The following is a 144,179-nucleotide window of genomic DNA, read 5'->3' on the forward strand; positions in this document are numbered from 1 at the left end:
GTGCTACGTTCTATTATGAGCACACAAAGCATCAATTGAAGCACAACCATTGACATGAGGACGAAGAAGATTAGGAAATTATGGTTTAAGAGAAAAAAATATAGGAGAAAGATCGGGCGGCTATTCATGTTTTTGACAAGATTTATGGAGAAACCGATACTTAATATATAGATAGAATAATATGCTTCAATTGATAACATAATTGATGATTTTAAAGATTCTATAATTAAATATAATTGTGCTCGAATTGTCAAATATATTTTAGAAAGTATGATAGATTCTATAATTAAAGATTTTATAATTAAATATAATTGTGATTGAAACGTAATTGTTAAATTTAAAGATTCTATAATTAAATGTTTGATTTCTATTTGGAGAAGACGATGTCAGCAATTTGATATAAGGGTGGAAATCATATGATTGAAATACAATCAAGGGTCATGATTGCTTTATTGGTAAGTAAATGTTTTTTTTAATAATATTTAAAGATATTTATATATGTAATAAAAAAATAAAAAATATATCTAGGATATAGGGTATATTGTAGCGTTGTAGCTAGGTTGCTTAATTAAAAAGGATAAAAAAAAAAATAGAAAACATCCGATTAATAAAAAAAAAAAGAAAAAGAAAAAGGTATTAGGTTTGTTTTAGCTACTTAGGTATATCATGTCTTTAAACTCTATTGAAATTGTTGAGGAGCGCATTCGCCTGGCGTTGTAGTTTTGTACAACTAGATTGGCTATTGGCATTTGGCCATATAACTTTTAAATTATGTGGCAAATTTTATCTATTTTGTCCATGATATCTTGTTCGTTAATACTTAAAGTTTCCAAAAAAAATTGTCTTTGTTACAAATATTATATGTTCATTAATATTTATCTATTTATATTTTTTTACTCTAAGTATGTTTTTCAAATTTGACATTACAATACTTAAATTCGTTAAATTTTGATGTTTTTATCCCTAAAAAACTGATATAACAAGTAAAAATGGTGAAAAAGATAAACAAAAACAAAATTTTGGCAAATTGTGGACATTAGTGAACAAAAAATTGTCACATAGACAAAACCAACAAAATTTGTCAAACTTAAGAACTTCTATGTCAAAAACCCTTAAGTTTGTTATATCGGAACATTCATTGCAACTTAATTTGCTCCATGTTCGAATTTCATGCATTGTGTAAATATATTGTTTAATGACTAATATTTTTACGATTAATAAGATTAATAAGACAGAACCATTAAACCATTAATGTTATATATGGCATAATAGTCGAAAAGTTAATTGATAGATGAAAAAGTTAGTTAATAAAAAATTACGTTTAGTCAAAATTTATTTTTAATAAAACTAGTTGATAAGTTAGCTGTAATATATAAAATGACATTTAGAAGAATACTTTATAATTAATTAAGGGTATATTTTAGAAATTTTAAAAAACTAGTCTAAATAGTTTAAAAATAAATAAATAAATAAAATAAAATAACTAAAGTTACTTTTTTATTTGTTAAATATGTCAACTTAACAAAACTCAAAAAATAAACTATTATATAAGCTAGTTGTTGCACGTCAAGCACAGTTTAAATTAGGTAATATGTGTGCGCATTTATTAATATGGTCAGGTTGATCTATTGATTTTTGCTATGCAGTTATCGCGGTCAAAATTTCAATAGCGGTTACATGCCGCTATTTGAGATCGCGGTTATCGCGGTGGTATAGCGGTGATATAGCGGTTTTTTAATATTATGTATAATTTATAATTTTATATTATATTTATATAGAATTTATATATTTGAGTATTAATACTATAAGTGTATATATAATTAATATCATCAAACCTAAAAAGTCATATAAAAACATAACATAATATTCTATTATATTAATATGGAAACTAGGTAGTGTAAAAGTGTCAAATCGAGTTTAATTGGATTGCACGGATTCAATATCGTATTAGTAGGCCGTGGTTGATTTAAGGAATTAAGTCCCATGTCATGACCTCATAGGTGTGGGTCGATTTACAAAAAACATTAATGGAGTGTGACCATGGCAACTCAAGTTGGCGTGAGTACAAAAAGAGATGAGTAAAAGAGTTGTCGATAGACGTAGTTGCTTTGAATGCTTTTAATTATGTTATTTGTTAGGGCTTTTTAAAATGAAAGTGTAGTGAAATCATTAAGACTAGTTTTTCATTGAAAAAAGTAACCAAATGGCCAAAAATGTGAACAAAAATGGAATAGCGCCCGTAGCGCCGCTATAGCGGTTATTGAAATAGCGGTAAATAGCGGTGAATAGCGTCGCTAATAGCGGTACCGCGAAATGAAAACGCTAAACTGAAAATAGCGGTTCTTGACCTCCGCAAAACGTTATAGCGCCGCTATAATGCGCAATTGATAGCTTAGGATTTTTGTATGAAAATTAAAAATAAGCCTTTAAAAGTTTGCATTAGCAATGGAACAGAAAATATTTGCGACGGATAAAGACATATTAGCGACAGATTTGTAGCAAAAGTGCTGGCAAATTAAAATTTCGGGCCTCCTTCCGACATAGGTCATGTGCGGTCTCATACCCTTAGGCCCGACCCTGAGTATAACATTAATAACGAGAATATTACTTGTTAGATAGTATAACAACAAATACTAGATTTTTAACAGAATTAAAAAAACGTTATAATGCCAATAATGCACCAAAAAAAAATATGATTAAACATAATTGTCAACTAAGTTGTTGATGTCTTTGATAGAGAGAGCGCCTTGTAGCTTTACTTGGAAGAAAAGATTGCCATGTACGATATTAGAAAGACCATTTTACCCTTCATGTGAAAAGTAATATAACATTTTATTAGTTGTAATACTAGAGATACAAAACATTCACTTCCAATTATCTATAATAGAAAAATGGAAAGACTATATCACCCTTGGTATGTAAGATAGTTGATTTAGTTGAGTGCACCTAGACTTTTTAGCACTTGTGCCAAATCAGATTTGCTGAATTATTATATTCATATTTTATTATTCTTTTTTGACATCAATTTTAAAAAGCATAATTATGTTCACAGTAACAATAATTTTTTATTTACCAATCTCTTTAAACAAAGGGATATGTTATTTCTACCCTGATTTTATAATTTTACCCATATAATAATTATTTGTTAGGTGATAAATCTTATATTATTTACTTTTTTGCCGGCTTTTAACTTTTTCAACCAACCAGTTAATAGAAATGTTAATTTTAAGAAAATATTGGTATAAATGTCTTGAAAATGATGAAATCATAGGTATCTATAACCTTTTAATTTGAACTTTACCTTCACCTTATATCCTTATATCCTTCTCAGTTTCAAAAAAATACTTTTAGCCACCCCCCCCCCCCCCCCCCTCCCTCTCTTATATATATATATATATATATATATATATATATATATATATATATATATATATATATATATATATATATATATATATATATATATGACGAAAATTATGATTTTTTTCTAAAATATCAAATAGTATAATTCAAATTTCCTAAACATTTTTCCGTCAAATTAATATATAAGATTGATAATGGCATGTACTAAAAGCTTAATAAATAAAAGGTATTAATCTTAACTTCTATATAAATGTAAGGGGTGAATTTGAAAGTACTGAAGTGATATTGTAAAAACCATTACTATCGATTGAATGTATTTAAGCTTTAGTTTAAGGGGAAAATGACTTAGGAGGGTAACTATGTAACGATCCAATTTTTATAGGATGTTTTTTTTTATTTTTAATTACTCAAACAATTCCCATAATTCATAAATTTCCAACCCATTTGTTTCCCAAATAATAATTATTACAATTTCATTGTACTTTTGAAAACATCAGAGAGTCCCATCACACAAAAAGAGAGGTAGAGTGCATGCCACGTCATCACGTCTTGCCTTTGCCATTCGGCTCTGAAGTACCTAAAACAATCAACAACGTGTAAGCGAAATGTTTAGTGAGTTTCCCAGAGCATACCACACACACACAAACCACATATCATATATCATGTTAGCTATAAAAGCTACACATATATCATGTAAGCCATGCATACATGAAACCTGTGAAAATGCCACGGGCTACCCCACATGGTCTTTGCCTAGGACTGCCATGGGCTCCCCCACATGGCCTTACATCCAATGTCATGGGCTACCCCACATGGTCTTCACCTAGGACTGCCATGGGCTACCCCACATGGTCTTACATCCAATGCCACGGGCTCCCCCCGGGTCTTCATACATAACATGCAATCACATAACAGAACACAGAATGTCTACCACATATGTCATAATCACATAATGGGTCGGCCTTGGTGCCTTAGACCCACAGGTATGGTGAGAAGACTCACCTGTCACGAATGCTGAACTGACACTTTGCGACCAAATGTACCCCACGGGCTGCTCCACGCAACTGCCTAAAAAGTGTCATGCAATATCCAGTCATTCCCCCAAAGTCCATCCTGGTCAACTACAACCAAGGTCAAGTCAACGGTCCATGTTGACCCCTTGTGACTCGCCGAGTCCATGCCTGTCTTCAAATGACTCGCCGAGTCACCCCCTGTGACTCGCCGAGTCCTATCAGATCTCAAGCCATAAAGACCCTTTTTGAGCCATGCAAAGCTTCCAAACTACAGATCTAGGCTCCTGAGGCATGCTTTCCACGTAAAGTTGCAAACTTTACGTGCATGCAAGGCTTTAAGGCCCTAAAATAGCAAATCTAAGCTTGGAATGGGGTCATACACTTGAGGGAAGGTACATGCTAAGCTCAACTGATAATTTTATGCATCTTAAGGCCAAAAGGAGTTCAGATCTGAAGTTACAACTTCAGATCTTGGCTTAAACACAAAATCCCTTTCTTAGAATCCATGCACAAGAGGGTTTTGGGTGGAAATGAGCCAAGAGACAGCTTAATACCTTCAGAAAGTGCTCCACAGAAGTAGATCTAGAATCCCCACGAGCCCTTGCTCCTTCTAGCTTGATTCCTCAAGTGATTCCTTCACCAAATCCCTCCTTCAAGGTTTAAAAATCACCAAGACACACTCACACTCGAATCAGGGTTTTAAGGAGGTATAGAGCTATAAAGGGGAGGCCAAGGGAGGCTAATGACCCTTTAAATAGGGTGCAAGGCCCTGAAATCTAAGGTTTCATCTGCCAACATCTACTCGTCGAGTACCATAATGGACTCGGCGAGTAGATCATTAAACCTCGCGTCCAAACCCACTACTACTCGACGAGTAGGGAGGCCAACTCGCCGAGTAGGTCTTCCAAAAATCCAAACCGAAATGTCATTATTAATACCTGAGGATCAGGGCGTTACAAACTATCTTTTATCCGTGTTCACATATTGGCAACTTCTTTTTTTTTTTACATAATAAAGCAACTAACTTGTTTTAACTGTTTAAATTAAACCAATATTACCGGTTAATACCTGTTTTAACCGGTAACTCAAAGGGAAAATGACTTAGGAGGGTAACTACCTCTTATCCGTGTTCACATATTGTCAACTTCTTATTTTTTGTACATAAGAAAGCAACTAACTTGTTTTAACTGTGTAACATCCCAAAAATCATGAACAAAAATTTCGTTTTTAATTTAATACTAAAACCATAATTGTCAAACCATTAATTTAATACTCCGGCATCGGGCCCCGCCCGGCATCGGGCCCCGTCTGGCATCGAGCCCCGCTCGGTATACAGATCTGTGTCTCTTAGGCCCCGCCCACTAAACACATGCAATCATATAACATGCTAACACATAAAGAAACATACTCTATTGTATCCCTGTCCTAAGAAACATACTCTGCTAATAATGAGATACAGAACTTCATCCGTACTCAACTAGTTCCAGCTAGGGCTTCAGCAGTGCAAGGTGAGTCTCCTCATTGTGTGAATGGGTCTAAGGCCACAATGTCAGCCCATGTAGTCTATGAGTAGCAAGACCCGGGGGTTAGCCCTAGGCATTGTATGCTAGTATGTTATTCCAGACCAAGGTCCGATGTCGGGCGGGTTCCCAAGGAATGTTTGCGTGTTAGATTATACTTGTTGTCTATGTGATACTTGTATGTGCCTGGTAAGGAGGTGAGTGTGGGCGAGGTCCCATATCTCATCACTAGCTGAGTATGGACAATGTTCCGTATCTCATTATTAGCAGAGTATGTTTCTTAGGACAGACATATAATAGAGTATGTTTCTTTATGATGGGTTTTAAGCATAAGAACAGTCCTATGTGCTCATACAAACCCTAATGCTTGGATCTAGGTTTCTCTATTGTACATGCTTTGAATCCAAGACTAATAAACTTAGATCTAACATATTATAAACTGAATTAGGGTTTATAGAATTACCTTTGATTGTTATATAGCAATAACAATCAATTCCTTACTTGGATTGGCCTTAGAAAGCTTAGTGCCTCAAGTGTTGCACCTCTAATGGAGTCACAAACACCTTATGCAACTTGGATGAAGAGGAGAAGAAGAGAGGCTGCCCAAAAACGGCTGGAAACCCTAGAGAATTAGTTGTCCACGTTTTTGGGGCCTAAGGGGTCCTTTATATACTTGTGTGGACTACTAGGGTTTCAGTCAAAACCCTAATGGACAGCTTAAACTCTAAGCAGCCCATGGAACCTTCTGGATAAGGCCATGGACGAAAATATGATGGGCTTCCATCATAATTTCGTTCACCCCTTATTCCTTTAGCATTCCTTAGCCCAATAACTCAATTATCTAATAATTGCAATCCAGTCCCTTAAATTTAATTAATCTCTTTTAGCCACAAAATTAATTATCAATTAATTCTTGACTAATACTAATTAAACAACATGATTTCTCCTTTAATATATTATTCTCATAATATATTAATAAATCATATTTAAACCTTTCTCTCCTTAAATCATCCTACATATCTGCTATGGTGAAGGAAACCCAAAAGGACCATGCTCATAATCGGGTCAAGTACATACCAAAATAGTTATGGACTTAGACACTAATCCAACAGTCTCCCACTTGGATAAGTCTAATAACTATTTTCCGTATGACTTCAGAACCTGATCAGCAATCGTAGCTTTCAAAAGCCGCTGTCAACTCTGATCTTATCAGATAGCGTGTCCTTTAGATAAGGGATTATATATTCCTCCATTCTCAAGATATCGTATAGACAAAAGACATGAATTTCAATCATTCTCTCTATACAGTTTCCCGACTTACGATTTATGACGACTGACAACAGACTACAATTAAACACATCAACTTAGTCCCAGCTTGGCCAAGCGCTTAGGTGTCATCACTAAATCATCGAGAGGCCCACAGATATCGCTTTTATCCCACTTTGAGTAAAAGGAATGGATAAACTTTGACTCATATGCTTGCTTGCATTTACTGATCGAATCATACACAACAATAAGTTTTATAACACCAAGTTACTGGTGCGTTTACTTATTATCAATGTGCAACCGGTCAACAAATAACAACTCACACGTCTCGGTTTCAAGAATATACAATATTATCGTCTCACTAATCACTCGTGATAAAACCATGAAGTGATCCAAGTGAGCGTGGGTTTAGTCCAATACTCTAATCTTATCAAAGCACTCATGAACTCTGCAGCAAACTTGTGCTATGTCTAAACCTTTCGGACAATCTACAGACTCTTCATGACAGTCTTCCTTCATACTTACTTCCAACGTATGACCGACTGTGGATGTTTGAATAACCTAGTTATTCTAGAAGTCAAAACATGTAAATTGAAACATAACAATAATACTTAATCCTATATGGCCTCAAACTTGTGAGAGTAAATAAAACACTTCTATTTAACCACCATATTGATTACTCATTATTATCGTTTACTGTTTCAGAAAATCAACTTATTACTCAAATTACAACAATAGTTGTCCCATGCATAAAGCATGCACACTATGTTTCCTATGGTCCTTACTTTGTGAAATAGATCAATTGAAAAACCTTTTCAATGATGCTCATTTCACAATTCCCAATCCTTATCATTAGTGTAAGAACACAAGGTTCTTTGCTACTTTTAGAATATGCTAGATTCTAACATCTTATGCAACGATCCTTTCATAAAGTCATAGCACAAAAGTCACCAAGACTTGGCTAATGAAATTACAAATTACTCTCTCAGAAATTGTTGCAAGACAATTCCATAGACGCGAAGTCTCACATTCAAAGTACATTCCTTTGAACATCCTTCTTGCATAAAAGTTTCTAATCTAGACATAGACTCTCAACATCCAACTTCCAATATGGAAACATTTCCATATTTGCCAAATGACAACTTATTCTTAATAAAATCTTATTTATTCATAATAATGTCAATATGGTCCATCCAATACCATACTTCCAACTACTCACAAACGACCAATCCTCAGCGAACTTTGGATCGTCCTTTGATAGTTGTTTAATTATTTTAGTCAAAACTGATTCTAATCCTTTTTCCCACTTAATGCGCTAGACATTTGGAAAATTTTAGAATGGTCAAATATTATAACCTTTGCAATCGATCCTATACCCGAAGCGTATGGGACACGATGCATAATGTCTTACATAAAGATATGATACTTTACCAATCTTTTGTCATAATATTTTATGTGTCATGTTCTTACAATTCGAACTATGAAGAGGGATGCCGTAATCATAATCGAATTTTAAGAACACACAATGTACCCTTTGACTGAAAATATTAAAATTTCTTAATCTAAGCTTTAGATTTTGAAACGAAGTATAATATTTTCTCCCTTAATTATAGCAAAACAACTTTTCAACCCATGCAACTTTTCAAATTTGAATCTTTGTTTTTCTATAATTAATATTGCTAACTTGCAAATATGGAAACATTTCCATATTTGCCAAATGACAACTTATTCTTAATAGAATCTTATCTATTCATAATAATGTCAATATGGTTCATCCAATACCATACTTCCAACTACTCACAAGCGACCAATCCTCAGCGAACTTTGGATCGTCCTTTGATAGTTGTTTAATTATTTTAGTCAAAACTGATTCTAATCCTTTTTCCCACTTAATGCGCTATACATTTGGAAAATTTTAGAATGGTCAAATATTATAATCTTTGCAATCGATCCTATACCCAAAGCGTATGGGACACGATGCATAATGTCTTACATAAAGATATGATACTTTACCAATCTTTTGCCATAATATTTTATGTGTCATGTTCTCACAATTCGAACTATGAAGAGGGATGCCGTAATCATAATCGAATTTTAAGAACACACAATGTACCCTTTGACTGAAAATATTAAAATTTCTTAATCTAAGCTTTAGATTTTGAAACGAAGTATAATATTCTCTCCCTTAATTATAGCAAAACAACTTTTCAACCCATGCAACTTTTCAAATTTGAATCTTTGTTTTTTTTATAATTAATATTGCTAACTTGCAATACTCGCCATAATAATCATACAATCATAACACTTATGCTCCCACTATCATGATTATCATATTGTAACAGCCCGGAATCTCAGGTATTGTTAAAATTATGTTTTTGGGGTATTTTAAGAGGGGACTCGGCGAGTTGGAGCCTAGACTCGCCGAGTAGGATCGCAGACCTGGTCGCGGGTTCGCGACTGGACTCGACGAGTCCGGATATGGACTCGGCGAGTCTGCGTTGTTTAGCGAAAACCCTAACCGTTCAGGTTTGGGACGTATAAGAGGCACTTATTGGCCGTCATTGTTCATTTTAGCCTTCTGAGAAGAACCCTAAATCGATTGTGTGCATCTGGAGCAAGGTTAAAGGCCATTGTTGATTTTAGAAGAGTTGTTGTGCAAGGAAGAGAAGGGCTTGGCTAAAGGAACAGCAAGGGAGTCACGTTCTGTGGATTGGGGACTCAGAGAGTACATCATCCAGGTAAGAATTCGAGTATACTCTGCTATGTTGATGTGTTTATGGAATTAGGGTTTATGGAACCCTTTTGTGATTAGATTGAATGTTACCCTAGTCCCCCAAACGATTGGAACCCTGTATTGGGACCTTTGGAGTTCCAGAATGTCCCATGACTGAGCATTTCGGGAATTGATGGAGGTTTTGGATTGGAATCCTTATGCCTTAGGTCAAATGTAAATTATGAATCATGGGGTGTATCATGAGCACTGAAATGAGGACCTTACGTGATGGATCAGCCTAGGAAGGCCAGACCTAGGAATGGTCGGAGCAGTTCTGACCTTAGGATGCAGTTTGAGCGGTTGCATGGCATGGACTCGCCGAGTTCGACGAACAGACTCGGCGAGTAGCTTGAAGATTAACTGGGACTCGTCGAGTTGTTCTTCAGACTCGGCGAGTTGAGTCGGGGTGGCCCCGCGATTCTTCCAGGAGTAACTCGTCGGGTCAAGGAGGATACTCGACGAGTAGAAGGGGAACCTTAGAGGATTGGAGGACGTCTAGACTCGCCGAGTCGCCAAGGCACTCGCCGAGTCCGGTCGAGTTGACCGTTGACCGTTGACCAGAGTTGACCTATGTCTGACTTCTTAGGGATAGTCAAATTTAGAAGGTAAAAGTATTAATAAGAGATATATGATGTTATAGGGAGATTGTAGCTCGGCGGATTGTGCACGAGTGATTTCAGGATTTGCTAGCTTTCAGCATTCACGAGGTGAGTCTTCTCACTGTACTGTACCGGAAGGGTTTGACTGTGTGACCGGAAGGTCAGCTATGATATGTGATATGTATGCTATATGTGGTAAGTTATTTGTTATATGTGCTATGTATGTATGGGCCGGAAGGCGATTATGTTATGGGCCGGAAGGCGATTATATTATGGGCCGGAAGGCGATTATGTTACGGGCCGGAAGGCGTTGTGTTATGGACCGGAAGGTCGGCGTGGGTAGGACCGGAAGGTTTACCCAGCAGGGACGGAAGTCCCCTGAGACACATGGACCGGAAGGTCAAGGCCTGGAAAGGCGTATGTGCGTAAGTTGTATATTGGGAAACTCACTAAGAATTTATGCTTACAGTTGTTATGTTTGTGTTTCAGGTACTAGCGAGGACCGTGGGAAGGCGCCGGCGTGATCGGTACACACTGGAGAATGTTTTTTTTTTATCTTGGGATTTAGACAATTTGTATTTGACATGAAACTTAAATTATTTATGCCTTGTTTTGAATGGAAATACTTTATTTTAAAATGAAAATTTTGTTTGAAAATTTGCGCTGTTACAATTGGTATCAGAGCCTTGGTTTGAGGGATTCGGGTGCACCTTCGGGAGTAACTGAACTCAAACCGAGGAATTGAGGAAAATTTTTAACTAAAGGCATAAACTCTTGTAAATGGTTTTGTGATAAGCAAGAAAGAAGCAGTGTGTACGATCAGTCAGCGCCCGAGCGGTAAAGATCCCCAAAATACCTTACAATATTATATGATATGAATTGTTATGCATGCTAGAAGACTAGGTATTCATGATAGGACTAGAGTGGCCTGATTTGTGATGCCTTAGTCTAGGGAAGTTGCCGATATGAGATGCTTTGCTAGTGTGCGGGTAGATAGTGCATAGAAGTAGAGTACTCACTATCCGGGGTTTGGGGAGGAAGATTTGGGATGAATGCTGATGCGGTGTGGTCGGTAGTATTGGGCCCGTACTACCGAAGACACCAGGTCAGTGGGAGACCCAAGTAAGAATCCTTGGATATCGGAGACTGAGTAGGGTTGCGTTATCGAGTGCGATTATACTCGATGGAGTCTCTGATAGTTTTATGTTGTATTTCAGAGACATCATGGTTAGACCACGCCACGGAGCGAGTTCGAGCGGTGTGAGTGACGAGGAGATTCGTCAGATGATTCACGAGGAGGTAGCTGCGGCGATCCGAGCCGAGATCCCGGAGATGTTTGGGTCTATTAAGACCACCCTGATGGAGACGTTCGAGGAGCGGTACGCCGCATTGACTGAAGCTGCAGCCGCTGCAGCTACCGCAGCTGTGGCCGCTGCCAGGCCACAGGGGGGTGACTCGTTGCTGTTCCGGGAGTTCAACAACACGAAGCCACCTGAGTTCGATGGGACGCAGGATCCGATTGCTGCGATGAGGTGGATCGCGGATATAAAGGGGTGCTTCTACACTTGTTCATGCCCGGAGCACCTGAGGGTACGGTTCGCTTTGAACCAGCTCCGTCTGGGAGCGAAGGACTGGTGGAAGTTCGTGACGGCGAACTTCACTTTGGCAGAGATTACAGCAGTGACATGGGAGGGGTTTACTGCTATGTTCAGGGATGAGTACGTTCCCCCGGTGGAGAGGGAACGATTGGTTCAGGAGTTCTTAACCCTCAAGCAGGGTACTGATTCTGTTGCGGTGATCACGCGGAAGTTTCATGAGAGGGCGATGTTCTGCCCCGAGCTGGTGTCCACTGATCAGGCTCGGATGAGCCGGTACTTGGGTGTGTTGAGGAGGGATATCCGGGAGTTTGTGTCAAACTCCACCTACCATACTTTTGCTGAGCTTCAGGCGAATGCCAGGAAGCGCGAGATCGAGTTGGAGACCCAGGCCAGGGAGGAGGCCGAGTCTCAGCGGGTGGACCAGCGACCGGCTCAGTCCCAGCCGGCAGCCAAGCGGATAAAGTCCGCCGATTCGAGGACAGGAGGTTCGAAGGGCCGCACTTGCGGAAAGTGCAGCAAGGGTCATGATGGGGCGTGTCGATCTGGTGCTTGCTACAAGTGTGGCAAGGAGGGGCACATTGCTAGGGAGTGCCCCAAGGGGTTTACGGTTTGCTTTCATTGCAACCAGACATGCCATAGGAAGGCCGAGTGCCCTCAGCTTCTTCAGGGATCTGCACCTGCTGCCAGAGCTACTGTGACTCGACCGGTGAAGGCCGAGGCCCCGAGGGCTCGGGGGAGAGCCTTTCAGCTGACTGCGGAGGAGGTCCGCGCTGCGCCCGATGTTGTGGCAGGTATGCTGTAATTCATGTATTTATTTTTAATGTCGAGATGTTACGCTTATGTTATTATATGCGTAGGTACTTTCCTTGTGAACTCTGTGCCTGCCCTAGTGTTATTTGACTCGGGTGCGAGTAGGTCCTTTGTATCTTTAGCTTTTAGTCAGCATATCGGCGTTAGTCGTGAGTCGTTGAGTCGGCCTCTGAGAGTTTCTATAGCTGACGAGAGAGTGATTTGTGCCACGGAGGTTCTCCGGGGATGCGTGTTAGAGATTTTCGGGGTCGAATTCCCGATTGACCTGATTCCTATTGCGATGGGTGATGTCTGTGTCATCGTGGGCATGGACTGGTTGAGCCGATTCGGCGCTGTCATCGACTGTGAGCGTCAGCTGGTGACTATACGAGACCATAGTGGGGGAGTTCTTTCGGTGTACGGCGAGGGTACCCGTTCGGGATCAGCTTTTTGTTCGGCCGCTAGGGCGAGGCAGTGTCTACAACAGGGCTGTAAGGGTTTTGTGGCGTATGTGATGGATACGCGGGAGGTTTCCGAGAGACCGAAGTCAGTTGAGGAGGTCCCTGTGGTGCGTGAGTTTCCAGATGTTTTCCCCGAGGAGCTGCCGGGAGTACCTCCTGTGAGGCAAGTAGAGTTTGGTATCGATCTGGTTCCGGGGGCCGCGCCTATTGCAAAGGTGCCTTATCGTCTTGCACCTCCAGAGATGCAAGAATTGTCCTCGCAACTCCAGGAGTTGCTGGGGAAGGGATTCATTCGGCCGAGCAGCTCGCCGTGGGGAGCACTTATTCTGTTCGTCAAGAAGAAGGATGGTTCACACCGGATGTGCATTGATTACCGGGAGTTGAACAAGTTGACGGTCAAGAACCGTTACCCGTTACCGAGGATCGATGATTTATTCGATCAGTTGCAGGGAGCATCTTGGTTTTCCAAGATCGATCTGAGGTCAGGGTACCATCAGGTGAGAGTGCGGGATGAGGACGTCCAGAAGACAGCGTTTAGGACGCGATATGGGCATTATGAGTTTGTGGTGATACCTTTCGGGCTCACCAATGCCCCGGCTGTGTTCATGGATCTCATGAACAGGGTATGCAGGTCGATGTTGGATCGGTCAGTGATTGTATTTATCGACGACATTCTGGTGTATTCGAGATCTAGAGAGCAGCATGAGGAGCATTTGAGGGAGGTCCTTGAGGTATTGAGGTCGGAGAAGCTTTATGCAAAGTTCTCCAAATGTGACTTCTGGTTGCAGGAGGTCCAATTTCTAGGACACGTTGTTAATCAGGAAGGGATATTGGTCGATCCTGCCAAGGTTGAGGCGGTGATGAGTTGGGAGGTGCCGAAGTCACCCTCTGAGATCAGGAGTTTCCTTGGGCTGGCAGGGTATTATCGGAGATTCATTAAGGATTTCTCCAAGATCGCAGTGCCGCTCACCAGATTGACCCGGAAGGGTGTTGCATTCTCATGGGGACCCGAGCAGCAGACCTCCTTTGAGACACTTCGCCAGAGGTTGTGCGAAGCCCCGGTATTAGCTCTCCCGGAAGGGATGGAAGATTTTGTAGTATATTGCGACGCATCGATTTCGGGACTGGGTGCAGTGTTGATGCAGAGGGGTCATGTGATAGCTTATGCGTCGAGGCAGCTGAAGCCTCATGAGGCGAGATATCCCACGCATGATTTAGAGTTGGGGGCAGTAGTGTTCGCTCTCAAGATTTGGCGTCACTACCTGTATGGGGTACGATGTACGATATACACGGACCATAAGAGCTTGAAGTATTTGATGGATCAGCCCAACCTAAATATGCGTCAGAGGAGGTGGTTGGATGTGGTCAAGGATTATGATTGTGAGATCCTGTACCACCCAAGCAAGGCTAATATGGTAGCCGATGCATTGAGCCGCAGGACGGAGAGCACTCCATTGCGAGATGTATGTTTGAGACTGACTGTGATGACTCCAGTATCGGATGCTATTCGTGGGGCACAGGCCGAGGCTGTGCAACCAGAGATACAGAAGAAAGAGCGGGTCGTTGGGTTAATTTCAGAGTTCGTTAAGGATGGACGAGGGCTTCTGACGTTTCAGGGTCAGATCTGGGTACCGTTCGTGGGCGGTACGCGTATTACTTTGATGGAAGAGGCTCATAGATCGAAATTCTCGATCCATCCCGGTGCCACGAAGATGTATTTGGATTTGAGGAAAGAGTATTGGTGGCCCTGTATGAAGAGGGATGTCGCATGGTTCGTTGAGAGGTGCTTGACCTGCCGTAGGGTTAAGGCCGAGCACCAGAGACCGCATGGCAAGTTACAGCCATTGGAAATTCCCGAGTGGAAGTGGGAACAGATCACTATGGATTTCATCACCAAATTGCCGAGGACTGCAAGGGGAGTTGATGCAATTTGGGTGATTGTGGATAGGTTGACGAAGAGTGCACACTTCCTTGCCATCAGCGAGGGTTCTTCAGCGGAGAAGTTGGCGGAGATATATGTGAGAGAAGTGGTATCTCGGCATGGGGTGCCGATCTCGATTGTTTCAGACCGTGATGTGCGCTTCACTTCCAGGTTCTGGAAGAAGTTCCATGAGGAGCTGGGTACTAAATTGCATTTTAGTACCGCATACCATCCCCAGACAGACGGTCAGAGCGAGCGGACGATTCAGACGCTGGAGGACATGCTTCGAGCGTGTGTGTTAGACTTCGGGGGTAGCTGGGATGCGTATTTACCCTTGGCAGAGTTTTCCTACAACAACAGTCATCATTCGAGCATTGGTATGCCACCTTTTGAGCTGTTGTATGGTAGGAGGTGTCGGACCCCCATTTGCTGGGGAGAGGTGGGACAGAGAGTGATGGGCAGCACAGAGATCGTGCTTCAGACGACAGAGCAGATTCAGCAAGTTAGGCAGAGGTTATTGACCGCCCAGAGCCGACAGAAGAGTTATGCAGACAGGCGCCGATCCGAACTTGAGTTTCAAGTCGGCGACTTCGTTCTCCTGAAGGTCTCTCCTTGGAAAGGAGTGATTCGATTCAGGAAGAGGGGCAAGTTGGGGCCCCGGTATATTGGGCCATTTCGTGTGATTGCACGGATAGGCCGGGTAGCCTATCGTTTGGAGTTGCCAGCAGAGTTGGGACAGATCCACGACACTTTTCATGTGTCGCAATTGAGGAAGTGCATAGCCGATGAGTCGGCAGTGGTTCCATTAGAGGATATTCAGGTGGATGTGAGCCTGAATTATGCCGAGAGACAAGTGGCCATCAGGGATCGGAAGATCAAGGTTCTGAGGAACAAGGAGGTACCTCTGGTGTTGGTTCAGTGGAAACACCGTAAGGGATCGGAAATGACTTGGGAGCCGGAACGTGAGATGCGGGAGCAACATCCGGAACTATTTTCAGAGTGAGACTTTGAGGGCGAAGTCTAATCCTAGTGGGGGAGAATTGTAACAGCCCGGAATCTCAGGTATTGTTAAAATTATGTTTTTGGGGTATTTTAAGAGGGGACTTGGCGAGTTGGAGCCTAGACTCGCCGAGTAGGATCGCAGACCTGGTCGCGGGTTCGCGACTGGACTCGACGAGTCCGGATATGGACTCGGCGAGTCTGCGCTGTTTAGCGAAAACCCTAACCATTCAGGTTTGGGACGTATAAGAGGCACTTATTGGCCGTCATTGTTCATTTTAGCCTTCTGAGAAGAACCCTAAATCGATTGTGTGCATCTGGAGCAAGGTTAAAGGCCATTGTTGATTTTAGAAGAGTTGTTGTGCAAGGAAGAGAAGGGCTTGGCTAAAGGAACAGCAAGGGAGTCACGTTCTGTGGATTGGGGACTCAGAGAGTACATCATCCAGGTAAGAATTCGAGTATACTCTGCTATGTTGATGTGTTTATGGAATTAGGGTTTATGGAACCCTTTTGTGATTAGATTGAATGTTACCCTAGTCCCCCAAACGATTGGAACCCTGTATTGGGACCTTTGGAGTTCCAGAATGTCCCATGACTGAGCATTTCGGGAATTGATGGAGGTTTTGGATTGGAATCCTTATGCCTTAGGTCAAATGTAAATTATGAATCATGGGGTGTATCATGAGCACTGAAATGAGGACCTTACGTGATGGATCAGCCTAGGAAGGCCAGACCTAGGAATGGTCGGAGCAGTTCTGACCTTAGGATGCAGTTTGAGCGGTTGCATGGCATGGACTCGCCGAGTTCGACGAACAGACTCGGCGAGTAGCTTGAAGATTAACTGGGACTCGTCGAGTTGTTCTTCAGACTCGGCGAGTTGAGTCGGGGTGGCCCCGCGATTCTTCCAAGAGTAACTCGTCGGGTCAAGGAGGATACTCGACGAGTAGAAGGGGAACCTTAGAGGATTGGAGGACGTCTATATGGCCTCAAACTTGTGAGAGTAAATAAAACACTTCTATTTAACCACCATATTGATTACTCATTATTATCGTTTACTGTTTCAGAAAATCAACTTATTACTCAAATTACAACAATAGTTGTCCCATACATAAAGCATGCACACTATGTTTCCTATGGTCCTTACTTTGTGAAATAGATCAATTGAAAAACCTTTTCAATGATGCTCATTTCACAATTCCCAATCCTTATCATTAGTGTAAGAACACAAGGTTCTTTGCTACTTTTAGAATATGCTAGATTCTAACATCTTATGCAACGATCCTTTCATAAAGTCATAGCACAAAAGTCACCAAGACTTGGCTAATGAAATTACAAATTACTCTCTCAGAAATTGTTGCAAGACAATTCCATAGACGCGAAGTCTCACATTCAAAGTACATTCCTTTGAACATCCTTCTTGCATAAAAGTTTCTAATCTAGACATAGACTCTCAACATCCAACTTCCAATATGGAAACATTTCCATATTTGCCAAATGACAACTTATTCTTAATAAAATCTTATTTATTCATAATAATGTCAATATGGTCCATCCAATACCATACTTCCAACTACTCACAAACGACCAATCCTCAGCGAACTTTGGATCGTCCTTTGATAGTTGTTTAATTATTTTAGTCAAAACTGATTCTAATCTTTTTTCCCACTTAATGCGCTAGACATTTGGAAAATTTTAGAATGGTCAAATATTATAACCTTTGCAATCGATCCTATACCCGAAGCGTATGGGACACGATGCATAATGTCTTACATAAAGATATGATACTTTACCAATCTTTTGTCATAATATTTTATGTGTCATGTTCTTACAATTCGAACTATGAAGAGGGATGCCGTAATCATAATCGAATTTTAAGAACACACAATGTACCCTTTGACTGAAAATATTAAAATTTCTTAATCTAAGCTTTAGATTTTGAAACGAAGTATAATATTTTCTCCCTTAATTATAGCAAAACAACTTTTCAACCCATGCAACTTTTCAAATTTGAATCTTTGTTTTTCTATAATTAATATTGCTAACTTGCAAATATGGAAACATTTCCATATTTGCCAAATGACAACTTATTCTTAATAGAATCTTATCTATTCATAATAATGTCAATATGGTTCATCCAATACCATACTTCCAACTACTCACAAGCGACCAATCCTCAGCGAACTTTGGATCGTCCTTTGATAGTTGTTTAATTATTTTAGTCAAAACTGATTCTAATCCTTTTTCCCACTTAATGCGCTATACATTTGGAAAATTTTAGAATGGTCAAATATTATAATCTTTGCAATCGATCCTATACCCAAAGCGTATGGGACACGATGCATAATGTCTTACATAAAGATATGATACTTTACCAATCTTTTGCCATAATATTTTATGTGTCATGTTCTCACAATTCGAACTATGAAGAGGGATGCCGTAATCATAATCGAATTTTAAGAACACACAATGTACCCTTTGACTGAAAATATTAAAATTTCTTAATCTAAGCTTTAGATTTTGAAACGAAGTATAATATTCTCTCCCTTAATTATAGCAAAACAACTTTTCAACCCATGCAACTTTTCAAATTTGAATCTTTGTTTTTTTTTATAATTAATATTGCTAACTTGCAATACTCGCCATAATAATCATACAATCATAACACTTATGCTCCCACTATCATGATTATCATATTGTAACAGCCCGGAATCTCAGGTATTGTTAAAATTATGTTTTTGGGGTATTTTAAGAGGGGACTCGGCGAGTTGGAGCCTAGACTCGCCGAGTAGGATCGCAGACCTGGTCGCGGGTTCGCGACTGGACTCGACGAGTCCGGATATGGACTCGGCGAGTCTGCGTTGTTTAGCGAAAACCCTAACCGTTCAGGTTTGGGACGTATAAGAGGCACTTATTGGCCGTCATTGTTCATTTTAGCCTTCTGAGAAGAACCCTAAATCGATTGTGTGCATCTGGAGCAAGGTTAAAGGCCATTGTTGATTTTAGAAGAGTTGTTGTGCAAGGAAGAGAAGGGCTTGGCTAAAGGAACAGCAAGGGAGTCACGTTCTGTGGATTGGGGACTCAGAGAGTACATCATCCAGGTAAGAATTCGAGTATACTCTGCTATGTTGATGTGTTTATGGAATTAGGGTTTATGGAACCCTTTTGTGATTAGATTGAATGTTACCCTAGTCCCCCAAACGATTGGAACCCTGTATTGGGACCTTTGGAGTTCCAGAATGTCCCATGACTGAGCATTTCGGGAATTGATGGAGGTTTTGGATTGGAATCCTTATGCCTTAGGTCAAATGTAAATTATGAATCATGGGGTGTATCATGAGCACTGAAATGAGGACCTTACGTGATGGATCAGCCTAGGAAGGCCAGACCTAGGAATGGTCGGAGCAGTTCTGACCTTAGGATGCAGTTTGAGCGGTTGCATGGCATGGACTCGCCGAGTTCGACGAACAGACTCGGCGAGTAGCTTGAAGATTAACTGGGACTCGTCGAGTTGTTCTTCAGACTCGGCGAGTTGAGTCGGGGTGGCCCCGCGATTCTTCCAGGAGTAACTCGTCGGGTCAAGGAGGATACTCGACGAGTAGAAGGGGAACCTTAGAGGATTGGAGGACGTCTAGACTCGCCGAGTCGCCAAGGCACTCGCCGAGTCCGGTCGAGTTGACCGTTGACCGTTGACCAGAGTTGACCTATGTCTGACTTCTTAGGGATAGTCAAATTTAGAAGGTAAAAGTATTAATAAGAGATATATGATGTTATAGGGAGATTGTAGCTCGGCGGATTGTGCACGAGTGATTTCAGGATTTGCTAGCTTTCAGCATTCACGAGGTGAGTCTTCTCACTGTACTGTACCGGAAGGGTTTGACTGTGTGACCGGAAGGTCAGCTATGATATGTGATATGTATGCTATATGTGGTAAGTTATTTGTTATATGTGCTATGTATGTATGGGCCGGAAGGCGATTATGTTATGGGCCGGAAGGCGATTATATTATGGGCCGGAAGGCGATTATGTTACGGGCCGGAAGGCGTTGTGTTATGGACCGGAAGGTCGGCGTGGGTAGGACCGGAAGGTTTACCCAGCAGGGACGGAAGTCCCCTGAGACACATGGACCGGAAGGTCAGGGCCTGGAAAGGCGTATGTGCGTAAGTTGTATATTGGGAAACTCACTAAGAATTTATGCTTACAGTTGTTATGTATGTGTTTCAGGTACTAGCGAGGACCGTGGGAAGGCGCCGGCGTGATCGGTACACACTGGAGAATGTTTTTTTTTGATCTTGGGATTTAGACAATTTGTATTTGACATGACACTTAAATTATTTATGCCTTGTTTTGAATGGAAATACTTTATTTTAAAATGAAAAATTTGCATGAAAATTTGCGCTGTTACACATATAAGCATAACACTTATGCTCCCACTAGCTTTGACATGTATTCAGAAAACAAATGAACTTCTAGAAAACAATGCCTATTGAATTTCTGAGATTCATATTTCTAATATCAGATGCTTCGATAAGCCTTTATCTAAGCTTCTTAAACTTATACACCTTTGCCTTAGATAGCTCATATGTGTGTTTAAACAATTTAGAACTTATGTTACTAAGTTCCAAATGTTCAAACTAATTACCAAATCTCACAATTCGAACTATGGAAAGGGATGTCGTAACCATAATCGAATTTGAGAATACAATTTTTCACAATCGCTAAACAAAATGGCAAAACAGTTATTACTCAAATCGAGGGAAGTTATTTAATCCAAAAAGAAACGGTATTTAATATTTATGTATATAATAATTTATTCTGATATTATACATGTTCAATTTATTTAATCCTAAAAACGGTATTTGTATCCATAAAACTATAGAAACATGTTTCTATTATATCACTAGGTTATAACCCGTGGAAACCACGGTTAAGAAAAAAATATATATACATATAAAGGGCTAGTATCAAAGTAACGTTTTGGGCAGCCATTGAGTATGTAAATATAAAACAAAGATAAATATGTCGATTTAGAATATCACTAAAAACATTAACAAATTGATGTTTTTTACATATAAAACCAGTCAAAAAAATTGAGCTTGTTACAATTGAAAATAATAATAACAATATATTTTAACAGCAACATAATTTCCATTAAAACAATAATAGAGCACACATGACACAACTACACATAAACAGTAATAAAAACCTAATTTCCCTTAAAACAATGACAACAATATTAAAAATATATGCAATACTTAGTTAAATGTATTTATTAATAAAAAATTAAAATAGATTTTGTATAACAAGTTGGAACAGTTTGTAATTTTGTATAACACATTTGAAGAGTTTGTGACAAATTTTGTCCAAACTGTAAATTTGATTCCACATATCGACCAAACTTTTTAGAAAAAATCGGATAATCATCTAAGATCACTTGACATACACACATTACATTCACTACCTATCATGTATGTAACTTTTCATGAGCAAGCAAAATTTCCAAAACTAATGTCAAGCTTACAATTCCTTATTTCTTAACAGAAAAGTATAATTTGTCTTTTAAACTTGAGATAAAATTCCAAATATTGTTTGATCTTTTTTTAGATGCAAGCAATAATCATCAAATGCCAATTTAACAATTCCCAAATGCAAAACTTTCTTTGAGAATGACCAAAATGCAAGGCAATAATCATCAAAAAAACATGAAGGCAAATTAAGAATATTTTTAATTGAGCTCTGTAAAATTAAAGATTAGGTACTTAAGCTTATTGTTGAGAGTGCAAGGGCGTTTTCGTAATATGTGATTGCTTCAACAACCTGATGAAAAATCATACAAAAATTCAACACATTAAAATGGAATTACATCAAACCAAAGTAAATAAAATGTCATAAACCATTCAATCAAAAAGATGGGTGACGAAAATAGTAGCAATGGCTCAATGCATCCTACCTTGGAGCAATTAATCCTAGACAAAACTAAGAATACTCAGTTGTGTCTTGGCTCCCCAAGCTTCTTTTTTGCCTACTTTTGGTTCTGTCATGGCCTTTTGTAAGACTATTTATTTCATTTGCATCTTATTTATAAAAGTCTACCGAATTATATCAATATCATGGAAATACAATGTAGTCTTCATTGCTATTGGGCATAAAAAAAATGAAAGTACAATGATATAATTGAGTAATACTTTCAAACTATGATATTATAATACATATAAATAAAAGTAGAACATTATGATATACAAATAATGAAATTGCATTGCTATTTCCTCTATTTAAAGAAATGATAAAAATATGTTAAAAGTTAACACCTATAATTTGAAGTTATAAAACACAAGGCTCTATATAAAGAGCCAAATGCAAGTGGTATTTTCATAGGTAATGCACTCCAGAATATGATTGATCTTTCAAAGCACAATGTGTTACTAAATTAAAATTTATCAAAACTAAAATAAATAATAAAGTTGAAATAGATTTTCAGTGGGAGGTTAGAACCTTGAACTCTAGTATGAGGATAATATTTATAAGTTCAAAAAATATGAAAATAAATCAAACAAAATTAGTGGAGATTTATTCCAACAAAATAGGAATCGTATGTTGATTAAGATGAACAATGAGTACTTGCATTTTTTGAATAATTATTCGAATAAAGGTTTCCTAATATATCGGCATTAACAAACATGTTTAAATGACATTTCGAATATCATGAATGATTTAGATGGATTGGAAATCATTTTATATTAATTTAATGGCTGATTTTCAGGGATTGTAAAATCTTTTTTGAATTCGATACACATCAGGAGGGTAGAATGGTCATTTTGATGGAAATGCAACATCAGGGAAGCAATTAAGAGGGGGTATAACAGTTGGCGATTGTAATATCATAGTTGATTTTATGTGATTGTAAAATATTGTTTGAATTTGAAACAATGAGGAGGGTATAATGGTAATTCGGTTGGAAAAAGAGCATTCGGGAAGAAAATACGAGGATAATATAATACATGGCATTAAAAGGATCATGAGGGAAAAAATAAGGAGTAGTTGGTTTATAAATCATGACATAAACATCAATTTTTCTTAACAAATTTGTTGCCAGTGGTATAATTTAAGGATATATTCATATTTTGAATGCAAGTAATATGTAGGCACATATTATAGTTAAAAAAAAAGCACATCTTGGACTTGTAATTGCACTCTTATTTTCAAATGATTCAAGATTTGTTGATTTTTTTAATATATATTCTATAAATTCGGGGTATTATACTGTTTTTGCAAGTTTATTACTTAATTATTCCATTTTTTCCATACAATAAGTACATATATAGTGCATACATACACTAACACAAACACACAAATTATAGCAATGTGCTTTGAAAGTAAATTGCTATAAGTTTTTTTAGAAAAATTACAAATAGGGTACAGACATACACAGACACAATACACATATACATCATAATTTTTTTTTTCAGAAAAATTATGAATGCAGAGTCGCAAAAATGGAATTTTTTTTCACAGACACAATAAACATACACATCAGAATTTTTTTCAGAAAACTTACAAATAAGTAGTCACATATTGTGTTATCAGTTTTAAGGGCTAACCAATCAAAATGACTGTTATACCCCTGCCACATACCCCACATATGTACCATCTAACCGTGCTCAAAAGATTATACAATCTTTTGACTATTATATGCATTTAGCAATTTTGTGGACAGTGTCTGTATGATAAAATCAAGGAAGAATGGAATGGAATGAAGCAAATGTAACAAAAAAAACTAATCTTTAATTATAGAAGAAGAATGAATTTGAAACTGAACAACACTCCAAGATGATATAAACAACTGAATAACACACAACCGAAAAATAAAAAATAATTACCTTATTGAAATGAATCTTCAAAGCTATGCAAAAACCAAATGGAGTTGCTGCCTCATTGAGGCAGAAATTGAAAGCAGTGTAAACTCTTGTTCAGTTAATGAAATATATAATGCTTTATGTACAAAAATGTAAGAATGATCTACAGTGTTGTTGAAAATCAAAACCTCTGATATCAAAATACATGATATTTGAACCTATGAAATGAGAAAACATCACAATCGAACCTTTGAATAAAAAATATGATGAAAAATCAAATACCAAAACGAAATTTTACCTTGTCGCCGGATTCCGGCGATAGAAAGAGTGCTGGTAGTTTATAGAGAGAGAGAGAGGGATGGAGGGAGAAAACTAATGGTCACAGTGAGGTAATCTTGGAGGTGCGGTGGTTTGTTGGTTGTCTCCCAAAAAAAACACAGAGATATGGGCGGTGATAGTGGAATTAGGTAGAGGAGATCAAATAGTTCTGAGAGAGAGAGAGAGTCTGGTTTAGCTTGAGAGAGAGAGAGAGAGTCTGTTTTTTAGCTTAAGAAGAAGGAACATAATCAAATGATATTGGGAGGCGGTGATTTGCAAAGATTTAAGGTGCAAAGGGGATTGAGTTATATCAAATTAAATCCAATCCAAAATAATGAGTGCTGATTTTAAGGAATTTCCAATTACTATTCCTGATTTATAGCTTTCTTAGTTGGAAAGTCATCATTAAATTTGAGCGGGAATATGAAATAAGAGTTTAGGAGAAAACGCCAAGTGACAAAGAAAAGGCTTAGAAGACTGCCACATGTCATTTAGGGGAGGCAATTATTAGGAATGGAGATTTTTAATCCTGCAAATCACCAGAAAACGTTTATTATGCAATGAATAACAAAGTTTGTTCCACTTATAATGATATTATTTATATAATGGAATTAAATCCCTGATTCTTTTAATAAAAAATATACCCCATCAACCAACCAACCAACCTTGACCTGGTACCTGATGACATCCTTTGCTTAGATTATAAACAAATAAACATGTTATATATATATATATATATATATATATATATATATATATATATTAAATTTACAAACTAGGCCTATGTCATAAAATATTTTTATCAAATGTTCGTCCAAAAGACTCTTTTATATATATATATATATATATATATATATATATATATATATATATATATATATATATAACATCATAAATGGTCCTTGTGTTTTTCCAAAATCTGAAGCTTAATCCCCGTGGTTTAAAAATCTTATAGATGGTCCTTGTGCTTTCAAAACTTTAGATGTTTGGTCTTTTTTGCTAACTCTGTTAGCTTTTCACCGTTAAATGAAAGGTATATCCGTCATTTAACTATCCAGGGACCTTTTATGAGGTTTTCTTTTCTTTTATTTATTTTTTTAAAATTAAATTTAATATCCAAGGTCTCTCTCTCCCCTCCCTCTCTCTTTCTCTCTCATACACACACCATAGCCATACCCCCACCTTATCCTACTCTTTGTCTGCCATTACCACCACCATCGCCACCACCGTCCACCATCACCACTGCCATCATTAGACCAAAATCACCACCCTTATTTCTCCATTCCAGCACTACAAAACACCATAGCCATCATTACTTCCACCTACCAAACCACCACATACCCTTCACCACCGCCATTATCTTTACTAATACCGTATTCTTCATCTTCTTCATTGAAATTGTTCATTTTTTCTCTCATGTGAGTACCCAATCAATAATGAGCAAAAACAACCATCCCATTCATTAAACCAATCAAAAGTTCATCAACTACACTAGAACTTAGACCTTCAAAATTATCATATGCAAAAACAGTAAAAAATCGAAGATCATTGCTTCAATAAGTCGAAAACGAAATTAGGCAAAACCCCCAGTTAATGAAATCGATTAAACCTGTTTGGAAGCCGCCAAAGCAGTTTCCCTGAAATCAAATGCTAGGGTTTCCAACATTTACACTGATCGAACAACCATAAACCCTCCACCAGCGATGCAATTAGCCATCAAATTCACAACACCACCAGACAGAACAACCACCACAACAACATTGGTATCTTAGGAGGTTTTTCTAGTGGGGATGAAGAAAGCTTAAGTGGTTTCCAAATTGAAATCCAGTGGAATGAAGAGAGGCTTCCGACTTGAAATCCTGTGAGGATGAAGAAAGATTTTCGGTGATGCTATGATATCTGGCAAGCAATAACGGGGAAGCGATGAAGCTTTCAGACGAGGCCACTGGACATCAGAGGCGATTGAGTTATCGGAGGAGGTGGGAACCGGTAACGCCAATGGTGGGAGGTTTGGTTCACCAGCAGTCAATCGATGGATGATTAGATTAGGAAGCAAGGATCGATGAAGGTGAATGGTTAGGTTGGGGAAGAATATGAGTGGGGATCTAGTGTATGTATGTGTTTGTCGAGAGAGAGAGAGAGAGAGAGAGAGAGAGAGAGAGAGAGAGAGATAGATCTTGGATATTAAATTTAATTTAAAAAGAAAAGAAAAAGAAAACCTCATAAAAGGTCCTTGGATAGTTAAATGACAAAAATACTCTTCATTTAACGGTGGAAAGCTAACGGAGTTAGCAAAAAGGGCCAAACATCAAAAGTTTTGAAAGCACAGGGACCATCTATGCGTTTCTAAACCACGAGGATTAAACTTCAGATTTTGGGAAACCACAGGGACCATTTATGATGTTTTTTCAAAAAAAAAAAATAACGCGTATGACATAATAAAAACTATGAGACTTTATGAATAACTTAGTTACTTTTTTTATTAAACATAACTTTTTTGGTATTGTTTGAATGTTAATATTACCAACCTTTTTAAAATGCCTTTATAGATTAAAAGGGTTAAATATTGAAAAAAACAAGTTTCAAGAGGGAAATGAGTGTAAACTAACAAGATACAGAATAGTTAGGGTTTCATATTATTATTAAATGAGAAATACGTACAAGATACAATGAAAGGAAAAGACAAAATATATAGACTAGATAATTAGGGGGTTTTTGTAGCTAAGTGGCCAACATAAAACTTAATATCAAATAAAATCCAAAATCGTATGAGGCTAACACCCCCCTCAAATTCACAATACAACATCAATAATCATTGATAGTTTGTTAGACAGAAAATGAAATCGATGAGCAGTCAATGGCTTCGTAAGGATATCAATAATCTGCAAAGTGGAAGGAATATAAGGAAGGGATATAATGTCCTTCTGGATATGATGTCGTGTGAAATTACAATCAATCTCAATGTGTTATGTGCACTCATGAAACACTAAATTCTTGGCAATCATTATCGCACTCTCGTTGCCACAATACAAAGGGGTAGCCTGAGAGATGTGAACGGAAATATCTGCAAGAAGCCATTTTAACCAAACAATCTCACAAGTAGCAATAGTCATGGCTCGATACTCAAATTTTGTAGAAGTTCGAGAGACAACATCTTGTTTCTTACTATTCCATGATATCAATGAATCTCCAAGAAAAACACAATACCCAGTAGAGGACTTACGATCATAAATATCATCATACTAATTAGCATCACTATAGGCATGCAGCTCAAGAGAGGATGTAGATAGAAACACAAGGGTGTGGAACTAAGTACCACTAAGATATCTTAAATACGAAGAACAACTCCCCAATGAAAAGTAGAAGGGGCAACGACAAACTAGCTAACCATATGAACTGCATGAGTAATATCTGGTCTAGAGACAGTTAGGTAAACCAAACTCCTTACAATGGTACGATAAAGACTTGGATCTGATAAGGGGACACCATCAGATGGAGAATACTTTGCATTACTCTCTATAGGCGTATCAAATGTTCGATTATCCCTGAGTCATGCGCGTTCAAACAAATATGAAATATACTTCATTTGAGATAAAAGATAACCCTTTGGAGACTGAGCAACTTCAATCCCCAAGAAATAGCATAGCAAACCCAAGTCTTTCATAGAAAAACGGTGAGCCAAATCACACTTTAAAGACTCTATATCATCATAATCATCACCGGTAATAATCATGTCATCAACATATAAGGAAAGAATAATCCGACCAACGCCCATACATCAAACAAATAGAGCCGAGTCATGGTTACTTGTTTGAAAACCAAGCGAAGTAATTACCATATAAAATTTCTCAAACCAAAAATGAGGGCTTATTTGAGGACATATAGTGTTTTTCGATGTTGATAAACTTCAACTGGTTGGTGAGCAATACCAGGGGGAGGAGACATGTATACTTCCTCATGAAGATCACCATTCAAGAGCGCATTCTTGATATCTATCTGATAAATCATCCATTGGCGAATGGAAGAAATTGCAATCAAGGTGCAAATAGTTGTCATTTTTGCAACAGGAGCAAAAGTCTCCTCGTAATCCATACCATACTTTTACGCATACCCTTTTCGCAACAAGTCAGGATTTATAACGCTCAATGGATCCATCAGACTTTGTTTTGATTTTATTTACCCAACAACAACCCATCGTGTGTTTTCCCGGCAGAAGCGGAACCAGATCCCATGTATGAGTCTGATAAAGAGCTACAAGTTCCTAAGTCATAGCGGTCTGCCAAAGGGAATCAAAAACAGCCTCTTTGTAGGATGTTGGATCAGAGAGACGATGTACATTAGCAATAAAAGAGGCAACCATTGGTGAGTAAGAGGAAAACAAAAAGTCAAGAAGCTTTGTGGGCTTCTTATTATAATAAGGCCTTGATGGTGGGGGCTCCTCACACGTTGCATCATGTGACTAAACAGGAATACTATAGAACGGAATGTGCTCCAAAAATGTGACATTACAAGAGAAATATAATTTCTGATTTGATGGATTATAACACCAATAACCTCTCTGACCAATATCGTATCCCAGAAATACAAAAAGGGCTAATGTTGAAGAAAAATTATTTCTATCTACAATAGGCTTCAAGACAAAACAGGTACACCCAAACACTCGTAATGATGAATAATTTGGAAGTTACCCAAACAACATTTCATAAGGAGACTTCTCTGAAGTGTGCATAGTAGGAATGTAGTTAATAACATAAGTGGCGGTATGAACTGAAAGATCTTGTATGCCCATAAGTCATTATAGAATGATATTGCTAATAATATATGATCCTTTAGGGTCACAACTTATAACAAGTTACCATCAATTGATTATTTATTAGTATAATTTGATTATTTATAAATATATCAACACTTGTATTTAATTGGAAAATTATTATTTCATGGAAATAATATTATACAAATTGGGAATTTATTATTTATGGAAATAATATTTATTGGAGAGATAATAACTTATGAAATATATCACAAAAAATGATTATTTATAAGTTATATTTATATCTTAATAAACTAGTTAGAGTTTATTATGTAAAATGTAGTTTTATATAAAAGAGATTTTTATATGTATATGTGACTAGTTATATGTTATATATATCTTGGAAACACTTTATATAAATGGTAGGCTTATATATATATATATATATATAATAATAATAATAATAATAATAATAATAATAATAATAATAATAATAATAATAAACATGTATCATCTAGTCATAAGTGTATAGAGAATCCATTTGTTCCATTCTTTGTACATACGTCCGAAATTTTGGGAAGAGACAAGGCATGCACGGCCTTTTGATTATTTTATTCTACATGCATGCTTGTCCTCATAACCCATGCTTAGACTTGCTTTATGTAAGGTCTTTTACTAGCTTTTGTCTTAATAAAAGGCTAAGGGATTAAGACATGATAGGGGAAAATTTTAAGAGCATCGTGCTCTCTATGGGGCTACTAAATTTTGAAGTTAAAGTTCCTCTTTTCTCCTCCATTATCTTGCATTTTAATGTCAGATTAAGTCCCTTTGTTGTTTCACATTTGAGCATATATTTGGTATATATTTCAATGGCTTATGAACAATAAACACAAATGTATACTAGCATATCTTGATGGTTCTACTCTTGCTTTGGTGGATACTTTTAGAGAGCTCTTGTTTTAGAGTTTCATGTCATCTTTATCAACTTCCAACCTCCCATGAGGATCAAAGTCTTCAAAGGTTGTTATGCTTTCTCTTCTATGGTTGTTTTAATCTTTCTAACTCTTGTAAAAATGATCATTGGTGGGAATAAAACTAGTTTTATTTTTGTTCAAATCTTAAGTCTTATGTTGCACGGTTTATGTTTTTGAAACTATTTTTGAATAAAAACCCAACATGAACAACTTCTCCCCAAAACATATTGGGAACTTGAGCTAAAAGTAGCAAGGATCTTGCAGTTTCTAGGAGATGTCAATATTTTCTTTCTGCAACACCATTCTGTTGAGAGGTGTCTGTATAAGATGACTGATGTATAGTGCCATTAGATGCCAATAACTGTTTAAAATCATTAGAGGTAAAACACCCTCCCAAATCACACCGAAGACATTTTATGATAGCAAAGTGTTAAGTCTTGACAAGAGCTCTGAAGTCGCTATATATGGTAAAAAATCCAGACATGCGCTTCATAAAATAAACCCACATATAACGAGTGTAATCTTCAATGAATGAATCATAATAGTTGGCACCCGATTTAGAGGTAATCGGAGATGGACCCCACACATCAGAATGCACAGTATCAAATGGAGCAACATAACGAGTGACACTTTTATCAAACGGTAAGGCAAAAAAAATTCCCAGTTTACACCCACAACAATCAGAAATATAATTATTTTTCAAAGAACCTAACACAACTAGTGGAAACCAAAAATTGTAAACGTGTAACGTCCCAAAATTACTAAGTAAATTTTTTTTAAGTAAACCAAAACAACCGTTCATTTATTCCAAAAGCCCATCAAAGTATAGAAAAATATCAAATAGTTATCAGAGTACAAAAGTCATCAAATGTGGAACACCGGTGGATGAGATGCAATCACGCCGAGCTATTCTCTCTGGAACTGGAAGTAGTTGAGACATAAACATAAACCATAAGCAGCAGCATACTGTGGTTGCTTAGAAGATGGAAATTAAGGACGTGAATGAGATTGTCCAAAAGACATGTTCTGTTGTGGAGGTTGAGACTGTGCAGGTGATCTCGCTTTGGTTTTGTTGTTGGTTTCCCTTGTTTATCAGCAACGGACACTTTGCCTTCTAATGATTCTTCTTCTTACAAAAATCACACTCATCAAATGCAACTTTGGGATGATTATGTTTTGAATACCGAGGTCATTGTGTAACAGCAAAGATAGTAGGAGTGGCTGTATTAGGACCTTTGTCAGCGTGGGACTGGATACGAGTTTCTTCGGCAATCAACTTGTGAACAACTAAATCAACAGTGGGAAGAGGTGTGTGGTGCAAGATTAATCCACACAAGCCTTCAAAATCTGAACGCAATGTCATCAAGAACTGAACCAAACATTGCTCTTCCCGTCTATCAATATAAGGCTTACAAGCCTTTAACACATTAAGTTCTATTAGAGCCAACTAAATCCCACAAATCCGATATAGCTACATAAAATTCCCAAACACTGAGATTGTTCTGTTATAGGGCTCGAATATCAAACTCTAACCGATATTGCTTTGCAAAAGTAGTATGAGTATAAAGCCTAGCCAAGTGATCCCAAACCTCCTTTGTTGTGTGATACTTCGCCAGCTGAGTACCAATAAACTGGATAACATAATTATTAATCCAAGTAATGATCTTGGAGTTATCAGTCTCCCATGAATCTAGCAAGGTTACATAATTCGTAGTCTTTTCATATGTTGGTTTCTTCTTGTCACCTGTAACAATCCCCCACATAGTCTTGCCTCGCAAGAAATTCTTCATAACATAACTCCAATAGGCATAGTTCATGTCATCGAGTTGGATACTAATGGACTGAAGAAAATCATTTCTCAAGGCCATATTTCAAATATCAGCCAAACAAGAATAACCAAAACAACAGTAAATATGAATAGCAGCAGTAACAATTAGTATCTCGAATTCAACAAAATCAATAGACGAAACAAAATCATCGAAATCAATCCGTGCAACGTCGTGTGTGCTACAACTCACGGCTAAAAACGTAAACTAACAAGATATAGAACAGTTAGGGTTTCATATTATTATCAAATGAGAAGTACAAGATACAATGAAAGTAAAAGACGTAATATATAGACTAGCTAATTAGGGTTTTCTAGCTAATGGAACAACATAAAACTCAATACAAAATAAAGTCCAAAATCTTATTAGGTTAACAATGAGTTCCTCAACGAAACTTTAATTTGTTGTTTATAAATTAATATATTTTCAAACTTAAGTTATATTTACTATATTAGTTGAAAATTAGTTGCAAAAGCTAGGTGCTAAATTGTAAATTAATTGATAAACAATAATATTTGTTAAAAGTCGGCTAATAAACTAGCTAAATATATAAAATGACATAAAAAATATTTAGGTCGAAGATTTTTTTTATAAATAATTAAGACCATGAAAAACTTTTCTAAATAGGTTTTTGAAAAACTAGTTTATAAACTATTTTTTTAACTTATTCAAAAAACTGGATAAAACTCATCTTCGTGTCTATATTTTTATACTTTGTGGTGACTTTTCCCTTTATATATTAACTAGACTAGACGATTGTGTTCAATAATAAAATTAAATAGTCAAAATATAATTAGATGTATCTCGTTAAAAGAAGTAATTTTAACATTATTGATGAACTATATAAAAAAGACTTAATAAAAAGGTTAGAAAATTCAAAGTTTGTAGTACTTGTATAATATTTTGACGTGTTAAAAAAGGAATTCAACCCAATAAGCAAAAGCCTTAGAAATCAGATTGGGGAGCAAAAGCAATGAATAAGCCCAGAAAAGAGACCAAGTCCAACAAGTAAACCTACGTTATTGGGCTGTTGGCTTTATTACTAAATCCGACATTTAAACAAAGAGAAATTAAATATTTTTCTACCTTTTATTCTTATATATCTTCCTATCCAATTAAATGGTGACATATGTAATATTTAATGTTTATTTAATAAAATTTAAAGATATTTTAGGATATTAATATGACACATGTCATTATTTAAATGGATAGGAGGATTTGTAGGAACAAAAGGTAGGAGGATATTTAATTTCTCTTAAAGAAAACGTTTATTGAATTTTAATAATACAACTTTATTTCTTTTTTAGGAGATTAGGAGATGAGTCATTCTATAGTCTACACTACAAATTAATAAAATTTGTCCGTTTCAAACTCGAAACTGAATGTTTTATGAGCTATAAAATGAATAAGCGTCCTCGTGACAAATTCAGAATGTGCCACTAAGATAATATGGTTTATATGTTTTCTTTTATAAAACTAGTAAAAAAAACCCGGCTTCGCCTCGGGTCGAAATTTTTTTAAACCTTTTTTTCAATTAGGGCATCATACTTTGAAAGCTTTATTTTTACCTATAGTAGCAACATTCTTACATAGTGTGACAAATACTTTATTTGATATCTATTGCTATCATTGGTAATTAAATGTGTTGTTATTTGAGGAAAATAAGACCATATAGTAGATATCGAAGAGGGGGGGGGGGAGGGGGGCAAAAGTAGCAACTCCAAACTAATGTGGCAAAAACTTGAGGTGTCACATTTGGTAAATGTCAATGACCAAAAGTGAGAAACTTTTGAACCCTTTGTGGTTAGCAATAGAGAATATCGAAGCTGGGGGACCAAAAGTAACTCCACAAACTAATATGGTAAAAAGTTGAGGAGGTACCAAAAGTGGCTAAGTGTTGAAAGTTTTAGAGAAAATTGCAAAAATGGTCCCTATGGTATGCATTTTTTTGGGGTTTTAGTCCAAACCATGAGTTTTTTGGATTGGTGGTCCTTTTGAGCTAGTTCTGTTGCGTTTTGGTCCCTCTGAATAGTGAAATGACTTTAATACCCTTGAGATATTTATTTTCCATTTTTCTTTCATTTATTTTAAATCTAATACTAATTTATTTATTTTAATAATTAAAAAAATAAAAAGGGTCTATCTCTCTCTCTCCCTCTCTCTCTCTCTCTCTCTCTTAATCATCACCTTCGCCTCACCATCCCTCACAATTCACCTCACTGATAGATAATGCTTCAATGGTGTCTTCACCCCCAAAACCCACTCTGATTCTCGATGTCTTTTTTTTTTTTGCCATTCTTCAATGATGAAATCAAGTCTTCAAAGAATCTGATTAAACATATCCATCTTTGTCGTCATCTGAAACCCTTCTCATATATGTTCATATCAAGGCCTAGGTGAAGAAATCAACTCTGTGAGACTCATGATCGATGGATTCAGCAAGTCTCATATATGTTTATATCAAGCCTTGTGTATCGTAGCTGTCAAAATTAGGTTTTTAGAAAGTGAAACAGCAGTAAATAGTGAGCAAATAGAGGAGAAAAAGGATAAGGAGATCCGACAAGCTCCTCCTTGGTTTATTTGTTCATCATCGATGGTCCAATTAAGGGGAAGCAGAACAGAACGACCACAAATAATGAGAGGGTGACTGCAATCGGTGGAAGAAGGAAGAGCAGTCGGTTCTTCAGGTGAGCTCCTTCTCTCGATACTCCAACCTTCGATGGTGCAACTGTCATATGGGGTGATTGCGGTGGTGTTTAATCAGTTATGAGGAGGGCTTAGCCGGCAGAAGATTATTGCCCTTTTTCGACGACCCTTGTGGGTCTTTTTTCTCTTCTTCTCCGGTAATCACAAACGCAGGGAAGCAGAGCAGCAGTAGTTGCGCCGGACAGGAGGTGTTTGGTAGCCGGAGTTGATGAAATTGAAGGGAAGGGGAGGAGGGTTGCCATCGCTGGTGAAGGTCACTGGTTTTTCTTCTTCTTTGGCCAGAGGTTAAAAGATAAGAGAGAGAGAGAGAGAGAGAGAGAGAGAGAGACACTCAATTTTTTTAATAATTAAAATGAATAAATAATAATTAAATTTTAAAGAAAATGAATTTAAAAATAGAAAATAAATACCCAAGTGTATTAAAGTCATTTCAGTTTACCAAGGGACCCAAAACGCAACAGAACTAGCTCAAAAGGACCACCAATCCAAAAAAGTCGTGGTTTAGACTAAACCCCCCCAAAAAATGCATACAACAGGGACCATTTTTGTAGTTTTGTCAAAATTTTATAGCAAAACTTTGAAAAAGTTAAGAAGGAACCAAAAAGACTAAACTGCACAAATGGTCTATGTGGTTTGCTCAAAATTGTCACTTTGGTCCAAAAAAGTTTGCACTAGCACCACAGGTCCAAAGTTTTCATTTTACTGCGAGTTTGGTCCAATTTGCTTTGAACTTTTTCATAATGACAATGTTGCCCTTACTTTTTCTTTTTTAGTTTTTTTATTTATTTAAATACTTTTATGTTTAAAAGAAAAATAAAAATAATGTTTTTGCTATTTTACTTTAATAATTTTGTATAAAGAAAAAAATAAAATAAAATACTCTCTCTCTCTATCTCTTTCTGGCTTCATACCATTACACCCTAATCTCCATTACCCGTCACCACTAACTGGACACCATACCCCTGTTTTTCACCGGATCTTCATTGGAGAGGAAGGAATCAAAGATGATCGTGATGAAGGCCACCGCCCACAACAATTCTTTTAAGATAATTTCCTTCTTCAAGTTTCTCTTTTTGAAACGGAAAATCCCATAGTTCTTTCTGCCAACAAGAGTTGAAGAAAAAGTAGTTTCTTTAAATGTCTGGAATTCGAGTTTTGGTTGGTCATAAATCTCTCTTTCCCCCACACAAGAAGCCACGACAGGTCTCTTCTTTCTTTTTGTTGAACTGTAGAGAACAATACATGGCATAAGGGGTCAAAAGGGGTCATCAATTAATGAGCCCCATAAAACAAAATCGAATCATAGAACAAAAACATATAAAAGATTTGCCATGGTCTTTCGATTTTTGATTAGAGCCACATATTTCTCTTCAAAAGAAGTTAGCCAAGCCCCTAAAAATGTATTTCATATATTTCATTAAAAAATCATCATCTTACGGAACCAGAAAAAGATAATAGGTTTAACACCAAACCAAAAATCAAAAACGAATTGATCTTTAGATTCCAAACAGAAGAAGAAAACCATGTGATTCATCAATTCTAGAAATCAAAATTCTTGTATCGATCAGAAGGGGTAACTCGATAAAGAAAATGGGACTTACCAAATCAGAGAATGAGCAGTAGTCGGTATTGTCGATCGGAGGTCTGGAGCCGAGATCGGAGATCAGAGAAGGGGCGCCGATATGGAGATGGTTTCCAGAGAAGTAAGAGAGAGAGAGAGAGAGAGAGAGGGGTGGGGTGGGGTTTGGTGGGTTATTAGCTGTATATTTATTTTTAATTTTTAGTATTACTTTTTTTAATCTGAAAATCAAAAAGCAAATAAGAAAAAAAGAAAATCATATTAGCAGGGGTAAATCCGTCATTTTGAAAAAAGACATAATAGATTGGACCAAAAACGCAACAAAGTGAAACTTTTGGACCTCTGGTGCTAGTCTAAACTTTTTTTAACCAAAGTGGTAATTTTGAGCAAACCACAGGGACCATTTGTGCAGTTTAGTCAACAAAAAATAACAAAGTGTTAAAACTTTTGTGGTAAAATTTAGAATAATAGAAAATAAGCCGATCATAACACTTTTGTGCTTTACTCTATGTGTGTGTGTGTATATATATATATATATATATATATATACACACACACTAGTGAAGTTCTATGGCCTGTGCTAAGCACGACCCACGGATGGAGTAATATATTAGTTAAAGTGGATATTGGGGGAAGAATCTGCCGAAAGTAAATTGCTATTATGGATAAGAAAGTTAGTGTATTGTTATAATGGGTAAAAAAATAAAGTATATTGCCTATTCAGAACAATAGAAAGAATAAAAAACCAGCCACATGTTCAAATGATGGTTTTCCAAGCCCTGGTGCATAGAAGGACACACAAATAGATAGACAATTCATGTATAGATAGATATATAAGAACTATGGTATTTATATTGTGAAGTGAAAATTAACAGTATATGCAAAAATAGAGAAATTAGGCCATCAAGAAAATATGACATGTTAAAGCTTGCCTTATAAACAGGTTCAAATCCACCTTCACCACCGCAATGATTTTGACAAATGGAAACAAAAATTAAAATGATACAAAAAAAGTCAACGAGTAAATTTGAATTAGATTATGAAAATAGAACATGTACGAGAATTTATGATTTTAAATAGTTGATGAAAATGCAATTCTCAAAATGAATTAGATTGAAAATGTTTGTTCTTATATAATGATCTAAAAACATCATCAATTAAAGTAGGAGCTGAAAGATTATGAGTATTTATGAGGGTTAGTATAGCTACCAAAATGTGTACTTTATTTTTTATGATATGCCTACCTGCTACTAACAAGTGTCGACAGTTGATCCCTCTTGCATGAAATAGCCTCAAGGACTGCAATGCAATCTCCATATGCAATAGAAAAATATCATAGCTAGTGGACATAAGGTATTCCATCAAAAACCCATTTTTCAATGGTAGTTCTTTCTAATATGTAACCAACATAAGTTTCCACATGGTCAACCATAACTTCTCTTGGGTTTGGGCAGTAAAAAAATTAGAGAGGATCTAATGGTATGACTACCTACATTCAAATGTTTTCTTTATTTTTCTTCATCAAAATAAATGGCATATGCCCTTTCTAAAAAAGTAATTATCTTTTTTTAGTTATCCATTTGTAGCTTAAAAAAATTACATGGAAAATAAAACCCTAGATAGTCAAAGATGATCTCAGATGTTATAAAAATTTCACAAAATTAGAGAAATAATTTACTTGATTGAAACTTAGGATAGGAGCGATCTATTTACCCATGCTTGGATAAGTGAGCTTTTGTCTTTGTCCAATATTTTAGGTTAATTACATTGGTTTCTCTTCTTAATCTTATGCTCGATATCTTATGCTCGATCTCTGATAAGTAAACTCGCATACTTCCTAATCTCATGTAGGTTTGTTTTCCGTTCACCATCTTCTTCTTCTCCTCAAGTCTTTATACATTGTGGAAATCAACGATTTCAAGCATCCTATTCTCTTTCCAATCATCATTCGCAAGAAGATACTGCTTCTTTAAGCTAGCACTATATATACCAATATCTCCATTTTCATTCTTCATAACTTTTTAAACCATCATATTTTCCTTAGCTTTAGCGTCCATGCCTACTTAAGTAATGCAAAGTGGCCTTTTTTTCGTCATCTGGCTGTGGGATCACAACATGAAACCTTCATTTCTATTTCTTTAATGGGATCAATCACTTTAGGGATATGATAACTGTAGGTATAATGGCGGAAGAAGCAAAACCAAAAAGAGAAAAAGGAAAAGGAGACTTACAATGATAAGATTCATGAGGAGCAATCTGATTGAATTCATCTTCAGAGTTTCCATCGCCAAGAGAATAAGTTGAAGGTCCATTATGTCCATGATGCCTGCAAAAGTTAAAATCATTCTTCTACCTCTTGTAGTAAAAATGGAAAGTGTTAATTGCGTAAAATGTGAAAACATTCCATCTAACCTACTTAAGTGTTGCTATAGATTTTGTAAAATATCATCAATTATAAAAAAGTTTAGAAACTATTTGGGCATAAATTTTTGCCTAATAATATCCTAATTCTAATAGACCACTAATCCAAAAATCATGAATACTGAAGTACATTAGGCTAGCAAAATTGAGTCAAATATTTCATGAACATTCAAAGATAGATTAATAATAGAAGTCATGTAGAACAACTACACAACAACTGAAACAAAGCATAATACATGTTACCGAATGCATGACTTACACTTCTGAAGCCAAATCAACCTTTCAAAAATCAATTCAGAAATGATATCACAAATTTATATTAGAAAGGGGTCAAAATTAACATTAAAAAACTCACCAATTCAACAACCAGCAGCTCCACAATTGCAACCATGACGACTGAACAAAGATCTCACCTCAAACACTACATCTGCAGTAAAAGAGAAACCTAATTTCAATATTCATAAACATTCAAACAAATTTCAATTCAATATTAAAATCCTAAATTAGCAAATGAATTATGAGTTAAAAAACAGAGAAAGATGAGATATCACTTTTGAATTCTTGATCCTACAAAAGTGACTCAAAAAATCGAACCAAGATTTTTAATAATCACAATGCTACTTTCAACTACAAGTGTGATTACGTAAAGGCTACATTACTATGGTAAATAACAACTAAATTAACAATATTTAGTTAGAGATATAAAATGAGGTAGCCAACAAGTCGAATTACATACTTGCTTTGCAGTCTTTTAGGAGCACTTGAGAGCTTTTGAAGTGGTAACCTGTAGATAAATCTATGATTTTATATTCAAGTCATGATTTTGAATTAAAATACAGCAAAAACACCAGATAATTTTTACCTTGGATGTAACCCTAGCTTCAAAAAATGAAAACATACTGAATTTGTTCCTTCAGCGTTGCTTAGAGTCATAAACTCATAATCATGATGCCTTAACACAAAATTAGGAGAATATGATGTTATGAAGAAGAAAGAGAAAAAAACAAATTTGAAGGCCGCATAGTAGCATTGAGATGAAAAAGAAAATCAGAATATGGATGAAATACAAAGGGAAAATATAGTGTTGCTTTGCAAAAAAACATATCTGGAAAAGTCACTGACTGGAGAAAGAAGGACAAAGGTAGCCTCGATCCTGGCTTTTCTCAATTACCATCTCTGAAAAGAAGAAGAGCCAATATATAGGCTCGAAATCATCTCAAGAAATCAAACAAAACCCACAAAATATAACTGAAATAGGGAAGAGTATAATAGACTTAACTAATTTCAGAAAGAGAAAAGGAACACGTTCTTGATTTTCCCCCGGAACTGCTGAGTCGACTTCGATTTTAATATTCCCGGAGTTACAGCATCGACGTGTAGCCGAAGAAGAGGTATCAACACTGAGATATAAAAATGATAGAAATGATCATCGATAGAACTGTAGATGGGAGAAGATGTAAAATAGATAAAAAGTGGTGGAACGGTGCCTATTATCCCTAAACGATAGAACCGAGGTGGTGGATTGAAAAAAGAGAATGAAACGTGTTGGTGAAGTAACTCTCCAATTTCACAAAATAGTGGGATACAGGTGGTGGTGGATCCAACCCGACCTGAAAGTACCCAAATAAAATATGAATTTACTAATTAGGAAAAATTTTGACTCATTGGTAGTGACGTGTCTTTTCATAAAAATTCCTCCTAAATTCACAAAAAATTGTCATTAATCCTCAAAATACTTTCAATCCCCACTTTCCTCAAACTTTAAAGGGTAGGGTTTATATATATATATATATATATATATATATATATATATATATATATTGGGTTTAGGGAATATGTGGCTGTTATGTACCTAATATTAGGTATAGAACCATTAAAAACTACATAATTTTAACGAAATACAATCAGATCTCTCTACCATCTTTTTTGTATTCTCTATTAGACTAGATGATAGGCTTTGTACATACTTTTATGGAGTTTTAAATTTTTAATTTTGCAACACAAACCATGTATCAGGATACATTATCAACTACCTATAAATCTTCATATTTAAATTTAAAATAGATAACTATAGTGAAAGATTGATATTATTCATTAAAAACCCAATAAACTTCTTCTCATAACACATAAAAAAGAACAATGCAAGTATACATATGGTTGATGTCAAAGAAATTTATGAAGCCTACTAGAGGTCTAATATAAAAAACACATTCGAAATACATAGATGTAGGGGAAAAATTATGAAATTAGAAATAATATGAGCTCAAAATCAATAGGAAGAAGCTAACAATGAAAAAAATTGTGTTTTTTTAATCAAAATAAAGTCAATTTTGATGGTTCTATACCTAATATTACATACATGACAGCCACATATTCACTTTTTCCATATATATTAGGTAGTACTATATAGTATATACATATGTTTTGAACAAAAAACAATAATTTTTCTAACATTAGTTGTGTCACTTACCCCTCTCCCATCGATATATATTTGTGCATCATTACATATTAAAATTTTCGAACCGTATCAATCACAAGATGAATTTTTTTTTGAGACATCTACGTTTGTTTTTCTCGATGTTCATTATCGAATTAAAGATAGAAAATCATACTAAAATTGCTATTAGTATATTACATATTATATAACACCGCCTGAATGGTTTAAAACTAGAGATGATACCTTCAAACAGTTGATTAAAAAAAAAACTAATTGTTGACATGTTACTTTCCCTGATATGTCGCAATGTTCTTTTAATAAACATCGACTATGATTTGATAAGGACATAGAGTCAACTCCTTAGTGTTTTTGGTTGAATCCTAAATCTTGAACAACTATTATTACTCACTCATTTTTTTTTCTTTCAAGTTCTAACAACATTAGTTTTGTTTTAACTGAATTTATTGTTGGTAATTGTAGTGTCTTTATTTTAATATGATTGGAATTAACATGTGTGCCAATTTAAACTATGATCTATACGAGGTAGGTGGTGCAGGGTATACTTATATAAGATAACTTTGATCTTGAACATGACGAAATACGAGGGCTAAAGGAAGAGTCCTTGTCACCTTAAAACATATATAGAATTTTCGATCTAAAATGCAATGGAAAAACATGATCAGAGTGAAGGAAAGTTAACAAAATATGAAAATTTTGGGTATGCTCAAAGGCAACTCAACATGCCTTGCACTGAAACTGATTTACAAACAAAATTGTCTCGACAATCTAAACTACATTGACAGCATGGAGCCAAGTTGGGGCATTTTTTCTACTGTTTAATTTTCATTTTATTTTTGTCGATCTTATCCAGATTTGGGATTAATCAGAATATATACTCATATTTCGATATTTCGAACCTTCTCAAGATCTCAAACAACTATATATTCTCCGATAACCTACGCTGTTTTGTGCCTGAAACGTTAAGTGTTCTAACAAATTATCCCTAACTAATTTTTTTTGTTAACAATGTCAATACAAATATGATACACACATGATCCCTAAGAAATGCATGTTCATTGATTATCACACACTACTTTCTCGCCCTTTTTTCTAGTGTCACTTATGTTCTTCCTTTATTTTGAGCAGATCATGTTAGATCTTCTCTTCTAATAAAAGATTATTTACACATGCCACATGTCATTTTCTAAGCCTATACTTTGCCACGTGTGATCTTTTGGTTAATATATTTTGATGTTTTCCCGCCCATCAGACTATCCTCTAAAATAGGCTATATATCAATTTGATTAAATGATATTTTCAGTAAATCCCAAAAATTCAGGAATCAGTTTATCTCAATTGTCTTCAACCTAATAAATCAAGATTGAAATTTGAAATCAACAATCATTGCCTTATTCTCTTTGTTTTCGTCTCCCATTACGCCCTCTGTTTCTCTGATACACCTATTAATTTACTCTCTCCCCATCTGTCTGAAAACCCTAGGAATTTGACTATGTCACCACCTTCTAGAGTTCTGAGTTTCCAATCGGATCATCGTAGCCTCACGACCCCATCATTGCATTGGCATATCTTCACCGTTGCAGACACACATCGTCGCAGCCCCACCAGGACACCCTACCGTCACCTATGTGAAACATCATGTAGGTGTTTTCTGTTTTACTTTTCCCGAATTTTGATTAAAATTCTTCGTCTACGAAACATAGAATTTAGAATAGAAAAAGAGGTGGACTCATCTATTCCCACAGCTGATTGTTCTTGGTTCCACCTAAGAATAATTTATATGAATGCACAAAAATGGTAGTTGTGACGATATTGGGTTTGATTTTATGCAAACGTTTTAACCATAATCTTTCATTGGTAATTCAATATCTATAAATGTTCTTTTAATGTGTTATATGTTATATATGTATTTTATTTATCAACTAAATTAAAGCAATTTGTTTTAGGTCAAAAAGTCAAATTGATGTTGCAAAAGAAATATTTACACAGGTTCATAAAGTTGTTCCGTCATGCTTGTGGTTGAAAAATAAAATTAAGCAATTATTTAGAATTACTTCATTCTTTGTGTTATGGTAGGTTTAAAATTTGCAAAAGAGTGTTTTTAAGCCTCTTTTACGGTCTCTCTCTCATTCTAACAAATTGGGATTTTAAGAGTTGAAATAATTGCATGGCCTTTGGGGGTTTTCAAGTAAGTGGCCTTATGGTTATAATCAAAAAAGTTTTTTTTTAATTGAAGAGTATATATTCCTTTTGGAAACAATAATAGATCATTTATCCTCCCTATAATAAACAAAATCATGTTAATAATCCTTCTTAAATTGTTACTCTGAATGTATATTTTTCGAAAATGCCCTTGAAGTTGATAGCTAAAGGTCTTCTGGCTCCTCCATTGCTCAATACCCAACACCTGTGTTTAAGCCACTCAACCATGAAGTGTCATTGATATTTATTTTTTTATGGATCCTATTTCTATAAAAAAAAATTGATGATAATATTGATATAGTATCTTTTTAAAATTTATATTGCAATTCATGAGCTGTAATTGGTGAAACATTGCAGACAAGACATCAACACGACTATGATCTGACAAGAAATTTGCAAGAATGAAACACCACTTGCCCCAAAGAAAGAAGAGAAGTGTGGAAGCGATTAAAGCACAAAGGGGAAAATATTGTCTATCTTACCCACTTGACTTAATTTTTTGGATAAAGATATGAATGGAACGAGTAAGAGGTATTACGTAGTAGTATCAAACGCTCTAACTCGGACCACCTCACTCTAATATATGTATTTTATGTTTAGTGTGAATGATGAAACAATATTTGTATCTACAACCTGAAATTCTATCTCAAGCTTCTATCATCACCCATTTCATTTTAATTTGAAAGAAGCTATTGTTTTTAAAACTATTCACTAAAATAAGCATATGAAATGTTCCTTTTTAACAACACATAATCAACATTATTGAGAATACAAGCAAATGACTACGTAACCCATGATATTCCATTATTAATTAGTGATATGAATGCTTTATATGACATATTAACTCATGAACGGAACATGATGGAATAGAAAGAAAAAAAAAAGCATGAAGCTCTATCTGTTCGATTTTCTTAGAAGAGAAAGTTGGGGACCACGTGTTAACTTTTTCATGGCAAGTATTGGCCTGATTCGACATTGTTTACTCTGATTTGGTTGATGCGATTTTCAGATCACATTTAGCGAATAAAACTTGCACAATTATTTACAACTACAATCTACTCTAAGGCCCTGTTTGAAAAAGGTGTTTGATAGATAGAACTTGGGTCTCCTTTGTAGAAATAATGGTGTTTACCAACAAACTAAAGAGCTTTTTGAGTTTTATCTCTAAAATGATATGTTTAATGTTTATTATGCTGGAAACTTTTATATACATTATTATTATTATTATTATTATTATTATTATTATTATTATTATTATTATTATTGTAATTGTTGTTATTATTATTATCATCATATTGCATAGAAAGGCGTAGAGCATCGGGGTAAAATGATCATTTTGCACCAGTCAGCACATTCAATCAGATTTTCAATCAAACAGCATGATTTCTTACTCAGTCAGAATTTCTTACTTAGACAGACATTTCTCAGTCAGCACTTTCTTATTCAGAAACTATTAAACGAGGCCTAATTTTATTCTCACGTTTAATGCTTGTGAAATGAAATTATATTTGTAAATTACAAGTTTATGCAATGATACGGATGTTTAACAAATTGCTTACCTCTCATACCTATTTTCCTCTTTTCATTTATAAAGTTTTTGTTATTTGTTCTAAGAAATGTCTACTAGGCCATCTTATATGCTTGGGAAAGGGAAAGTATTTTAAAATCTGAATTAAATGTAAAAAACTTTATCAATATAAAATTATAATTAACAACTCAATAGCTAAATTTCTAATACTTTGATTCATTTAATATAGTCTTCAACAACCTACATTGATACGTTGTACTTTATATATTTCAGTATTTCAGAAACAGTACATTTAATTTACTAACTCATCATGAGGCACACCAACCAAAGACCTTAATAAAGTAGAAACTCCATCACAAAAACCACCTATGACCTACCCAACATTCAACAAACACTAATAATCAATCAAATCCCACAACATTTCATTCTAACCTTCTTCCTCGTAGTCAACACCTTCCTCCTCATACTCACCTTCCTCATCAGCAGTCGCATCCTGATACTGCTGATACTCAGAAACCAAATCATTCATATTACTCTCAGCTTCGGTGAACTCCATCTCATCCATTCCTTCACCCGTATACCAATGCAAAAAAGCCTTCCTCCTAAACATAGCAGTAAACTGCTCACTCACACGCCTAAACATCTCCTGAATAGAAGTCGAGTTCCCAATAAAAGTGGAAGCCATTTTAAGACCCGTTGGAGGAATATCACAAACAGTCGACTTCACGTTATTAGGAATCCATTCAACAAAATAAGACGAGTTTTTGTTTTGGACATTGATCATTTGTTCATCCACTTCTTTCGTGCTCATTTTGCCTCGGAACATTGCGGATGCCGTCAGGTATCGTCCGTGGCGAGGGTCCGCCGCACACATCATGTTCTTCGCGTCCCACATTTGTTGTGTGAGTTCCGGGACGGTTAGGGCGCGGTATTGCTGGGACCCGCGGGAGGTCAGAGGGGCGAAACCGACCATGAAAAAGTGGAGGCGCGGGAACGGGATTAGGTTGACCGCCAGTTTACGGAGGTCGGAGTTGAGTTGACCCGGGAACCGGAGGCAGCAGGTGACACCGCTCATGGTGGCTGAGATTAGGTGGTTTAAATCTCCAACTGTTGGTGGCAGGGACCCACAAAAACCATAATCAGTTTATTATATATATTTTTTATTTAAGGAAAAAATTTATAGGACCAGAATTGCAAAAATCAGATATCCTCAGGTACCAAAAAGGTAATTAACTTTAAAACATTTAATATTTTATTTCTTTTTGGGTTTCGTGTAAAGAGGGTTTAGTAAAATGAAGCAACCCATCACGTGAAAGGCTGAATTTTGACAACTGTTTGGATAAAAAAAAAAAAAAAGAGATACAAAGAGAATCTTTGCTTAGGTGGGAATCACATGTCTTGACGACTACAACACGAAATGCTTTGACTAACTACAACTACAAATCTGATCAAGAATCAGCCATATAATAAATATGGTTGTTTTGAAACGTCAAGAAACTCGTACACTTATTAATCATTGGTTTTTAATAAATGTTTAATCTTGGGGAGTATATTGGACTTACAGCTGGGTGTAGTGAGCTTAAGTGTGCGGAAACAGATGTCATACAGAGCTTCGTTGTCAAGAACCATGCATTCATCGGCGTTTTCAACCAGTTGATGAACTGATAAAGTTGCATTGTAGGGCTCCACCACTGTGTCGGAGACTTTGGGGGAAGGGAAAACTGAGAAAGTGAGCATCATCCTATCGGGATATTCTTCCCTGATCTTGGATATCAGCAAAGTCCCCATCCCGGAGCCTGTTCCTCCTCCCAATGAATGGCATACCTGAAACCCTGTTAACAATAGAAAACATCAAATGCTATAATCGTCAGTTTATTCCCTAATTTTGGGGTGGAGGTGGGAAACTGTAATCGAATCATGGGAAGAAGTGAGTGGCATTTCTAGTCATACATGTACTACCTTGAGATTATACTAATCATGTTCCCTTTGAGGGATCTAAAATTCTAATGATTTGAAAACGAAAAAAATGCATGAATCGATAGAAGATAACTGAAAATATTCCAATCTATAATTGACGTAAGGAAAGCACAAATCAAATGACGATAATTGCAATGTTATAGCTGATTTATAAAAACGTATCGAGAGCAGTAGATCTTATTATTGGACCCTAGTTTTCCAGAGAGTAAAATCGTTGCAACACTAAAATCAAAATGCTAAGGCCGTTCCATCATCAAATCGTGCTAGAAGTAAATTCAAAAACTAAACATGCATGATGCATCCGTAACTACATGGATCTCATCGGAGAACATCCAGTAATTGAAATGAATTGCAAATACGAGAGAGATAGAGAGAAAGAGAAGTAACCTTGGAGGCAATCGCAGTTTTCGGCTTCTTTTCGAACAACATCGAGAACAGAATCAATAAGTTCTGCCCCTTCTGTATAATGTCCTTTCGCCCAGTTATTGCCGGCACCAGACTGTCCAAACACAAAGTTATCAGGGCGGAAGATCTGACCGTAGGGACCAGATCGGACGCTGTCCATGGTACCTGGTTCAAGGTCCATGAGGATTGCGCGTGGAACAAACCTCCCACAACTGGCTTCGTTGTAGTAGACATTAACCCGCTCGAGCTGAAGATCCTGATCACCGCTGTAACGTCCGGTGGAGTCGATGCCATGCTCAGCGCAGACTACTTCCCAGAACTTGGCTCCGATCTGGTTGCCGCATTGTCCGCCCTGAATATGGAGGATTTCTCTCATGATTTTGTTGGGGATTTAGATGGAGAGAAAGCGAGCGAGTATCTGTTGTGTGTGTGTGTGTTTTCAGGAGAATTAGGAGGAGGGTTTATATACACGAACGGGGGCGGTATCCTTCTTCCGAGAGGGAGATTTAAAAGCTCTTTTGGAATCACATGCTTCAAGAAAACCCGGTTCGGTAACAATACATGGGTAATTTTGTAATTTTATTGGGTTACTTTTTTTTTCTTTCTTTTTTATTGGGTTGCTATACTCAAGCCTTTAGATGAGATGATTTGTTGCCAAAATACAATTCTAATGGGCGAAGAAGGTTAACAACAACATCAAGGACTCTAATTTATCTCATTGTGAGGATTCAAGTCTTCTGGCAGTCATTATTAGGTATTAGTTTAAGAGTAGAATAGATTTATCGGTTAAAAAAATATAAATTCATTTATTTTGTTTTTATAATCTCTAAAGCTCATACAATATACTTTTAATTTTTTATTTTCTGCCAGAAAAACAAAAAATTAGTACAAGGTAGAATTTTTTTTTTTGTTTTTTGAAAAAGCTCATAGTTTTCAAAATAGTTCAAGATTTTCGAACTTGTTCTAGTTTTCGAAAATACAATGCTAGTGATTTTCAAACTAGTTGAAGATTTTTTAGGGTACTAGCAAATAATAACATACTTCTATTTGTGCAAAATGGTTTCGAAGAATGAATTCCGTCACATATTTACAAAGATATAAGGTATTTTACTTTTCAAAGGGTAATTTTCGAAACTATAGATGACATCACCTTAAATAGAGAAGAGCACTTTGGAAAATTAATTCATATTCAAAAATCCGCTACTCTAGAATATTAGCCTTTGTAATGCATTTGAAAACATTAGTACATCTTCCAAAATTCATATTTTTGAAGATCATAATCAGATTATGATATTTAAAAAAAAAATGCTTAGGATGTGAGAAACGTCTTTTTTTTTGTGTTAACGTGGTCAATATCTTTTTTTATATAAAAATATATTTTATATGTGTCATAGGTACTCCAATGAGTAAAAAACATTCTTCGAATACAATTAGATATTACCTTTGAATCAATTAGCATTCAACATATTTGGTACACCCTCTAAGTGTTTAAATAGTCTTTGAACAATTAAGGAACCCTACTTTATATGAACTATTAAGATGTTTGAAAGATTAGTTTTATCAAACAATAACTTATATGATCTTGTAATACATTTCATCTAACATCCTTTTAGGTAAACTCGATCGATAGAAAATTTTCATTGAGAAATTGGCTTGAATTCTTTTGCAGAAACGTCAAAGAAACATTAAATCCAAGTCTTTCATATGTTAAAAATGACTTTTGATGTATTAAGACTAAGTAGTTTTATTTGACGAATTAATAAAGACAAAATTGCAAAAATGGTCCCTGTGGTATGCAAAATTTTGGGGTTTTAGTCCAAACAGTAACTTTTTTGGTTTCGTAGTCCTTTTGGAGTGGTTTGTATGTGAAAATGGTCCCTCCGAAAATTGAAATGACTATAATACCCTTGGGGTATTTATTTTTCATTTTTTTTAATTTAATATTTATTTATTTATTTTAACAATTAAAAAAATAATAGAGGACCCACCTCTCTCTCTCTCTCTCTCTCTCGACCTCGACCTTCCGTTCTCAACTGATTCATCTATAAAGAAATCAAGCTTTTTTTGTACTTGAATAACAGGAATCGACATTGAAACCACTGTTATCAAGGTTTGAAATTGATGCACCCTTGAAGAACAATCGTACAAACACACATCTGCTTCAATTACAAAATTTCACTCAGATACAACCAATGAAAATAAGAAGAAATAGATAAAGAACAAGCAAGGTTAATTCTCCAAAATATAAATATGGAAAAAAAACAACAATTAACGATGGTCAAAATTAGACCGCAAAAATTAATTGGGATATGAACCCTAGATTTCAAGAAATTAACCATTTGAAACCAAACACAAACATCAGAATTCTAACTTAGATCACCCAGACACACATATTACTAAGTAAATAGTCTTATACTCTTCAAAATCATACAAGGCGGAAAGAAACCTGAAGCCTGAAGTTGTTGCCGATGGAGAAGGAAAAACGATCAATAAACATCCTTGTGAAATTGATTTTGGCTCGGTATCCAAGAACAGAATGAGAATCCAACAATGTTGGATCAATAATCAAGCGCCATGCTTGGTGTGTCGGTGAAACAACCAAGCCGCAACAAAATCATTGTGGTAGATAATCGAAGTTAGGGCTCCAATGTCGATTATCCAAATCAGTAGGGTGTCCTCAATACCCCTGTTCTTTTTCAGAACGAACCAATAACTCACACGCTTGTTTCTTTTTCAGCAACAGTGGAGGGTAACATTGGACGACTTCTTGATGGATGCTTTCTTGATGGGAAGGAAGAAAGGTGAAGATCGAAGAAGAGAGGAGGTCGTTGCTAAGGCGACTTGTCGAAGCAGGGGTGTTTGGCTGGGATTAACAGATGAAGGTGAGGCTGGTAAAGGAGGAAACAGTTGCGTGGAGCTCTCATGGAGATTTTAGGATTACGTTTCTTATGATTCAAAATATGAGGAAATGAACAAACAAACCAAGAAAAATGAGAGAGAGAGAGAGAGAGAGAGAGAGAGAGGTGGACCCTTTTTTATTTTTTTAATTGTTAAAATAAATAAATAAATATTAAATTTTAAGAATAATGAAAGAAAAATGAAAAATAAATAGCCCAAGGGTAATATAGTCATTTCAATTTTTAAAGGGACCATTTTCACAAACAAACCACTCCAAAAGGACTACGAAACCAAAAAAGTTACTGTTTTGACTAAAACCCCAAAATTTTGCATACCACAGGGACATTTTTGCAATTTTGTCATTAATAAATTATATAATGTCTATGAGTTAATGAAGATTAGGTATGGGTGGAAAATGAAGTGGATGATGACCATAGACCTTAGTGAGTGTTAAGGCTGCACACACATTTTTTTTGTAATGGTCAAGCTAACTAGTTGGAGTAAGCGGCAAGTGAACTTTCTATGTGGCTGCATCTGCACGTGTCCACTTTCTCATAGAGCATCAATTGGGGGCCTATATACAGCAATGATCCATGTGTAAATTGTTCGCTTAAATATGTGAAATGACTAATATAGCGTAACATAGAGTAAATGCAAGAAAAAGTTTTAGTTTTCTAGTCACCAAGAAGTTATTATGGCCTCAGATTTTCCTAAAAACAAACAAAAACCATTTTGAAGTTTTTACCTTCTAATCAGAGCGAATCAGTAGGTTTAGATCACCTTACCAGTGATTATTTAAATCCGGACAGTGTCATGAGAAAAGATAATTGTGAACTTAATAAAATATTCTTTATGTTTATTATCATTTGATGACTTCAATTTCTTTGACTGATATGATAATCGAAAACTATTTTACCAATGTTTTTAATTGATCAAATATATTATTTGATGAAGTAATAGGCATATCCACAACCAAAAAATAATTAAATTTGAAATTTGATTCAATTTAGGTTATGTTTGGCAAACTAGCTAAAAATCTAACTGGTAAAAAAATAACGTTTAATAAAATTAATTGATAAGCTGACTGGAATATATAAAAGAACATAAAGATATATAGAAAAAAATATGTTTATTATAACTAATAAAAGATACATATGGAAGAATTTTAAAAAAGTTCTATAAGCTACTTGAAAAGCTAACTTATAAGTTACTTTTTGTCTTATCTAACGTTACAACTTAAAAAACTCAAAAAAATAAATTAGCTTATAAGTTAGTTATGACATAACAAACATATTTTACTGTATTTTATCTTACATTTAGTTTAATTAATTGCAACGTTTAATTAGAAACATCGGTTCTACATACAAATTATATATAATGGTTTTAGTAATATTGTTCATAATAAAGGCAAACTCTATTTTTATTGGTCTCAAAATATATAAGTACACCTTTTAATTGGTCATTGTTTTTTGAACAACAAATATATTATAGAAAAGAGAAAATGACTATTGAGGGTAACTAACTGTTGCGTTTGTTTTCATTTGGTCTTTTTCCTTTTTTGTACTTAATATACCATCGAATTTGTTGCTTGTGTTCACCATAACCCTTTTGACCGGCTTTTGACCTGTGATAGCCGGTCAAAAGGTTATGGTGAACAAAAACAACAAGTTCGATGATATATTTAGTACAAAAAAAGGGACCAAATGAGAACAAACTCAACAGTTGGTTACCCTCCTGAGTCATTTTCCCCGAAAAGTTAAATGAAATTAAAGTTGCAAAATTATCAAAGACTGCGGTCTTCTTTGGTCATAAGGTATATGAAGAGCGTTTCGGATGGGTAATTTCGTTAAAACATGGTCTATGTTATGCTTACTGTGGTTAGTTGTCAACATCTCTCTGCAAAAGGATATGAATGTGTATGAGAGATATATTTATCAGCATAAACATTTACCTTAAGGTATATTAATATATTATGATGATGTGTCTGAAATAGATGCATGATATTGTACATATTGATGATGTATCTTATCCTATGAATTCGATCTTAAAGCTAAGTAAACTCAAAAATCACAGCATTTATGATTCCACTCGTTTGTAGACTTGTCTAAAATCCATGATACGATAAATGATTTGATTGGAAACGTAAATATAGTCACGAAATGCACCTGCTTAGTCAAGATTTCCTTAATAAATATTCAAGTGCATTACAAAGTTGTACATATATGAATAATGTTTTTTCGTGGGTTATGTTTTGAAGAGAAGCAAGAATGAATCTCATAAAGTCATTAATATCAGCAGGAGATGATGTAGGATTTGTTGTAAATGAGTAAAGGGAAAATGAGTCAGGAGGATAACCAACTGTTGCATTTGTTCTCATTTGGTCCCTTTCCTTTTTTTTGTACTCAATATACCATCGAACTTGTTGTTCGTGTTCACCATAACCCTTTGACCGGCTATCACCGGTGAAAAGCCGGTCAAAAGGGTTATGATGAACACAAACAACAAGTTCGATGGTATATTGAATACAAAAAAAAAATGGACCAAATGAGAACAAACGCAACAGTTAATTACCCTCAAGAGTCATTTTCCCTATAGAAAACATTAACAATAACTAGAGAATAAAAACTATAAGATATGACAAATGAATTATGAGACAACAACATTCAGGTTTTAAAACCAACCCAGCTAATTAATAACATTTTTATGTCTATGATTACATCAAGAAAAGACTAAGTATGTATAATGCAAATTGAAAATTCAATGTTCAAAGACATGTAAAAACAATATTCTAAAACAAAAATATTATAACAAAATCACATGATGGAGAAAGTAACTTCTTTTCTATGTCGTGAAAATATCTAAATCGGTCTACCTACAAAGCTTGATCCATGTCCATCATGAAAACATATATTTAAGAACATAAAAGTGACTTGAGACTCCAAGATTAAACCATGTTAATTGTTAAATTGGATTCTTCGAATCATCTCAATATCTTATTTTTATAGCTAAAAAGAAAAGGGCGAATAATTTATATTTCTCTTTATATATGAAACTATATAAAATAGGTATAGATCAACATTACACATATTCACATATTCCCAAGGTTCCCAGAAATAGCAAAAATACCAATTCATATTCTTTGGCTACAGTGTGATTTTTTTCACAAATCAAATACAAACCTTTGATTATACCCTAAAAAAGGATCTTAAAGACCAATTTGTGTATTTAAGCACATAGTTGTCCCTCATACTTCTTTTCCCTCCAATTCTATCATCTTCTCACTTTTAAATATATTATACGTAGCGTTTCTTGTTGGTGGAAAACATGTTAATTTTCTAAATCTTCTCTCTCTCTCTCTCTCTCTCTCTCTCACACACACACACACACACACACACACACATATATATATATATATATATATATATATATATGTTAGGTGCATTTCATGCATTCATTTTGTAGTTTTAGTTCATTAAAGTGTATTGCATTTAGGTTTAAACTCATGCATTTTGCATATTTTTCGGAATTATTCATGATGCAATTCCATTCACACACTTCTATGATATTTCAGGGACTTTTGAAGGTTGGATTTTGATGGAGGAAGTTAAAAAGATTTGGAGACAAAGTTTTAGAAGTTTTGGAGCATTGAAGAGAGAGAATGGAGAAATAAAGAATTTGGCTTCATAGGAGTTTACACGGTCGTGTAAATGATAGCTTATAGTTTACACAGGCCGTGTAAACGCATATACAAGAGCATTCTACTTTTCTTGTTTACACGATCATGTAAATGGCACCCTTTAATTTACACGGGCCGTGTAAACGTCTCGACAGTTTTTAAAGTAGTTTTACTCTCATATAATTGAGACAATCAGTTTTGTTGGGAGTTAAGTCGGATTTTGGGCAGAGAGAAGGCGATTTTCAGAGCTTTTGGAAGTAGATTAACACTTGGAAACACTTTAATTTCCTTTTTGTAAGTCAATTTGAAGTTTAAACTTGTTTGATTTGTAGATTAACCTAGACATGTGTGGTTGATTTCATTATCATTTCCGAATCTGAATTCTTAAGTATGTGTTGTTAGGTTGTAACTTGAACTTGATTTGTGTTTAACATCTAGTAATCTTTGATTTGATCTTAATCATGTGTTTGGTTTATTCTCTTTTTCACTTGATCAATGAATTAGGGTTTTTATCAATCTAGTTAATCAAATTGTAAAATTCGTATATGTTTTATGATTTGATGTTAGTAACATGTACTTAATTGATTGTAATTAATTCAAAATGAGTGTAATCAAAGATTAAATGTTCATAATCCCAAGCTTATGAGGTATATTGAATATTGTTGGTAATTGTTGCAAGAACTTAAAGTCATTTAATGATTTGATGAAAGAGCTTATTTGAATCAAATCAATTAAATGAAGTTTTATTTGAAGAACATGTTTTGAATAAAATATTTTTTTGTCAACTTGGATATTAGAGTTTATTAGTATCTAAATTACCAACCTAGATAGAACATAATCATATTCATTTTGCATCTTTCAACATAATACATGTATAAGAATCAGAATCGGAAATGTATTTCTTTTACTAAATTCTGTTAACAATCTTGTTTATTTATGAAGTTTAAATCTAGTTCAAACACAATCCCCCATTTTAATATTATTTGTATTATGTGTGAAAATATGGCAAGATAAGAAGTCTTGTATTCCTGTGGACCGACCCTTCTTACTCTATACTATCTTTAGTATAAGAAATAGCAGTGATTTGAGCTTTATTAATATTATTTTATCCCATTATTTGTTGGTTTGACAGCCAAACAATATATATATATATATATATATATATATATATATATATATATAGAGAGAGAGAGAGAGAGAGAGATTTATGTCTTATGATACATGACACGTAGACCGAACTAAGTGATTGTACCAAAAAAACATGGATCACTTCAACTAATAAAATGTTTCTTTTTGGGATTGTTGGCATGAAAACCTTACGAAGTTTCGCTTTTATCTTTAAAAATGATGTGGACTCCGCTTAGACTAATAAAGCTGACATGGACTTCATTTAGACTAATAATGTTGATGTGGACCTTTCTTGAAAAAAAAGACTTTCTTCAAGCTAACAACGACCATGGGATCTCTCTTTGGTGCATCTGATGGATCTCAAAGAAGCTTGGGGGGGTCGCGTATTAGTAAAGATTTTATGTGATGTAAGTTGAACCTATTTTGCCTTGAATCATATCGCGAAATATTGAATCGTAGAATTGAAGATAGATTGTGTTCAAACACAAATACTGTCTACAGTCGAGCAAAAATTTGTCTCCTGGCGTTTGGTTTATATACATTGCCATTAAAATCATCTTCATCTTCAATGGAAAGACCTAAATTGTTGAGTGGTTGGATTGCTTCACCAAGATAAATCAAATTATCAAGGGATTTTGAGATGATGAATCTACACAAATATTGATTAACCATATAGGGTATCCCACATATCGAAACCTAGAGCTAATTTGACCATCAAATAGTCAAAATTAAAATGTTAAATGCATGAATTTTACATTAGAAAACACATATACAATTTACAATTTAAAAAAATAAGAACGTGGAGAAAGAAATTGTTACATTTGATTTCCAAAAGGGTTTAATTGTCTAATTTTCATCACAACTCAATCCCATTTCATTGAAAAAACAGAAGATTTTACAAAACCCTTCCAAGCTCCACTTTTTCCACATAAAGTTCTCACAAAATCAATACTTTGGCTTTTCCAACGATGGAAGTTTATAGCATGCTCAAGTTTTGGAGGTACACAGGAGGCGGAGATCCAACCAACATCGGAGACTTTGATTCCAATTTTAACGACGATGAGTCGTTCTTCGATTTGGTGCTCACTAATCCAGGTGATGAAATGAAAACGATTATGATGCGTCTTCTAATGTCAACCTCTTTGGTGGTGATTCTAAACTGAGTTTCAAGTTTTCGTATCCTAATGAGGTTTATTCCAAGAATAGGCGGAAGATTTTGCCTCCCAATTCACCGAAATCTCCTCAAGCGTTGATTTCAGAGGTTCAGAACAACAAATCTAGATTAGACAAGGAAACTTTCAAAATCGAAGAAGTTAAGATCGAATTATTGCTGAAAAAAAGATAACAATTTGAGAGATGTGTATAAACGGAAGAGAGAAAGAAGAGGGGATGTGGTAGAAAAACTCTACATATTACCTAGCTTCCAATTTAGTTGATAAATCCACGTGGATTTGATGAGGTGGAAGGAATAAGAAGGAAAAACCTCCACATCAGCTAGATAACATTAAAAACATTTGGAATTTAACCAAATCCTCTAACAAAAACTATATCATCAAAGTTAAATGATCTTAAAGGGTGAAAAAAACTTAGGTGACCAACTAAGGACAAGTGTAAAACTTCGTAGGTATTTTATGCCAATAACCCTTCTTTTTATTACTAAAAAATAACTCACACATCCTCTAATGTACTCTTAATAATGTTTATTAATTAATTATGTGTATGCTAAAGTGGCATCCGATATTGCTATGAATGATAAGTATGCTAAAGTGGCATCCAATATTGCTATGAATGATGTGTGCAAGCTAAAGTTCTTGGAATTGAAAAAGAGAAACTATTGACTCGTGGTTTTCAAGATCGAAGGCAAAACACAAGAAGTTGTTGTGGAGAAACTAGGTCGGCCAAGTGAAAATTATAATGATCTTTAGAATAGCTTGCCTGGTAATGAATGTCATCCGCGCCACAGATGACTACTAGAAAACCTTCTAACATATCAAACCTCCGCTCTGATACCATGATAATTGAGCCATATGATTATTGAGAGAGAAGAGTTACAAGTGATCTATATGAAAAGTATGAAAGCTAAGAACAAGAAATAGGAGAATAAATACTAGCTAAAACACCAAACCCTAATGGGCTAAAGGCTAAAGGGCCCATAAACAAGTGGGCTAACTACACATAGGCTAACAGGTTAAAAATAATAGAGAAGGAGATAGGAGATGAAAGATGAAAACTATAATAGGCCTTGACTTACTAGTACTTTGGTACTAGACGATGTAGTAATCTAGCAGAGTATAGATGACAACCACAGACTATTCTAGGCAGTCTAGTGGAACGCTAGCAAACTCACAACCTATAAATACTTTTGAACTATGTGTTCAACAAATGTACTATAAAACCTATTGACATGTATTGTAGGTGGATTCCCTAAAATAATATTGTCAATAAATAAAATGATCCTTAAGAATTAATATAGAAGAAAACCTACTGACAAGTATCACGGAGGAATCCATGAACTAGTACTACCAGCATAGATGATCCTTAGGATAGACCTTTAAGAATAAAGAAGATAATGGGGATGAAAAATTGGGTTGATTGTTTAATAATTAAACATATTAACTATATTATTCATGGTTGAAAACCCTATGTACTCACCATGTTTCCCAACCTGACCCACTCAGTTTATTGTATTAAAGGTAGCGATTTAAAATATACATTCTGCTAAGAGATTCTAGGAGTATTTGGTCACTAATTTAATTATTATAAGGCTTATAATATTTCATTATGCCTATGTTTATGTATTAACGATGACATCCTAAGGTTTTAATAAAACACATTTTTTCGAAAATAATTCGATAATATCATTAGCACATTTTGGGACAAATTCCGCATAAATAATATTTTCAAAAGAGTACTCTGAATTAAATAGGCATAATTAAATCGGTCTTTTTATGGAAGTGGAAATGGGGATGTCACAACCTAAGTAAGCCTATATTCTCAAATAATAGTAACAAACACAACATAATCTCAAGATCTTCAACCTAATCATAATTACTTCCTAAATTACAATCTTAACATCCCATACTTGATATTATAACTTAATCTAGTTGTATTGAAAGAAATGTATGGTTGATAGTTTGAGGTAATTTGGTCAATAAGCCTTCTCAAAAGGACTAAAGGTGGTAAAGATTAAAGAGTCTTGAACACGTATACAAGTATAATAAGGATGCAATTGAGTATAAGTGTGGAGTCATGCATTGGTTTAATAGGCATAATCCAAGATCAATTTATGCATAAACATGAATAACCCTAAACCGATTAAAGAACACTTAACCGGAGAATATGATATCCCATTGATGTAAAGATGACGATTTCATATTACAAATCTTTCACTTCCGTAATGGTGTGACTGATCGATTATGATTGTAACATCCCAAAAACCAGGGTTAAATTTTCATTTTTAAAATAATAAACACATTCATTCTTACAAAATTACATTTAGGGCAAACTATTTTCTAATAAACCATTATTTAGAATTCAGATTTATAATGAAGACAATGCGGAATTTTGAATCATAATATTATTGATGTATGTACAGCCCCGCCTTCGCAATCCGATAAATACCTGCAAAATAGTTAATCCACAAATGTTACCACAAATTTTAGTGAGTTCCCCCAAAATATCACATACAAAACATCATAATAAGCAACTATAGGTTATCCTCAACCTTAGGGATCAGTAGTCTCAGTGGGCTAACAACACACCATGTGGATTAACAGCACACCTTACGAGTTATTTGTAACCCTGGGGACTAACAGTAGTCCCATGGACTCACAACAGTCCAGGAGTTATTAGTAACTCAATTCACATACAACGGAAATCACAAATAAGACCCAGTTGGTCAGCATGAATATACTACCACACATGCAAGTATAGTGAGAGGGCTCACCTTGCAAGGAGCAGTTAAACACTACAGCTCTCACCTATCAAATACTGATCCTACAAGACACCTAACAGCAATAAAGAGTACCCTCTCAGTCTACACTCCAAAACCCTTAGTTTAACCAAAAGTCAATCCATGCCGAAAGTCAGGAGTCAAAGTTAAAGTCTATAGCCACAATACCAAAAACTGATTGTCACTTCGTAACCAGCCCATGGCCACATTGTGGCTAACAAGTTCAGCCCCGATCTAAAATCAGGATTCGACAACTCAGCCGTGACTGAAACCATCGCCGCGTCGTGAGGACCATGCCCTCACTTCGTGACTAAGCCAACCCAAAATAATCGAGATAAAGCTCATTGTCACGTCATGACCACCATATGGTCACGTCGTGACTACAACTGGGACACTTAATGCATTCAACCCTTAATTCTTAAATCCATCCATTCCAAAATTCTTAAATCCATCCATTCCAACTTCTATAGGGCCTTGTTACTCCAAAACATCCTAAAAATCAATGCTTTATATACATACATGTCCAATACATGTCTTGATCTCATAAAAGGCCAAAATGATGAAGAAAAGGAACCACATTCACATGAATGACATCAAAACTCAGCTAAACCTCATATCCGTGAAACACAACCTTCAAGGGACGATAAGGACCCATAAAGTTGCCAACTTTATGGAATCCTCCCATCCAAACTTTCACAATATGATGAAAAAGGAACAAATAGTATAGATTTGGAAGCTAACATCATAAAGTTTGGATCTTGAATACTTACAATGGTCCAGAAATGTCTCAAACTCAAACTCGAAGCTTGCCAAGAGGTTTTCTACACCACAAGGGTATTCTTATTCATTCCATGGACACCAAAACTCCAAGAATAAGCTCACAAATAAAGACGAGGCTACTAGGGTTTGATCAAAGCTCTAGAGGGTGATGGAGGTTGGACATGAAACCCTAAATCCGTGATTAGGGGTTTAAATACGAAGAAAACCCTAAAAGATCATGGGCTTGGGTTACATCGCTTGTCACCTCGTGACCATACACATGTCACATCGTGACTAGCCTCTAGATACACGTTCCCAAGCTTGACTTGTCACGTCGTGACCTCCTTATGGGCGCATCGTGATTTTCCCGAAAATCATGCATTTGACTCCTTAATGTCCTACACTGATCCATTATGGAAAACGGGTGTTATAATGATAGATGAATCACATACATGATTATGGTGTTTTAGAAAGGATTTAAAATGTGAAAGGAGTGAACGTTAACCTCTCCAATGAAAGGCACACCCTCTTTACGTGTATGTTTTATTTACCAATTACACCTTATGGGAAAGTTCTAGAACCACACACAAAAGTAGTCCCTCGAGTTATAGACATATGACATATGCAACATACTATACATACTTAAGTCCATGTACCTAAAATGTCATTATGACACGTGTTATGATACATAATTATACAATTATACTCATCATATAATAAACATTACAAGGATAATCTAAATGCCATGCTAACGAATTATTTTGCAACACTGTAAACTCGACGGTGAAGTAAATTGTGTTGTTGAATATGAGTCTCATATTGGTGTGGATATGTATTACCGTATTTATGTGCGCACTCATACCTATTATATTTTTTGTTCTTGACCTAGATAAGTATGTGTGAGAGAAACAACATATTAAGGTTTTCTCCATCGTTTTTTTTACTCTTCATCTAGTTCAATTCTGTAAAAGTTGATCGTCTTGTTAGTTGTTGAAGTTCTTAATCCGCCATTCAATCTTTTAAAACTTATTATTCTTTAAGTTTCAATCTGTAATTTTTAAAAAGGCACACCCTACAAAAACGGACTAACAAGATAATTCTATTTTATTTTGGTAATACTAATTGAAAAATTAATGTTCAAAGAGCTATACATAAGTTAATTGTGGTCATGTTACCAAATCAGAATACCATCGCCAATAAAAAAAGGTTAATGACCTAGGAGGGTAATAAGGTTTTAACTTTGTCAACATAAGGTCCTTAAAGTTTTTTTTGTATATGTTACACAAATATGGTTGTTATAAACAGTTTAAAAATGATAATAAGGTCTTAATTTTGTCCATATTAGGTTCCTAAGGTCTTTTTTTGTACATATTACACCAACATGGTTGTTATAACCGTTTAAAAAAATGTAATAAGGTTTAATTGTGTCCACATTAGGTCCCTATTTTTAATATTTTTATCATTTCATCTAACTCTTTTACAATTTATATCAGTATCTAGTTAGATGACTTCATCATTTCATCTTTTCATTTTAGTCGCTCATTCACCACAACCACGATTTCAATCGAAAGGTTACATAACAACTTTTTTTCATTTTTACGAAAAAAAAATAATAATAATGAAAGTCTTAATGATTAAGGCTATGTTTGGCACCACAGCTAGCTGATAAGCTAGTTTATTTTTCGGTATTTTTTAAGTTATCATGTTTGGCAAGCCAAAAAGTAGCTTATAAACTAGCATTTTAAAAAGCTACTTAGACTAGTTTTTTAAAAGTTTTTTTTAATTTTCAACTATACCTCTTAATTAATTAAGAAAACATATTTTTTTAATGTCATTTTATGTCATTATATAAATTTCGGATAACTTATAAGTCAGTGGCAGAGCTAAAGTAAAAGAGTATCCCCAACAAGTAATGAGGTATCCATGATAAGTAATTGTCTATCGGGGATACCCAATTGGCGGAGCCATTACTTATTGGCGATATCCCATTACTTTTCGGGGATACTCTTTTACTTTGACTTGGCTCCGCCACTGGCTTAGATTGAAATCGTGGTTGTGGTGAATGGGCGACTAAAATGAAAAAATGAAATGATGAAGTCATCTAACTAGATACTAATATAAATTATAAAAGAGTTAGATGAAATGATAAACATATTAAACATAAGGACCTAATGTGGACACAGTTAAACCTTATTACCTTTCTTTAAACGGTTATAAAACCATATTTGTGTAATATGTACAAAAAAAGACGTTAAGGACCACAAAATTAAAACTTTATTACCTTTTTTAAACGGTTATAACAACCATGTTGGTGTAATATGTACACAAAAAATAAATAAATAAATAAAACTTAAGGACCTAATGTGAACAAAGTTAAAACCTTATTACCCTCCTAAGTCATTAGCCATAAAAAAAAATCTAAAACTTCTTATGTGATATGTCTACTATAAACTGTAATCCTTATTCTAATAAAAAAATAGTTTTAATCTCCTTTTGACATGTGTCATTCTATTAGGCATTCTAATTAATACATATTTTATTCATTTTTTGTCATGTGTCACCATATTAGGCTTCTTAATTAATGCATACCACTTGTCAATTTATTAATTCTCCATTTCAAATTTTAAATTTCTCACTCTAATTAAATTAAATTAATAACATTATAATAAAATTAATACAAATTGTACGTGATATAATATTTCATACATTTATTTAAATTAACGATTATAACTTTATATAACTAAAAAAATCATTTAATTAATAATTTATTTAAAATAATTAATTAATAATTTTTGAATTCTCATTAAGAAACTTTAATTAATTTTGTAACCGTGGTTTCCACGGTTATAAACTAGTTATGTTAATATACAAATAAATAATCGGAAATCGAAAACTTCCCTAAGCAAATACATTACAATATCACATGGCAGAGAAAGTAACTTGTATTCTATGCTAAATTAGAAAAATATCTATATATATCTGCCACGTACCCACAAATACTCGATCCAAGACCATCAAGAAAACATATATTTATGAACATAAAGAAGACTAAAGACTCCAAGATCAAACCATGCATGTTGATCAACATCAACTTAAATTCTTTCTATCATATCATATCCAAATATCTTATTTTTATGGCTAAACAAAAAAAGACTAATATTTTGTATTTCTCTATATATGAAACTGTATAAAAGATGTATAATTCAACGTTAGAAAATCAAATTTTGAAAAACTCATATTTCCAAGGTTCATGGAAGCAACAAAAATACCAACTTATGTTCACTGGTTATGAGAATTGTTCGGTGTTATTTTTTCACAAATCAAACACAAACCTTTGATTTGATCCTCAAAATAAGGATCTAAAAGACCAATTTGTGTATTTAAATACCATATTTGTCACTCATACTTCATTGCCCTCCAATCCTATCATCTTTTCACCCTTAAATAAATTATATTCCAAAGATCAAATATCTTTACCGGTTCTCCGGTTCTCCTTCGTGGAAATCATGGTCTCTCTCTCTCTCTCTCTCTCTCTCTCTCTCTCTCTCTCTCTCTCTCTCTCTCTCTCTCTCTCACACACACACACACACAAACAATATTTTTTGTCTTTTCATACGCAATACATAGATCACAGACTAAATGATGTATCAGAAAAATGAACTTCTCTCACACGCACACACAAACATGCATTTTAAAATACAACAATCTTATTAATGATGTTCATTGAATATGTATAGGCTAACGCAGCATCTGGAATGGCTGTGAATGATGAGTGCAAGCTAAAGTTTTTGGAATTGAAAAAGAGAAACTATCGATTCATAGTTTTCAAGATTGAAGACAAATCACATCAAGTTGTTGTGGAGAAATTAGGCCAACCAAATGAAAGTTATAATGATCTTTTGAACAACTTGCCTAGCAATGAATGTCGCTATGCTGTCTTCGACTTAGATTTTGTCACCAAAGAGAATTGCCAAAAAAGCAAAATTTTCTTTTTTGCTTGGTAAGTACACACCCCTCATTTTTAACTACCACTAACATTTTATATCACCTTCTTTGCTCAATGTGAGCTTCATACCTTTGGAACTTGGAACCCATGAGCTTACATTTTACAGATAAGACTTATAAAAGAGAAATTAAATATCCTCCTACCATTTGTTCCTACTTTTCCTTCTACCATATCAAATGTTGACAAGTGGATTAAATGATTATTAATTTCATTAAATGTCTAATTAAATGTGACACATGTCAACATTTGATATGGTAGGAGGAAAAGTAGGAACAAATGGTAAGAGGATATTTAATTTCTCCTTATAAAATCAAAATGTTTGTGATTAATCAGGTCTCCAGATTCATCAAGGGTGAGAAGTAAGATGATATATGCAAGCTCTAAGGACAGGTTTAAAAGAGAGCTAGATGGGATCCAATTCGAGCTCCAAGCAACTGACGTTGGTGAGATGAGTTTAGACATCATCAAATCAAGAACCTATTAAATTTAAAAAGATAAAATCTTGGAAAATTAATAATACATTGGAGGGCAATTCATCCATTATAATGATTCCATAAACATGCACTAGGGGTTTGTTGAGGTTCGATTCATAATCTTATGTTTCCTAAGAGATTCTAATTCAAAAATGTGTATCATTGATCTTTTGAATATAAATAATTATTTGTTTTACATTCATTTTTAGGTTTCATTGCATATCATTTCAATTTCTATCATCTTATTATGCATGTTTTTTTTATGCTCATACATGCCATAATAAACACCAATAAGAATAAATACTACACTTGACCTTAATAAATGATATCAACACATTCGATGGCTTCAATTCAACATAAGACAAAACTATACAAAAAAAACCCATCATTCAACTCTACTCGCACATATTAGAATCGCAGATTTCATCTCTTCTTTTCCCATCGATGTCTCAACAATCACCTGCTCATAAACATAAATAAATAAATACAATTTATTTACTACATATCGTTAAGTTATAAATATCATTTTTATCACCTCTTGTACTTTGTTTCCAGCTCTCGCAAGCAATTTATACTCGTTTTCAAGCACAGACGCCATATAAACCTGCCCTCAAATAATACAATTCATAAAACAATTGAGAAACCTCAACACATTTTATTAAAAAAAAAAAAAAAATTAAAATTTAAAAATTGCAATAAGAACTGAATACCTGAAAAGTCGGGGCCAAACCGGGGCCCACAAAAAACCGGCCTTTTTTCACATTCTCAATGCCTTCGTATTGCTGCAGTTCTTTTACAAGCGATTCAACTTCGGGCCACTGTATAATTTATTTTTTTGTACATTACACAAGTAATTAATCAAGAAAATGTTTTTTAATATAATGTCAAAAAAAAAAAAAAAAAAAAAAAAAAAAAACCTCTTCGTCGGATTGGGCTGCTTCTAACTGTCCATCCAAGTTTGCTTGATCACCAACAACAGCCTCCAAAGCCTCGATCAATGGATCTGGCTGCCACAAGACAAGGATAAAATTGTAATTTTCATCCATTTTTAATGGATAAAATTATAAATATCTGTACATAGATAATAGATAATCAAATATATATGAAACTTGGAAGATAAATTACCGTAACGTCCTTCAATGATAAGAATATACGTTCGAGTGAAAAATCTAATTGATGAACCTTTGCTTCAATGACCTACAAATAAGATATTATAATTATCGAGAAAAGTATAAAAAGATTATAAAATAATCCAATTAATATTTAACATGTTTATATTATATAACACGAATCACACCTGCCCAATTTTGAAATAGGAAATCGGGTCCAAAGTATCATCCCATGACACTTCAGTCTGGTGAATCAGTGCAGGTACTCCATCCACCTACAAGGGCAATTACGTCTTTTAATAATGGGCAAAAAATATTTTACTTTCGATAAGGTAAAAACAAATTTATAATAATACCTCAACGAAAATCCCATAGTAAGTAATTTTTTTTATGAAACACTTTACAATGTCTCCAACGCTAAGCTTAGCCTACAAGAGTAGAAAATATTAAAATAATAATAATAATAATAATGAAAAATCATATTTTATTTTAAATAAGATAAAAATCTCACCATGAGACTTCGCTTTCTTTCAACCGATTCATCTTTCTCTTTTGGTTTTGCAGAAAATATTAGCTTGTTCGATCCTCTATCAGCCAAGACCACGTTGACTTTGACTTTCTGCAAAAGTCAAACATCTTTAAATTGTTTCTAAACATTAAAATCGATGTTTGTTAAACCAAACAAGATGAACAATTCAAACCTGACCAACAAACGAAGACAGGTATTTGAGTTTTTCTTGATCATAAATTGCAAGAAGGTCCTCAAGTTTCATATCAGATGATATTTCACCCTCCATCTTTTTAGGATCTATGGTTGATATTGGTAATGCGTTGTTTGTCGCGTCATATCCTCCAATAACACCCAGATTTTTCCTGAACATTGCAGGATCCAATCCTTTCTTCCTCAACCATGATTCAAAAGCTAAATACTTCCACTTAGTCGCAAGATTTCGGTAAGGCAAAAACCCTATTAGAGATCCGAACGATGCCTGTACAACAAGGGTAAAAAGGTAAAATCACCATGAGGGTAAATTGGGTAGAACAACTTTGACGCTTACAACAAAACCCCGAGTGCTTGAGTTTATGAGTTCCACTTCTTCTCTTCCTTCTGTCTTGATCAAATTTTCAGCTCTTTTCCAGTCGTTATCTTCACGCTCCTATTGATAAACTATCGTTTATCATTCTACTTATCTATAATTTTATCACGAATATACAAGAAAATCGGTGAATAATACCTTTAAGAATGGTGTTGTAGGCAAGTTTTCAGTCTCAAGAGTGTTATCATATGGTATTGGATTCGTGGGACCCGTAACTACTCTCTCGATCTTTGATGTATCTTTTACAGATTGATCTAATCTATAACACATCAACCATAAGAAACCATAGATTTGAAAGAAGAAACATTAATTTTTAATTTGGGCATGTGTGATTCGTGTTGTATAATAAACAAATTTAAAAAGAAACACAATTTTTTACCTTTTAGGTGGTCCTCTCAATGCAGTATCCAGAGACATTTGCATGCTCGAAGTAGCTGTATATCAATGGTGAAACACAAGAACATAAAACAGTATGTAAAATTCATCTGTAAAACTTTCATAAGCGCAAAATACTCATAAATCCTCACAAACAAATCACATGTTTGACACGGTTGTTTTACCTGTTACATCATCACTCTCCTGATCAATCTTATCCTGCACATTTTCCATCTCAAAAGCTAAATCGACATTTGCTAAACTGTTATTGATGTCATCAATTTCAGAATTCGATTCATTCTGATCCTTAATTTGATCCACTGTGATTTCAGGCTTCTGTAAGAGTGTAACATCCGTTTGGATTACACTTGAATCAACACTTGTTGAACTGTTCTTGATGTCAACAACTTCAGAATTTACCTCATTCTGATTTCTAAGTTGATCCACTGTGATTTCAGGCTTCTGTGAGAGTGTAACATCCGTTTGGATTACACTTAAACTCTCTGTATCATCTTCCATAGCTTCTGTTTCTTCTTTTTGCAGAAAGGGTTCAGGTTTCCTCACCATTGTCAAATCAGTCAACCTTTCTTTCTCCTGTTCTTTACTCATCTTAAATGAGAAATTTGGTCTCTGTAATATTGATGTCGAATCATCATCTTTAAAAGTAGTTGGTTTTCTTAATTCAACATTTGGGAAACTTTCTGTAGGATTATTATTATTACTCATAGCATTTTCCAGCATTTGGTTTGGTTTCTTTACTTTGGGTACTACAGATACAGGCTTATCATTTGATTCAAATTTGACTCCTTTCTTGGGTATGGGTCGGGTCAAATTTAGTCCATCGAGTGAATTCTTGGGTGCTGATACGGGTCGGGTCAAGTTTAGCCCATCGGGTGGATCCTTGGGTCCGGGTCGGGTTAACTTTGGCCCATCAAGTGAATCGTTTGGCTTTCTTCGAATATCAGATACATCAAATGGGACCTCCTCTATGTCATTAAAGGCTTTAAGACCTTTCTTATTGTATAATTTCTCAATATCCAAGAAAGATAATTCTGGGTGTGATTTTCTAGCGATTATCTGAAAAAATAAAATGGAAATACACATAAAAAGATCAAAATGTGAAAGGGAGTTTAGCAGTGTAATTACTGCTATCAAATTATCCAATTCAAATTAACTGAAGAAATATAAATCGCTCAGTTTATAACATGAAATGACTAGGGTTCTACTTGAATTCAATTTTTAGAATCCAACAAAAATAATGTTCAAAAAGCTCATCATATAGAATTCATTTGTAATCTTTATCCTATCTTATCAGAATCAGTCATACCAATATGACATTTTGAACAACACCCAAATCAAATTGCCAGTAAAATTCTACTTTTGTATTTTCAAATTTCAACTAAAAAATGTCAGAAATTAATCTCTAAGCATTCAGATATGCTATTTCCTATAAAAAAAAATATATCCGAACTAGTCGTATCAATTCTAAACTTTGAACAAAACCCAAATCAAATTCCCCTTGGAATTCTACTTCTACCTTCAAAATTCAACTAAAATGTGAAAAAGGCTAGTTATATAGAATCGAATTGTGTTCTTTTTATAACAAAATCGGTATATTTTCAACAAGTTATCTCTTTAGTTTTATGAGTAAGATACCTAGCAACTTAAAACAACACTACTTGCACAAACAACTGTAGAGAAGAATGGGGAGAGAAATGGACCTTGGCAAGGGTAAGTTTGGGGTCTTCACCGATCATTTTCCCAAACTTAAGCTCCATTTGGTCCCAACTGTCGAATTTATCTTCATCTTTAGCAGCACAAAGTGCAAATCTTCTATGTCGTTTGTGATGAAAAGGAAGATTTCTGTAAATTCTGGGATTTTTATAACAAGGGATCAGAAATCTAAATTTCGAAGCATCGGTGGTAGTGGTTGTGGTGGTGAGAGAGAGACTCTCCATTTTTCAAGAAAACGGAAACAAACTCATCAGCTGTAGCCGATAAGCTCTTGAACGTGATTCTGTATGTGAGTGTGAGAGAGAAAGAAGGAGAGGGGAGGGGTCTATCCGTTTGTGTCGTATGGGTGTTTCTTGGTTATTTTAGTAGTGGTGACGCGCAAAGTAAAGTTTCATAAACGTTAAGGGGCTACATTGAGAATAATCATAAGTTTATGTCCTTGTCTGTAAATATACTGGAATGTAAACAGGGGAGATCAAAATAAATTCGTGATAAATTAGCTTTGGATAAGGGAACTTCACTTTTTTTTTACCATCTCAAATCCATTTTTATTTTCCAAAAAAATAAAGTAAAAAAATAAAATAAATGATGTTTCATTTTCAAACTTATTTTATTTTTATCCTATTTTTACCTTCAAAAAATATTTCATTCTTTTTACTTTTATATATATATATATATATATATATATATATATACCCCTTCTATTAATTTGGTTTTAACAGATATATAGTCTATATTTTTTTCATTACAATAATACTAAATAAATAATATTATATTTATAATACGTAATTATAAGCTTTTATAAAATACGTTATGATGTTTTAAAATTTTCAATATGTATTTAAATTTTAATATGAATTTGATAAACAAAAAGAAAATTTATATTTATAATTAATTAATATAATTTAATATATAACACAATATTATAAGTATTAAATATTACATTTAAATAATAATCAATAGGTAAAAAAAACCAGAAATGTATAAATATATAAAACGAGTGATTAAAACCGACAACTCAAAGTTCATCCCAATTTTAGAGGAAATGAATAATATAACACCAAATATAGTGTTATACTATTAATTTCCCCCAAAATGAGGGAAGAAATGGAGTAAGGTTGGAGAGGAATAGGAGAAGAAATTGAAGAAATAATGGAAAATGGGAGTAGGTTGCTCTTAGATAACTATATTTTTGGTATTTTACATATAGGTAAATTTCTTTTTTGTATATATTTAGCAAACTAATTTGTTTTAGTTGTTCATCAGCAATATTTTAAATACCTTCAGATGTAGCTTGATGGCAAAGTCAAAATTAAGTCATGACAAGCGTTGGCGAACCATGACATTTTTCAATACGCGATTATTTTATATACATGTGTGTGTGTGTGTGTATATATATATATATATATATATATATATATATATCAAGTTCTTAGAAGTGTTATATTAATATTTAACATAAAAAAGTTAACAAACACTCAATTATTTTAGGTCCGATAAAAAAACCAAAAAAAAAAACCTCGCCTTGAAAGAACTTGCATCATAATGCGATAAGGCATACCCTGACACGTTATTTGGGCGTCACGCTTAACAACCCCACTTTTGACGTTTTCGTAACGGCTACACCACACATCACACCATGACACGCCTTAAGGCGCGCCATGGCGCGCTTTTTAGAACCATGTTCATAAGTGATCATTATTACCAACTATCAATTGTTTTGGCTGATGTGGCATCTACCTGTCATATACATTGAAATATGTTGCATCTACATGACATTGTACACATGAGTTGTCAAGTACAATATGAGTAGGGTGGGATAGGACGATTGCTCATTAATCAAGCCCTAGATCGATCGGTGACTTCTTCTTCCTCATCTTTTTCTTTCAAACGACATGACGAATTTCAAGTTGATCATCCATGTGATTGCAAACAACCATCTTGTGTGAAGATTTCAAGGACCCCTGACAACCCTGAAAGAAAATTTAGAGTTTGTCAAAACTCATTGGTAAATCATTTTTTATGAAATTTTGTTAACTTCTTCTTTTTCATCCTTCAATTTAACCTTTATTTAAATTTTTCTTGACAAATGGTAAGTTCAAGTTGTAAATTTTGGCAATGGATAAATAAGCATGAAAGAGGGACAGATGGAAGAAGGATGAAATCAGAAGAGCACTACAATCTCATCTTGAAACTTTGTACCTTGGAGAATGAAATCGGTATATACAGGATGGAGATCGAACAAGAAAAGAACATCAATTTGGGTTTTAGACAAGAACTGGACAAAATCAATTGGAAGTTGTTTACTCATAAGTTGCATTAATTGTGTTATTTTATTGTATATAAAATGTTTTTTTGAAGGGTTGATATGTTTTGTACCATTTTTGATGTATTATAACTAAATGAATTACTTCATGACGTATTAAATGTAATGAAAAATTGGAATGAAATTGATGTTTCGGGAAAATTGTTATTTGATGTTTTGATGTCTTGGAAAAAAATAGTTACTTGATTGTTTGGAAAAGAAATGGTATTGCAAGTCAAAGATACCAAAAGCTATTCCAACACATATGGATGTTCACCATTTCTACCCTGTTTCCCCTCCCACTTCTTACTTAGGTTAATTTTTGTAATTCTTTTTGAAGTTTTCATTGTCCCTCATCACACTTGAAATTGAAAAGTTGGTACTTATTGCATAACCTCTTCCACTTAATCTTGAACTGCAACGTGTCCTTAAATATCCTCTTCCACTTGATCTTGAACTCCAGTTTGTCCTTGAACATCTTCTTCAACTTAAGCTTACATATCCTCTTCAACTTGAACTTCAACTTCAGGTTGTATTTGAACTTCATCTTGCACTTGAAATTTAACATCATCTTGTACTTGAACTTCAACTTAATTTTACATTTCATATTGCATTTGAACTTCAAATTCAACTTGCACTTCAGATTGTCCTAGCAATTCCTCAACAAATTAATCTTTCACTTCATGTTATCCTTGATTATCGTCTTCATATTCAACTTCAAATGATTGTTTTTCACTAACAGGTGTCATTTCATAAATCCCCCTACTCTTCTGGATACAAATCCTTCCAATCACATAAATTCGAATTTCTTCTAATATGGGGATAGGTGATCTCTCCCTAGCAGCTTCAACGACTAATTTAAAACTCTCAGATACACCATTTTCATATGCATCACAAGCTCTATCAGTATGAAAGAATGCTTTACTCCAAATTTTAGGGTCCATTTTCATCAGATGATCATAAGCTAGTAGTTATAGTTTCTTGATTTCATTCACATGTTGCTCAATTTTTGCTTAGGTGGTAGATGCATCAGCATACTAGAAAAGCTTCCTAAATTGTTGACCCTTAAATCTTTTCGTGAAGTTAGCACAGATGTGCCTAAAACATTGTATATTCACTACTGCTAGAACCCTTTCCTTTATAGCCTTAAGTAATCCCTGATAGTATTAGACACAAAACATAAGATTAAATAAATGAAGTGTTACAAAGAGAAAAAAAAACATAAATTTACTACTTTGTTTTGGTCTGATATTAGGGTTAGTCCATGCATAAGTCCCATTCCAATGTCATCAATTGTCACACCCCCAAACCGGAACGGCGGAAACGTTCGGGGGCGGATGACTTCATGTGGTAACGTAACAAATGAATACATAGTAAAGAAAGCAATACAACCATCATATATATAATTTAAAGTTTACATTTGTCAAAAGTTACATGTTCAAAACCAATTACAATATGATGTCAAAATATGAGATCAAACTGGCGCCGCAGCATCTCTTCTTCAAAAGCATATTAGTACCTGAAATTACTGAATCCCTGGGACATACAAGTAATTTTGAAAGAGTAGATCAGCATTTAAGCTGGTGAGATTCATAAGTATTAAATGAAAATGTTTGTATGAAATGAAATGTTTTGTCCTTGTTTGTTTGTTTCTAGAAAATCCTATATTTTCTACTAGTATAAAAGTAGCCTTCTCTCAAGACCAATGTTTGTTTCTAAAAATGTATGTAAGTGTAAAATAACCAATATGTTTGAAAACCTCGTAAATCAATGTGTTTTTAATACCCCTTGTGAGTTTTATAACCATACTATTGACTCGGAATGCCTATACACAACGTTCTTCAGGCGTTGGAATGTTATGACGTTTGTCACCCCAAACGGTGGACTGTAGCTAACAGTCAGGGCGCGGGTTGTCAAGCCCGTATAGATCTATACACAAACACCATGCTCCCCCTCCAAGGGATTCTGGTATATAATACAGGACTTGAAATGTGTACTCGAACGTACATGAAGTTAGTGTCTCACAAAACCGTGGTATAAAAACAGATCTACTTGTTAAAATGTTACGTTTGTTCTTGTATACGAAAGTAAACTTCTTGAAATTCATGTTTCTAGTATATAAGAGTTAGAAATTTGTTCGTAAAACTATACCTATTATAGTTTTCTAAAAGTGTGTCTTGTTTGTTTAGAATTACCTAGAAAAGGAATCACTTGTTATGAAAAGTGTAATTTTTGATGTAGAAGACAAGTTTGTAAACAAAACATATATATGTATATTTTCGATGTAGAAGACAAGTTTGTAAACAAAACATATATATGTATATTTTTGATGTAGAAGACAAGTTTGTAAACAAAACATATATATGTATATGGTTATATATATGTATAAATTTTAAAAGATGATTTGGTATGTTTCGTAATTGTTGTTCATATTCTTACGTTTTTATTAGAAACTTTGCATGAAATAATCCTTAAGTTTGATACTAAAGACCTTTTTGTACTTATCACTTTTGTAAAAATGGTAATTAAACATATTTAAATGATTGTGTTTTAACTTCCTTAATGTATAAACATTGCTCAAAAATGTTAGAAGGTGTTAATAAATGTATAAACCACTTTTGACAGTTTTACCCTTTACTGTCCCTGTTTTTAGAAAACTCATAGAAAAATCCTCGTAAGTCAAAAACTGAATCCGTCACCTCTGAGAGTTTATAAAATGAGTCTACTTTGTTCCTAATTTTTATTATGATTTTTAGTGGTCTCAAACTAGTGTGAAAATAAACATCTTCACAGACTGGTCCGAAATCACTTCTGAAATGACAGGCAGTTTTATAAAAATCGCCATAAATTGTAGAAAAATCGTATGAACGCGTGCGAGTAGTCATTAGAAAGGTATAAACTTGAACTATTTGCATATTGTACAGTTTTGAAAGATATTAAGTTTAAGATGGTCAAAACAGTCCGTGAACAGGACTCAACTTTTCTGTAGAAAGCTGTCATTTAAATTTAAGTTATGTTTAGTGTTCTAACTTGTATTCCCCCCCCCCCCCCTTAAAACTTGAATAAAACATGAAAATGTAGGGGTATGAACGCACCTTATGTGAATACTTGAAGAATGGAAGGTTGAAGATGAACTTTTGGTTGTTGGTTTGATGCTCCAAAACAACCACTCTTTTGGCTATGTTGCTGTCACGAAATTTCACAGCAAAAGAGCAAGAAAATGGGTAGTTTACTCACTGTTTTGAATCAATAATTTTGAGTATCATAACAAGTAACTTCCAGGGGTATTTGGTGGTAAAAATATCAAGCAAAAGGAAGGTGTAGATGGGTGAAATGGTGGCTGAAACACAAAAGGGACAGCAGCCCTTTAGTTCATGGTTTTGATGGCTTTGGAAGGAAGTTCTTGTGCTTGAAAATGAGATGAAGGTTGAGAGTAATTCCCTGGAGTATTTGCTGGTTAAATGAGGGTAAAATGAAGATGAAATTTCGTGATTATGAAGGAGAAAAGAGTGGAAGAGGATAAGGGGACAAAACCTAGACTAGCTTGTGATGGGATGTGATTTTAAGTGATGTGATCTTGTCTAGCCACTTGCTTGGGTGGTTGTTTAGAGATAGAGTTAGTTAACTAACTAACTACTAGTTATTTAGTTAGTTAGGAGTTCTAGTTAAGGAGAGGGAAGGTCTTAATCTCGAAAATTAGAAGATGGATTAATAAGCATTCTTAGTAAAATGTCTTAAGTGATTAAGCACTTATTAGTTAAGTTGGCACTTATCTTCACCAATTCTCTTATCTTAATTGATTTAGACATCATAAAACTTACATGAAATCACTTTAATTCATGACCCATAACTAGTCATTCACTAGATAATAATACATATATACAAATACATACATGTATACTTAGTATAAAATAACAATGTAGTTTTTGTGTATTTGAACTTTAATGTTTATGTTTTATTCTTTTTATTCAAAAACACTTAAATACATTTTAATTATACCTTATAATAATTCATTTTATATTTTAATTTATTTAAATATAAAATTTATTGAGCAATGTATAATTTCGTGACATTTAACCGGTTAACCATATCGTTAAACACGTTTTGTCACTTTGGTTCGTATATTTGTCAAATTTAGATCCTTCACATCTATTAAGCAAACGTTTTACATAGAACCTAACTTACTTATCAACTAGAGACATGTTGATACAAAAATTAAGTTTGTTGTGTTTAAATGATGTTATATGCTAATTTCACAAACCGGTGATGGTTCGTAGTCATACATCATAACGAAATTTATCAATAGTTACTTGTTTTATATTTCACAATAACTTATTTAAATAAAAGAGGTTAAATTCCTTCAACCATTCTTAATAAAATACTCATATTGCTTAATAATCAAAACATAGCATCGCACGATCGTTCCTATTTTTACCAATTGTTACATCAATCAAAAGGTCAATAAACCACTTTCATGTTTCTTTATTTTCCGCTACAACCACAACCCAGACAATATGATAAATATGGTTGTTTGCATCCCTACCTACAGTTGCAATCAATTGACATCTGCATATGCCTTTTAAGAAACAACCATTTGGTCAAATTGCCTTCCTAAAACCTTCAATCCATCCATGATTCAAACCCTTTAAACATATATAGAACTTTGAGAAGTGAGTGGTTCCATCATTCATGACATATACATCCATATTGATTGTTGATCCAGGGTTAGTCCTTTCTAGAATTTCTTTACATCACCATGCTTTGGCATAATGTGCTATTAAAGTACCCTCTATCTCCAGAAATGCATACTTCCTAGCATTTTTGCATTGTCCACTTTCAATCAAATTAAACTTCTTGTTGAATTTAGCTTTTCAATTTCCTTATACTCATCTTTGGTCTCCGAAGTATCTCATTAATGAAATGATTTCCTATACATTTATAGGTAATAATGGAGCCAAATTTCAAGACTCTTGAGAAAATATGCCTATTAATTACAGACTTAATCTGGAATGACTTTTCGGTGGTCATCCAGGTTACCAACAACCTAAAGGGACAACCTTTATTGATCTTATTCTTCTTACCTTTACAAAATTTTACTAGTAACCTTTGATGATCACTTTTTCATACCATAAATCATACCCATTCTTGACTGCATAGTTGGTTATACATAGGTTCAATTACATTGGATTAGAAAACTTCATACTTAAAATCGGCACCATTTGATCCCATTCTTGGTTCTCATAATGGACAAGGCACACAACATCATATCTTTTCCATTGTTGGCATCATCATCATCACTTATATGACATGGAAGTTTCTTCAAGAATTGTCACCAATAGTTTGTTAAAAGTATGGACCTCTCCATCAACTTCATCATTGGCAGAGCATTATTAGGGCCAAGTGGGGCTGTGGTCCCCCTGATTTTTTGGTTCTAAATAGCCCTTATAGTTTCATTTTATACATTTTATACCCAAAAATATAAAATTTTGTCATTGGCCCCCCTGGTTACCAATTTTTTTACATATTATATATTTGGCCCCCTCGAATCAAATGTTGAAGCTCCGCCCCTGAACTTCATGTTCATATTCCATACTATCATAATTTTGTGAGTCCTTGTCATCCTCTTAATCCACCTCATCCAACTTTTTATGATTTTATCATTTTTTAACACCTTCTTATCAACACAGTCAAGAATTGGTTCATTTTTGTGTTCAATGTACACATCCAACTCATTCTCAGGAGTATAAGCAACTTCCAAAAACTCCTAATAATCAACATCACTGTCGGTTCTTCTAATACCTTATGACAAGCTTTCCTTTCTACTACAGTAGTAGACATTATCATAGCTTCCTTTCGTTAATTTCATAAGTCATAATACAATTTCTCTATAACACTCGGTATTTCTCCAAGGTATTATTTATATTTTGGGTTAATTATTTTGTATTGACTTGGGCTTGGATCTTTATTAATTGGGCTTAAGGGTGTCGTACGCTGGGCGTACCACCCTATGTACGCACAACGTACTAGTATGAGATGATCGCGCATGCCATGCACGTACGCGCAACGTATGTGTGCAGTCCCCAAACCCTAATTTTTAGGGTTGAGCCATATATAAAGAACATTATGTCTTAAAGATCAGCCCCCCTCTTACTCTTAAGGAGCTCCCACAAAATCGTAATAATATACTGTGTGTTATTATGTTTGGAAGGCCTCTTGAGAGCATTCTTAGTGTTTTGATCCATTCTTCAAGGAAGTGAAGGTGGAAGCAAGGTGGTGGTTCAAAGGAGAAGGTGTAGATTTGGGATTATTGCTTCATTTCATACCTTTTCAAGGTATAAAGTCTTGAACTTGCCTTATGAATACTTAGATCTCTTGAGTTGAGTTTTGGATCTATTTGGTCCACAGAATGGAGCTTTATGGTTTAAAATTATTTCCTAAGCTTAGGGTTGCCACCCTTGGTGTTATGGGAGTCCCTAAGTAAGAAAGTTGCCATCTTGGAAGTCTTATAGCATCCATGCATGAGTTTTTTTTCATTCTTAAGGAAGTAAGTTGTTATATTTCAATTTTGGGCCAATTTGGGACATACAAGCCGCCAAGTAATTGACTTTATGGGTTAAGACCCTTCAATGGACTCGAATCTGCGTTTGGAGCTTCAGGTCTTGAGGACTCAGAAAGAGTTTCACAAATTTTTGTTTTCTTAACTTGAGACCAATAATTTTTTTCATTACATCCAAAGAATCTAAAGTACCATCATAATCACTCCAATCCAAAAAAGTCTCTCATCTTGACCTGCCAAAGATAAAATATGATGTCATGCTCCATAAGTGGAAGATCGTACTTCGTGGAAGCTATAAAGAAAATCGATTATAAAATTGTAAAGGAATACGAAAAAATCAATTATAAGAAGAAGTTTATTATGGTGAAATTGATTAGGAATTAGATGCATAAATAAATCGATTTAGAAAAGGCAAATGTACAACGATGGCTCACCTAGTAAGGGTAGCAGTTCCCCATAAGGGAGGTCCTACATTCTAATATCGGGGTCTTCAGTTAAGGATGGCCAGAAGGAGGTAATGTTGTGTCTCTTGCGTAAGTAAGGCAAGGCATACTCATGTATTCAAAAAAACGGCGAACCGCTTTCCGATGAGTCTACTCTAAGTGGGAATATCCTTTTAAAATAAAAGTTTATGGTGGGAGAGAGAATTTTAATTGATTAAAACAACCCTTCAAAAGAAAAAAACCAATTATCAAGAAGGGTACAAGGTTTTTGGAATCTTGGAATCGATCATCATTGGTAGCATATATGGCTTCCAACGTACCGTTCCCTGATGCCACATGTACCCGTATACAATGTAGATAACTCACAACACATCAAAAGCAAAGGTGGACTCAAATACTAATGTTAACACTAAATATCCAACATCACACATCAAGTATATAGACCATGATAAAGTCATTACAACCACACCCTCCTTGAATATGCACACATCATGTACATGATATGATAATAATAGTAAAATATCTTTAAATATGCATCAAATTTGTTACATTGTGTCCATTGTGTATGCCATCAAATTAACACCTACAATATATGTACATAATATATAAATCATACATATTATCTAGTAATAAAATACATCATTTCATTCCATCATATCAAATATGTTAATCCATATCTTTTTATCGATCTTTACCTATACATGATAATGGATACTGTTAATTGTGATTTGAGCATTTGGAGCATCCACATGAAGTACTTGGAACTCAATGGAGCACTTAAGGCTCATGGAGAATTTGACAAAGGAACGAATCATCTGATAAAGGAATGGATCTCCTAACAAAGGAATGGATAAAGTAATAAAGGAACGAATCTTCTAAAAGGGGGTATGGAGCACTTGGAAGTGGAATGAAGCATCCTGGTGCATAGATGCGTCATTTATGATCATGAAGTGCCATCTTATGCTTGAATCGCCATTCTAGAAGCACCATTATGGATCAAAATGTGCCATACTATGGTTCTAGAAGCGCCACTATGGAGGTAGAATTGTCATTTTGGAGGAAGAAGTGTCATTTTGAAGGAAGAAGTGCCACTATGGTTCTAGAGGCACCATTCATGAGGAGGAAGCGTCATCCATGGAGACGAAGCGTCATTCCTTACACAAGAATCATCACTCTCATGTTGATGTGTCATTTTATCGTAACAATGCGCCACTTGTGTTCCTTGATGAATTGTATGCTATGAAGTCCTCTATCATGCTCAAGATTGTCTAACGATGCCATGAACTTGAAGATGCTCAAGGCATACACCGTTATACGCCACCATGATGGATGAAACGTCGCTAGTGTTCATGATGCGCCACATGTGCATCATTATGCGCCATTATGGCTCATGATGTTCCATTATGTGTGTTGTTGATGTTTATGAGTTGTATGACATTGATGAATGTTCTAGAAGCTATGATATGGCAGATTGTGATTGGTTGACACCATTCACGAGCCTAAAGGCCAATAGGCTTGGCCTATTAGGTTTTTAAGTCAGACACCTCAAGTATAAATAGAGATTCATGCTAAGTCATTTGTGTTTCTTGTAATTCTAGAGTGATAGATGAATCTCTGTGAAATTGTACTTGTAACCTCTGTTTGAGCGCACTAAAATAAAAAATACTCCCCTCATGCCCATGGACATAGGTCACCTTGACCGAACCACGTAAATATTGTGTCTTGTTTGCTTGTGGTTTTGCTAGTTATCCGCTTTACTTCCTAACAGATACCACATAACTCTTTCTTTTAGTTTATTTCTCAATTACATTTTGCATACTATTTGTTAGTTGTATATTGCTACCAAAGTATCATTTACCTTTGCATGTGTTGGAGTTATCCTCATTCCTCAAGTGCTCTCTAGAAAAGAAATTTGTCTAATAATCTAACATGGTATCATAGGTGGTCTAGCAACCCAAGTACTCAACACATGTTTTGTCTTGTCTAATCTCATATGGTCATTGTCTCATTGAATGTTATAAAGTCCCACATCAGTTAAACACAATCTTGTTTGTCTTTGTCATGGTCGAGTCTACATTCTCTCTCCAATGGATTTTTGGAGAGAAAATAAAGGCCTATTCAACATGGTATAAGAGTGTGTTTTAGTATTCTCCATGTCAAGGTGTAGGTTATAGTCCCACGATTATAGGATACAATCTTATTTTCCTCTATATATCTTAGAGTTGCACAAACAGAAAATACCAACAATCATAAACAACTATCTTGAATCGAGTTAGCCTCTACAATAATTAGCAAAAAATAAGGAAACATCAAGATTTCAACTTAATCTATCATATCTCTTTCCAAGTCGTCGACAAACATCACGCCTCATCATCTTCATAAATTCCTACAAGTACCAAATGTAGATGAATTAAAAAAGTTCTTTTTAGTAAAAGCATTGGAAAACCACACTCGTGGGGGTGAAAGACAAAGAAATTAAGGGAAAACCTCAGCAAGTTCTTCATCTGAACATAAATCAGCAAGACCATATATATCTTGAATATTTTCATTCAAAAGAGCTGTAGTTTCAATTACAGATGAGAATATCTCTAAAGGTGGGTACTCGTCTTCAATCTTTTTAGCTACTTCTTTGAGATTCATCTGAAAATACAAATCATTAAGCACACTAAGAAACAATTTAAAGTAGGACAAAATGATTAATGAATTCAAATATGTAGGCTTTTTTTTTTAACATAAATGGGGGCATTGTATGAAACAGTTTTTTAAAGTTTTTTTCTTATTTACTTAACAAACCTGACAATCTACTGATAAACCCTTGATACTTGCACTATCACTATAACAACGACGATGAAGCTCTTTTTTTATGGGCGGATGATGTTCAAGTAAATTTAATCCTGAGTCCTCCTGATAAAAAGCTTGGGAGAAAAAAGGCATCATTTGTTGAACCATGAAGGACATATCAAGGTCACCATCAAAACCACTGTCGCCGCCTTCTTGGCATTGAGGCTCACTCATAGCTGAAAACATGCTACCTAAATCTTGATTATCATCCATATGTTGACCAAGTTGACCGATCACTCTCATCATTTCAGGGTTTCTAGTTATTTGATCCAACATATTCCTTAAGAAGTCTTGAGATTCCATTTCAGATTGATTTGGAACTCCGTCTAAGAGACCAATCAAAGCTGGATTCTGCATAAACTGATTCATAATTGTATCCAGATCTAATTGACCAACGGCGAATGGATGAATTTGGTTTGTAGGAGTAAGAAAATCTGGACTAGAATCGTCATTATCATCTGCATATGACACTGTTGGTCGTACTTCTCTCTAAAATCACAATTCGAAATTTAGTGCCCAAAATAATATTGAGATTAATCAACTCCACTTTTTATTGTTTCTAAATTGCAAGGCAAAAGTACTTGTTAAAAGATTAATTTTCTGCCATAAAACCATTTTCTTGAATAGAGTTTAAAATAATCTCACTATAAAATCAGAAGATATGACCCTTAATGTCTCATTTTTTAAGTTTGTGTTATTTGTATCAAATACAATTAAATTAGATATCAGGAGTCATGCTAACAATAGCATATTCATTTTGCTCCTACCTATTCTATCATGCTCTCATAACTTAAAAATGTGAGAGACAACATACCTTTTTGTAGGTTGGTATATTACACTTTTTTGAAACTGCTTGCTTTGCTTGTGTCTTGAAGAATATTGTAGAGAGTTTGCTAGACGTTTTTCGCTAATTAAAATAATCAAATTAAAATATTTTAAAATATATATACATCATAAATGCCTATTGAGTTAAATTTAAAAAAGATAATTAATTCATACCAGTTCACTAGGTTTAGGCAAAGCTGGTGACCAAAAAAATTAAGTTAGATTGAAATAATATAAATAAATAAAAAGTTTAATTTGGAAAAAACTCACATAGTTCTCTTGAAATCCTTCCATTTTTCTCAAATGTTTGTTCAAAATGAGGCTTGCAATATAAGATCCCATCATTCGAGGAGTAATCGTTCTCCTAAGAGAATAAATAATAATGTAAACTATTTATAGTTGTAGAATGTATTTCGAACACTTGGTCAAATTTTCATTATACAGTCATGAAACATATGCACATATATCTATTGTTTGTTGCTTGATTCTTACTAATTAAATTGGAATTTATATGAGAGGCCACACGATCTTAAGGCTCACATCATCCTTAAACTATAACAAATACGAAACCGAGCCTTCGCGATCACCTAATGATAAAAGGTATTTTCTATTGTTTTTGTAAATATATAAAACAACCACATAATATTGGTTTCAAATCCTATTTCATGATATGTAGAACCTCATAATCAAGTCAAATGATTCATTAATCCAAATCTAACAAAAAGATTAAAAAAAATACCGAAAGCTTTTCATCACATTGGCTGCATTGGAAACATTCATTATGATACAAAACTCCATCAACGAATATCTCTTCATCTGGATCAACAATTTCATCACAAACAATGCAAATCTCTGTAGACATTTCCTCACATTATTATTATTATTATTTTTTTTCCTTAACGAATCCAAACTCATTATTTTCTAAATTTAGAAAGAACATTCAAGGTGGATAAATCCTTTTCAATTTTCAAGAAAATATACGCTTATTTAGTAATTAGAGGTTAGAAATTAAGGGTCTATTATAAATTAGAATAAATTACAATGATGGTCCTTTTTTACATGTGATTTTTTAGAGTTTATAATTAATCTTTAATTATTTATAAAAGTCTAAACTAAAAACTCCAACATAATAATTCACAAAGCCAAGTACCATTTCTAAAAGTAAAAGCCATATTTGATTGAATTAAAGAAGATAATTACTAATTAGGGCATTTAAAATTGTTAGATCAACTAAGAAAATATAAAATTACAAGATTGGTCCGTATGGTATTCAAAAAACTTTAGGGAAAAATACAAATCTAGCATTTTTTCTTAATTGTCTATCAAAAAATAGCCAAAAAATATCACTTAGCCAAAAATAGCCCACAAAACTGTAGTCAGCTTATGGTTGACTACGGTCAATGCCGTTGACTACTGTTTTAGGCCAAAAACTACTGTTTTGTGCAAATGAGCTACTGTTTCAAGGGTCCGTTTACTTTTTCGTGGCCTGTTAGCCCAAAGTATATAATGATTTTTTTTTTAGATTAGGTCATTTTGCCTATTGTTTTCTTTGGTTTGGCTACTTTTTTCTTTCAATTGAGCACCCGAAAAACAACCAGGTTTTTCTACTTTTCATCAAAATTTTACCGTCTTTGTGATTAGGAGTAGATTTTATATACGTGGTTAAATTTTTTTGAAAAAAAAAATGAAAAAAAAATATAAAACCGTAGGTTTTTGGACAAAACAGTAGATAAAACCCCCAAAATAGTAGATTAAAAAAAACATAGTTTTTTTTGGATAAAACAGTAGATAAAACCGCCTAAATAGTAGATTAAAAAAAACCGTAGCTCTTTCCCAAAAACCGTAGACTACGGTTTGGGAAACCGTAGGTTTTCGAGAGGAAACCGTAGGTTTTATAATACCTACGGTTTTGTATGACAAAAATGATTTTATTTATAGAAAACACGAATCAGTAGACGAAATGTCGAAACAGTAGGCGAATCTCGAAACCTACGGCTTCGTGGGCTATTTTTGGCCATTTACTAATTTTTGGCTAAAAATTGCTAATTACCCCCCTTAATTTGGCTAGATTAGTAATTACCCCAAAACTTTATAGAGGGCCCAAAAAGGTTTTCATTTGTATAGAAAGTCCAAGATCAAGATTTTTCCGTGTTTTTGGTCCAAAAAAACTTGAAAAGACGGTTATACCCTTTTACTTTCTTTTTATATTTTTAATACTTATTTTTATATTTTATTAATTAAAAACCAAAAGAGGACCCCCTCCCCCCCTCTTTCTCTCTCTCTCTCTCTCTCTCTCTCTCTCTCTCTCTCTCTCTCTCTCTCTCTCCCCCCCCCCAGATTCATGCTTGTCTTCTTCACTTCTACATCTTTAATACAAAAAGTACAACTTTTGTATAAATCCTATCAACAAATCTTCTATGCTTCTAAACCCGGAAAATCAAGAATCGGACGCATCTCTCAATCGATTAACAACATCATATCTTCTTCTTCTTTCCGTCAAAGTGTACACAAAAAGAAAAAACAGGTCCGTTCCTTACCTCATTTTTTTTTTGCAATCGATGCAAAATTTGGTCAACTCCGGTGAATCAAAATGAGGGAAACATATGAAGCTATACGAAAATAAAAAAGAAAAAAGAAAAAGAGCCTTGTTCTTGTTGCACTGCATATTGATCAAGGAGATGAGGTGGAGAGAACCTGCACAAGGGAGGGATCTCCCATAAATCCAATATGGGTTTGCACGAAGAACACACTGGAGATGGCGATTGAAGAGCCATCAATTCGATCAGTTTGCATCGAATTCATTGGAGCACCTTGTCTTTGAAACGATAAACATTCAAGCCCTTGTTTATGAAAACTGATATGTGTGTTTGTGTTCATCTCGGTAAACCCATCTTCTCCTTTCCATCAAATTTGAAATTGATGCGTTTGTGTTTATCCTTGTAAACCCTTTGTGTGTATGTATGTGTGTTCATTCATGTAAATCGAAACATGCAATGTATGTGTTCATCCTTGTAATTGGTTTTCAAACCTACTAAAAAACCCAAATGAATCAGGTGTATTTGGTGGAAGAAATGAATGTCGATCGACTGTTTTAAATGGAGTGATGTGTTCTTTAACCTCAGTAGTCTCATCACACGAAAATTCAAGTAGTTTGGTGTTTTAAACATGTCTATGGGTTCAATTTCTCCAAAAAGGAATGAAGATTGTTGTTTGAAAATGAAGAACCCGAGCTCACCAGGAGAGAGAGAGGGGTGGGGTTGGGAGATAATTATTTTATTTTATTTTTATTTTTAAATTAAAATAGTATTTGAAAAATTAAAAAAATATATAAAAAAGAAAGTAAAAGGATATAACTGTTATTTCAAGGTTTTTTAGACTAGAAAAAAAAAAAAAAAAAAAAAACATTGATTTTGGACTTCTACATGTGAAAAAAATTTTTTTGGATCATTTCTAAAGTTTTTTTGAACACCGCGGGACCAATATTGTAGTTTTGTCCAAGAAAATAAAACCTTTCACAATTCCTGTCGCGTGTACACCCACACCTCGATCTGAACACACACTTTCGCACACACGATCAAACGCATCAAACCCTCTGTACTCACTACTCCCTACACAACAAGCTTTGTAATCAACGATCATCTCCCGATGAACGATAGCACCGGTAACAACAGTTACAACCGCCGGTACCCTCCTGGTATCGGAAATGGCCGCGGCGGCGGAGGAGGATGGTATGGCGGTGGTGGAGGTGGAGGTGGTAATTTTCAAACAAACCCTAATTATCACCATCAACCTCGTAGCCACGATCAAATTCAACAGCAGCAGCATCAGTCACAGTACTCGCAGAGACAGCAGTCCACACAACAACACTACAATCAGAAACAGCAGTGGCTAAGAACGAACCCTAATGTACCTGCTTCTTCTACAGCCAATAACAATAACTATGAAGTCGAGAAAACCGTACAGTCAGAAGGCAGCGTTGATTCAAGGTCAAAATTCAAATTCCTCATCCATAACCGTTTCCTCGAACCTTTAGTTGCTTGATTCTTTACAAATAATACTTGACCTACATTCTTGAAACTGCAATTCCCGTAAAATTGCAAGATAGTTACGGTTCTTATCTTGGAAATGCATACTTATATCTCTATACTTGATGTTACAAATGCTGTGATATAATGTAGTAGTAGTTATGGGATCAATGATAATGTAAGGCCTCTGTGTTGATCTAATTCGGTGGTGTTAGGAATTCAATAGCAGGTTGTTTTATGAAATATAGACTGTTCTACAGTTCTATGTATGGTTATTGGTATTCTTGGAGATGATTACTTTATACGTATACATGTATGATCTATTTGAATGATATCTAACTGATAAAATATATGTAAACAAGCTGTGAACTTATTTGTTTATCCGTTTTGTGGGTTTAGCTCTCAAGATTGGAAAGCACAGTTAAACATACCTGCAGCAGATAGCCGTTTCAAGACTGAGGTATGCACACAACAGTTAACATCATGCAATTGCTACTTAATAATAATAAATCTTATATTCATCCTCTTCCGTTACCTTTTATCAATACATTTTCTTATCCTTGTAAAGCTTATGTATCAGTAAATAGCTACATTTCTTCTTGATGTTTGCATTGAATTAAATAATGTTGTGTCCATGTTGTCTTTTGATGTCCTTTTATCTTTAGAAGGAGGATATCAAGTATACCACATTTCTTACAGTCTGTAATCTTTACAGGATGTAACAGCTACAAAAGGAAACGAATTTGAGGACTACTTTCTAAAAAGAGAACTACTTATGGGAATCTATGAGAAGGGTTTTGAAAGGCCTTCTCCTATACAAGAAGAAAGCATCCCTATTGCTTTAACTGGTAGTGATATTCTTGCTAGAGCCAAAAATGGAACTGGAAAAACAGCCGCTTTTTGTATTCCTGCTCTTGAAAAGATCGATACAGACAACAATGTCATCCAAGGTTTTGTTTTACAAATTCAATAACATGTTTACTTTCAGATCCTATAAATAACTTATGGATTTACTAACAAATATGAATTATACAGTTATCATACTTGTCCCCACAAGAGAACTTGCTCTTCAAACATCACAAGTCTGCAAGGAGCTTGGAAAACATTTACAGATTCAAGTAATGGTGACAACTGGAGGAACAAGTCTAAAAGATGACATCATGCGATTATATCAACCTGTTCATTTGTTAGTTGGGACTCCTGGAAGAATTCTTGATCTAACCAAAAAGGGTGTCTGTATTCTCAATGACTGTGCAATGCTGGTATTAGATGAGGTATAATTTTTGTATCATTTTTTATAAATTGTTTAATAAAACTATAAATAATGATAATGTTTTGACAGGCTGATAAGCTGTTGTCCCCTGAGTTTCAACCTTCTGTAGAGCATCTCATCAGTTTCCTTCCACAAAACAGACAGATTTTGATGTTTTCAGCTACATTTCCTGTTACTGTAAAAGATTTCAGAGACAGATACCTGAAAAATCCTTATGTTGTTAATTTAATGGACGAACTTACCCTTAAAGGTATCACACAGTATTATGCTTTTGTGGAAGAAAGACAAAAGGTTCACTGCCTCAACACTCTTTTCTCAAAGGTCTGCTCACATTTACTAAAAAGCCCTTACTTTGTAGATTGATTATGAATTTGAATTGATTGTTATTACTTATTACTTAATTACAGTTACAAATCAACCAATCTATCATATTCTGCAACTCTGTAAACCGAGTAGAGCTGTTAGCAAAGAAGATAACAGAGCTTGGATATTCTTGCTTTTATATTCATGCTAAAATGTTGCAAGATCATCGTAATCGTGTCTTCCATGATTTCCGAAATGGTGCATGCAGAAATCTTGTTTGTACTGGTATGTATATATTTTTTAATTTTAAAAAAAAACTCAAGCTGTAAAATATTATTTACCCTAATAAACCCTAATCTTGAATTTGGTTTTGTGCTATTAGATTTGTTTACAAGGGGTATAGATATTCAAGCCGTGAATGTTGTCATCAATTTTGACTTTCCAAGGAATGCGGAGACGTATTTGCACAGGGTAATAAACTAAAAATAAAACCTTTTTTTTTTTTTTGAAAATGAATATATATATATATATATATATATATATATATATATATATATATATATATATATATATATATATATATTTATTATTGTTTATTTGTAGGTGGGACGTTCAGGAAGGTTTGGACATCTGGGGTTGGCTGTGAATTTGATAACTTATGAAGACCGGTTTAACTTGTATGTATTTTTTTTCATATTTTTAATTTAAATGTTAAATGTTAAATGCTAATGATGTGTTTTTTTTGTGTGTGTGGTTGTGATACACAGGTATAGGATTGAACAAGAACTTGGAACTGAAATAAAACAAATTCCTCCTCAAATTGATCAAGCCATTTACTGTCTGTGATTGAGAAAATGAAATACAAGTAGGAGACATTTTATGTTTCTGTTTCTGTTTTTAGTTTAGGCTTTGTTATATCATATGCTAGATCTGTATTTACCTGATTCTGGAGGATAGCTTGTAGTTTGTACTCCATATTTTGAAAAGAAAAAAAAAGGAAAAAAAAGGCAAAAAAAAAAAGATAAAAAGTAGAGCAAAAACGAAAAACCAAAAAAAAAAATGATGCATGAACAATTTTTTAGATTTGCGTTGGGTTATCAATTCAAAACTTACTTTTTCCCTATGTGTTTGTGTGTCTGAGCTATCATTTTTTGCTTGATTTGTTTGTTGTTCAGTAGTTTTATCGTGTCTTGGTGGATGATGAATGCATGCTAGATCAACTTTTTTTCTACATTTTTTTTTGATTTAATAACATATGATGTAATCTCCATGAACGCTTTTAAATAGTTAAACTGAAGTTAATAAGATGTTAGAACCACATCACCTGATCAAATTTTGGTGAGATTAAAGTTGAGTTTTAAGTTTCAACAATGAAGCATCATCCTTTTGATTCCTTGGATATTTTCTCTGTAATATGTATTATGTGTGATCAACTACTGCATTCTGTTGAATCCCAGAGCTTCTATCATGCAGCCAGTCAACTAATAATACCCAGCTCAAATATATGTAGTATAATATAAACCATATATAAAACAAACCATACAAGATGTAAAATTTGTTGATAGTTGATGCATGTATAAGTATATTAATTATATTATATGGTGGGAAAAAAACTAGTAGCCAAAGCATTTAAACAACTTGGTAGGAAGAGTGCCTGTAGCACGAAACTTTGCAGCAGCTTCCTCTGCCTTGATTATGTCTTGGCCCCTTTTCTCTTCCACCATTGCCCGTTTTTCTTCTGCTTCTTTATGTATTCCAGCAATCCTATTCTTCATCTCCTCCCTCTTTTTTGCCTTCTCAATTTCTATGTTTTCCTGCTCCATTTACGTACACATCATACATATGCATATGCATGCCTTGTGTTTTTTATTTTTTTTCTTCAAGTGATCAATACGAAACATGTACCTCAATCTGTTTAAGATTAGCTTCTATCATTGCTTTTTTAGTATTTTCCCATGCTCCGATTTCTGACTTTTTTGTGTACGCCCTACACATACACATGTTATCACATATGTCCTTGTAGTATATAAACATACATATATAGACAACAAGTACCTGTTGTCAGCCTTTGTCTTTTCGTTCTCTTCCCATGCTTTAATGAGTGCCATTCTCTTCTCTGCGACAACTACTTCAAGTCCAACATCTGACAAAAGGTATAATTACATATATAAATTAATACCTTCATCTACGAATGGAGAAATAATATCTAATGCGTCTCACATGATAAACAATACATACTCGTTAAGATGTGAAATTTCATTCTTGTCCAGGGTTTAAACCAAACCCTGGGGCACCCAAAACATTGTTATTTTTCCGTGATTAACCTCCAGGGGGATAACATGAGCCGTTTTACATGGTGTTATTTACCCTTTATTTAAAAAAAATCAAGAAACATAGCCTAAATGAAACGGGTTCAAAGTTGCATATTTTTTTCATAAATTATCCGATTACACAAACTCGTATGAGTTTGTAATACATAACATGTACATGTTAGACCGAATTCGCGCACTGTTAGCGCGAATTCTGTCTAGCAGTTAAAATTGTACAAGAGAGTGTCAAGAAGCTTACTCTTGTCACCACCATGAGGCGGCTTTGTTTTCTTGGGTGGTGGTGTTGCAACCGAACTTGATTTGGGTTCCGGTGATGGTGTTGATGTTGATTCGGTTTCTGAAGCAACATCTTTCATGGGTTCTTGGTTTTCCTCCACCATCCTTTGATCCTGTTAATTTTGTGATGAACAATAAAAAAAACCTGAAAAAAGCTTCAAAGATTGAAACAAAAATGGGAGAAAGAGAGACAAGTATGTGGTAGGTTTGGTTGGTAAATGTAGAAGTGGGTGGTGGCAAAGATGGTACATAGAGATCACAATCAGTTGGAACGTTACCTACTAAGTTTGTAAACTACAATGTTTCTTTTTCCATATCTAAATTAAACACCTTTAATTATTACGCAACAAATTAATTTATTTGGCATGAACAAGATATTCCAACATTTTTAATTCATAATCAATTCATTAAAAGAAAGCGTGTGTATTTTGGAAGCAAGTTTTTTTTAACATACCATAACAAATAATGTGGTTATTCAACATTTCCATTTAGATTTACTTATACGTTACAATTAAAAATATTCAAATATGCATATATTATGTTGATTGTTGCCAAGTATGTATGTCATCTTTTTATTTACTTTTGATGCTTTTAAGTAAGCTAAAAAAATTGTTATCTACACTTTTAGAGGTTGTTTGATATGTATTTTACTATGTCTGGTATTCATAGAGACTGATTTGGTTAGGCTTAGACTATTTAATATATCACTTAGAAGTCTTTGATTGGGTCCTAACTTTTCGATCAACTGGACCTTTGATTAATCAACATTTTTTTTTATTAACGTCCTCCTTTTTTTAATACCTAGTAGGCCTGATATATGTTTTGTACTCTTGTCATATTTAAAGCTATAGTATACTCAATCAACAACTATCAAAAACAATTTAACCAATAATATATATTTTAATATTCTGGTTTTTTTTAGACATATTTAAACTAAGGTGCTGTTTGGTTTGCAGAATGTTGCTGAAGGAATCTGAATTGGAATTGAAAAAGGAATCTGTCATGAATTTGAATCTAATTCCATATGGTGTTTGGTTGGCAGGAAATGGAATTGGAATTAATTCTAGAATCTGTTTGATTCGCAAGAAATGGAATTGGAATTCATGTAAATTGACATAATTACCCTTTTTCATGTTTTGCTTAATTTTACCTTGTTTTCTAACTTATTTATAAAAATACATTATGAAAATTATAAAAACAATAAAATTTCGGCGGTGGTGGCGGCGAAAATGGTAAGTGGTGGTGACGGTGGTTGCAACGGTGGTGGTGACATTAATTGTGGTGGCGGAAGTGGTGATGATGGTGGCAATATTAGCTGGTGGTGATAGCGATGGCGGTGATGGTGTTGGTGGTGGCAGTGGCGGCTGGTAGCGGTGGCGGTAGCGGCGACGGTGGCAACGTTGGTAGTGGTGGTGGTGGTAGTAGTATTAGTGGTGGTGAGTGATGGCATTGGTAGTGGTGGTGGGTAATGGTGGCGGTGGTGGTGAGTGGTGGTCGGAGGCGGCAGTGACGGTGGTAACGATGATGATGGTAATGGTGGTGGCATCGCATGCAATAGTTGTGGGTGGCGGCGGCGGTGACGGTGGGTGGTGGCGGCGGCAACGGTGGTGCTGAGTGGTGGTCATGACGGTGGTGGTGATGGCAACGACGGCGATAGTAGTGATTGTGGCGGCATCGGTGGTGGTCGATGGGCGGCAACGGTGGTGGTGGTCAGTGATAGTGTTGAGGGTTTTCTGATAAGTCAAAGGATATTTTTGTAATCTTCCACTTTCCTTGATGAGAATGAATGTTTTCCATCCAACTTTGAAAGAAATTCACTTTCCTCCATATGGTGGAAAGTTTATTTTCATTTAGGAATTCTTTTCCCTCCTCTAAGTCCAACCAAACGCATGAATTCGAGGGAATTGGAACCCTTTTCTCTCGAATTCCATTCCTTTCCTGCCAACCAAACGTACCATAAAATGAATTAACTTAAAAATTGATGTAGTGAGTCTTGAACTAAAATGAGAGGAAAATTAAAATCATGATTTAATTTCACTTGTTTATAAAAAAGAAAAAAGGTTATAACATTCGTTGATTAATTATGTTACATTTCTTTAATCGATTTCTCAAGAAACAACGTCCTAGGGGAAGGTAGGAGGTAGTTGTCGAAAATTTACTTTTTTAGATGATGAACAAGAAAAATGGCACAAAGGTGAAAATATTCCGTGCCACTTTTAACTTTCTTTGGTCACTGTTTATGATAATGTCATGATTATATGTTCGACTTCTATTAATAAAGATGTTTAGAAATTAGAAAACGGAACTTTTGAAGTTTTAATTTTATAAAATACAAAAAAATGCAACAATATCTCATCCTAACAGTTTTTTTTTATTGATATTCGGTAATAATAGTAAAAAAACTAGAACATCAAATACAACATGTTAGTTTTTTCATCAGTATCAAAATGCATCATGGGCCAAATTCTTCAGTCATTTTCTACATTTGGTCTTATTCGCATACTTTAGGGTAACTTGTTTCTATAATGAACCCTTTATTAGATAGCTATCAATAAAATCTCTTTTTTTTTATTGCATTATTTTCTATGTTCATACGAAATCGTCTATCGTTCGTTGAAGTGTTTAATACAATTGTTAAGCCATTATCTTCTTCATCTTGCTTAGTAAGTGAGAGCAATATCCACATTGCTACTTCATGTTCATGTATTTATTGTTTGACTTTTTCGATTTTGGACAAGCTTCTCAATCGTGGATTGTCAAAGTGGTCGAACAATAAACTTTCTTGCATCATAAACTTCGTCATCATTTCGCATACATTGGCCTCATAAGTCTAAACGATGTCTTGCAATGTCATTGTTGCTCGACTCATCTTCATGTTATAGCTTAGTATCATACATGATGATCTTGAGTGGTTTCAATAAGGTAATCCCTTGATTTTATTAAGAAATTATCATATTTTTTGCATCACGCTTTCCTCTTACCATCCAGCATTTCACACAAATTGAAATGTTGCCAAGTTTTCATGTTCCGTTTTATAGGCACTACTTTCACAAAATTTTACATTGGTTGTCGATGCTCACATGAAATATTGTGACGCGCCAGTAGGGATGTCAAAAAGTCCTGTGGGACCCCGATCCCGTGGGGCCCCGAACCCGTATGAAGGGTAGTTGCTTAAAAAATTCGGGGACGGGGGCGGGGAAAGGGGTAAAGTTAACCCCGTTTTGATTTCGGGGGCGGGGGCGGCGGTGGGTAGTCCCGTCCCGAAAACCCCGTGGGGTCCCCGTTAATATGTTTTATATATATATATATATATATATATATATATATATATATATATATATATATATATATATATATATATATATATATATATATATATATATCCCTATTCTAATAAAAGAATAGTGTTAATCTCCTTTTGACATGTGTCATCCTATTAAACATCCTAATTAATGCATATTTTATTATTCTTTTGTCATGTGTCACCATATTAGGCCTCCTAATTAATGCATGCCACTTGTCAACCTATTAATTTTAAATTTTAAATTTTAAATTTTAAATTTCTCATTATGATTACATTAATTTAATAACACTAGAATAAAAATTAAAATAAAATTAATACAAATTATAAGGTGATATAATTTCATATATTTATTTAAATTAATGATTATAATTTTATATAACTAACAAAATATCTCTTAATTAATAATTTATTTAAAATAATTGATTAATAATTTTGAGTTCTCACTATTAAAGTTTAATTAATTTTATAACCGTGGTTTACACGGGTTATAAACTAGTATGTATGTATGTATATATATATATATATATATATATATATATAATATTTATAATTCTATATATATTAATTACATATTTACATAGATATTGACTATTTGACTTACTGTATTTACTGTTTTGTAGTTGTCAATCCATTTAGGGTAAATCACGTAAATCACGTAATGACGCTTCAATTTCTTTTCTTTGTTGATCGATCCTTCAGAGTGGCCAGTTCCCGCTTCTGAGTTCAGACTTCGTCACTCTGCCTCCCGTTCTCTCGAGACTCCAAGCGACCGTGGACCTTCAATCGTTCATCATCACTTCAGTGCTTCACCTTCACGTCTTCGCCGGTCGTCGTAAGCCCACCAGTCGCCGTCGACTCCTTAGCCATCGATCCCTTCATCAGCGCTTCCTTAGCGTGCAATTTCTTTCTCGTCTCACTCAAGTCAGGTTTGTATAACATCGTATATCATCTTCTGATCTTGTCTTATCAGTTCATCTCATCAATTGTTATTTACTTCAGTAGACATGAAACATCGGTTCTTTGTGATTGAACACAACATCTTCTGAAAATTTATTATTTTAAAATTAGTTGCCCGATATATGATTCATATGTTCACCAGATCATCTATTTCATTGAATATAAACATTACTTTCTTTTAAATTCTTGAAATTTGTTGGTGTTAGTATGGTCCTGGTCATCTTTTTGATTTAAATGCAGTTAATTTGTTAGTATTAGTGTGTTCCTGTAATTTGTTCTTGAACTTTGTTAGTGTTAGTGTAAGTAGTGGTTAATTTGTTAATGTTTAATTATGTGTTAGTATGTTCCAGTAATCTGTTCATTTTTCTCATTCAAATACAATTAATTTATTAGTGTTATTGTGTTCCTGTAATATGTTCTTGAAGTTTGTTAGTTTTAGTGTTAGTTGTGTTTAATTTGCTGAATGTTTTCTGATGTTCTGAAATCAATTCCAGGATTTGGATATCTTGTGGTTTTTGGAACTTTATCGTAATCATTCTTGTTTCTTTGATATATTTTTTTGGTTTGTAAGCTGTAACTTTGAATTTATAGTGTTTTTTTTTCGGGGGCAGGGAAACGGGGGCGGGGACGGGGGTAAACAAGGAATTCGGGGGCGGGGGCGGGGATGACAATGCTAAAAATTTCGGGGGCAGGGGCGGGGGCGGGGCAACGGGAGAATTTTGGGGGCGGGGGCGGGGGATGTACTCCCCGTCCCGTTTGCCCCCGTTGACATCCCTACGCGCCAGTAAGATACATTTTTTTGAAATACTAAAAATTGAATAAGAGAGAATGAATTGTGACACATAACGAACTCGTGAATTTATCCAAGATTTGAAAAGACAACCAAGCAATAAGAGTTATTGAGATTTGAGATTGTGAAAATATCCAATTTTATGAGATAAAGAGAGTGTTTGAATGGTACGGTTTGATCCAACACAATCAACATCTATTGATATCAAGCATAGAGGGCAAAAATGTCACTTTGAACCAAAAATAGTAAAAAAACGGCTATAAAGGTTAGAACTACAGGAAAAAAGGTATGATTTTCAACTGTTACCTTTTCGAACCAGTTTTAGATCGGCTTTCCAAACAAGTTTTAACAGATAGAGATCCTGATCCGGTTTCAAAGGCTAAAAGGGCAAATAAGTATAAACAAGATAGGAATAAATCAGGTCATGTTTGGACAAACCCGATTTTTCTAAGAATTGGTCCCCTTGTTCTTTTGCTTAACCGGTTTTGTAAACTATTCCCCGTTCACACACACACACACACACATATATATATATATATATATATATATATATATATATATATATATATATATATATATATATATATGAAGCATTTTTTCTTGCACAACATTCACTTGAAACTCCCATCTATTTTTTCTTTCACTACATTCATTGAAACTCCCATGACTTTTCAATTTCTTTCTAACAATAATTATAATTTTTTTTAATTAGGTTAAATAAATATCAAACCTAAAATGTAATCATATATAAACTAAATTTTAATATTAAAATAATATCTTTACTTCTACTAATAAAGTTATGTTTTTTAACTTATAACATCTTATACTTAATTTATTAGTTTTAATATATTGTTGGATGTAAACCATTATCATTCTAAAGATACAATTTTTGAACAATTTGTATAAAATACTTCAAATTTTAATTTAAATATAACATTATAGGGTCAACATAAATATAAATTTTAGTTTAATTTAAACAACCCAAAGAATATTTTGCAAATAGTTAAAAGTGATAAATTGTAGTATCTTTCTAATAATGATTATAAGTTGGTTAGTAAAGTTAAATAAATACCAAACCTAAAGGGTAATCATAAATAAACTGAATTTCAGTTTTAAAATAATATCATTACTTCTACTTATAAAGTTATGTCATTAACTTTTAACATATTATACTTAACTTATTACATTTAGTATGATGTTCAATGTAAACCATTATCAGTTTAAAGTATAACTTTTGAACAGTTTTGACAAAATACTTAAATTGTGAACATAAATATAACATTACAATGTTTAACTTAAATATAAATCTCAGTTCCACTTAAAAAACTAAATAATATTTTGTAAATAGTTAAAAATGATAAATTATAGTGATAAATGCAAAAACTAAATTGTAATCTCAATTTAACTAAAATATTTTCTAATGATATTTTTATAATCGTTAAAAGTTTTCAAATAAGTAGCTTAAAATAACTTACAATAACAAAAGTTAAAAATAACTCTATATAAATGATTATATTGTTACCTTTAAAATAAAAAAATAATGTTTGATGTTTTAAATAATTATAATGATAGAAATTAAAACATTAAGAAGATAAATTTTAAAAAATTAGTTAACAATAACAACAATTATAAATAATATTAAACCATAAATTATATTTAATTTTATTCATGTGTAACTCATGGATAGAAGTCATTCAAACGATCGAGATTATAAAGTTATAATAGATGTGTATATTATCATATAATTCAAAACAATCAATATATTATATCAATTTAGTAGACGAATTATTATATAAAATTTAACAACAACGTTATTGTTATATTAAAAAAAACATATATTTGTAAAGACTTCAACTATATGGTGTTTCTGCGCATTACAATGTCAACTGAAATATTAATTTCAGTTCCACTAAGAAAACCAAAAAATATTTTCGAAATAGTTAAAAACGATAAATTATAGTGATAAATGCAAAAACTAAATTGTAATCTCAAATAAATTTTATTCATGTGTAACTCACAGGTAGATGTCATTCAAACGATTGAGATTATGAAGTTATAATAGATGTATATATTATCATATAATTAAAAATATTCAATATATTATACCAATTTAGTATAAAAATTATTATGTTAAATTTAACAACAACGTTGTTGTAATATTTAAAAAGAAAACATATATTTGTAAAGACTTCAACTATATAAGTGTTTTTGTGCAACGCGCGGACATTCGCCTAGTATATATATAATGGAGATCAATAGAAAATACATATTAGGGTTAATAGATAACTACAAATCATAAAATGACACATGTCTATTTATTTAAATTACAAAAATTATCTTTATGTTTCGGTTAAAATTATTTATTTAGTCCTTAAAGTGATTGACCCTTCAATTTGACATGCAGTTTAAAAAAGAAAGAAAAAAGATTTAAACCTTATCAAATCCTTTCGCTTCCATCTCTGTCTTGCACGTTCTCTTGCACCACTACACCAGTATCCCCTTATTCCTCTTTCAGAGATCGTCGATCCCTGCCACTATCATCCACATCCTCCGTTCCCCCACCAACAGACTCCGTCGATGGACAATGGTGGCCAACCATCTTCCCTTACCTACGATTGGTTTTAAGTTCAAATTGATCACAAATTTCCCCGTCTAAAACATCTCCGCCTCCGTCATCATGTGGTGGTACTGGCGCCATCATCTGCCATTTCCGTTGGGAGCAATCTCGCTAACCCTACATCACTGATTTTGTTCATGAAGTTCCAGTCTAACAGAATGTTTCCAGGTTTTAGGTCACGGTGGAGTAGCGGTTGGGGTCGTTTTCGTTGGAGGAAGTGAAAGGCGGCGGCAATTTCGAAGCAGATATTGAAACAAAAATGAGACAACCGTAAGACTTTAATGACAACGAAGATGTGATCAAGATTTCCTCTGAAAATAGGTTCATATCCTTCTTCACTTATTTTTAGGGCATTTGAGAAGTAATATATGGCGATTTTTATGTCTTCGATTGTGTATATTCTGTGCTGAATGTTGAATTAGGTTGAAGTGATTATGAGTTTTTTTTCTTTCTTATGCTTCATGTTTAACTTTGAGTTCCGCTTATATTCTTTTCTGGGATTCAAATTCTGTTAGAAGTTAACATTTTTGTGCTGGTTCGATGGCGGTTTTGCTTGTATGTTTCACCATCTCCAACATAGCTCTTACAACTTCGGTTGTCATCTGTTAAAGGTTCGATTTGGATTTTTGAAGGATCGTTATTAAAAGCACCCGTCCCATACGCAAAAGTTTCTGGTTTGATTTCCTCAAGAATCAAAATTGATTTCAGGTTATATTGTTGGATTTGTGTTTGAAAACGATTTACATATTTATCGACCCATCTTCTTACTGGGATTGTTTGAGAATTTTTGGAATTGCTCATATGGTCAAATTTATAGAAATGAGAAATGAAAACCAACGAATAATTGAGATTCACGGAGACTAAAAAAATTACATATTTATGATATTGTTCTGATGATTTTTCTGCAATTATTGTGATTGTTAGTGTATTTTTATGTAATATATGGAATTTTTGGGATCGTTAATGGTTTTGACGGTGGTTTTAGTGGTTTTCAACATAAATGGAGGTGGCAACGGTGCTTTCCGGTGATACTGGTGGTGGTTTTGGGTGAAGCAGGAGGGAGAGGGAGAGGGAGAGGGAGAGGGGGAGAGAGAGAGAGAGAGAGAGAGACCAAAAATTATTCAGTTTGGCAGGGATTAATCGCAGACCATAAATTATTAATAAAACTATTTTAAAACTTAATATATCCTAAGAAAAATAGTATTTGAAAATTTAAAATTTTAAAAAATTGAAAAATTGAAATATTTGTTTATAATATTTGAAATTTTGGATATTTAAATATTTAAAATTTTGAAATTTTGTAAATATTGGTGTAATATATGAAAATTTGAATTTTTATAATATTCCCGCCTAAGACCGCCTAGCCCAAGTTTGACCGATATTAACCAATTTCCGCCAAACACTCTTAATTGTAATCAGTTGCACACCGCCTAGTGTCTAGGTCGATATTTACAACTGTAACAACATAAATTTTCAAAACAATTTCTCCATTTCAAAATATAATAAAAATTCATATGTAATATCAAAATCCATGTATCAACATCATCTCGATAAACAAATCCCAAGATCTCAATGTAAATAAAACTCCATCTGTGTGTACGTTCATGTCGACGCCTTCCCACGATCCTCACTGGTACCTGAAACACATAACACACAACACGGTAAGCATAAATGCTTAGTGAGTTCCCCAAAATACCACATACAACACATACGCCACTCGATGCTACAATACAACCCTTCGGTCGATGTGTCTCAGCGGGACCCTCCAGTCCCGTAGCTCGTTGGACCCTCTGGTCCGGTCATAGCTCGTTGGACCCTTCGGTCCGGTCTGTATCGTTGGACCCTTCGGTTCGGTCTATATCGTTGGACCCTCCGGTCCGGTGTATACAACATATAGCATACATATATCACAATGCACATAATCTCATACATACACATAGCACACAAGACCTTCCGGTCTACACATAGATACCAATCTAGGTAATGCATAGTGAGAAGACTCACCTCGGGTAACTCGAATAATCTCGCACACGAATATACTAATCTAGCCCTCGCCTAATCACATGAACAATATCCTCAAATAAATAATGGCTCTCAAAGGCTAGATTAAATCCCTTTCTACAATCCCACAGAAGGGTAAAAGACCATTTTACCCCTCTTTGACCCAAAAGTCCAAATGTTGACTAAAACCCTAAAAGTCAACGAAAGTCAACAGGGGGCAGTACGCGGCGCGTACCAGCTCTTGTACGCGGGGCGTAATCCGGTGATCCAGAATCAGGGTCTCAAACCCTTACGCTGCGCGTACTGAGATTTACGCCCAACGTAAGTCTTAGTTTCATGCTCTTATAGATTTTTGGTCTTAAACGGTTAAGGCATAAACTCAAATTCAATATCTGACTTTTCTAAGGTCACTTAATCCATAAAGTTGAAACCTTTAAGCCTTTGCATGGCCGAAAAGGTCACTAATCACTCTAAACACCTTTCCTCTTTCCTCATAAAGCCTTTATCTCATGCATGACTTAATTTTCACGTCCAAGATTGGATTTTTATGAACCCACAACTCATATTTCTCTGAAATATGGCAGATCTAAGCTTATGGAGACCATTTGCTCATAAAGTCTCCACCTTGGGACCAAAAACCCTAAAAATTGGTCCATGAAGCACAAATCAAAAATGACAAGGAAAGCTTTGAGCTTTTTACCTCCAAGTGAAGCTCCTCCCTCTGTAGAACTCAGATCCAAGCTTGTATTCCAACTTCTAGCCTCCACAAGAACCTCCTCTTCTTCTTCACTAACACACAAAGGTACTTACTAGCTCAAGATCACTCACACGCTAGCTTTAGAATGATAATATTTCTCTCCTAGGGTATCTCTCTATGGAATGGTGGCTGGGGAGAAGACCATATCATTCCTTTTATGGTCCACAAGCCACAATTAGGGTTTGCATATGGGCCAACTATGCCCAACGTAACCCTGGGTACGCCCAAAGTTTCTAGGCGAGTCTGCTTCCAAAGTAAGCGCTTGAGTACGCGCAACGTACTCTTCAGTACGCCTAGCGTACTTAATAGCCATATTTTTTTCCTTTAGGGGCTAAACTTGACAACTTGATAAAGAAGAAGGATTTAAGAGATGCACCTGAATTTCAGAATGTTACAATTCTCCCCTACTAGAACCAGACTTCGCCCTCGAAGTCTCATGTCGTAAACAACTCTGGATGCTGGTCCCGCATCTCCAACTCCGACTTCCAAGTTAGCTCGGACCCTCTCCGGTGCTGCCACTGGACCTGAACCAGGGGCACTTCGTTATTTCTCAGAACCTTGATCTTCCGATCCAATATTGTGATTGGTCTCTCAACGTAATTCAGGCTCGCATCCACCTGAATATCCTCCAGCGGTACAACTGTCGTCTCGTCGGCAATACACTTCCTCAACTGAGACACGTGGAAGGTATCATGTATCTGCTCTGTCGTCTGAAGCACTATGTCAGTGCTGCCCATCACTCGTTGCCCTACCTCTCCCCAGCAGATGGGAGTCTGACACCTCCTCCCATACAACAACTCGAAGGGAGGCATACCAATGCTCGAATGGTGGCTGTTGTTATAGGAGAACTCAGCCAACGGCAAATACGTGTCCCAACTTCCTCCGAAGTCCAACACACATGATCGAAGCATATCCTCGAGCGTCTGAATCGTTCTCTCACTCTGTCCTTCCGTCTGTGGGTGGTAAGCGATACTGAAATGCAGCCTCGTACCCAACTCCTCATGGAACTTCTTCCAGAACCTGGAAGTGAAACGTACATCTTGATCTGACACAATCGAGATTGGTACTCCATGTCGCGATACCACCTCTCTCACATACAACTCTACCAGTATCTCTGCAGAAGAGCTCTCATTGATAGCTAGGAAGTGAGAGCTCTTCGTCATCCAGTCGGCGCCCAAATTGCATCGACACCCCTCGCGGTCCTTGGCAATTTGGTGATAAAGTCCATAGAAATATGTTCCCACTTCCACTGGGGAACCTCAAGTGGCTGCAACTTGCCATGCGGACGCTGGTGCTCGGCCTTGACCCTAAGACAGGTCAAGCACCTCTCAACGAACCACACAACATTCCTCTTCATATAGGGCCACCAATAGTCTCTCTTTAGGTCCAAATACATCTTAGTGGCCCCGAGATGGATCGAAAACCTCGACCAGTGCGCCTCCTCCATCAGAATGGTACGTGCCCAGCCCACAAACGACACCCAAATCCGAATCTGAAAGGTCATAAGCCCTCGGCTACCGGTAATGAACTTAGATACATGCCCGATCACCCGCTCTCTCTTGGGGTTCTCCGGTCTCACGGACTTTGCCTGGGCCTCCCGAATGGTGTCCAACACCGGAGTCATCACCGTCAACCTTATACAAATGTCTCGTATCGGGGCACTCTCCGCCCTATGGCTCAGGGCATCGGCTACAACGTTAGCCTTGCCCGGGTGCTACAGAATCTCACAATCATAATCCTTTACCACATCCAACCATCTCCTCTGGCGCATATTCAGGTTGGGCTGATCCATCAAATACTTCAAGCTCTTGTCGTCTGTGTATATGGTACACCAAACCCCATACAAATAGTGACGCTAGATCTTGATGGCGAACACCATTGCCCCCAACTCCAGATCGTGGGTCGGATACCACGTCTCATGAGGCTTCAGCTGCCTTGATGCGTATGCTATCACGTGCCCTCTCTGCATCAGCATCGCACCCAACCCCGATATCGATGCGTCACAATACACCACAAAATCCTCCATCCCCTCCGGAAGGGCTAACACCGGGGCTTCGCATAATCTCTAGCGAAGTGTCTCGAATGAGGCTTGCTGCTCAGGACCCCAACTAAAAGCCACGCCCTTCCGGGTCAACCTGGTGAGAGGAACGACAATCTTGGAATAATCCTTGATAAATCTCCGATAATAACACCATTGCCCCCAACTCCAGATCGTGGGTCGGATACCACGTCTCATGAGGCTTTAGCTGCCTCGATGCGTATGTTATCACATTCCCTCTCTGCATCAGCATCGCACCCAACCCCGATATCGATGCGTCACAATACACCACAAAATCCTCCATCCCCTCCGGAAGGGCTAACACTGGGGCTTCGCATAATCTCTGGCGAAGTGTCTCGAATGAGGCTTGCTGCTTAGGACCCTAACTAAAAGCCACGCCCTTCCGGGTCAACCTGGTGAGAGGAACGACAATCTTGGAATAATCCTTGATAAATCTCCGATAATAGCCGGCCAAACCCGGAAAAATCCTGATCTCGGTGGGGGATCTCAACACCTCCCAACTCATCACAGCCTCAATCTTGGCCGGATCGACCAATATCCCATTCTGGTTGACGAGATGCCCCAAGAACTGGACCTCTCGTAACCAGAAATCGCACTTGGAGAATTTGGCGTAAAGCCTCTCCGATCTCAGAACTCTGAGGATCTCCCTCAAATGCTCCTCGTGTTGCTCTCTGATCTCGAATACACCAATATATCATCGACGAACACGATCACCGAACGATCCAACATTGGCCTGCACACCCTGTTCATGAGATCCATGAACGCCGTCGGTGCATTGGTGAGCCCAAAAGGCATCACCACGAACTCGTAATGCCCATAACGAGTTCTGAATGCCGTCTTCTGGATATCCTCATCCCGCACTCTCATCTGATGATATCCAGACCTCAAGTAAATCTTGGAGAACCAAGACGCTCCCTGCAACTGATCGAACATATCATTGTTCCTCGGTAAAGGGTAACGGTTCTTGACCGTCAACTTGTTCAACTCCCAGTAATCAATGCACATCCGGTGTGAACTATCCTTTTTCTTGACAAAAAGGATCGGCGCTCCCCACGATGAGCTACTCGGTCGAATAAACCCCTTCCCTAGCAGCTTCTGAAGCTGCAAGGATAATTCATGCATCTCTGGAGGCGCAAGGCGATAAGGCGCCTTGGCAATAGGCGCCGCTCCCGGGACTAAATCGATACGAAACTCCACCTGCCTCTCGGGAGGCACACCCGACAACTCCTCGGGGAAAACGTCCGGGAACTCTCGCACTATTGGTACATCACAGACTGAACTCGGCCTCTTCGCGGCCACTCGTGTGTCCATCACATAGGCCACAAACCTACTACAACCTTGCTGTAGACTCTGCCTCGCCCTAGCAGCCGAACAAAACGCTGACCCAGAACGGGTACCCTCGCCGTACACCGTAAGTACTCCCCTACTAGGGTCTCGTATGGTCACCAGCTATCGCTCGTAGCCGATAACCGCTCTGAATCTGCTCAACCAGTCCATGCCTACGATGACACAGACATCCCCCATCGCAATCGGGACCAGATCTATCAGAAACTCAACACCGAAGATCTCAAGTACACATCCCCGAATCACCTCAGTAGCATATACTGATCGCTCGTCAGCTATGGAAACTCGAAGAGGTCGACTCAACGCCTCTTGACAGATACTGATGTGCTGACTAAATGCTAAATACATGAAAGATCGACTCGCACCCGAGTCAAATAACACCAAAGCAGGTACCGAACTCACAAGAAAAGTACCTACACATACCATAATATAAGCACAATATCTCAAACTCAAAATAAATAGATGAAAGAATATATACTAGCCACAACATCGGGCGTTTCGCGGACCTCCTCCGCTGTCAACTGGAAGGCTCTCCCGCGAGCCTTTGGTGCCTCGGCCTTCACTGGCCGGGTCTTGGTAGTTCTGGCAGAAGGTGCAGATCCCTGTGCTGATACCTGCAGTAGCTGTGGGCACTCAGACTTCCGATGGCCGGTCTGGTTGCAACGAAATCAAACCGTAAATCCCTTGGGGCAATCCCTCGCATAACGCCCCTCCTTCCCAAACTTGTAACATACCCCAACTCTGCACACCCCCTCGTGAATCTTGCCACACTTCCCACAAGTGCGGCCATTTGGACCTCCAGAGCTCAAATTAGCGGGCTTTGCCCACTTGGCGGCCGGCTGAGCCTGTGCCAGTCGTCTATCCTACCTCTGAGACTCGGCCTCCTCCCTGGTCTGAGTCTCCAGCTCGATCTCCCTCTTTCAAGCATTTTCCTGTAGCTCAGTAAATGTACGGTATGACGAATATCCCTCTTTCAGGCATTTGCCTGAGTCTCCAACTCGATCTCCCTCTTTCAGGCATTCGCCACGAACTCATGAGTCACGAATATCCCTCCTCAGAATGCTCAAGTACCGGCTCATACGTGCCTGCTCAGAAGACACGTGCTCAGGGCAAAACAACGCCCTCTCGTGAAACATCCTCGTAATCAGTGTCACAGACTCAGTTCCCTACTTAAAGGACAAGAACTTCTAGGCTAAACGTTCCCTCTCCACAGGGGGAACATACTCGTCCCGAAACATTACGGTGAACCTCTCCCAGGTCACCGCGGTAAGCTCTGTTGTAGTGAAGTCCGCCGTTACAAACTTCTACCAGTCCTTCGCCCCAAAGCGAAGTTGGTTCAGTGTAAACCGAAACCTCAGATGCTCCAGACACGAGCAGGTGTAGAAGCATCCCTTGATATCAGAAATCCATCTTATCGCAACAATCAGATCCTGCATCCCATCAAACTTCGGTGGCTTCATGTTGCTGAACTCCCGGTACAGCAACGAGTCGCCACCCTGAGGTCTAGCAGTAGCCACAGCCGCAGTAGCTGCAGCAGCCACAACCTCAGTAACCGCTGCGTATCTCTCGTCAAACGTCTCAATAAAGGTGGTCTTGATAGACCCAAACATCTCTGGTATCTCTGCGCGGATAGCGGCAACCACCACATCGTTGATCATATGACGAAGCTCCTCGTCACTTACGCCGCTCGTCTCTGGTCTGTGGCGTGTCCCAACCATGATGTCTCTGAAATACAACATAAAAATATCAGATACTCGCTCGAGTATACACGCACCCGATAACTCAACCCTACTTGTTCCTTAGTACCCTAAGGATTCTTACTTGGACTGTGCACTGATCCGGTGTTTTCAGTAGTACGAGCCCTATACTACCTTCTACACCACATCATCATTTATTCCAAGTCCTCCTCCTAGGATCCCAGATCACAAGTACTCTATGTCTCGCTAAGCATAGGCTACCCTTCGGTAGACTTCTCATAAGCTCCTCACTGCTACCTACTCACCCTCGAAGCATCTCATAGCAGCAGTAATCTCCTAGGCTAAGGCATCACAAATCAGTCCACTCTAGTCCTAATGTGAATACCTAGCCTACTCTAGCATGCATAACATATCATATTATATCTCATAGCACATAATGTAAGGGTATTTTGGGAAATCACTGTTCGGGCGCTGGCTGATTGTACACACTGCTCTGTTATGCTCGTTTCTAAACCTTTTACTCTTTTAGAAAAAATGTTTTATGGTGAAAATTTTCTCAAATCCTCAGTTTGAGTTCAGATATGCCCAAAGGTACATCCGAATCCCTCAAACCAAGGCTCTGATACCAACTTGTAACAACGTAAATTTTCAAAACAATTTTTCCATTTCAAAATATAATAAAAAATCATATGTAATATCAAAATCCATGTATCAACATCATCTCGATAAACAAATCCCAAGATCTCAATGTAAATAAAACTCCATCTGTGTGTACGGTCATGTCAGCGCCTTCCCGCGATCCTTACTGGTACCTGAAATACATAACACACAACACGCTAAGCATAAATGCTTAGTGAGTTCCCCAAAATACCACATACAACACATATGTCACTCGAGGCTACAGTACGACCCTCGGTCAATGTATCTCAGTGGGACCCTCCAGTCCCGTAGCTCGTTGGACCCTCTGGTCCGGTCATAGCTCGTTGGACCCTTCGGTCCGGTCTGTATCGTTGGACCCTTCGGTCCAGTCAATATCGTTGGACCCTCTGGTCCGGTCAATACAACATATAGCATACATATATCACAATGCACATAATCTTATACATACGCATAACACACAAGACCTTCCGGTCTACACATAGATACCACTCTAGGTAATGTATAGTGAGAAGACACACCTCGGGTAACTTAGATAATCTCGCACACGAATATACTGATCTAGCCCCCGCCTAATCACATAAACAATATCCTCAAATAAATAATGGCTCTCAAAGGCTAGATTAAATCCCTTTCTACAATCCCACAGAAGGGTAAAAGACCATTTTACCCCTCCTTGACCCAAAAGTCCAAATGTTGACTAAAACCCTAAAAGTCTACGAAAGTCAACAGGGGGTAGTACGCGGCGCGTACCAACTCTTGTACGCGGGGCGTAATCCGGCAATCCAGAATCGGGGTCTCGAACCCTTATGCTGCGTACTGAGATTTACGCCCAACGTAAGTCTCAGTTTCATGCTCTTATGGATTTTTGGTCTTAAACGGTTAAGAAATAAACTCAAATTCAATATCTGACTTTTCTAAGGTCACTTAATCCATAAAGTTGAAACCTTTAAGCCTTTGCATGGCCGAAAAGGTCACTAATCACTCTAAACACCTTTCCTCTTTCCTCATAAAGCCTTTATCTCATGCATGACTTAATATTCACGTCCAAGATTGGATTTTTATGAACCCACAACTCATATTTCTCTGAAATATGGCAGATCTAAGCTTATGGAGACCATTTGCTCATAAAGTCTCCACCTTGGGACTAAAAACCCTAAAAATTGGTCCATGAAGCACAAATCAAAAATGACAAGGAAAGCTTTGAGCTTTTTACCTCCAAGTGAATCACCTCCCTCTGTACAACTCAGATCCAAGCTTGTACTCCAACTTCTAGCCTCCACAAGAACCTCCTCTTCTTCTTCACTAACACACAAAGGCACTTACTAGCTCAAGATCACTCACACACTAGCTTTAGAATGATAATATTGCTCTCCTAGGGTATCTCTCTATGAAATGGTGGATGGGGACAAGACCATATCATTTCTTTTATAGTCCACAATCCACAATTAGGGTTTGCATCTGGGCCAGCTACGCCCAACGTCACCCTGGGTATGCCAGCGTACCTAGGCGAGTCCGCATCCAAAGTAAGCGCTTGAGTACACGCATCATACTCTTCAGCACGCCAATCGTACTCTTCAGTACGCCCAGCGTATTCAATAGCCATAATTTTTCCTTTAGGGGGTAAACTTGATAACTTGTTAAAGAAGAAGGGTTTAAGAGATGCACCTGAATTTCGGAATGTTACAACTACAATGATATATATATATATATATATATATATATATATATATATATATATATATATATATATATATATATATATATATATATATGTTCAAATGAAAACAATAAATAGAATGAGAACATAAAAACACTATGTTTATATTATTATATTGTAATGAATATTGTATATGTGTATTGTTGAATATATATATATATATATATATATATATATATATATATATATATAGATATATATATAGAGAGAGAGAGAGATAGGTTCATTTGTTTAAAGTAAGTATTGTGTTATTGTATACATAAATGTGGGCAAATCGAAATTAAACAAAAAATTAAATAATTAAATAAATAAATAAGGGTAATTTAGTAATTTGTTTAGTAACTTCCAAAATTAATCCCTCATGGTATTGACCTAATATCTCCAATTTAAATCTCGTTCCCGATCTGCAAGATTAGAATGGACTACAAAATCGATCTTGAGTTTTACAAAATCAATTGCCATCGCCATCTCCAACTCCAGCACGTTGACCGAATCCGATTCGCAATCCCCCAAGCCTCTGTAATCTGTTGTGCAGACCACTCACTAGTTCCCCAATAAAATTCCCAACCTTTATCGATTACATGATTCATAGCCCTAACTGTTTCCTCAATCGGCGTTTGCAAATCCGGTCGATGACAATAAATCAGATCGACATACTCCATATCCAGTCGTTTCAAAGAAGCTTTAGTCGCCTCGGTGATATGTTTCCTGGATAAACCCTTGTCGTTGGGTCCCGGATCACCTCCCCAAAACAGCTTAGTAGACACAATGATGAGCTCCTATTTGGTCCATTGTTCGTCATCGGCGGTCCAATCAAGGGGAAGAAGAATGGATCGAAGGCAGATCAGAGAGCAGGTGGGGGATCAGCCGTCCTTCATCACATATGTTTCTTTTTCCGCTTATAGTTGCTTCACCATTTTTTTTTGTTTTTTTTTTCTTTTTGATTTCTTGTTGAATCTCGATTATATCCTGCAAACTTGTTATTAGATTGATTGTTCCTGGAATCAGTTTTTTAGAAATTGATTTATGTTCCAGGTAATTTTTTTTGTAATTGATATATTCTCTTGGTGAATTCCAATTTTAACAGGTGTGTTTCTATATAAGTTCTTGATTTGTTCAAGACAAGTGAATTACAAGCGTTTGAATGGTGGTACAATTATTAATTTGATGTATAGGTGTGTGAGCACCAGGTGTTTGACGATTTGTATGAGAGAAATAATTTATTTGTCGTAAAGTGTCAGATTCTTTTCTTAGATTATTGCTTTCAGGATACAATATCCTTATACATTTTTTGGTAATGCTTAGATCTTTTAGTTTCAAATCTTATTACTTGTTGTTGTTTAATTTCAGAGGAATCGAGTAAAGAGCAATTTGGAAGAACTTAATCATATTTGCACTCCTATAGATGGTGGCGAATTCCGATTCTGTGGGAATTAAATCTCGATATTTCCTTTGTGATTTGTGTATTTTCTATGATTGCAATTCTGTCGGTATAGAATCACGAATTCCAATTCTACTGGAATGGAATCTTGAATTCCGATTCTGTCAGAATATAATCTTGAAGATAAACATTGCATGGGACGAAGATAAACAATAATCACCAATCTTCCAAAAAGAATGGATTATTCTACCATAATAATATAGAATGTGTTGAAAAAAATATATATGTAATAGTATATTCTGGTAGAATGATTTATAATTGTGTTATTTTTGTTATTAATAAGTATAACATTCTCATGTAATTCTTAACAATTGTTACCCGTATTCTATAAGAAATTATGTATTTTTTGTTTTTATTCTTCAATTGTTTGTTCAAAAATTTGTTATTCTACAAGAAGTTGTTAAAATCATGATCAAGAAATAAGTTCAAGAATATTTTTATTATTTATGGTCTAAGAATATTTTTATTTTGAATTATACTCATAAACATATTCTGTCAGAATGTCCGAATTAAAAGAATTATAATTCGTAAAATCGGATTTTTTAAATTAATAAAATCTATGATCCCTTAAAAAAATGCAATTTTCCTTTAATAAATCTATATTAATTGACTAAATTACCCTTGTAATTAATTAAGATGATATTTTTCAATTATATTTAATTCAATAATATATATTAATTACTTTCTATAAATAAGTAAATTTGATTAACCCAAATTTATGCATACAATAACACAATAGATACTCTAAACAAAATAACCTAAGCCTATATATATATATATATATATATATATATATATATATATATATATATATATATATATATATATATATATATATATATATATATATATATGGCTTTAGAAACCTTTGTAAATATAGGCCCAAAATGTAGAAGCCCGTTTTTTGGACTTTTAGAATTTGTACGTTGGCCCAAATGATAAATTTTGGTTATCGCAATTTTTAACAACTATGTAGTATTCTTTTAATAACAAACAAAATTTTCTATGACGGTAAATGGACGGAACGTTTAGTTAACCGTTTGATAGGAAGTTTGTTTATTTAATAAGTGAACTAACATGAACAAAAAGTTTCGTTCGTTTGATTAAGTGAACGGAAATGATCAATGGTCTTGTTCATTTAGCTATGTTCGTAAATGTTTGTTTATTTAAGTTCTTTATATATATATATATATATATATATATATATATATATATATATATATATATATATATATATATATATATATATATTCAATTTTGTTTGGTTATATTACAATATTATATATTCGTTTATGCTCATATATGTTCAATTATGTTTACTTATCTACGTTCGTCTATGTTCGTTTAAAATGTTCATGAATATAAATGAACGAACATGAACAATGTAATTTTTTAAACGAACAAACATAAATAAAAAAAAAACTCATTCGTTTACGTTCGTGTTCATTTATTTTTTCGGCTAAATTAAACGAACAAACCTGAACAATAGTCTCGTTCATTCAGTTATGTTTGTGAACGTTCATTTATATTCGTTCATTTAAGTTCCTTTCATGTTGATATATGCTCAATTGCATTTAATTACATTACAATATTATATGTTCATTTGTGGTAATATATGTTCAATTATGTTTATTTATCTACGTTCGTCTATGTTCGTATAGCATGTTCACGAACATAAATGAACGGACATGAACAATATAATTTTTAAACGAACATGAACATGAAAACTCGTTCGTTTATCCGTTCGTATTCATTCATTTGTTTGGCCAACTTAAACGAACAAACATGAAAAATGGTCTAGGTCTTTCAGTTATGTTCGTGAATGTTCGTTCATCTAAGTTCCTTTTATATTTATACATGCTCAATTGTGTTTACATTACAATATTATATGTTCATTTATGCTAAAATATATTTAGTTATGTTTATTTATTAACGTTTGTTTATGTTCGATTAACATGTTTACGAACATAAACGAACAAACATGAATAAGAAAAACTTGTTCGTTTATCTATTTGTGTTCGTTTAATTTTTCGGCTAACTTAAACGAACGAACATGAACAATGGTCTCATTCATTCAGATATATTCGTGAACGTTCGTTTATGTTCGTTTATTTAAGTTCATTTTATGTTCATATATGTTAAATTGTGTTTAGTTACATTACAATATTATATGTTAGTTTATGCATCTTATATATTCAATTATGTTTATTTATCGACGTTCATTTATGTTCGATTAGCATGTTCACGAATATAAACGAACGAACGTGAACAATGTAATTTTTAAACGAACGAAAATGAATATAAAACTCGTTTGCTTACTCGTTTGTGTTCGTTCATTTGTTCAATTAACTTAAACGAAGGAACATGAATAAGCTTTTGTTCGTTCGGTTCATTTACATCCTTAAAATCCACTATTATTTTGATTTAATAGTTTGTGGAAAAAAAGATTAACAAACAATTACCGTAAATGATCGTAACTATGAAAGACTGTTTTGATATTTAATATAAAGTATATTAAAATATCAGAGTAAATATTCCAAGTTATAATAAGAACTTGTTTTACTTGAATGAAACGTAAAAAATATATAATATATTTAAATGTAAGATTCTTTTATTAAAAAAACTAAAAGATATTTATTATTTTATGTGAAATAAACATAAAAAGGAGATGAGTAACCGTTGGCTTCAAGTTTTCATGTAAAATGTGATCACGTGAAGGGTTTGGTATTTCAGTCTGTCGGCGCACGTGATTACTTCCCTTTTTAAAAAGATATTTACAGCAACTAATTATATACCCATCGCGTGGGAGCACCACCACATCACACGTATAAATATTACTATTTTATTAAAAAAATTATCTAAATCTTTTAATATAAATATAATGACACTAGTAAAAAAATACGATTACATCGTTTTTGGGTAATTCGAGATCAGCAAACTTTAAAAAATTTGAAAATGTAAATTGTCACAAATAAAGAAGAAAATCGACAACCCATAAAATTAAATGCCAAAAATATACAACAACCAAAAGAAAGGCCATTGGTATAGAAAATTTCAAAATGTTGTGGCAATAGTGTGTAAGTTGTCAAAGTTGGAAAAATATGGTGGCAAAAGTCTAAAGTAAGTTTTTTGTGTTTTTCCGTGTTGTAGAAATCGGCCTTGCCGACCGATATTAATCGTTTGACGTTCTTGAAAACGATTACGATTAAATTGTTTGACTAAAATTGATCAAAATCGGTTAAACTCGGGTTTGACAGTTATTGGCGGTCATAGGCGAGAAATATTTAAAAATTCAAAAATTTTGATTTTCAAATATAACACTAAAATTTTAAAATTTTTAAGTTTTAAATTTTTAAATACTTAACTTTTTATGAAATATTAATATTTTAAATTATCTTACTAATAATTTATAGTCTTCGATTAATCCCCGTGTAATCCGATTAATAGCTTATTGTCAGTCGACCGTCGACTACCTCGGATCGATTTTCACAACCATGATGTTTTTTATGCTAAAATTTAAAAGTTTTGATTACAAAGACGAAAAATATCAAAGTTACTAAAGATCTTTGCAAAAACCTAAAGACACAAAACTTACTTTATTATATATATATATATATATATATATATATATATATATATATATATATATATATATATATATAGGGAAGAGTTATATGGAAAATGAATCATTAGGGCAACACATATTTGAACCAATGAAAACATGACAACACATCACTTCTACAATAACTTCCACAATACATTACTTGTGAAGAAAGAAATGTACACGTGTCATTTGATTATTGGTTCCGGTAAATGTTGCCCTTGTTATTTGTTTTCCATAGAACTCATTCCTATATATATATATATATATATATATATATATATATATATATATATATATATATATATATATATATATATATATATATATAACATAAGTTAATACGTTTTCATTGATGTTCTATTCTCTAAATGCTACTGATTTTTCGGGATGATTTTTTTTTTGTAGCATAGATGTTTAAAATTCAAATGAAAAAAAAGTATGATCACCATAGTCTAAGAAGTACTATTTAATTTATAATTTTATTACAAAAAAAACACAGAATATACTCATTAAGCCAAATATTTAAATATTGTGGTTTTTCCAATAGAAACATAGCTGTTTTGTAAAATATGAGTGTGTTGGTTCCAATAAACTTTGGGTTAGAGATACTATTTTAAGGTTTCGATAAACACAAACAAAGGAAAAGCCATCATTAGCGTAACTGCAAAACGGTCGATATGCGGTGTTGCTAAATTGACACCCCTTAGACACCCTATAAAGATTAGTAAAAGTCAACCTATAATAAACTATTTAAAATTACTTTTTCGAAAAACAATGAAAATTCAACCAATAAAAAAACCTTAAAAATCAAATATGATGTCTAAATGGAAAATTATGGTGTCTTTTTAGCCAACCCCTATATATATATATATATATATATATATATATATATATATATATATATATATATATATATATATATATATATATATATATATCGGTTCATGTTCATTTGAGACCATTCTAATTTTGTGAGACCGTGAGACCAAATCTAAAAAAAATTTTAAAATGCAAAATAAATGGAAAAATTCAAAAAAAAATTTAATATTATTTTCGGAACTTGAATTAACTAAAAAAAATAAAAAAAATTCGTTTTTTTTGAAAAATACGTGAAATATTCTAATAGAATATTACACTGACATATTTTAAAAAATAATTTTAAAATGCAGAATAAATGGAAAAATCTAAAAATTCTTTTTTTAAATATTATTTTCAGAACTTGAATTAACTAAAAAAATAAAAATAAATTCCATTTTTTTTTGAAAAATACGTGAAATATTCTAATAGAATATTACACTGACATATTCTAAAAAATAATTTTAAAATGCAGAATAAAAGGAAAAATCTAAAAATTGTTTTTTTAAATATTATTTTCGGAAATGAATTAACTAAAAAAAATTAAAATAAATTCCATCTTTTTTGAAAATACGTGAAATATTCTAATAGAATATTATACTGTACATATTCTAAAAAATAATTTTAAAATGAAAAATAAATGGAAAAATCCAAAAATTCTTTTTTTAAATATTATTTTCGGAACTTGAATTAACTAAAAAAAATTAAAAAATGCGTCTCACGGCCTCACAAAATATAGGTGGTCTCAAATGAACCTAGCCCTATATATATATATATATATATATATATATATATATATATATATATATATATATATATATATAGAGAGAGAGAGAGAGAGAGAGAGAGAGAGAAGTGGGTTCAATTGTGAAAATAAAAAAGGTTGAGAATGAGAGAATCATTCTCAGCCATTCATTTAATCTGAGCATAAAAAGACACGGTGACAAACTTGTAAATATGTTAATAACCTTTAATCTCAAATACGTAACTATAGAGAATTCGATAACAGTTCGTTCATCATCAAAATTTCTCCTCCAACCTTCAACAATCATCCAGAATTCTTCAACTAAACCATCATCAATGTCATCCAGTGTTAATCAATCATCGATATTTGTGGCTGGGATGTTCGTCGTTCAAGACAGATCCGCAACCTAAATTCATCAATTTCATCGATTTCTTTGTTGAATCCTCCAAATGTTTGTAGCTTGCAAGCATTTGTTAAAGTTCATAACGGATTTGGAACTGGAATTTCCGAGATCCGCAAACGAAATCAGTTGGAATCAGAATTTCTTCGTTGTTCATGAATTGGAATCAGAGTTCTGGACTCACAGTCATAGTCGACATTAAAGGACTCAGAATCGGTACTCACAGGTTCCCAATCGGATTTTTGGAAATCAAAATCAAAATGAGAAATCGATTAGACATAGGATGTCGCATCTGAAGTCGAAATCGGAAGTATATGATGATTTGGAATTGATAACTTGATTTTTTAACATTTTTAAAATAGTTAACTTGTATGCACTCCAACTGTTTGATGAAATGCATAAACTAAATTACCACGTTATATTCACATATGAATATGTTTTTCTCACCTGAATCAGTATATGATTATTAAAAACACAAAACAAATATGCAAGTATGTATGTTATTCATATGTGAATAACATATAAAAATTATATATATTTGTCAAAATACCTTATAATATTCATAAGTGAATATATTCACAAGTGAATATACCTTGTAATATGTGACATCCCTAATTTCATGTCCAGAAAAGACCAATTTGTTTATGCTTTGTCAGAGTAATCCTTTAATTAAAAGAGTTACGGAATTTGTTCCAAAAACAAAATATGATAAAATTTATCAAAACGTTTTTCAAAGAGAATGTATTTTCGTTAAATAATAAAACCTCGGGATGTCATGTTCCGATACAGACCAAAAAACATAAACAATATAAAATAGACCTTATAACAGTTATTTATAACTACTGATCTATAATCCAAAATCTCTCGTCAACTCCACCAATTTATACTCTTGTGCCATTACCTGTAATGCAAAGAAAACTGAGTGGGTCAGACTTGGGAGACTGGTGAACATATAGGGTTTTCAACCCACAATAATACATTTATTATATTCAATTATCAAACAATCAACCCAAATACCCATCCCCATATCTTCTTTATTTTCTCAAGGGTTTACCCTAAGGACTAACTATCCTTCATTCATTCGTTCCTAAGGATTTACCTAAGGAATTGGCATATAGTCCATTTTCTACCATGGTTTATAAAACAGGCTCTACGTCACATAGTCACCATGGTTCATACGATAGGCACTACGTCTCATAGTCACCAGGGTTTACACAACAAGCACGAAGTCACATCGTCACCAAGGTTTACTCAACAGACGATAACTCCATAGACGCCAAGATTTATATAATAGGCACGAAGTCACATCGTCACCAAGGTTTATCAATAGGCACGAAGTCGCATCGTCACCAAAGCTTACTCAATAGGCACGAAGTCCCATCGTCACCAAGGCTTTACTCAATAGGCACTAACTCCATAGTCGCCAAGATTTATATAATAGGCACGAAGTCACATCGTCACCAAGGTTTATCAATAGGCACGAAGTCGCATCGTCACCAAAGCTTACTCAATAGGCACGAAGTCGCATCGTCACCAAGGCTTTACTCAATAGGCACTACGTCTCATAGTCGCCACTATTTCATCTACCCATGTTCTATCCAACATATTTGTAGATATAAAATACATATACAGTTTAAATCATTTAACACCCGTATAAAAACATCAACTCCAAGCCCATCTCAAATAGACAAATAATATATAACACATAGCACGTATTTCATAGCTAATACTTTATATTTATGTGTTAGAAGAAAGTAACTATGCACTCACACAAAACATATACTTAATACATTCAAACAATACTTGTATTAAAATTGTGTTTGTGAAAGGGACTATACACTCACTTGATCAGAAGATGATCGGAAAACACTACGGCTTGTAGAAGTAGTATTCTTCGGTAGATCTGGAAGATCGTCACAAAAATTGGCTTTTCGCGGGCAGAGCTTCGGCTTAGGAATTTCACTTCTCGGGATCTTCGGGCTTCGGGACTCGCTTCGGGTCTCGGGATGATACCGGGGCTTCGGGGCGGGTTAAAATAGGGCTTAGAGAGAGTATCGGGAGTGGGAGAGTAAGAGATGAACAACCAAACTCGGCTGCCCCTTGAATTCTATTTATAGGGAAAAATGCAAAACTCACCTCGTGAGTTTTTAATTCTCACCTCGTGAGTTTTTAATATTCACCTCGTGAGCTCGATACGTCATTGCGTTCGTCATGGCCACTTGCCCTGGAAGACGTCCATCATCTGCTCACCTCATGAGCCACTTAATGCCCACCTCGTGAGCTCTGACAGGGGTGGAAGTTCGTGCCCCGAACTTCATAAATTCATAACTTTCGCATACGAACTCCGTTTTCGACGTTCTTTATATCCACACGTTGGTAAAAACAAGATCTAAAACTTTCATTTAGACTTCGTCGGCTAATTTTGAATTTAATTTTAATATATTATTAATATATTATTTTTAGTAAGCCGGTACAGGAAAACTCCGTTCAAAATTCATAACTCCTTCATCTGAACTCCGTTTTCGTCTGTCTTTTTATCGTTGCACTACCATTGAAAAGATCTTCGATTCTATTTTAGATTGTTTTGGCTAAAAACCGCTTGATCTCAAATCAAGTATTCGGGTTGTCTACTACTAAGCCGAAACTTCGAAAAATCATAACTTCCTCATACGAACTCAGATTTGGGCGTTCTTTTTATGCATGCTCTCGGTTTAACGTATTCTATGACTTTCATTTAGATCACTAAGTCCAAATATCGCTCTAATGTAAATTCACTATTTACGTCGCGCTGTGTCGTGCCGGTTCTGTCGTGAAACTTCGACAGGTCATAACTTCTTCGTTATAACTCGGATTTCGGCGTTCTTTATATGTACGGAATTCTTGTAACATATACTACAAATTAGTTAAGATTACTCCTTCTAAATAATCTTCTATCAAAAAGTCATTTTTGACGCTTAACGTCTCTAAATTGACTAACCCGGATCTACGGGCGTTACATAATATTCATATGTGAATATACTGTGTAATATTCATAAGTGAATATATCATTTAATATTCACAAATGAATATACCATGTAATACTATGTAATATTCACATATGAAATATCATTTAATATTCATAAGTGAATATACCATCTAATATTCACAAGTAAATATACTATGTTAATATTCACAAGTGAATACATCGTTTAATATTTAAATATGAATATATACTATGTTTATTATATATATTCATATATGAATGATACTTAAATTGTAAAAAAAAAATCATACTTTTTATTCATAAGTAATAACGAATGTACTGTAATAAAATCTGATCCATTTTTATTCACTTATGAATAACGATAGCTGAAAATATAAATAAAATAAATTTTTTATTTTATCTTAAAACTATATCAATATGGATGTCTATTTGTAGAGAATAAAAAATCATGAATTTTGGTATATTTAAAATCATTTTTTGATAAAAATAGCTTCTAAAAATTAAAAAAAAACGAAAAAACTATGTTTTTGTATATATTAAGGTAATGATTAGCATAGTTTAAGGAAATATGTTTTGTTGGAAAACACATGTCTATTCATTTCCCATTTCTGCTGGTACGACAGAGGTTTTTGCGGCAAAAATAAATGAGTGGCTAAGAATGATTCATCCATTCTCAAACTTTTTTTTTTCTCAATTGAACCCTCCCCTATATATATATATATATATATATATATATATATATATATATATATATATATATATATATATATATATATATATATATGGTTGAAAACTCATAGTTTCCCGAGAACCCGATAACTAAAAGTGGAGCGTTAGATCAAAAGTAATTTATTAAGGGCATGATTGTAATTTTATCGATTTCATTTAATGTTTAGTTTTTTGTGTTATTCTACATACTAATAGAAATGTCTAAAAGATTACATAATAAATCAATTTTCAGATTTTTTTTAAATAAAGAATTTTTTCAGTTTTTTTTAAGTGTAAATTTTTTTAATTTTTTAAAGAAAACATGAATTTTTGAAAAAAAATATTTCAGTTTTGTGCAGATTATAAAAAAAAATAGTATTTTTTTAGTTTTTTTTTTTTTTAAAAAAGTGCAGATTTTTTTATAGAAAACATGAATTTTGAAAAAAAAAATTGAAAAAAATATTTTTTTAAAAAAAACTGCATTTTTAAAAAAAAAAATTAAAAAAAAAACTGGAATATTTAAAAGATACTATATTTTTTAACCCAAAAAATCAACATTTTTGGTACATTTATGCATATTTTTACAGCTGCATATATGCATATTTCATATACTATAAACACAATACAATAAGTATTTTATTCGATACAATATAATATATAAAAAACAAAAAAATGCTACAAAATTTCAAAGCATTTTCATGGTTTCGTTTCAATATTTCCATATTTTCTTCAATTTATCATTTTCCACCTCTTCAATATCCACCACAATTTCTTTCAAATCTACAAGAAAATTAAAAAGAATCTGATTGATGCAAAAACACTCACAAAAATACATATGTGTTTTACATGTGAATCACATGTAATTCATATGTGAATTACATTTAATTCATATATGAGTTACAAGTGATTCGTATGCGAACATGTGATTTACATGTGAATAACATTTGATTTATATGTGAATCACATGAAATTCATATGTGAATAACATGTGAATCACATGAAATTTATATGTGAATAATATGTGATTTACATGTGAATCATATGTAATTCATATGTGAATTACACGTGAATCACATGTAGTTCATATATGAATTACATGTGATTCATATGTGAATAACATGTGATGTACATGTGAATAACATGTGAATCACATGTAATTCATATGTGTATCACATGTGATTTACATGTGAATCACATGTAATTCATATGTGAATTACATGTGAATCACATGTAATTCATATGTGATTTACATGTAAATCACATGTAATTCATATGTGAATTACAAGAATTCAATGATGAACCATAAACAAGTAAAATAAAGAAAACCCCGTAGAATTTGTTCTAGGTTTATAAAAAAAATGTAATTACAAGTTTTAGGATTTTTGCAATTGCAGCATTAAAGGTATCTGTAAATGAATAAATTGGTTACCGGGTATGATGGATCTTGAAATGTCATTGTCACATTTGACCAAAATAAGACATACCATGAAAATAAAAGTAGACTATCAACTGTAAATAATGATATTATCTTTTCTGGTAATGAACTAGTAAAGAAGAAAAGAACAAAATATTTAAAAAAAAATGCTGAAACCAAGCATAAACCTGAAGGAGAGAAATGTCAGATTTAGCCCCACAAATTAGGGTTGTGCATGGGTCTGTTTGGGTCGGTTTTGGACCCAAACCCAACCCACCCATAAATGGTCGGTTTCTAGTTTTCCGAAACCCAATAGGATCGGTTTCTGGTCGGTTCGGTTTCTTGGGTTCTGAGGTCGGTTTGGGCGGTTTTTCGGTTTCTTGGGTTCAACCCATATATTCATGGGTTTTGGGTTTTAACCCATTTTCCATAAATGAAGCAACAAGTTAATACTTCAAAAAACACCAAATTTAAGTTAAATACTTCAAAAAGCATGAGTCTTACAACAAATAGTCTATTACAAGTTACAACCAAAGCCCAAAATAGTTTATTACAACAAAAAAACAATCAAGTATGGGACAGTTTCTCGGGTTGGATGGGTCGGTTTCTTGGGGCGGTTTGTCAGTTTTAAGTATGGGTCGGTTTCTCGTGTTGGATGGGTCGGTTTCTGGGTAAAAACCGAAACCGAACCCGATTTTTCGGTTTTTAAAAAATTCAAACCCTAACCGTTGGTTTTGCTTCGGTTTCGGTTTCGTCGGTTTTAGTCGGTTTCTCGGTTTCTTGGTTTGGGTTTGATCACCCCTACCACAAATACTCTTCCTCTATGTGGAGGTTATCATAAAAAGCCGAAGCAACTCGAGCTTTCAGTAAAAAATAACTTTGGGTTTTTGCATGGTTGATGTTGCCAATTCAGACTAGAAAACAAAAAAGAAATGTCAAAATGGTCAAGCAAAGTCAACCCTAGATACCGAGATATAAATATGAATATGAATATCTGAACCTTTGATTGATAAGTGTTCGCAATCTTGAGTTTTTTAAAGTTGGAAAGTTTAGCTTATCACAGAATAGAGGATTTGCTTCAATCAACTTTTTATGCTCACCCAACATTATACCTCTGGCTGACTTTGTGTCTCCATATTTTGATAATTGCTCATTGTCCCTGTACATAATGTATTTTTTTTATTAGAAACCCACAAAGTTCTATAAAAAAATATAGAAAGAGGAAATCTTCCATACCTGAAATTCTCAAGAGCCAAAAGTTGTGTGATTTCTTTAAAAAGATCTTCATTAAAAGTTGAAAACACCTTCAAGTCTTTCACTAGAATTTCAACAGCTTTAGCACGATCCTTCATGCATATTGAATAAATGTTATGAATTTACACATCATTTCAAGAAATGAAAGTTTTTGGCCTTGTCTGCTATTAATTCTATTTCTGGTTTGTATTGCATAAAAATTAACCACTAGCCAAATAAATGCCAAAGTAATGAAATAACTGAATTTTAATAAAAAATTATACAACATACTTATCTAGAGCTTCTATGTACTTCTGCTTTCGTATCTCAAAGAAGATATTCATTGAATATATGTTATCATCCACTTTTGTGAATCCTGAAAGATACTTTTCCACCTCATCCTACTCGCCATTTGTCACCATTTCTTCAAAGTAACGAATGTTGAAGAAAAAGCCTGATTCTTGCTCTAACCTAAAGAATTGAACAAACAAAATAAGTTTTTCTTTAAATTGTATGCATGAATTTAGCAGTAGAGGTGTAAAAGAAAAAGGGGAAGCAGAAACAAGTTAACAAATTCATAAACCCTTACATGTGAACAGTCTCCTTAAACTTTTCTTCATCTAAAAACAGAAGTATTAAAACACAAGCTCTCTACTAAGGGACGGCATAGCTTTTCCCTTTTCCCCAAAAACTGCAGAAAATTAAGATAAAATATGAAGTACATAATTAATATAAAACAACAACCACAAACCCCTCAAAATCGTCATGGATCGAACAACCACTGTTCACCCAAAAACCCAAAGCCAAATCCAGACATAAAAAGTTGTACATAATTAGGTTTATCAACAAAACTTCAAAAGCACTTTAGGTTTAACAAAATCCCCAGACCAGAGCATAGTTTGGAATCTGGGTCGTTTCATCGAGCACCATTTCTTTTAGATAGAAAGGTATTCTGACTTTATTGGATCAAATAAGAACCTAAGCCTTCTACTAGTTTGGAATACCGTGCTCTATCTCTTCTCTCACCCGACAGAGAACTATCGTCTCGCTTTCGCTATTTATTGCAAAAAAAAGAAAAGACAAGGGGGGGGGACGAAAATGGCTAACCCAATAGCAGATTCCGACTATCAAGGTTCAAGACTTAGCCGAACGTTAGCGAAGCTAGATTCTCATAGCAAGGCGCTTCGAGTTAGCGAAGCGCTGTAGTAGGGCCGAAGCCTTACTAAGAAAGGCTATAATGCTGAGCCAAGGACGCTCCACCTTATCTATAGAAGCAGTCAACTAAATTCTGAACGAATTCGCTCCTTGGTTTGGTAATGGCTTAATCTATAGATATATTCTTCTTCATCTGGCCGCATTGCATCAATATGGATCAAATAATCCATTGGGTGGGTGGAGTCTAAAAAAATGTAACATCTGCCGAAAGTCGGAATAAGCGGTTAGGCTTAGAGCTGTTAACGGATATGGAAAACTACCTTACAAAGCTAACAGCAACTACCTAACTCAAAAGAGCAAGTGCCAGTTTGTTTTTGATTCATCAGTTATTAATATAAGGCACTAACAAAGATAGAGTGACAGAGGTATAAAAAAACATCATCTGTTACATCTACTCATCCCACGATTACGAATCAACAGACCCCATTACCGAGATATGGCAACTCTTTTTTTCTTTACTGACATAAAGAGGTAACCAAGAACTCTTCATTGTCCTATAACCAATGATCAATCTGGAATAATTTTTTTGCCCTAAAACGAATTATCAAGAGCATAAACTTGTTGGTATAACTAGGATGATGAAATCATACCGATTATTTTGAAGGACTTCATTGGAGATAGGAAAACGGTAAATGAATGATGATTAACTCCATATCCAGACGAAATTTTGGAGACGCGAAAGTTGTGCATTCAAAATCGGTCGGAGACAAGAGGTCGAGGAAGGAATGGTGGTTAATTTCAGATATGGACATCATTGATGTTGATTTTGGGAGAAAGCGACATATTAGATGAACGACTCATCGAAAAAGGAGGTAGAGATTATATGACACCGAAGACTAGAGGTGGCAAAAATTGACACGACACGAAACCCGACATGAAATAAACGGGTTTAGGTAAGATATTTCAACCCGTTTAAATAAACGGGTTGACAGGACACGAGACGAAAATTAAATGGGTAAGGTTAGGGTTGAGAATTTCAACTCGAATATGACTCGAAAATGACCCGTTTATTTATATGCATGTTTTTTGAATTATTTAAATAAACTAGAAAGATATAAAACCAAAACCATAAGTAAAAGAAAACCTTCGAATTGAATTGTTTTGTAATGTTGAAATGACTTAACCATCTAGATCAAAACTTCATTTCAGTTTTTCCATTCTCTCCCAAACCACCTAGTCTCTTTCACCACTCTTACATCCTCTTGACCTTGTCATCCGCCTCCCTAACCCTCACTCTTTTAATTTTGTCATGTGAACTTGCTATGACTTCATCTATTCTGCCTCCAAACTATTAGTTATTCCTTTCCGCCTACCCAACTCCTACTCTTTCAACATGCTTAATATTTTAACCTCACATGACACAACATATTTCAAGGTAGAGCCATAACCCGAAACCCGACACGAACTCGACACGAAAATAAATGGGTTGACACGACATGACACGTTAATTAAATGGGTCGGGTTAGGGTCAAGCAATTTCACCCTTTTAATGTTTCGACACGACACGAACCCGACACGACACGACACGATTGCCACCTCTACCGAAGACGATCCACCAGCGGAGAAGAGGTTGATGCAGGGAAACACCGGAGGAGAAGCTCGATGCGGGGGAGGATTATAGATCACGGGTTAGAGAGAGAGAGAGAGAGAGAGAGAGAGAGAGAGAGAGAAAGAGAAGGGTTGCAAATTTAGTTTGTTAGATTTAGGAAATTATCTAATTATATTTTTGTTTCCTATTGCACCCCTCTTGTGTTTAATTATGATGCCCTTTTCTTTTTAATCAATAACTTATTTACAAAAAGCCACCTTGCATCTTGACCATTCTTTTTTTTTTTTATCTAATGACTTAAAATTAGTTCTTGGGAAACTATGAGTTCTCAAATGATCCTTCCTCTCTCTCTCTCTCTAAAATGAGAACACTAAATAAAGTGAGAACGTGAGAACACATTTGTATGCTATTATTCTTCTTTGAATCTAATATGTATAGTATTGTAGTAATTACAATATGAATATATTCAATTTTATATTGCTATTCTACTATATATATATATATATATATATATATATATATATATATATATATAGTAATTTAGTAAATATTAATGTGAATGTTAAATATGTGATTGTTCATATATTCGTGATGAATAATGTCATAAAGTTGTACATACAAAATTGTAATGTGAATATTAATATGTGATTGTTCATATATTTGTTGATGAATAATGTCATAATGTTGTATATACAAAATTCGTAGCAAAATAGTAACATAAAGTAGTGTTTTCACGCTCTCACTTTATTTAGTGTTCTCACGTTCTCACTTTATATATATATATATATATATATATATATATATATATATTCAAATGAGAACATTTTCTATTCTAAGAACATTGTGAGAACATTTTTCAACCATTATAATTTTCAACCATTTGTTATGCCACTTGAAACTGTTCCATCAAGGCTATAGGACCGCCATCAACGAGCACCGAAGGATCAACCGGACCACTATCAGAACGACCACCACCGACGCTATCTCTCCACTCTTTGTAGATCTGGTTTCACATCCTTCCTTCGCCCGCACTCGTCCCCTCGTCGGAAACATCCACCGCTCGTCAGAAACCACCTCCTCTCATCTTCCTAAACTGACGCGTCAAACCACCTCCGGCCGTGATGTTTTCTATGGTTCCAGTCTTTTCTGTTGGATCCTTAACCTCATTATGAAGCGTCTCTACTATAACAAAATGATGATTTTGAGTCATGTATCCATTTGAGACATTCAAATTTGCTCGATTACAAATTGTTGGAGGGATGGCGACGAGATTTCAACTCAAAATTGTCATCTCCAATCGATTTTATGGGGCTTATGGTTTACTTGCGGTTTCCCCACCATATAGTCCGAGCTCAACTTCACTCATCGTGGAAACCAGGTACCTCTATATGTGATCTCCTAGTACTTAACCTAAGCTTATCAGTTAATAAAACTATTGTTTACTGAAATAAGAAGTCCATTGTTCCAAATCGATAATCGATTTCAACATATTTTGATGAAAATATATTGTTTACACGATTTAGCAAATTGTCGAAGACATGAAATATATAAATAAGCAGAACTCTAACTGGACATAGATATTGTATGTACTTTTGTTAGAAGTATTTATTGTTATCCATTTGAGACATTCAAGTTTAGACAACTTATAAATTTTTTTATGAACACCAAGTGTTCGATGAAATACCTCAATGAAAACCTCTAGAAAGAAATCAAGAACAAGGTGGTGTATTTATTGTTGTAGTTTGTAGGTGCTTGTTGACTGTTTTTTTGTTGAAATAGCATCATTTTGATGTCTCTGTTTAATTTTCCTCTATTTTTTTTACTGGACTTTATTTCCCCAAACATAATCAACAACTTGAATGTTTGGTTGTTGAGATTATAAACTGGATTTTATATTCTTGCATAGTTTCCCTAAACATATTTTGATGTCTTTGTTTAATTTTCCTCTATGTAGGACTCGTTTTTCCTTCCAAGAGGTGACTTAAAGAACTTAATGGATTAAGTTGCCAACTTAACCCTGATAAGTGTAAAAGTGACATTTTATGTGAAAAATCATTAACTGTGAACCCTCATTAAGCCAAGCATTAAGGCCCTTAGGTTAAATTTGAATTTCACATCTCAATAGCCTAATAAGTAACCAACAATCATATAAAAAGTGATAAACTTAAGACTTAACCATTAAGTCCTTAATAGAACATTAAAAGTGCTTTAAAAGCTATTATGATCAATTTTCATAAATCTGTCCTCTAACTTTTAAAATCCGTGCAAGTCAATAAGAACACCTAAAAATCATGAGACTTAGTTTTATGGAAATCTTAGTGTGTCTAGTTTCTTCAAACTTTGAATCACATTTCGAAATTCCAACTCCTTGTGGGGTAAAATTGGAAATCTTCTCAGGTTGGTCCATGCTTCACATATTTCATGCATTGTCTTCAAAATATCATAATAAATTTATTAGAACTCCAAATGCCAAAATTGCAAATCCTATAGTTAGATATGGATGTATAGTTTCCCACATATAAAGGGACTGACATAATTCTTAGTAGAGTGGTACAATTTATTCCAAGAGTGTTGAATGGTCCATAAAGTGACAGCTTAAAGTTACTAACTTGTAAATTTAATATAAAATCAACCAAAAATCATTAGAACGAGATCGTTATATTTCTGAAAAGATAAAAGGGGGAACTTTACCAATATTATTTTATTGAAATACAAGAATAGGTTGAAAGGTAAGAAAATAGATCCCAAAAAGATCATTACAATCAATGAGAAAAACAAGAAAATATATACATAAGTTTTATAAGAGTAATACAACAAAGCACAAGTTAAATAATGTTATAATTGTTGTGTAGGTTCTCGGAAAGGAAAGGATCCATCTTGCTCATGCTTGCTAATTTTCAAGTTCAAGGAGGTGAGTTACAATAACTTTCCTATTAATTAGGCATTACTTGTTTTATGTTATTGTTCACGGATACCCTAATCCGGTAGAGTGAACAAGGAAAGGCAGAATGTAGTTTGTTTTCTAGTGAGACAAGTGGACAAGATTCATTTCTGCATTCCCCATTTGGTAATTGTTCTTGTGTATTAAATCACATGTGATTATATTATCTAATCACATATGACTTATATGCACAAGATTCATTTTTGTGTTTTCGATTCAATAATTGTTCTTTGTCCATATTAATCGTATGTGATGAAATACATAAAATCACATGTGATTAAATACACGAGAACAACTATTGAATCGAGAACACGAAAATGAATATTGTCCACATAAATCATATGCGATTAGATACATATAATAACATGTGATTATCTGTATCTAATCACATATGATTTATGTGGCTAAGATTCATTTTCACGTTCTTGATTCAATAATTGTTTTTCTTTTCACTTTAATCATATGTTATTAAATACATTTAATCAAATGTGATTATATGTTTCTAATCGCATATGATTTTATTTGGAAAAAAACAAATCTTGTCTATGTAAATCATATGTGATTAGATACATACAATCACATGTAATTATATACATGATAACAAATATTGAACCAAGAACACAAAAACAAATTTTTATCCAAATTAATCATATATGATTAAATACATCTAATCACATGTGATTATATGAGTCTAATCATATATGATTTATGTGGACACAATTCATTTATGCTTTGTCGATTCAATAGTTGTTCTCATGTATTTTTATCATATGTGATTATATGTATAGTCGTATGTGATTAAGCACATGAGCACAACTATAGAATCGAGAAGGCAAAAATGAATCTTGTCCACCTCAAATCATATGTGATTATATACATATAATCACATGTGATTAAATACACAAAAGCAATTATTCAATCGAAACCGCAAAAATAAATATTGTCTACATAAATTATATATGATTAAATACATATAATCACATGTGATTATATGCATCCAATCATATATGATTTATGTGGATAAGATTCATTGTCACATTCTCAATTCAGTAATTATTCTTTGTCAACTGTAATCATATGCGATTAAATACATATAATCACATGTGATTATACATATTTAATCACATACGATTTATCTGAAAAGGATTTGTTTTCACGTTCTAGATTCAATAAATCATACGTAATGGAATATATATAATCACATGTAATTATATACATGATAACAACTATTGAATCAAGAACATTAAAACAAATTTATGTCCACATTAATCATGTGTGATTAAATACTTATAATCACGTGTGATTAAATATATGAGAAAGCGTATTGAAACAAAAAGTCAAAAATGAATATTGTTCATATAAATCATATGTGATTGGATACATATAATCACATGTGATTATATGTATCTAACCACATATGATTAAAGTTGACAAAAAATAATTATTGAATCAAGAACACAATAATGACATATGTGATTAAATATATCTAATCACATATGATTATATGTATCTAATCATATGATTTATATGGAAAAAAGGAATATTGTCCATATAAATTATATGTGATTAAGTACAAATAATCACATATGATTATATATATACATAATCACAGGTGGTGGGGATGAGTGGTGGTGGTGTGTAATGATGTTTGGTGGTGGTAGGTGGTGATAGTGGTGAAGGGTGGTGGGGTGAAATGTGGGGTGATGATTATAGTGGGTGGTAGGTGGTGGTGACAAGCGGTGGTGGAGACAGGTGAGAGTGAGCGGTGATTAAATATGTGATTAAATTACATATTTAATCACATACGATTTATGTGAAAAAATATTACCCACACACACACACACACTATCAGATACAACTGATATATATATTTTATGAATTAATTTGTATGTTTGTAATTATTAAAAATAATGATATGATAGTGGGTTGAATGTGTTAAAAAAGATAAAGTTTTCATGTGTTGTAGGTTGAAAAATATTAAAGAAAAGAAAAACCGAAACTGATATGACACTTAGTTGAATGAGTTTGAAGTATCCTAATTTGAAAAGTTCTAACCTTATCCAAATAATATAACACTTTTGTAATTTTGTAAAAAAAATAAAAATATAATATTTAAACTACAAAAACAAAAAATATATAATGCATTTTGTGTATTTAGCCGTTTTAGAAAATACTAGTAATTATCTTATAAATTTTGTACGGATCATCGTGGCCGTCGGAGAAAAGGAGGATAGATTTCTGGTCAGTGGTGGATGGAGGGACCAGACCACTTTCATGGGAACACCCATCTGTGATCCGACAGAGCTTGTGCTTTTTTCTTCTTCAAGTTAATCATCCCTCTCTTTCCCAAAAAAAAAAAGATTAATCATCCCTTTTCAACTTTCAACGACGTGTACACATAATTAAAATTAGAAAATGAAGTAATTCTTTTTTTTTTTCACTTAAAAATTTCTGTTTTATAAATTTGATTTTATTACGTGATTATAATTTTATGTTTATTTAATTTTTTATGATAATATATATAATATTAATTTAATAATATCATTTGAATATAAATCAATCTCCAATGTTCCCACCTACTAGATTTCTTTTAAGTATAATATGTTAATTATAAAATTAAGTATTATAATTAAATATATTTCAATATGCAATATAATAAAAAAAAATACAGTGTTATACCAAGAAAAATAAATAAACGTAATCATGAATAAGTCAAATTGTAATTTTAATTTTTACATTTAGCTCACCAAGAAAAATAAATAAACGTAATCATGAATAAGTCAAATTGTAATTTTAATTTTTACATTTAGCTCAAAAATAAGTGAAATTATTATATTATGTTGAACTTTTTAAACCACAATTAATAGAACTAATGATGATTAGTTGAAATTTAAGCATTTCAAAACAAAGTTATTTCATGTTCGAATCTGAAACAACCAGTGAGATTGATAGTAAAAGAGTGTATGATGAAGAATGTAGGATCACAATGGGATAAGCTCGAGTCTATGAAACTTGTTGATTATAAATAAAAAATGGTAACAACTAAAATCCAGAAAGTGTGGCCCGTAACTACGCTCTGACACCCAAGTTAAGGGTGTTTAACTCTTAAAAGTGTTTTGAGAGAGAGAGAGAGAGAGAGAGAAAGAGAGAGAGTAGAATTGATTACTATACCTCCAATGAGAAATATATTTGTAGTGTTTGTAGTTAGATATTGTCTGTTTCTTGTACCCCTTAAAGATTGTTGTATTATTTGCTTTGTATGGTGGTTGTTGGTGGCACATGATCTTTTGTTGAATGCAACTCTCTATGCGATGCTGAATGTTAGGTTAAACCTTTTGGCATTCCAACTATGTCATAGCTTGGCCCGAACAATGATTACGTTATGTACATTTTTTTGTGTCGTTATTCGACCCGGCTATTGAGTTTGAGTGTTAGGACCTCTATCCGAGTGAAGGTTTGTGAGGTACACCATTAAATTGTAAATGACATGTCGTTTAAAAAATATTGAATTCATTCAAAAGTATACAGATATATTAAATATAAATATGAATTAGAATAAATATTGTTAACCTTACTAATGATTATTAATAAAAAGAAACTAAATCATGATTTAAATTTACCAATTAAATATTATGTGTTTTAAAATAGAAAAAAGTGTCTCAAAAGGAGAAGGATAATATTGTAAAAGCAAAAGTATCTAGGGACTTAATGGGAAATAAATGTGGAATTTCGTTTCTTTTATTGTTGATATAATTATTTTCTTAACTCGAATGTCCATTTAATAAAATATTAAGTTTTGTTTTTAAATATTATTCTAAATGTTTCTACCGTCCATCATATGCTCAAATTTCAAATTCTAACTATAAATATTAAGTAATACAATTTAACATGAAATTTCATGAGACACTCTAGAGGATAGTTGCATAAAAAGCTAACAATCTTCGATATATATATATATATATATATATATATATATATATATATATATATATATATATATATATATATATATATATATATATATATATATATATATATATATATAATCCAACTTGACAAACTAAAATGTTAAGTAATAATTTACCGATTATTATTATTATTATTATTATTATTATTTATTTATTTTTACTAACTAGGATTTTTTTTTTCTGACAATAAGTCAACAACTATCGATTAAAAAGTACACTATTTTTTTTTAAATAAAAGTATTTAAAGTTTATTGCTTTAAATACAAATTTTAAAGAAAATATAAATTAGTGAGAACAAACACTTTTTTAATATCATTAAATTTAGACAAAACTGTAAAATGGTCCCTGTGGTATGTATATTTTTAAGGTTTAATTCAAATTTTGTTTTTTTTGGCTTCGTGGTCATTTTGAGCTAGTTTCGTTGTGGATTTGGTCATTCAGTAAACTAAAATGACTGTTGGGTCGTGTTTTGTGTTATGTATTGCGTCTATTGGGCTCGTTAATTAGTCCATTATGTATCTCCGGTATGGGTCTGTCCATCCGTGAGTTTAGTTTATATATAGGTGCTTGCATGCTCCTAGAAAGTAACGATAGAATAGAATGATCAGAAAGTTATTATTCAGCAAGTTTATTGTTATCGTTCTTGTAACCCTAGAATCCTCTACAACGGAAGTTCTTAGTCGAGCTCTGCTGAGGATTGAGTAATCTAATCATTCGACACGTCTTGATCTATACTTGTGTTATTTACTGTTTTTACTTCATTGCATTACCTGTTAAGAAGATCTAATCGATCATCAAGTTAATTAATAGCTTATCAATTGGTATCAGAGCAGGAGGCTGTGTAATTCATACACATCTTTTCTGTGAAAAAGGTTGTGATTAGGGTTATTCCGCATTAACTAATATTTATTGAGCCGTCATCCCATAATTGACGTAACTCAGCATTTATTTGTTTTACCCTAATCTTATATATTACAAGTCTGATCTTTCAAACAGGTTATACGATCAAGCATGGATGAGTCACAATCAAATCCCATAAACATCTCAAACAGCATTGGATCAACGATGAAGATTCCCATCCTTTACACCCAGGATTACGAAGTCTGGGCACATCACTTTGAAGATTATGTCATTGGATCTGAAGACAATGGATATCTTATTTGGGAAGCAATCGTGTCTGGACCATTCGCTCATTCAGCAACGTCTAAAATCATTAAAACTCAGAAAGAGTATAATGATCTGTTGAAGGACGTAAAAGATATTGCTCAAGACGAAAAGGATAAGTTTTAGTGCAATATTAAAGCATTGAGACTAATCAGATTCGCTCTTCAATCGGATACTTTCAGGCTAGTAAGTTCATGCAGCACTGCCAAAGAAATATGGGATAGGCTGCGAGAGTTATATTCCACAGACGAAGATCTGGAGCATTCCATTCAGACCTTACTTTTATCTGAGTTTGGCGAATTTAAGCAGAATCCCGAGGAAACTGTTACTCAGACATTCGATCGCTTCAATCATCTTCTCAGTAAGATGATTAAACACGATATTGAAAGGAAGTTGATTGAACAAAAAGTTACATTTTTGAATGGTCTTAGATCTGAGTGGAGAGCGGTTGTGTCTACTGTTAAAGCTCATGAGCAATTCAAATCATATTCATTGGCTAAACTGGTAGGGATTTTGAAATCCCAAGAAAAGATTGTCTTGCAGGAGAAAAATGCGGTTTCAAGCTTGGGTTCCTTGGCCCTTCTATCTAAAAACAAAAGTGTGGTAGAAGATGAAGATCTTAACTTAGAAGACTATGACCTTACCTCTGAAGATTATGCAATGATGGTGTCAAATCCAAAGAGGTTTATTAAGAAAAGGTTTCCTACCAATAAGAACAGAAATTGGCAGGGAAGCTATAGTTCTGAAAAAGTGAGGGAGGAACCGAAGGCAGAAGAACCAAAGAAAGAGCCGAAAGTTGAAGGAGATTCAGGTGTGAACTGCTACTACTGTGGAGGAAAGAACCACTATGCCAAAGACTGTGTCCTAAAGAAAATGGCAGAAAAGGATGAAGAAAAAGATGAAGAAGCTGTGTTGATGAAAAAGCTGGAAGAGATCAAGAGAAAGAAAACTACTGCTAACCCTTCTATGAATGCTTTAATTGTGTAGGGTTCGGTAGCGGATGATGAGTTCGGTGGCGTGGAGGTCTGGTCAACCGACTCTGAGGATGATGAAGTCAGAAAGCCATCTCATGGAAAGGCTTACGTTGCGAAAGGTGAAGGAAGCGGTGGAAAGTGTTTGATGGTGTCGGATGTATCTCAAATGAGGGGATACAACACAGACGGTGGGAATGAAGACACGAAGGAGCGAGAGGACTTGTGCTTCACAGCAAAAGCTCTCAGCGTGCAGTTTAATGAGCTTGATGAATTAATCAAGAAGGTACAATCCATTTTTGTTTCATTCAAAGTCCCACAAAATTCATATGAAAAAGAATTAAAAAATGTAAATTCAAGAATCTCTCATCTAAACAACAGTTTAACTCAAACACGGGTCACCAATTCTAACCTAACTGACCAAATAAGCAGGGTGTCTTCAAAGAGTGAGGAACGGAGGATGTGGATAGAGCTGAAGGAGTCGGAGTTGATCAAATCCAAAGACGAAAACATTTATTTACAAAGAGACAATTTAAAACTTTTGAAACAAAGAAATGTGTTTTGTTTGATTGCTAAGCGTCTTTATTCTAACATCACTCAACTTCATCTTAACTGTGAAATAGGACAAAAAATTCATCGCATGATTTTTCCCTTCCTTGAGTTTAAGGAAGATGAAATTGACGCTGAAGCATATAATTGCAAAAGTATAGTTTCGTCTAAGGATGTAAATCCGACTTATATGTATGGTCTAGACAAAATCGAATCTTTCATAAAGTCCAAGGACCATAAGGACATGCTGAAAAATCTTTTGGATGAAAATGATAAACTGAAACTAAGGACCGAAACCATACAAAAGTTTGAGTCATTGAATGCCAACTTGAGCTCAGAAAATAAAATTGATGTTGAAAATGCATCTGAGCTTAATGAGGATGATGATATGAGTGAAATTTCTGTAGAGGATGAAGTTGACTGTTCTGAGTTTGTCAAGAGCGAACCCGAAAAACACAAAAATCTTATTTCAGAAAATTCTGTGGAGTTTGCTCGTCTGTCCCAACAAAAGTCCCCGATCCTTGAAGAAAAAGTTGTTGTATACCAAAAGGTAAGGACGACTCCAAATCAGGTGTATAAGGTCACAGGAGTAACCGAACATCAGACAGCCGAACTCACAGTCATTGTAAATGAAGATAATGCTGATGGTTGTGATGAGTTCTTCTGGTCCGCCCCCATCGATAATGCTGACGAAACCGTTGGTCTGTCGGAGCGGACGTCCTGGAAAACCAAAGGCAGATATGTGCCAGAGCCACTAAACAAACCTGACAACTTCGATGTGCCAAGTACTAGTGGTACAAAAGAAGTTCCTGAAGAAAAAAGGAGTTCCTGCAGAAGAAGTCATTCCTTCAAGAGAAACATCATCAGTTCAAAGTGAACCGGCTGACAAGAAGCAAAAGCAAAAAGCCAACATCCACCGACAGCCGAAGCAAGTAAAGGATCAGAAGCAGCAAAGGAATCAGAGATACAAGAAAAATCTCTCTGAACGAAAACATTTTTGGCGATCTCAAAACGCCCATTTCTCTTATCATGACAGAAATTCAAAGTCAGAGAAAAGTGCTGTTAGGAAGCAAGAAAGTAATAATAACCGAAAGGAAAGGTTCGGTTTTGAGGATCATAACAACCGAAGGGAAAGGTTCGGTTCAGAAAACACCAGCTACCGAAAGCATAAGTTCGGTTCCAAGAGCAAAAGCGACCAAAGTTCGAGATTCGGTCCCACAAATGACCAAAAACAAAAGTGTCACTCAGGACCTCAAATCAATAAAACTTCTCAGTCTAACTTCTCTCGTTCTAATTCTTCTAATTCCTCTCAACCTCATTCTAAATCCAATTCTGTTCATACTCAAAATCCAAAATCTTCAACAGATTTGAAAGGAAAATCGAAGGTTTCCTCAGTCAAGACTGATCAAAATCATTCCAAAGTCCAAATGCCTAAAACTGAAACCAAACCGACTGTAACAAATCTCAACAAAATTAAGGTTTTCACCATTAAAAAGAAAGATGAAACAACTTTAATAAAAAGAACATATCTTGTTGATATCTCTCTTACTATTCCTGTTCCTGTGAAAGGCTCACGTGAACCCAAGAAACTTTGGGTTCCTAAATCTACTTAATTTTTGCAGGTTATCAGTGACGAGCAGTTTGACGAAGAATGGTATATTGACAGTGGCTGCTCACGTCACATGACAGGAAGGAAGGAAGAGCTGAGGGAATTTCGGTCTCTTTCAAACGGGGGAAATGTCAAGTTCGGAAACAACTCATTCAACATGATAAAAGGTTATGGAATGATAACAAATGGAGATTTCACGATTAGAAAGGTTGCATACGTTGAAGGACTACAACACAACCTCATGAGTGTATCTCAGCTCGTTGGAGGTACCGGTCTCAAGGTCTCATTCGACGATGAGGGTTCGAAAATAATAGAGAAGAAAAAAAAAGAGTGATTCTCAAATCGGAGCGCAAAGGCGAAATGTTTCCTCTTAATCTCAAACCTATCAAAGGAAATCCAGCTATCTGCCTTTTGTCCAAAGCACAATCTGACGAAAGCTGGTTGTGGCACAGAAGGCTCTCTCATCTCAACTTCAAGGATATCAACAAACTTGTCACAGGAGGTCATGTTAGAGGTCTTCCGTTGCTCAAGTTCGATCGCGAACATTTATGTGTTGCGTGTGAAATGGGGAAGCAGAGTCGTCAAAGTCACCCATCGATTGTAAACACTAAAGTTGTTGAACCACTAGAGTTAATTCACATTGACTTGTGTGGTCCATCATCTATCGAAAGCATCGGCGGCAACAAGTATATTCTTGTCATTGTTGATGACTTTTCACGTTTTACATGGGTGTTCTTTCTGAAGCACAAATCTGAAGCAACTCTCAAGCTAAAGATGTTTATCAAGCAGGTTGAAGTGCAGCTGAGGAAAGTCGTTCGCAACATCAGGAGCGACAATGGGCTGGAGTTCAAAAATAAAGAATTCGAAGACTTCTTGGCAGAAAAAGGAACCAGTCACAACTTCTCAGCTCCCTACACCCCTCAACAAAACGGGATTGTCGAAAGACGAAACCGATCTTTGTGTGAGGCGGCCCGAACCATGCTAATTTTTGCTTCTTTACCTTTATACTTTTGGGCTGATGCTATTGCTGCAGCATGTTTTACGTAGAACAGGTCCTATCTCAATAAGCGTTTCACTCTTACCTCTCATGAGATCATCAACAACAGAAAGCCAAACGTCAAATTCTTCCACGTATTCGGCTCACGATGCTTTATCTTCAATTCTAAAGAACATCGTAACAAGTTCGACGTCAAAGCCGATGAAGGGATTTTCCTGGGATATTCTCTCACTTCGAAAGCCTATCGAGTATTAAACAAGCGTTCGAGGAAGATAGAAGTAACTTATTATGTGACTTTTGATGATAGCTATGTCAAAAAGTTGAAGGCCAGTGAAGACACAGTTGGAGAAATTTTTTCTCAAACAGGCCAAGTCATAGCCTCGATTGCAAATCTGTTTGAGAAGTTTGTTGAGTTATTCGATGAACCAGAGAAGGCTACTCTCTCGGAAGCTAGTGCAGCAGACAACAAAGTAGATCATCTGAAGCAACTCATCGAAGATGCTGCCAAGCAAATGAATGAAGGAGGATCAAGTCCAAACGACCCGCCACAACACGGTGCTTCAGTTGAGGGAGAGGATCCACCTTCTTCAACACAGCCGGGCTCACATGTTAAGGGGGAGAACTGTTCTTCAGCTGCTCCCGAAAGCCAATCTGCTCCCGAAAGCCAATCTGCACCCGAAACTCCTGTAGCTCCGGAAAGTCAAGATACACCTGAAAGCTCATCTGTCGAGGGGGAGAATGTCGATATGTCTTATGACGATGATAGTCAATCTGAACTAGAAGAGATGGTAAATGCTGAATTGGATCCGTCCTATGATCCAAATTACCCTCCTCTTGTCAAATGGACCAGAGATCATCCTGTTTCACAGGTTGTCAGTAATGTCTCTGAAAAGGTCTTGACCCGATCTCAACTAAAGGCAAAGCAAACTTCCTTATTTTCAAAAGTAGAGTTCTGTATGTTTAACTCTTTCGTCTCAAAAGTTGAACCAAAGACAGTTAACACTGCTCTTGATCACTCCGATTGGGTTCAAGCTATGCAAGACGAACTTAATGAATTCGAAAGAAATAAAGTTTGGCGCCTCATTCCAACTCCTCAAGATGCCTCGGTTGTTGGTCTCAAATGGGTCTTTAGAAATAAGATGGACAAGGAAGGCAATGTGATAAGAAACAAAGCTCGTCTAGTGGTGAAAGGATATTGCCAGGAGGAAGGAATCGACTATGAGGAAACTTTTGCTCCTGTGGCTAGGCTGGAATCTGTTCGAATATTTCTTGCCTATGCTGCACACAAGAACTTGGAGGTCTACCAAATGGACGTAAAGTGTGCATTTCTAAATGGAGAACTCGAAGAAACGGTGTACGTGGAGCAACCTCTTGGATTCGTCAATAAAAAATATCCCAACCACTGTTATATTCTGGACAAAGCGGTATATAGACTGAAACAAGCACCGAGGGCTTGGTATGAAACGCTAACCAAGTTTTTAAAGATTTCCAAATTCAAACAAGGTTCGGTTGACCCAACCTTCTTTCGTAAGAAGGAAGGTAACCACCTTATGATTGTTCAAATCTATGTCGATGATATCATCTTTGGCTCAACGAATCCTAGCTTAACGGCTGAATTCAGAAAGCTGATGGAGACTAAATTTGAAATGAGCTCAATGGGTCCGATTAACTTTTTTCTTGGTTTAAATATTAGACAGGGACCCGAATGCATCTTTATTAACCAGGAAGCTTACACCAAGAATCTCCTTGAAAAATTCGGCATGATGGGAGACTCAAAGGTTAAAGTTCCAATGGCGTTCGGCACCAAGCTCACTCCATCCTTGGATAAGCCAGCAGTCGGTATTACGCTATATCGCCAAATGATCGGTTCTTTATTGTACCTTACTGCTAGCAGGCCTGATATAATGTTCTCTGTTTGTTACTGTGCTAGATTTCAGGCAAATCCTCGTGAACCTCACATGCTTGCAGTGAAGAACATACTCCGGTATCTCAAGCGAACTACCTCTCTCGGCTTATGGTATCCATCCAACTCAGGTTTCTTCGTTCAAGCGTATTCAGATGCAGACCTTGGAGGTTGTGGACTAGATAGGAAAAGCACCACTGGAGGCTGCCAATTCCTTGACGGGAAGTTGGTTAGTTGGCAATCAAAGAAATAGACCTGTGTATCTCTGTCTACCGCTGAAGCAGAATACATCGCAGCTGCCTCCTGTACATCTCAAGTGATTTGGATCCAAAGCCAACTCCGGGACTATGGACTCAATATGAAAAAGATCCCACTATATTGCGACTCTGAAAGTGCAATTAGGATCTGTCATAACCCAGTGCAACACTCGAAGACTAAGCACATAGCACTGAGGTATCACTTCATTAAGGATCATGTGGAAGATGGGAATGTCGAAATTCACTTTGTTCGAACCACTGATCAACTGGCTGACATCTTCACCAAAGCTCTTCCTGAAGCATCTTTTAACAAAATACTACAAGGGCTAGGTATGATGGAATCGGAGTCAGTACCAAAAATTACCTCTCAATATCAAAAGTAAGAAGCGAAATAGACCGAACGTTCGGGTTCGGGTCTTGTGCTCATGTACCGAAATGAATCGAATGCTCGGGTTCGGTTGTATCATCTGATCTTCGCTTATCACTCAAAGGTTTTTTTTTGGTTGTAGATCTTATGTATAATTTTTCCAAATTCATTTATCTTATTGTCAAAGTTATTTTCTTTTTCAAACCTATTTTCTTTGGCAACCGAAATAAACCGAACGTTCGGGTTCGGTTCCAAAGTTTTTTATTTTATTTTGTATTTTTTATGTCTTATTTTTTTTTTATTATCAAACATTCCAAAAATATTTTTTTCTCGTAAATTCAAAAACTCCAAAAATATTTTAATTTTTTAATTTTTTATTTCTTATTTTGGCTTTTTTTTTGTCTACTTGTGGGTAAATCATTTCACTAGCTAAATGTCCCTAGAAACATGCTGTTGTATGTGTCCAAAGCCTCACCTGATTCTGAATAATAGCCTTACTGACCTGGTATAAACAAACCTTGTCTTCCCAATTAGGCTATCATATTTATTATAATCATGAGCTACCTAACTCTCTTCTCACATGAGATAAGAGTTTTCTGTTTGGTCCTATTTTTACAGCAGATGTACTTTGGTTTCTTTACACCATCTACATTGCATTTCTCCATCACATTCGATTCACAAATGTAACCCTTGAGACTCTCAGACATTACCACTGAGGTTTATGGTTGCACAATTTATGTGTTCATGATCTTAGCTTCGTGTCACTACGTGCTAAGTGAAACCCAAAATTCAATACCCATTATGCATTGACGGTGAACAATTAATTTTCTCAAGCTTTCACTAATGAATTGACGAACGTACAACATGAAATCTCTATTTTTCTTTTGAGTGATTCCTATGAAATTGTTAACACCCATAACATTTCTTCCCTTGGGATCCAGTTTTAATTTTTGTTGAGATTTTATACATTCCCTAGCCAAATTAAATTATCTTCAACCTACTTGTTCAACAGACTACCCCGGTCTCACAAGTACTTCGTTCGATTTCTGTCTTATATCAAGCTTAGGAATTTTGAATCGAAGCGAAAGCCACCCTCATAAGCCTAAATTAAAAGAAGCCTTTCAACAATTCTTAATAAGTGTCTGATCGTTATTCAACGGGAAACCACACAAACACTTTAAAGTCTCTCTTGACTTTGAAGGAAGAGATTCGTGCCCGGGATCTTTTGTTTCGTGTCATTATTGACATCACAAAATCCCTCAAAAAGTGTTGTTTTATTTCTTTTTATTTTTTACACACTCAGCACGAAAATCTTTTTGATTTTCCAAAATTCTGGTTTCATTCATTTCAAGGAGTTTTAATTGGCTTGGTTGTTATAAAAGATTGTGGTGAATTTTAATCCACGTGGGAAAATTTTTAAAGATGCCGTTTCAATTTAAAGGGATAAGATGATGACATGATGACTCAGGCGGGAGTCCAATCGATTTGACTTCAAACGGCGCTAGAGGGAAAGCGTGTGAATAGGAACCGTTTCATCTCCAAACAACGCCTGATGGGAAGGCGTGTAATTAGGGACTGACATTCTCTCTCATGCGTGATCAACGGCCACGCCAACTGTCACGCGTCAGTCACTTCCGAAAACTCTTCGTTTTTCGATCGAAGATTTGAAAAGATTTTTCTCTCTCCTTTACCCTCACTATAAAAGGCAGTGTAAACCACCATTTACCTCTTTACCGTGCCTATATTTCCAGAGAGCCAGAAATCCTTCAACCTTCACTGTTCATCATCTCTTCCACTTTCTTCAAAACAATGGCAGATTCTTCTTCAGTCCACGCAACATCCCACATCTTGCCCATTCGCCCACAGCAAAGCTTGATCATCGATTTAACCCCTCATTCGTATGACGCATTCATGGTCCCCATCATCGAATGCCTGAAGTTTTCTCAAATCGCTCCTGCACTTACCAGGGCTGAAACAGTTCCAATGGAATTCCTGTCCCAAATCTTTGCCACCGCTCACTACGACAAGGTCTTCGACAGAATCTTCTTCGATGTCTTTCAGCACAAGGCGTCGATTTCAAAGCAGCGATTTTGCTCGTTGTTAGGGTTTGATGCGGATTCTTCCAGGGTCAATCCGGAATCAATCCCCATGGGTCATCTGTTCAACATGTTCTACAACATGGGATACACGGAGGTGCTTACTACGGTGACGAAATTCAAGAAGTCGTGCCTACCTCCACAGTGGAATGGGATGTTCACTGTTTTGTTCAAGGGCTTATCTGAACGAAGTGCTGGATCCGATGGGGCAAGTCGTTTATTTCTCTCCATCATGTACGAGATTTACAATGGCATCAACATGGACTACGGGTCAGTCCTGTGGCAACAACTTATCCAAAGTCTCTATTCGATCTCCCGACACTCAGAGATCTTATATGCCCGGTTCTGGACTATTGTCACGAAATAGGTGATGGACAAGTACCACGTCCCCATTGTCGCTGGTGCTCCAATGTCTTCGATTGGTACCTTCCATACCATGAAGATCATTGTGTCGGATGCTTCCAAGTTTCCCTTCAACGGGACTATCCCGGAAACCATGTATGGGGATGTTCCTGCTGATAGCCGGATTATCAGGACGTACAAAGAGTTCAAGCGTTCTGGTCCGAGGGATCTTACTCCGGAGATGCTGAAATCAATTCATGACGCCGACAAGCCTGCTCTAAGAGGCAAGAAGGCTGATAAGGGAAAACAGGTGGCCAAGGGGGCAAAAGGCCCGTCTCCAAAGAAGAGGAAACCCACCAGGGCTGCTCAGTCTCCACAGCAGAAGAGGAGAAAAACCCAACCAAGGCGAAAGCTGATTATCGCTTCCTCCTCCAGCGAGTCTGAGGGTGAGAGTTCTGATTCTAAAGGCTCTCAACGTGGTAACACTCCACCACGATCTCCAACCCCTGAAGTTCATGTCTCTACTTCTCCTATTTCCTCTCCACCTAAAACCATTCCTATTTCTATTCCCCCCATAACTTCCACTACTCAAATACCACCTACTTCCATCCTAGTACCTCCACCAATATTCACCGAAGCAACCACAACCACCACTGCAGATGTTAGAACCAACGTATCTGATATGGGGGTTCATACTGACGCACCAAAATCCACCCCAGCACCCGAACCCACACCTACACCCGAACAAACAACCCAACCCGAACCTACCCATACTACCGAACCACCAGCTTCACCACCACCATCTTCTCCTGGTCACGCATCAGAGGAAGAAGAACCACTCCTTGGCGGGGAGAATATGACTTTTGACTCGGTCTACTATAGCCCGTTTCAAGTACAAAGTGATGATGATGATGATGCTCCTGTCACCAAAAGGTATCTCCAGGAGCTCCATGACAAAATTGACTCACTCATCGCCTCCTCTTCCACTTCTTAGTCATCCCTATCTGAAGCTGCAGTTCAGAAAATTGTTGACGCTTTCTCCAAAGCTCAGCAAGCTTCACTTGATTCAGCCACCACCGCCATAGATGCCTCAACCAAAGCCTGTTAGGCAGCGACCGAAAAAGTCGATAAACTATTTACTGATGCTTCTTCCCTATTGAAGTCTTTACAGGAGAGTGCCAACGCCGCCAAGACTACGCTGGAACCTATTGTCCACCAGCTGGAAACATCAGTCGCAACTGAGTTGAAATCCTTCGCTTCTCTTCGTCAAACAATTTCTGACGACAACTCAGCTTTCCGAACAACCATTGAGGAGCGTCTCTCCAAGATTCAAGAGGACTTAGCTGCCGAGAAATCTCTCATGGATGCTCTCGCAAGGAAGACTACCGCTCTGAAGGTCAAGAGTACTCAACTCTCCAACTGTCAACAGGAGATTGACTCTCTTCGATCTGAAAGAGAGGTGGTTAAATCGTGTGTTTCGGATGTCCACTCTGCTATCTCCAACATCCTTAAAGCACATGACCCCATCATCAATTATTCAGTACGCCGTACCCTTACAGAAAAGCTCGCTCCCGCCCTCGCCCTACTCAGCAAAATCGAAGGGTTCCTTGATTTCGTGTCCATTCCGAAACAAGGGGGAGAGAAGGAAACAATGTCTCAACCACCTCCTACTTCAGCAAGTCACACAACCGAACCTCCTCCAGTAGGCCCAGCCTCCGGTTCTGGTGTGAAAGACAAAGGAAAAAAGATTGCTGAGGAGAGTGAAGATGATGAAGATGATGATAAAGAAACAATTGCCTACATTCTGAAGTGGCAAAGTCGAAACAATGAGGCTGACATCAGTGCTCGTGTGGCAAGAGAGGCTGAAGAAGCCGAACGTAAACAGAAGGAAGCCCACGACCTTCTTGAGAGCAGGAAAACTCTTTTTCCTTCCTGGACTCTTGAGAGGCTGATTAAGGAAGCCATTGACACACCAAGTATCTTGTGGCTGGAACCTGTGATCTCTTTAGATCGTTCCAATACTGTCGACTCACAGTTCGACATGCCACTGACCCGAAAGGCGTTTGTTTTTTATGCCTTTGACAACGATGCAGATTTCCCTCATCCTCATCCACAGGTTGATCGGGACTTAATCGATTTTTATTTGAAGGCTACTCAACCCCAATACCAGACTTGGAGCGCTCAGAAAATCGTCAATGTTCGGGTCCTGAAGCCGTACAGGGAAGGTAACTTCACCAATGTTCGCTTCAAGGTACTTCGGGGATCTACCAAGACCGAACATGCCATCTCACTTGCAGATCTTCCCAACCTTAATCCCCATGATTGGATTATCTTGCACAACATCCTTCTGACAAACGATGCTGAATACGGTCCGATCATCGACCATTTCAAGAGGATGCTTGTGTGCTACATCATGGAAGTTGCATTGACGGATAAGGAGATTGCGAGCGTATTTAAGAAGAAACCTACAATATCTCTTGTTGGCTCTGCCAGTGATCTCAACCTGATGCAGATGGGGAAGATTGACCCGAAGAGAAACTCTATCATGTTTACCAGGAACGAAGGACAGAAATGTCTTTTTGCCTTGGCAGACAAACATCTCTATACCACTGCATGTTTGGAACACGTTTTGGGGATCATCCACAGATGCAGGCAGAACACAGCGGATGATATCAAGTACTTTGATGATATGATTCAATGGTATATTCGGTTCAAACAGACTATCCTTGCTCTTATCACACGTCTGTTTGATACCGTAAAGAAGGCTCCCGCTGCTGGCCCAAGCAAGAAGAAGAAGTAGTCTCGCTCCAATTTGACGCAAAGGGGGAGATTGTTGGGTCGTGTTTTGTGTTATGTATTGCGTCTATTGGGCTCGTTAGTTAGTCCATTATGTATCTCCGGTATGGGCCTGTCCATCCGTGAGTTTAGTAGGGTTTAGTTTATATATAGGTGCTTGCATGCTCCTAGAAAGTAACGATAGAATAGAACGATCAGAAAGTTATTATTCAGCAAGTTTATTGTTATCGTTCTTGTAACCCTAGAATCCTCTACAGCGGAAGTTCTTAGTCGAGCTCTGCTGAGGATTGAGTAATCTAATCATTCGACACATCTTGATCTATACTTGTGTTATTTACTGTTTTTACTTCATCACATTACCTGTTAAGAAGATCTAATCGATCATCAAGTTAATTAATAACTTATCAATGACTTGAATACCCTTTGGGTATTTTTTCTATTTCCTTTCATTTTCTTGAGTATTTTATAATTATTAAATATATAAATGGCCCA

At 35.0% G+C, this 144,179-nt stretch overlaps 6 protein-coding genes and 1 long non-coding RNA gene across 7 annotated transcripts; 2 read left to right on the plus strand and 5 right to left on the minus strand.

The window, feature by feature from the left end:
- Window positions 1-38,026: 38,026 nt before the first annotated feature.
- Window positions 38,027-39,892, minus strand: LOC145056563 (uncharacterized). The gene is made up of 5 exons (XR_013685828.1): window positions 39,589-39,892; window positions 39,463-39,510; window positions 39,082-39,153; window positions 38,537-38,631; window positions 38,027-38,405 (listed from the first exon to the last, which is right to left on the minus strand). It is a non-coding gene; the product is annotated as an uncharacterized LOC145056563 (long non-coding RNA).
- Window positions 39,893-45,103: 5,211 nt separating this feature from the next.
- On the minus strand, window positions 45,104-47,761 carry LOC145056562 (tubulin beta-8 chain). The gene is made up of 3 exons (XM_079004249.1): window positions 47,276-47,761; window positions 46,474-46,743; window positions 45,104-46,018 (listed from the first exon to the last, which is right to left on the minus strand). The coding sequence occupies exons 1-3, from the start codon at window positions 47,667-47,669 to the stop codon at window positions 45,339-45,341; spliced, it is 1,344 nt and encodes a 447-aa protein (XP_078860375.1). The 5' UTR covers window positions 47,670-47,761; the 3' UTR covers window positions 45,104-45,338.
- A 15,357-nt stretch (window positions 47,762-63,118) lies between these two features.
- Window positions 63,119-64,381, plus strand: LOC145059461 (actin-depolymerizing factor-like). Its single transcript, XM_079007310.1, has 3 exons — window positions 63,119-63,215; window positions 63,444-63,706; window positions 64,046-64,381. The coding sequence occupies exons 1-3, from the start codon at window positions 63,213-63,215 to the stop codon at window positions 64,194-64,196; spliced, it is 417 nt and encodes a 138-aa protein (XP_078863436.1). The 5' UTR covers window positions 63,119-63,212; the 3' UTR covers window positions 64,197-64,381.
- Window positions 64,382-64,476: 95 nt separating this feature from the next.
- LOC145059460 (Nucleic acid-binding, OB-fold-like protein) lies at window positions 64,477-68,854 on the minus strand. The gene is made up of 14 exons (XM_079007309.1): window positions 68,488-68,854; window positions 66,952-67,843; window positions 66,771-66,825; window positions 66,530-66,650; window positions 66,353-66,451; window positions 65,996-66,283; window positions 65,806-65,913; window positions 65,651-65,722; window positions 65,483-65,569; window positions 65,311-65,382; window positions 65,103-65,192; window positions 64,896-65,003; window positions 64,721-64,789; window positions 64,477-64,645 (listed from the first exon to the last, which is right to left on the minus strand). Exons 1-14 carry the CDS (start codon window positions 68,722-68,724, stop codon window positions 64,571-64,573), a joined length of 2,373 nt encoding a protein of 790 aa, XP_078863435.1. The 5' UTR covers window positions 68,725-68,854; the 3' UTR covers window positions 64,477-64,570.
- Window positions 68,855-79,983: 11,129 nt separating this feature from the next.
- On the minus strand, window positions 79,984-82,332 carry LOC145059497 (uncharacterized). The gene is made up of 7 exons (XM_079007344.1): window positions 82,210-82,332; window positions 81,741-81,834; window positions 81,645-81,667; window positions 81,460-81,552; window positions 80,598-81,134; window positions 80,292-80,444; window positions 79,984-80,190 (listed from the first exon to the last, which is right to left on the minus strand). Exons 1-7 carry the CDS (start codon window positions 82,330-82,332, stop codon window positions 80,122-80,124), a joined length of 1,092 nt encoding a protein of 363 aa, XP_078863470.1. The 3' UTR covers window positions 79,984-80,121.
- A 2,658-nt stretch (window positions 82,333-84,990) lies between these two features.
- LOC145057414 (DEAD-box ATP-dependent RNA helicase 8-like) lies at window positions 84,991-88,194 on the plus strand. The gene is made up of 9 exons (XM_079005251.1): window positions 84,991-85,456; window positions 85,895-85,955; window positions 86,211-86,445; window positions 86,531-86,769; window positions 86,838-87,089; window positions 87,176-87,356; window positions 87,454-87,542; window positions 87,675-87,748; window positions 87,839-88,194. Exons 1-9 carry the CDS (start codon window positions 85,116-85,118, stop codon window positions 87,915-87,917), a joined length of 1,551 nt encoding a protein of 516 aa, XP_078861377.1. The 5' UTR covers window positions 84,991-85,115; the 3' UTR covers window positions 87,918-88,194.
- A 450-nt stretch (window positions 88,195-88,644) lies between these two features.
- LOC145057415 (remorin-like) lies at window positions 88,645-89,925 on the minus strand. The gene is made up of 4 exons (XM_079005252.1): window positions 89,640-89,925; window positions 89,127-89,214; window positions 88,977-89,058; window positions 88,645-88,885 (listed from the first exon to the last, which is right to left on the minus strand). The coding sequence occupies exons 1-4, from the start codon at window positions 89,779-89,781 to the stop codon at window positions 88,685-88,687; spliced, it is 513 nt and encodes a 170-aa protein (XP_078861378.1). The 5' UTR covers window positions 89,782-89,925; the 3' UTR covers window positions 88,645-88,684.
- Window positions 89,926-144,179: the final 54,254 nt, after the last annotated feature.

This window comes from Lactuca serriola, chromosome 6 (assembly GCF_051521515.1).
Source record: "Lactuca serriola cultivar US96UC23 chromosome 6, Lser_US96UC23_V15, whole genome shotgun sequence".
In the NCBI taxonomy this organism is placed as follows: domain Eukaryota; kingdom Viridiplantae; phylum Streptophyta; class Magnoliopsida; order Asterales; family Asteraceae; genus Lactuca; species Lactuca serriola.

Bases quoted from the DNA above. Each gene is read 5' to 3' on its own strand.
- LOC145056562 (XM_079004249.1), bottom strand. From the start codon at position 47,669: ATGAGAGAAATCCTCCATATTCAGGGCGGACAATGCGGCAACCAGATC. The intron at 46,744-47,275 runs GTTACTTCTCTT...TATTGTTAACAG, and splicing joins AAACTGCGATTGCCTCCAAG to GGTTTCAGGTATGCCATTCA. The intron at 46,019-46,473 runs GTAAGTCCAATA...TGCCACCAACAG, and splicing joins TAAGCTCACTACACCCAGCT to TTGGAGATTTAAACCACCTA.
- LOC145059461 (XM_079007310.1), top strand. The intron at 63,707-64,045 runs GTAAGTACACAC...GTGATTAATCAG, and splicing joins AAAATTTTCTTTTTTGCTTG to GTCTCCAGATTCATCAAGGG.
- LOC145059460 (XM_079007309.1), bottom strand. From the start codon at position 68,724: ATGGAGAGTCTCTCTCTCACCACCACAACCACTACCACCGATGCTTCG. The intron at 66,651-66,770 runs GTAAAAAATTGT...GATGTGTTATAG, and splicing joins TTGAGAGGACCACCTAAAAG to ATTAGATCAATCTGTAAAAG. The intron at 65,723-65,805 runs GTGAGATTTTTA...CTACTCTTGTAG, and splicing joins AAAGAAAGCGAAGTCTCATG to GCTAAGCTTAGCGTTGGAGA.
- LOC145059497 (XM_079007344.1), bottom strand. From the start codon at position 82,332: ATGTCTACAGAGATTTGCATTGTTTGTGATGAAATTGTTGATCCAGAT. The intron at 81,553-81,644 runs GTATGAATTAAT...TATTTTAATTAG, and splicing joins TGCCTAAACCTAGTGAACTG to CGAAAAACGTCTAGCAAACT. The intron at 81,135-81,459 runs GTATGTTGTCTC...TTGTGATTTTAG, and splicing joins ATATACCAACCTACAAAAAG to AGAGAAGTACGACCAACAGT.
- LOC145057414 (XM_079005251.1), top strand. From the start codon at position 85,116: ATGAACGATAGCACCGGTAACAACAGTTACAACCGCCGGTACCCTCCT. The intron at 86,770-86,837 runs GTATAATTTTTG...ATGTTTTGACAG, and splicing joins CAATGCTGGTATTAGATGAG to GCTGATAAGCTGTTGTCCCC. The intron at 87,543-87,674 runs GTAATAAACTAA...GTTTATTTGTAG, and splicing joins CGGAGACGTATTTGCACAGG to GTGGGACGTTCAGGAAGGTT.
- LOC145057415 (XM_079005252.1), bottom strand. From the start codon at position 89,781: ATGGTGGAGGAAAACCAAGAACCCATGAAAGATGTTGCTTCAGAAACC. The intron at 89,215-89,639 runs GTAAGCTTCTTG...ACCTTTTGTCAG, and splicing joins GCCTCATGGTGGTGACAAGA to ATGTTGGACTTGAAGTAGTT. The intron at 89,059-89,126 runs GTACTTGTTGTC...GTGTATGTGTAG, and splicing joins AAGACAAAGGCTGACAACAG to GGCGTACACAAAAAAGTCAG.